The sequence below is a fragment of the Heterodontus francisci genome, chromosome 25 (assembly GCF_036365525.1).
Source record: "Heterodontus francisci isolate sHetFra1 chromosome 25, sHetFra1.hap1, whole genome shotgun sequence".
NCBI classification, from domain to species: Eukaryota; Metazoa; Chordata; class Chondrichthyes; order Heterodontiformes; family Heterodontidae; genus Heterodontus; species Heterodontus francisci.
In genome coordinates, this window is record NC_090395.1 from 72,219,160 (window position 1) to 72,363,338 (window position 144,179).

At 41.3% G+C, this 144,179-nt stretch overlaps 1 protein-coding gene across 1 annotated transcript; it reads left to right on the forward strand.

Annotated features, from left to right (window-relative positions):
- The first annotated feature begins 14,167 nt into the window (after nucleotides 1-14,167).
- Nucleotides 14,168-70,550, forward strand: wnt2bb (wingless-type MMTV integration site family, member 2Bb). Its single transcript, XM_068057490.1, has 5 exons — nucleotides 14,168-14,727; nucleotides 31,217-31,437; nucleotides 47,225-47,502; nucleotides 57,726-57,990; nucleotides 70,094-70,550. Exons 1-5 carry the CDS (start codon nucleotides 14,540-14,542, stop codon nucleotides 70,321-70,323), a joined length of 1,182 nt encoding a protein of 393 aa, XP_067913591.1. The 5' UTR covers nucleotides 14,168-14,539; the 3' UTR covers nucleotides 70,324-70,550.
- Nucleotides 70,551-144,179: the final 73,629 nt, after the last annotated feature.

Here is a 144,179-nt window from a genome sequence, read left to right on the forward strand (position 1 = left end):
TGTACATACATTTTAGATATAACTAAAGCTCTGTTTCATACTATTTGATCAAAATTATCATAATCTGATCAATACCAGGTAAGATTTCAGTCCCTCTATTCATGTGAATTTATGGTTCAAAATGGAGGTTCAGAGAAACAGTTTGCTGTATTTAGTTTCTTATTATTCATTTATTACTGTTCAATTTGCTGTTGGTATGTTTGAATTACAGTTATTACTGTTTCTGTGCTGTGGAAGCTCAGTTATCATTGCTCTATGATATTACTATTGATTACTATTGCCTGTGTCAGCTATGCCTCTGGGTAGCACACTTGACTCGGAGTCAGAAGGTTGCACATTCAAGTCCCACTCCAGAGACTTGAGGGCAAAAATTCAGCTGACACTCCAATTAGGGTCAAGGAAGCAGTAGTTCCCAGAGCTCCTGAATGGAACCCGTTCTGCCCTTAATGGAATTCCACAGGAAATTCCCATGTGAGGCGGCCAGGGTTTGGCATATCTAGGTGTCAGCTGAGTTTCTGGCCATTCTACCATGCTTATGGTAGCAGACCATGGTTCGGACCCAATGAGTCCAGGATGACAGTGCAGAGAACACTTCCAGCCCCTGAGCATTGTTTTCAGAAACTCTCACCATAAAATTCAAGACACCCACCAAAGTATGGCCTATGGTAACATAATGGTTATGTTATTGGACTAGTATTCCCAGAGGCCTAGACTAATGATCTATAGACGTTGAGTTCAAATCCTATCACGACTATGAAACTACCGGATTCTCATAAGGACCCAACTGGTTCATTCATGTCCTTTAGGGAAGGAAGTTTGCCATCCTTCCCCAATCTGGCCGATATGTGACTCCAGACCCACAGCAATGTTGTTGACTCTTAACTGCCCTCTGAAATGTCCTAGTAAGCCACTCAGTTGTATTCAAGAAGGTGATGCACCACCATCTTCTCATGGGCAATAAATGTTGGCCTTGTCAGTGATGCCCATGTCCTGTAAATAAATAAATAAATTTATACTAAAGAGGGCATCTCATATGTTTGTGGGCAGTCCAAGATTTTGCAATTTGGAACTGGTGTTACATCAAGGACTCGTAGAGTTAAACTGCATCCTGCAGAAAACCAGAAATTGGTCAATGGATATAAAACTCTTTCATTAATACATTGAAATGGAACCATAGTTTGCAAAGGCTTAAATGAATATAAACATTTCATTGGGTCAGCCCAATCTTGGACATGATTGGTTGGAGATGGGATATTGAGTCGCTTTCAACTTCCAACAGCTCACTCAGTGTAACGTGTAAACTGTAAGTGCTGTGTTTAGTCAGGAATGTCCTACTCACAAGCCAAGAAGTTGAGCAAGAAATTCCTGTTGACTAACTTTATATGTTCACATCTGCTAGCAGGCTGTTGGTCTAAGAGAGAGGCTTGAAGGAACATCTTAAAGAAGAGAGAGGTAGAGAGGCAGAGTGGTTTAAGAAAGGAATTCCAGAGCTTAGGGCCCAGGCAGTTGAAAGCACAGCAACAATGGTGGGGCAAAGAAAATTAGGGATGTGCAAGGTGCCAGAATTGAAGGAGCGCAGATATCACAGAGAATTCTAGGGCTACAGGAGATTACAGAGATAGTAGGGGCAAGACCATGGAGGATTTGTAAATAAGGACGAGAATTTTAAAATTGATGCATTAATGAACCTATAGCCAGTGTAGCTTACTATGTCTGTCTCTCTGTCTCTCTTAGCCTATCCCCCTCTGTCCCTATCACTGTCAGTTAATTTTTTCATGTGTGTCTCTCTTTCTTTCTCCTGCTGTTTCCCAATCTCTATTTCTATCTGCCTCTTCCACCTTCTATCTCTTTGACTCTGTCACCCCTTGTGCCTTTCTACCTCTCTCTCTTTCTCTCTACTCTTGCGTTCCATTTCCTATTATGTCAGTAATACCCCACGGTCACTGGGAATTGAATTTAGTTCATAACTGAATATGGTGTGTGGACTATTTCTATTTCCCTTTCCTTACAGCCAGGCCAAGCATTAGATGGGATTACATTACAAGCAGCAGGAGGTGCTTGGACTTCAGGATATTTCCAACATTCCAGTTTGAACTCTGCTAGCTGACAGCTGATTGCATTGTTACACAGGAGAGAGAGACTAACTCCAACCCAACAATGGGGTTTGTGAGTCAGTGCTCTTTTCATGGTCCAGGTTGAATTGCAACAGCTGGCACTTGAGTGCGTCCAAATTCTCAGCCACAGTAAAAATTAAACAGCAAAGCTTGCCGCGTTTACAAAATCTCTTTGTCTACATTTAGTTCTCTCATTGTCCAAATGTTACCCATGTCTATCTCTCCCTTGCCTTAGATCTTTCAATTCATACGCTCTCCCTATCCATCACTCTGTCTCTCACTGTCTGTCTCATTCACTATCTCTCTCTCTCCACCTCTCTGTTTCTATTGCTCTGTCCTTATCTCCATCACTTTCTCTCTGTGTCTTTCCCTCACTCTGTCTCTTCCTATATTCTCACCTTTCCCTCTGATTATTTCCATTTCTCTGCCCTTCACTATTCTGTCTTTCTCTCTCTTTCTGTTAGTCTCTCTTCGTATGTCCCTGTGACTATGGGGTTCAAACATAAAGGAGTAATGCTAAACATACAGAAACATTAGAATATCCTAAACCTCTCATATTATTGATGCTAACACTGTGAGTAGATTCTCCTAATATCACCACCCAATTTCCCAGCAGTAGCGAGTGGGAAATGGAGCAGTCTTTGCTACTCCAAATTGAGTTTTGCACGTCTGTCAATAATATCTTCCTCCTTGCTTCCATGCCAGCTTTTCATGACTGCTAATGTCTCTGCAACACTCTGGAGAGATAGAAAATAGATAGACCCATAGACAGATGATTAATCAATAATACATAGCTACCAGATAGATAAAAAAGATAGATAGTAGTTAGATAGTCAAAAGAAGATATGTAAATACATTCAATGGCATTACCATCGCTGAATCCCCCACTATCAACATCCTAGGGGCTACCATTGACCAGAAACTGAACTGGAGTAGCCATATAAATACCATGGCTACAAGGGCAGGTCAGAGGCTAGGAATCCTGCGGCAAGTAACTCACCTCCTGACTCCCCAAAGCCTGTCTACCATCTAGAAGGCAAAAGTCAAGAGTGTGATGGAATACTCTCCACTTGCCTGGATGGGTGCAGCTCCAACAACACTCAAGAAGCTCGACACCAACCAGGACAAAGCAGCCCGCTTGATTGACACCCCATCCACAAACATTCACTCCCTCCACCACCAACGCTCAGTGGCAGCAGTGTGTACCATCTACAAAATGCACTGCAGCAACGCACCAAGGCTCCTTAGACAGCACCTTCCAAACCTGCGACCTCTACCACCTCGAAGGACAAGAGCAGCAGATACATGGGAACATCACCACCTGCAAGTTCCCATCCAAGTCACACACCATCCTGACTTGGAACTATATCACCATTCCTTCACTGTCGCTGGGTCAAAATCCTGGAACTCCCTTCCGAACAGCACTGTGGGTGTACCTACCTCACATGGACTGCAGCAGTTTAAGAAGGCAGCTCACCACCACCTTCTCAAGGGCAATTCGGGATGGGCAATAAATGCTGGCATAGCCAGTGGCGCCCACATCCCATGAATGAATAAAAAAAATCATTATATAGACAAACGATAAATAGATACACAAATAGAGAGATAGAAAGATAAAGATAGGTAAATGAATGTACGAATACATTACTGAGAGATAGCTAATACATTGGTGGACAGATAAATAAACAGAAAGGTAGATACACAAATAGATTACTAAATTATTATAAATATTGTAGATAATTACAAAACATAGATAGAATATAGATGAATGGGGCCTAGACAGAGACTACATTGAGATTTAAATAGACCTATCAATCCTAGTTTTTGTAAATAAGGCATTGAATAAAAAGTAGAGTTCATGTTTGAACAATGTAAATAATTGCTTCGATTGCAATTAGGAGAGATGACAAAAACTGAAGCACTTTTTATTCGAGTGAAGACAGTTCAGAGATCTGATAGAGCTTCTCAAAACTATAAGAGCTTTTGATCAGGTACCTAGGAAAAAACTATAAATTTAAGATTACCATCAAAATGGATGAAGCAAGATGTCAATATAACTTCTTGTTATGCAAAGGGTTGTTATGAACACCCAACCAGAAACAATGGTGGAAACAGAATTTACAATTATTTTAAAGAGGAAGTGGATAACTTACTGAATAAGAAAAATATAACGGGTATGGAGAAAGGGCAATGGACTGGTGCCTCCACAGGCCGGAGGCAGTGTGACATGTTTACATAGGTAAATTCCATTATAAATAGGAATTTATAATAAGAAAAGTCAACAGGAAATGTGTGCAGATGCAGACTTAGAATTTCCTCAGAACTGCTCACGTCCATCAGCATAAGTTCATCAGAATATCATCAATGATGCCATTTACACGTGTAAAGCTGCAAGTCATAGCAATGGATTGGAACAGCTCCAAGGAAATTCCTGGTCATAGAGTCTTTAACATATTATAGAAAGAAGGAGATAATTGGTTAACAGTGAATAGAAAAGAAAAAAGACTTGCATTTATATAGCGCCTTTCATGACCTGGAGATGTCGCAAAGTGATTTACAGTCAATGAAATACTTTTGGAGTGTAGTCACTCTTGTAATGTGGGAAACATGGCAGCCAAATTGCACACAGCAAGCTCCCACAAGGGACAATGAAATAAATGGCCAAATCAACTGTTTTAGGTACTAGCAGAGGGATAAATGTTGGCTAGGACACCAGGGATAACTTCCCCATTCTTCTTCAAAATAGTGCCTTAAGTTCTTCTGCATGCACCTAAGTTGGCAGACAGGGCCTTGGTTCAACGTCTTACCTGATCGACGGAATATAACTTGCAAATGTGCTCCCCATCACACAAGGAAAAGCTAAAATTCTCTTCTTGTGTAGTATTGGTGATATCAAAACCGTTCCTGCCTCAATTCAAACAGTTTTCCACCTTTAAGGGATGAAAACAGGGTCACTGTATCAGACAATTGGTCAGCCAATCCAGAAGCCATGTTACTGGTGGAATTTTATTGTTATTCAGGTAGATGCAGGTAGAGAGGATCCATTGGATCTATGGTTACTGGCTCATTTCAAGTTAACACAACTTGACAGCCAAGTGATACCTGTGTAACTTACTGGAGATAATTAGTCATATTTATGTCTCCTGAACTCATACTTAATACCTCCAAAGTAATTCACAAGAACATAAGAAATAGGAGCAGGAGTAGACCATCTGGCCCATCGAGCCTGCTCTACCATTCAATACGATCGTGGCTGATCTTAGGCTTTAACTCCACTTTCCTGCCCACTCGCCATATCCCTTGATTCCCCGAGAGACCAAAAATATGTCTATTCCAGCCTTAAATGTATTCAATGATGGAGCATCCACAATCCTCTGGGGTAGAGAATTCCAAAGATTCACAACCCTTTGAGTGAAGTAATTTCTCCTCATCTCAGTCCTGGATGATTGGCCCCTTATCCTGAGACTGTGTCCCATGTTTTAGATTCCCTGACCAGCGGAAATAATTTCTCAGTGTCTACCCTATCAAGCCCTTTCAGAATCGTGTATGTTTCAATGACATTGCCCCTCATTCTTCTAAACTCCAGACAGTTTAGGCTCAATTTACTCATCCTTTCATCATTGGACAACCCCCTCGTCCCAGGGACCAATTTAGTGAACCTTCGCTGTACCACCTCCAATGCAAGTATATCCTGAATATAAATATACAAACGGAATAGTGGGGGCAAGGGATCAAATTTGGGAAGATATGGTAAATCAAGGATTTGAGACAAGGCAAGAGAGAAAGGTATCAATATGGGACATGATAAACAGACTGGAAGGAACAGAGTGTACAAATCTAAGAGTAAATCAACAGATAAGGCTAGAGGGTGCAAAAATGATATAAGGACAAAACTAAAGGCTCTGTATCTGAATGCATGTAGCATTCGCAACGAAACAGATGAACTGAGAGTACAAATAGAAATAAATAAGTACGATCTGATAGCCATTACAGAGACATGGCTGCAGGACAACATAGATTGGGACCTGAATATTGAAGGGTAAATGGCATTTAGGAAGGACAGGAAGCTAGGAAAAGGTGGAGAGGTAGCTCTGTTAATGAATGATGGTATTAACGCAATAGAGAGGGATGACCTAAGTTCAGGAAACCAGGATGTAGAAGCAGTTTGGGTACAGATGAGAAGTCATAAAGGCAAGAAGTCACATGTGGGAGTGGTGTACAGGTCACCTAACATTAACCACACTGTAAGACGGAGTATAAAGGAAGAAATAATGGCAGCTTGTCAGAAAGGTACAGTGATAATTGTGGGGGATTTTAACCTACATATAGACTGGAAAAATCAGATGGGTAGAGGTAACCTAGATGAGGAGTACATAGAAGGTTTTCAGGATAATTTCTTGGAACAATACATTCTGGAGCCAACCAGAGAGCAGGCTATGCTAGACCTGGTAGTGTGCAATGAGATAGGATTAATTAATGACCTCATAGTTAAGGCACCCCTACGCAGCAGCGATCATAATATGATTGAATTTTGCATTCAGTTTGAGGGAGAGAAGAGTGGGTCCAAGACTAGTATTTTAAACTTAAATAAGGGCAATTATGAGGGCAGGAAAGCAGAGCTAGCTAAAGTGAACTGGCAAATCAGGTTAAGGGATAGGTCAATAGCGATGCAGTGGCAGACATTGAAGGGGATATTTCAGAATACACAGAATAGATACATTTCAACGAGAAAGAGAAATTCCAAGGGTGGGACCCACCATCCATGGTTAACTAAAATAGTTAAAGATAGTATCAAACTTAAAGAAAAAGCCTAAAATTGCACAAAGATGGGAGGCAGTTCAGAAGATTGGACAGAATATAAAAAACAGCAAAGAATGACTAAAAGATTGATAAGGAAGATAAAATAGAGTACGAGAGAAAGCTAGCTAGAAATATAAAAACAGATAGTAAGAGTTTCTACAGATACTTAAAAAAGAAAAGAGTTACCAAAGTGAGCATTGGTCCTATAGAAAGTGAGTCTGGGGAATTAATAATGGATAATAAGGAGATGGCAGATGAATTGAATAGATATTTTGCATCACTCTTCACTATTGAGGATACAAGTAACATCCCAGTATTAGCTGTAAGTCAGGAAATGGAAGGGAGGGAGGAACTCAAGAAAATTACACTCACCAGGGAAGGGGTACTGAACAAATTGTTGGAGCTGCCGGTTGACAAGTCCCCGGGTCCTGATGGACTTCATCCTAGGGTGTTAAAAGAAGTGGCTAGTGAGATAGTTGATGCGCTAGTTTTAATTTTCCAAAATTCCCCAGATTCGGGGAAGGTTCCGTTAGATTGGAAAATAGTGAATGTAACTCTTTTATTCAAAAAGGGAGGGAGACAAAAAGCAGGAAACTACAGGCCAGTTAGCTTAACATCTATCTTAGGGAAAATGTTAGAAGCTATTATTATAGACGTTATTGTAGGGCATTTAGAAAAATTCAAGGTAATCAGGCAGAGTCAACATGGTTTTGTGAAAGTGAAATCATGTTTAACCAATTTATTGGAGCTCTTTGAGGGAATTATGTGTGCTGTGGATAAAGGGGAACCGTAGTACTTGGACTTCCAGAAGACATTTGATAAGGTGCCACATCAAAGGTTATTGCAGAAAATAAAAGCTCATGGTGCAGAGGGTAACATATTGGCATGGATAGAAGATTGGCTAGCCAACAGGAAACAGAGTAGGCATCAATGGGTCACTTTCTGATTGGCAAGATGTAACGAGTGGTGTGCCACAGGGATCTGTGCCGGGGCCTCAACCTTTTTCCAGTTTATGTAAATGACTTAGATGAAGGGACCGAAGGTATGGTTGCTAAATTTGCTGATGACACAAAGATAGGTAAGAAAGTAACATGTGAAGGGGACATAAGGGGGCTACAGAGGGATATAGATAGGTTAAGTGAGTGGGCAAAGAACTGGCAAATGGAGTATAATGTGGGAAAGTGGGAAATTGTCCACTTTGGCAGGAAAAATATAAAAGAAGCATATTATCTAAATGGTGAGAGATTGCAGAACTCTGAGTTGCCGAGGGATCTGGGTGTCCTAGTGCATGAATGGCAAAAGGTTAGTATGCAGGTACAGCACGTAATTAGGAAAAGTAATAGAATGTTATCATTTATCACGAGGGGAATTGAGTACAAAAGTAGGGTGGTTATGCTTCAGCTAAACAGGGCATTGGTGAGATCACATCTGGAGGACTGTGTACAGTACTGGTCTCCTTATTTAAGGAAGGATGTAAATGCATTGGAGGCAGTTCAGAGAAGGTTTATTAGACTAATATCTGGAATGGGCGGGCTGTCTTACGAGGAAAGATTGGACAGGCTAGGCTTGTATCTGCTGGAATTTAGAAGAGTAAGAGGCAACTTGATTGAAACATACAAGATCCTGAGTGGTCTTGACAGGGTGGATGTGGAAAGGATGTTTCCCCTTGTGGGAGAATCTACAACTAGGGGTCACTGTTTAAAAATAAGGGGTTATAATTTAAGACAGAGGTGGGGAGAATTTTTTTCTCTCAGAGAGTCGTGAGTCTTTGGAATTCTCTTCCTCAAAAGGCGGTGGAAGGTCTTTGAATATTTTTAAGGCAGAGGTAGATAGATTCTTGTTAAACAAGGGGGTGGAATGTTATCGGGGGTAGGTGAAAATGTGGAGTAATCAGTTCAGCCATGAACTTATTGAAGGGCCGAGTGGCCTACTCCTGCTCCTGATACGTATGTTTGTATGCTTTCTTAAATGTGGAGACCAGAACTGCACACACTACTCCAGATGTGGTCTCACCAAAACACTGTACAATTTTATTTATTTAGAGATACAGCACTGAAACAGGCTCTTCGGCCCACCGAGTCTGTGTTGACCAACAACCACCCATTTATACTAATCCTACAGTAATTGCAAATTCCCTACCACCTACCTACACTAGGGGCAATTTACAATGGCCAATTTACCTATCACATGCAAGTTTTTGGCTGTGGGAGGAAACTGGAGCACCCGGCAGAAACCCACACGGTCACAGGGAAAACTTGCAAACTCCACATAGGCAGTACCCAGAATCGAACCCGGGTCCCTAGAGCTGTGAGATTGCAGTGCTAACCTGTGGCAAGACTTCTTTATTCCTGTTCTCAAATGCTCTTGCAATAAAGGCCAACATGACATTTGCCTTCCTAATTGCTTGCTGTACCTACATATTAAATTTCTGTGTTCCTTGTACAAGCACACCCAAGTCTCTTTGAACATTAACACTTACAAGTTTCACACCTTTTAAAAATATTCTGCTTTTCTATTCTTATGACCAAAGTCAATAACTTCACAATTCCCACATTATACTCATCTGCCATCTTATTACCCACTCACTTAACCTGTCTATATCTCTTTGGAGCCTCTCTGTGTCCTCCCACAGCTTATATTTCCACCTCCTTTGTATTATCAGCAAACTTAGATACATTGCTCCCTGTCTCTTCATCTAAGTAATTAATGTGCATTGTAAATAGCTACGGGCCCAGCACTGATTCTTGTGGCACTCCCACTATTCACTGCCTGCCAACTAGAAAATGCCCTGTTGATGCCCACTCTTTGCTTCCTATCCATTAACCAATCCTCTATCCATATTACCCCCAACTCCATGAGCCCTTATCTTGCCTATTAACCTTTTGTGTGGCACCTTATTGAATGCCTTTTGGAAATCCAGGTATATTACATCCACTGGTTTTCCGTGATCTAACCTGCTAGTTACATCCTCAAAAAACTTTAATAAATTTGTTGAACAGGATCTCCCTTTAATAAAACCGTTGACTTGTTCTAATCATACTATGCTTTTCTAAGTACATTGTTAAGACTTCCTTAATAATAGATTCCAGCATTTTCCCACTGACTGACATTAGGCTAACTAGCCTGTAGTTCCCTGTTTTCTCTCTCCCTCCTTTCTTGAAAAGCTGTGTAACATTTGCCAACTTCCAATCTGATGGGACCATTCCCGAATCTTGGAAAATCATAGCTAGCAGATCCACTATCTCTGCAGCTATCTCTTTTAGAACCCTAGGATGTAGGCCATCAGGTCCTGGGGATTTGTCAGATTTTAGTCCCTTAAGTTTCTCCAATACTTTTTCTGTGCTGATATTAATTTTCTGACTCTTTTTAGGCCCTAGGTTACTGTCTATTTCTGGTATGAAACTTGTGTCTTCTGCTGTGAAGACAGACACAGAATATTTGTTCAAAGCCTCTGCCATTTCCTCGTTGCCCAAGACAATTTTTCCTGTCTCTGCTTCTTTTTCTTAAATTCGTTCATGGGACCTGCGCGTCTCTGGCTAGGCCAGCATTTATTACCCATCCCTAAATGTCCTTGAATTGGGTGGCTTGCTGCACCATCTTAGAGAGCATTTAAGAGTCAACCACATTTATGTATATATGGAGTCACATGTAGGCCAGACCAGGTAAGGATGACAGATTTCCTTCCCTAAAAGACGTTGGTGAACCAGATGGGTTTTTACAACAATTGACAATGGCCTCATGGTCACCATTCGACTACCTTCTTTAATTCCAGATTTTTTTATTAATTGAATTCAAATTTCATCATCTGCCGTGGTGGGATTCACACCCATGTACCAGAGCATTAGCTTGGGCCTCTGCACTACTAGACCAGTGACATTACCACTACACCACCACTTCCCCACTCAAGGGACCAAAGTTTACTTTAGCTACTCTCTTCCTTTTTATATACCTATAAAAACTCCTACAATCTGTTTTTATACTACTGACTAGTTTACACTCATATCTTTTCCCTTTTTATCAACTTTTTAGTGGCGCTTTGCTGGTTTCTAAACACTCCCAATCCTCAGACTTGCTACTCTTTTTTGCAACATTGTAAGCCTCTTCTTTTAATTTAATACTATTCTTAACTTCCTGAGTGAGCAACAGATAGGTCTTTCTTGCTGAGTTTTTGTTTTTCAATGGAATGTATTTTTGTTGAACATTTTGAATTGTTTCTTTAAAAGTTTCCTGTTTTTCATCAACTGCCATACCTTTTAGTCTATTTACCCAATTTATCTTAGCCAGTTCTTCCCACATACCTACATAATTAGCTTTATTTCAGTTTAAGATTCTTGTTTGTGATTGGAGTATGTCACTTTCAAATTTAACATGGAATTCAATGGGATTATGATCACTATTTCCCAGTAGATCTTTTACTATGATATTACTAATTAATCCTGCTTCATTATACAATACTAGATCTAAGATAGTTTCATCCCTAGTCGGTTTCACAACGTATTGCTCCAAGAAACTGTCCCAAAAACACTCTACAAACTCATCTTCTAGACCAATTTCATTGTCCCAGTCTATATGAAGGTTAAAGTCCCCCACAATTATTACATTGCCTTTGTTACAAGCTCTAATAATTTCTTGTTTAATGCTCTGTCCAATGGTATAGCTACTGTTAGGGGGCCTATAAACTACTCCCACCAGTGTTTTCTGATTCCTGCTATACCCAATTTCCGCGCATGCTGATTCCACTTCATGATCTTCTGATCAAGGATTATTCATGAGCCTTTCATTACTATTCTTCAATCACTTTTGCTTTGAAAGAAAAGAACTTACATTTCTATGACACCTTACACAATCTCAGGACTTCCCAAAGTGCTTTACAGGTAATGAAGTACGTTTGAAGTGTTGTCTGTACACTGTTGTAATGTAGGAAACGCGGTAGCCAATTTGCGGACAGCAAGCTTCCACAAACAGCAATATGATAATGACCAGGTAATCTGCTTTTTAGTGGTGTTGGTTGCAGGATAAATATTGTCCAGGACACCAGGAAGAACTCCCCTGCTTTTCTTTGAAATGTTGCCAGGGGATCTTTTACATCCACCTGAGAGGGCAGGCAGGACCTCAGTTTAGCATCAGATCCAAAAGATGGCACCTCTGACAATGTAGCACTCCCTCGGTACCGCACTGAAGTGTCAGCCTAGATTTTGGTGTTCAAATCTCTGGAGATGGACTTGCACCCACAATCTTCTGACTCAGAGCCAAGAGTGGTACCCAGTAAGCTATGGTTGACACATTGAGAAAGACTGAAAAGGTCATATTTGTCCTTATAAACATGGATTATTTATCTTCAATGGAAGTTATACAGTAATATGCCTCGTGATCTGCCTGCTGGTGTTTGAAGGAATGCACTGCGGACAGACTGAAAGATGGAAAAGCAGGTCTCATTTCAGTTCTATTCCCAGCTGACTTGTCCAACCAGAGAATAACTTTGTCTCTTTATTTGTATTCTAAGCTCGGGACCTCATACGACTAGGCTGCAACTCAGCCAGCAGCTGTCTATTTTGACTGGGCCCATTCCTACACATAATCTATCAGTTGTATGATGATAGTTTGTCAGAGCCTTCAGTGCCTGGATTGTCTGTGTACGTCAAACAGCTAATTATGTTCCATATCATAAACTTAAAGACTGAGCAATACCGTGCATCATTTGCTGCTCAGACTGTCTCCAGGTTTGGCTGCCTTTTTCAAATATCCAGAAAATATGTCCCTTTACAGTGTGAGATCAACTTTCTAATTAAGTTACAAATAAGGAAAATTAGATTTTTTTTTGTAAATCAGCTGACATTCCTTCGCCTGCAGAGTTTGACTCATCCTCCACGTCTGGCCTCTTGTGCCTCCCCCACTCCCTTTGGCCCTCCATTGATAAACACACCTCAGTCATCTAAACTCTGGAATTCCCAATCTAAACCTCTCCACTTCTTTCTTTGCCTCGCTCTCCTCCTTTAAGACCCTTCCTTAAAACACACTTCTTTGACCAAGCTTTAGTCATCCCTCCTAGTATCTCCTTCTCTGGCGGGTGTCAATATTTTGTCTGGCAATGCTCCTGTGAAGCACTTTGGGGTGTTTACGATGTTAAAGGTGCTATATAAATGCAAGTGGTTTTTGTTATCCATCACATTACAATAAACAGGTTATTTCTAGTTAATCATTGAATGCCTTTGTAGGGTTTTGCTTTTTCAACCTGGTCTACCCCTTTGACAGCATATGCTTTCTGTTTTCCAAATTACAATGGTCAGTAAGCTCCAGAATTGTATGTTGCAAATTAAGTGCTTTGAGATGCTTCTGAGAGGCTGTGGCATTGTATAAATTCTCGCCTTTCCACCTTAGTGATTTGCAGTCAGTTCAGAATTTAAATTGAAAGCTTTGTATTTGCAGATGATAAAAATTATATCTATCTGTTTATTCATCTAGTGTCAATAGTGACTTAGTGTTAGCACTCTTGCCTCTGAGTCAGAACAATATGGATTCAAGACCCACTCCAGAGACTTGAGCCCATAATTTAGACTAAGACTCCTGATGCTGTACTGAGGGAATGCTGCACTGTCAGAGGTGCCATCTTTTGGATGAGATGTTAAAACGAGACCCTTTCTGCCCTCTCAAAGTGTGAAAGATCCCATGTTGGTATTTAGAAGCAGAGCAGGGGAGTTCTCCTCAGTGTCCTTGCCAACATTTATTCTTCAACCAACATCACTAAAAATCAGTCTTTGTTCGTGGGGCCTTCCTGTAAGCAAATTGTCTGCTGCGTTTACTACTTTACAACTGTGACTAGACCTCAAAAGTAGTTAATTTGTATGTAAAGTGCTTTGGGACATTTCGAGGTTGTCCTATATGTATGCAAGTTTTTTTTAATGTAGCTATTAAAAGACAGTAGCTATGTTCTAAATAAGCTTTATTGGCAAGTAATGCATGACAGCAGCATTGCCAACAAATTCCTATGGGCTCTAGGACCCAGGTGCAGCAGTTTAGTATTAGGTATTTAATCACTTTAAGCCTTTGTACATCTCCTGAACTCTGTGTGTGTCTGCGTGAGTGAGTGTGTGTAATTTTGCTCCAGCAGGTGGGGATGTGGTGCTTTTTGGAATCTGCAGCTGTAGCTCCAGGCTTGGTGTCAGCGAGTAGATCGCCAGTCGACAGCCAAGAGTGCCAGGGTTGTTCTCTCACACAGCACTGTTATTGACTTCATCCAGTAGGAGAGGAACGGAGACAATCACAAACGGCCAGTGCTTCACTGCAGACCCGAACGGTGTGCTCCCAGTGCCAGCAACCAAAAAAGCACAGAGAGAGAGCGAGGGGGAAGAGAAGGAGAGAGAAAGAGAAAGCATTCAGTTAAAAGCCACGATCACCCGTCTCTGCTCCGACTTTACTAAAGGGAAATTTACAGATTAATTTGAGGTGTCAGTGCAAAGGATGAAAATCCGGCCACATCAGAGGATAGATTTAACATGTTAAAATCTTGTTTTTTTTTTAAAACACAACCATTGACAACTTGAAGACATCGGGAAGAATTGATTGTGCATAAACCTTGTTAATCTTCTGCAAGATTGTGGATTTTTTTTGTTGTTGAAACGAACGCAATGTCTGGGCGGACCAGAGCACAGGAGTCGGGGCTGCATTGGAAAATGTCCCACACCTCAGGCAAAGAAGGTGTCAGACAGATTAATAGGACAGCCAGCAGTGATGGGACTAGTACCTGCTCCAGACTTTACCTTGCCTTTATATTAATACTACTCACGCTGACACCGCGAGTGGAGTCTTCCTGGTGGTAAGTCCGATTCATTCAAAATCATGACCAAAATCACTCCCGCTTGTTTTGTTGACTGGTTTGCGGGATGGGGAGCCCTTTTATTTCAAGGTGGTCTCCGTTTTGCAAAAAAGAATATAGAGGTGCTGGAGAAGGTGCAAAAGAGATTTACTAAGATGATACCAGAAATGAGAAGTTATAACTCTCTGAAAAGATTGAACAGGCTGGGGATCTTTTCTCTGGAAAAGAGAAGGCTGAGGAGTGACCTAATCAAGGTCTTTAAAATTATGAAGTGTTACGATAGGGTAGATGTAGAAAAGATGCTACCACTTCTGGGAGAGACCATATAGGGGCCATAAATATAAGATAGTCACCAGTAAGTCCAATAGGAAAGTCAGGAGAAACGTCTTTACCCAGTGAGTGGTGAGAATGTGGAACTTTCGAGTTGGTAGTTGAGGCTAATAGCATAGATGCCTTTAAAGGGAAGCTGGATAAACACATGGGGGAGAAAGGAATAGGTTATGCTGATAGGGTGAGATGAAGTAAGGTGCAAGGGGGCTTATATGGAGCACAAGCACCAGTTGGGCTGAATGGCCTGTTTTTGTGTTGCAATTTCTATGTAATACTTTGTGATGTTTCCAATTCCTGTTTGAACCCCTCTCAATCCCCTTTCCACCCAGCTCACAACACCATGATCCCCCTGGACAAAGTCATAATTATCATGCTCTGTGCCTGGGACGGTGGTTATCCTTCCTAATCCTCCCAACCTTTCTGCCCTCAGCTATGGCTTAGTTACCTCCAAGTCAGAAGGTCATAGGTAGACTCCCACTTCAGAGATTCACCTCTCATATGAGACGTTAAACTGAGGCCCTGTCTAGTAGATGTAAAAGATCCCACAGTACTATTTCGAAGACGAACAGGGACATTCTCCCTGGTGTCCTGGCTAATATCTATTGCTCAACCAACATTCACAAAAAAACTGATGGCCATGATCACATTACTGTTTGTGGGAGCTTGCTGTGCACAAATAGGCTGCCGTGTTTCCTGCATTACTACAGTGGCCACTTCAGAAGTACTTCATTGGCTTTGAAACGCTTTGGGATGTCCTGAGATTGTGAAAGGTGCTATAAAAATGCAGTTCTTTCCTTCCTTGCTGCAGTGTTCGTCACTGCCGACCCTCCTCCAACATGGCTTCTCGGCTGGCGGCTATGTTGGGTTACCCCTGGATGGTTCCACCCCCACCCGTGAGAACAGAGCCCAAACATCTCTGGTAACAACTCCTCTACTGCATTGTCACTTCTGAAAATCTCCCCAGTTCCCCAAGGTTCCATCCCTCGCACCCCGCAACCTCCGCCCTCACCCCCCACCCAGCCCTCTTCCTTGCCCATACGTACTGCTTTGTGAAATCATTTGCAAGCATGGAGTTGGCTTGTACATGTACCTGACAGGCATCCACTGCTACATTAGAGCTAGGATGATATCAGGAAGCAGAAAGGGTAGTGGAAATTCCCAAAAAAGCCGTTGACGCCAGGGGTCAATTGAAAATGTCAAAACTGAGATTGATAGATTTTTGTTGGGTAAGGGGATTAAGGGTTATGGAACCAAGGCGGGGAGATGGATAAGATACAGATCAACCATGAGCTAGCTGAATGGCAGAACAAGGTCAAGGGGCTGTATGTCCTCCTCCTATTACTATGTTTCTATGTAAACCCCGTGACCACCTCTCTACTGTCGGACTTGGACAGAAAGCTGTCAATTAGTTGGAATTTCCTCCAACAGAACATTAGGAGGATGGAATCCACTTTTTTTGGCCCCCGTCAACTCCCTCTGTTCCTCTTTCCCAACCTCTCGCTCAGCTGAACCAGAATGCTAAAAATCATGTTGTCCTGTTCTCCCCACAGATGAGCTTCAAACCCCCACACCTTGTCCAACAGCAAGACCAGCTATTGACACCGCTATTATCTCACTGCCCTTGTCCCTATCTTAGCCACTCTACTACTGAAAACCTTACCTATGCTTTTGCCAGCTCTGGATTCAATTTCTCTAATGTCCTCTTCACTTCCTCCCCCAACTCGCCACGCGTTGTCCTCTGTTATACTCCAGGAAGCCTGGTGGCGAAAGATAGAGCCGGAGCCAATCTTTATGCACTTTTATAGGCTTTTATTTACAGAGATACACATTACAAACATGCACCTCCTAGCCCAACCACCATAGTTTCAGACTGTTCCTATGTAGAGGAGCACAAGTGAATCCCCAGTTAATGCCCACCCCACCTAAATACAATTAAACACACTTAATATACAATTAACATCCTCCACCTCCCTTGTCCTTCTCCCTTTTGCTCCTCTGTTCCCCTGTTTTCCACACACATGTCATCCTCTAATACCACACCCCATTCTCCACTCTTCACTGTCTCTCACTAACACTCACTCACCGCTTACTCCTGGTCTCATTGACCTACACTCTCTTGACTCCCAACACACCAAGGTTAAAATTCCTCCACCACCTTGCCTCACCATACCCCTGCAGCACCCTCTTTAAACCCCTCCAATACTGTCATAGGTCTTCTCTTAAGAACCTACTTCCTATATTTTCACTCAAGTCTTCATTATCTCCTCCTCAACTCTCTACCCATGACTTGTTTTCTGTTGTTTTAAACCCTCCTTATCTTATTTTCTTTTCTCTCATCCCCTCATCATAAAACGTTTTGAAATGTATCCTAAAATAGTGATACAAGATGCAAGTAATTATACTTTTACTTGTTGTTTTGAGGCAGGATCCTTTTAATTAAAATTACAGTACAGCCCCTTTAATTAAAGCGTATATTTCCCAGCCTCAGAATCTAGCCTCAGGGATCAGTAGAGGATTATCGACAATAGAAACACAGCCCGTAAACCTCCTTGATGTCCTTCTGTTTGTGTATAATGCAGTATCAGTATAATCTGCACCCCCAACTGGGAGACTGAATTCCAGGTTATTTGAGTGATAACCCAGTATCTGATGTTGCTCTTAGTTTCGCAGCAGTAAACCATTGAGGCAGAGTTTTTCCAGCCCAGTGGAGATGGCTTTGGAGGCGGAGAGGCAGGAAAGTTGCACTAAAAAGCTTCAGACCGGCTCCCCGACGTGCTTGCACCACCTCACGCTTTTCCGGGGGGCAGGTGTACAGCAGCATTGGCAACCCGCGTGGCAGCGGCAGGAATGCAATCAAGTTAATTAAGGAGCCACTGAAGGGAGATTATTGCAGCCGCACAGTAATTTTGTCAGCGTCGCGTGGGCCCCCTGCTCTGTCCATCCTCTGGCAAATGAGGAGGTTGAGGCTGTGTTACAGCTGAAGGAAATCTAAATGTTTCCAGCAGGAAAACAGCAAGCTGCTGTTTGCCCATGTCACAGCCTTGCTATTAAGTGTGGAATTCCTAGAGGCGGGAAGTCTCCGATTGTCACAGGCTCCTCTGATACTGATGGCAGCTCCAGTGCTTCCCTGCCGCTCCTGCTGCCTGGGCCTTAGCAGCACGCCTGCTGACCGCACAGTGACGGCTGCCGCCTCCCTCACTGTGGGCCACACGGTCTGCAATTCCCGTCTCCGGAACCTGACCTGCCATCCCTAACTGGCCACCTCATATAAAATTCAGCACTGCCACACTGAGTAGGCTCATGACCCGGAAATAACCCCGACATCAGGTTCCCGATCTTCAAGGCAAAATCTACTCGAGTCCTGCTGCAGTTCCTTCCCATCTGATTGAATAACCTCAACACTTTCTATTTAGAGACGAGTATCATTTAGGTTCATGCCATTTAACTGAAGAAAACCATAACATAAGAAATAGGAGCTGGAGCAGGCCATTTGGCCCCTCGAGCCTGCTCCACCATTCAATAAGATTATGGCTGATCAAATTGTGGCCTCAACTCCACTTCTCTGCCTCCATAACCCTTGACTACCTTATAGTTCAAGAATCTGACTATCTCAGCCTTTAATATGACCCAGCCTCCACTGCTCTTTGGGATAGAGAATACCAAAGATTCACAATCCTCGGAGAAAAGAAATTCCTCCTCATTTCTGTCCTAAATGGGCAATTCCTTATTCTGAATCTATGCCCCCATGTTCTAGATTCCCACACGAGGGGAAACATCCTCTCAGCATCTACCCTGTCAAGCCCCCTCAGAATCTTATATGTTTTAATAAAATCACTTCTCATTCTTCTAAACTCCAATGGGTATCGGCCCAACCTGCTCAACCTTTCCTCATAAGGCAACCCCTTCATCCCACAAATCAACCTAATGAACCATCTCTGCACTGCCTCCATTGCAAGTGTATCCCTCCTTCAATAAGGAGACCAAAACTGTGTAATAAAAGCAAAATACTGCGGATGCTGGAAATCTGAAACAAAAACAAGAAATGCTGGATTCACTCAGCAGGTCTGGCAGCATCTGTGGAAAGAGAAGCAGAGTTAACCTTCTTTGAAGGGTCACTGACCCGAAACGTTAACTCTGCTTCTCTTTCCACAGATGCTGCCAGACCTGCTGAGTGAATCCAGCATTTCTTGTTTTTGTTTGGACCAAAACTGTGTGTTGTACTCTAATACCCTGTTCAGTTGTAGCAAGATTTGCCTACTATTGTACTCCATCCCCCTTGCAATAAAGGCCTATATTCCAATTGCCTTCCTTATTACGTGCTGTACCTTCATGCTAACTTCTTGTGTTTCATGTACGAAGACACCCAGATCCCTCTGAACCGAAGCATTCTGTAGCCTCTCCATTTAAACAATATTTTGCTTTTCTATTCTTCCCACCAAAGTGGATAACCTCACATTTTCCCAGATTATACTCCATCTGTCAAAATTTTGTCCACTCACTTAACCTATCTATATCCCTTGGCAGGCTCTTGTGTCCTCCTCACAACTTGCCTTCCTACCTATCTTTGTATCGTCAGCAAATTTGGCTACAATACACTCGGTCTCTTCATCCAAGTCATTAATATAGATCCCTCTGCCATCCCATTGGTTGCAGCTTGTCAATCCAAAAATAAAACATATATCCCAATAATCTGTTTTCTGGTAGTTAGCCAATCTTCTTTCCATGCTAATACATTCCTTCCAACACCCATAAGGTCTTATCTTGTGTAGCAACCTTTAATGTGGCACCTTATCAAATGCCTTTTGGAAATGCAAATACACTACATCTACTATTCCCCTTTATCCACCCTGCTTGTTACATCCTCAAAGAACTCTAATAAATTTGGCAAACACGATTTCCCTTTCATAAAACCATGTTGATTCTGCCTGATTGAATTATGATTTTTTAAATGTCCTGCTACTACTTAATAATGGATTCCAGAATTTTCCCAATGATGTTAGGCTAACTGGCCTATAGTTTCCTGCTTTCTGTCTCTCTCCTTTCTTGAATAGGGAGCGTTACATTTGTGGTTTTCAAATCCACTGGGACCTTTCTAGAATCTAGGGAATTTTGGAATATTACAACCCATGCATTCACTATCTCTGCAGCCACTACCTTTAAGACCTTAGGATTCAGGCCAGCAGGTCTAAGGGACTTGTCAGCCTTTAGTCCCATTAGTTTGCCTCGTACATTTTCTCTCATGATCATAATTGTTTTAAGTTCCTCCCTCTCTTTTTCTCCCTGATTTTCTATTATCATTGGGATGCTTTTTGGATCTTTTACTGTGAAGACAGATAAAAAAACAGTTGTTCAAAGTGTCTGCCATTTCTGTGTTTGCGATTATTAATTCCCAAATTTCATCCTTTTAGGGACCAACGTTTACTTTAGCTACTCTCTTTTTATATACACGTAGAAGCTCTTACTGTCTGTTTTTATATTTCTTGCTAATTTACTCTCATAATCTATTTTCTTTCTTTTTTTTGTCATTTTTTTTCTGGTTTCTAAAATCTTCCCCACCTTCAGGCCCATCACTAATCTTTGCAACATTGTATGCCTTTTCTTTCCATTTGATCTTTAATTTCTTAGTTAGCACAGATGGTTCACCCTTCCCGTTGGGTTTCTCTTTCTCAATGGAATATATTTTTGTTGTGAATTATGAAATATGTCTGCCACTGCTGATTTTACTTTTTAATCTATTTTCCTAGTTCACTTTAGCCAGCTTTCTTTTCAATGATTAGCTATGGCTCAGTTGGTAGCAGTCTTGCCTGTGAGTCATAAGGTTGTGGGTTCACGACTCATTCCAGAATTTAAGCATAAAAATCTAAGCTGATGCTTCTGTGGAGTATTGAGGAGGTGCTGGAGTTTAGATGTGACATTACACTGAAGCCCCATCTTCCCTCTGAGGTGTGGGAGCTTGCTGTGCACAAATTGGCTGCTGTGTTTCCTAAATTATGGCAGTGACTATGCTTCAAAAGTACTTCATAGGCTATAAATTGCTTTAAGATGTTTGGTGGCCGTGAAAAGCGCTATACAAATGCAAGTCTTTCTTTCATATCTTTGTAATTGCCTTTATTTAAGTTTAAGGCACTAGTTTCAGACCAAGTTTCTCACCCTCAAACTGAAGTGAAATTCAAGCATATTAAGATCACACTTCCCTAGAGGATCCTTTACTATGAGATCATTAATTAATCCTGTCTCATTACAAACTACCAGGTCTAAAATAGCCTGCTCCCTGGTTGGTTCCACCATGTATTGTTCTAAGAAACTGTCCCAAATACACTCTGTGATCTCGTCCTCAAGGCTATTTTTGCCAATTTGACTTGTCCAATCTATATAAAAGATTAAAGTCACCCATGATTATTGCAGTACGTTTCACACAAACCCCCATCATTTTTTGATTTATATTCTAATCCGACAGTGTAGCTACTATTAGGGGGCCAATAGAGTCATGGGGGGAGTTTTATCCTGGCAGCGTGGGTCTCAACATCCGAAGAAACCCACATCGCCTCTTCTACGGAAGGCCCACCGAATTTAGTGCCAATCAGGCACTTAATTGGACAGTAGCAGGCCTACTATGGGATCAAGGACCCCGGCACCGGAAGTCCCGCCCTTGCAGAGCTGCTGGCCAATCAGAGGCCGGCAGCTGCAGCACCACCACGGAGGTGGTGGCTGCTGCTGGAGGTGCACTCACCAGAGGCCATGGAGCATCGCTGAAACCAGGCCTCAGGTAGGTCAGGGCAGGAGGGGTCCCACGGAGTGGGGGTCATGGATGGCAGGGGACGAGGGGGGTTCAGCAGCAAGGACAGGGTGGTGGCCCTCAGCGGACCACCCCGCCTCCCACCCCAGAGCCGGGAAGCATCCCGCACGGTTTTACGTGCTGTGCTTCTCGTGTGGCGACAGGGCCGCCCACCTCACGGTTAATTGCGGCTACAGCGGGAAGAGGCCCTTAATTGGGTATTAGTTGCCCAGTTAAGGCCTCAGTTGGCGGCGGAGTGGAAAGGCCGTTCACATGTCTTCCCACCCCGGACTAAATTTTGGCTGAGGCAGGATAGTGGCGGGAACTCCCTCGCCACCATTCCACTCGATTTTATGCTCTCCCCGCCTCCAAACCCACCACTGAAGGAGCATAAAATTCTCCCCAAAGAGGCATAGAGTCATTTATAGCACAGAAGGAGGCCAATCAGCCCATCGAGTCCTTCCCAGCTCTCCATGGAGCTATCCCGTCAGTCCCACTCCCCTGCTCAATCCCCATAGTCCTGCAAGTCTATTTCCCTTAAGTGGCCATCCAACGTCCTCTTGAAGTCATTGATTGTCCCTGCTTCTACCATCCTTGTAGGCAACAAGTTCCAGGTCATTACCAGCTGTTGCATAAAATATGCTTCCTCATTCTCCCCTTGCATCTCTTGCCTAAAACTTTCCCCCAATCCTTGTACCATTAGTTAATAGGAACAGTTTTTTCTTGTAGACTACTCCCACCAGTGACTTTTTCCCATGCTATTTCTTATCTCCATCCAAACTGATTCTACATCTTGATCTTCCAAGACCAGACCATTTCTCATCATTGTACTGATCTCATCTCTTATTAACAGAGCTACCCCACCTCCCTTTTCTGTCTGCCTATCCTTCTGAAATGTCACTACCGCTGAACATTCAGTTCCCAGCCTTGGTCACCTTGCAACCATGTCTCTGTAATGGCTATCAGATCATATCCATTTATTTCTATTTGTGTTATCAATTCATCGATTTTTATGAATGTTTCATGCATTCAGAAAAAGAGCTTTTGATTTTGTCTTTTTAACATTTTTCCCTACTTTGACCCTATTTGTTGCTACACTCTTATGTTTGTATGCTCTGTCCCTTCCTGTCACACTCTGGTTATCATTACCCATGATGCTACCCTGCACTATTGCCATGTCCTTTCTCTTTAACTTTCTAAATGTCCCCTCACCTGAACCCTCCCATGCACTATTTAGTTTAAAGCCCTCTCTACAACCCTAGTTATTCAATTTGTCTGGAAACTTGCCCCCAGCATGGTTCAAGTGAAATAAAAACAAGAAATGCTGGGACCACTCTGCAGGTCTGGCAGCATCTGTGAAAAGAGAAGCAGAGTTAACGTTTTGGGTCAGTGACCCTTCTTCGGATCATTGACCCGAAACGTTAACTCTGCTTCTCTTTTCACAGATGCTGCCAGACCTGCTGAGTATTTCCAGCATTTCTTGTTTTTATTTCAGATTTCCAGCATCTGCAGTATTTTGCTTTTATTTTATGGTTCAAGTGAAGCCCGTCACAATGGCACAGCTCCCTCTTTACCCAGTTCTGATGCCAGTGCCCCATGAATTGAATAAAAGCAAAATACTGCGGATGCTGGAAATCTGAAATAAAAATAGAAAGTGCTGGAAATACTCAGCAAGTCTGGCATCATCTGTGGAGACAGAAACAGAGTTAACGTTTCAGGTCTGTGACCTTTCATCAGAACTGGCAAAGATTAGAAATGTAATAGACTGTGAGCAAGTGAGAGGGGGGAGGGGGGAAGAAGCACAAAAGAGAAGGTGTGTGATAGGGCAGAGGGCAGGAGAGATTAAATGACCGAGATGTCACAGAACAAGAGGCAAAGGAAGTGCTAATAATTAGTAAAAAACAAAGCATTAATCCAGAGAGAGTGTTAATGGCAGAATAATGAGCAGTTCTGTCCAAAAGCACAAACATGTAAAACAGGTTAAAGACAGGCACATGGTTAAAAAATAAAGTAAATAAATACATTTATTTAAAAAATTAAAATGGCAGTCATGTTCTGAAATTGTTGAACTCAGTATTGAGTCCAGAAGGCTGTAGAGTGCTTAGTCGGAAGATGAGATGCTGTTCCTTAAGCTTACATTGAGTTTCACTGGAACACTGCAGCAGGGCAAGGACAGAAATGTGGGCATGAGAGCAAGGTGGTGAATAAAAATGGCAAGCAACCAGAAGCTCGGGGTCATGCTTACGGACTGAGCGGAGGTGTTCCGCAAAGCGGTCACCCGATCTGTGTTTGATCTCCCCAGTGTAGAGCAGATTGCATTGTGAGCGGGGAATACAGTGTACTACATTAAAAAAAGTACAAGTAAATCGCTGCTTCACCTGGAAGGAGTTTTTGGGGCTTTGGATGGTGAGGAGAGAGGAGGTAAAAGGGTAGGTATAGCAACTCCAGCGATTGCATGGGAAGGTGCCATGGGAAGGGGACAAGTTGTTGGGGGCGATGAAGAAGTGGACCAGGGTGTCGTGGAGGGAATGATCCCTTCGGAATGCTGACGGGGAGGGGAGGGTTTGGTGGCATCGTGCTGGAGGTGGCGGAAATGGCGGAGGATGATCCTTTGGATGTGGAGGCTGGTGGGGTGGAAAGTGAGGACAACAGGAAGGAACCCTATCATGGTTCTGGGAGGGAGGGGAAGGGGTGAGGGCAGAAGTGCAGGAAATGGGTCAGACACTGTTGAGGGCCCTGTCAATCACAGTGGAGGGGAATACTTGGTTGAGGATAAATTGAATTGAATGAACTGAAACCCATTTCTCCCACACCAATCTTTGAGATACCCATTCAACTCTCTGATTTTATTTACCCTATGGCAATTTGCTTGTGGCTCAGATAGTAATCCAGAGATTATTACCTTTGTGGTTCTGTTTTTTAATTTAGCCCCGAGCTGTTCATGCCCCCTCAGCAGAACCACTTTCCTAATCCTACCTATGTCAAAGAACAAAGAACAGTACAGCACAGGAACAGGCCATTCGGCCCTCCAAGCCTGCGCCGAAATGTCGTTGGTACCTACGTAGACAATGACAATTGGATCCTTTCCCTCCCATTCCAAGTTCCTCTGCAGTCCTGAGAAGATATCCTTAACCCTGGCACTGGGCAGGTAATACAGCCTTCAGGACTCTCAGCTGCAGAGAACAGTATCTATCCCCCTAACCATACAGCCCCCTACTACTACATTCCTTTTAACTCCCCCAACTGGAAGGGCCCTCGTAGCATGCTGCAATGGTCAGTTTGCGCATTCTCCCTGCAGTCCTGCTCTTGTCCACACAAGCTGCAAGAAGCTCGAACCTGTTGTACAAGAGCAAGGGCTGAGGCTCCTCCAATGCTACCTTCTGGACCTCCATACCTGTCTCACTCACAGTCACATCCTCCTGTACATGACCCGGGACCAAATTTGAAGTACTTAATCTAAGGGGTGTGACTGCCTCCTGGAACAAAGTGTCCAGGTAATATTTTCCCTCCCTGATGCATCGCAGTATCCAAATCTCAGACATCAGCTCATCAACTCTGGGCCAAAGTGCCTTGAGCTGCAGACACTTACTGCAGATCACACTGGTGCCCACCAGCTCCCACATACTACAGCTGCATCACATGACCCACCCTGCCATCTCTATTGTATTTTATTTAATTAATTGGTTTTTCAACTTTTGAAATATCACTCAACAGTCTATTTATAGTTTTAATCTAGTTAATAACCTTGTTTAATTTATTAAATTTAGTTATATCTTTAGATTTTTACAGTAACTAGCCCACAGTACTAATTCAACCCTATTTGTTTATATTTATTGTTTATATATTGTTACAGTCAAGTGAGGAGGGGTTGAAGGGCTTCCCTCTTTTCCCTCTCCTTGTTTGACCACAACAGACTTAATTCTTTCTTAAAGTGGATGTACTGGCCAGTTCAGTCGGTGTTTGATTACTTACTTGCTATGATCATAACAAGAACCAATCGGACAGGTTTTCTTGAGTTAACAAAGAAAGAGGTTAATTTTATTATACCTAAACCAAACTAACAAAATAATAAACAATGTGCCAACCTTCACTCTCTCACACACACAAGAGGTTTACACACATACAATTAGGTTACAGAGTGGGGAAAGGTAAATTGGTCGAGTTCGAGACAATAGAAGAAAAGGGGTATACAGTCTGTGAAGTTTGGAGTTTCAGTTGGCTTCTAGCTGAATTCAGTGGTCCTGAGGCTTTTAGTTTAAAGAGGTAGATGGTTCGGTGAGTCTTTTGGAGATAGTGATGTGGATGATTTCCTCTAATGGGATTTCTGGATGTAGCCAGAGTATGCAAAGGTGGTCAGTCAACAGCAGGATTTGAAATCTTTTAAGCTGGAATGGAGAGAGAGAGAGAGAGAGAGAAAGATAGACCCCCACTTGGGTCTGCACGTGTCAGAGTCCAGAAGCTTCTCCTCTGCTGCAGAGAAAACACCAGCTTAAAACCACAGATGGGGAAGGGCTTGTCACATGACAGTCACTCAGTCAGTCAAACATAGCAGTTAGCAGTATCTCTTCTTGCTGAGAGAACAGGTAGTTCCTTTAAACTTCCTGGGTCTTGTTCTTGCTGGGAAATGCAGACATTTTGTCTCTCTCCTCACAAGCATTGCAGTGTAGGATACAGTGTTGCAAATTAGGTGATCATCTTAAGCTGAAAGGATGACTTTGCTGGCAGCTTGTCTTTTAAAATGTCTTTTAAAAAAATATAAATTCAGATCTCCAGCCAGCGGACCAAAGAAAATTATCATTCAACAAAACACATTGCGTAACAATATCAAGCAGCATCTCCTACCCTACCTCACCAAATTCCCATGCTCACCAAATTCTCTTGCGCACAGGTGAAGCTGTTCTGTGCTAATACTCTTATTATTAATCCACTTACTGTTTTACTCACCCCGATTGAAATGTTTAATTTCCCGGCTCTGAGTTTAAAGCAATGCCCTAGTTTAGAGAAAGCAAAAGAGAAACACTCACCAACCTGTCACTTACCTGCTTTCCTGTGATATCAAACTTTGATTTTTCCCCCCCTTTTTTTTGAACTCTTTATTCAAAAGTATTCTGCCTGTTCACAGCCTCGGTCTCACTGACCATTCCACTCCACTCCACTCCCACTGCTGCTCCCAACTGTAATGTAATTTATCTCAGTCTGGGCCTCGAGCCTCAGGCTTTATTTAAGTGCTTCACAGCCACCGGTTCACTCACAGGTCCATCCAGTCCTACTGCTACTCCCAACTAGCGATTTGGACGTTTTAATTTTGTCCTCACTCTGTGTGTGCATATGTGTGTATATATATGTCTGTGTGTGTGCGTGCGTGTGTGTCTGCATATGTCCATAGGTGTTTGTTTTTGTGCGTGTGTGTGTGACCATGTGTGTGTGAGACTCTGTATGTGTCTATGTGTGTGTGAGACTCTGTATGTGTCTATGTGTGAGTGAGACTCTGTGAATGTGTCTATGTGTGTGTGAGACTCTGTATGTGTCTATGTGTGTATGCATGTACTTGGTATTTGGGTGCATTTGGGCTCTCTGTTGGAAGGTCAGTCTATGTTCAGGGTTTATTATAAATTCCATGTTTGGGGTTCATTAGATACATTCCGTGTTTAAGGTTTAGTATTCTTTATTTGGGGGTTTAATGTATATTCGTAATGGGAGGTTTATTATGTAACTTTTGTTAGCGCAGTATTATACATTCTGTGTTTGGCGTTGTCACAATTTGAGATTTTTTTTGACCATTTTTACACAGAAAGGATTTTAAAAAAGAAAAGGTACATTTAACTGATGGGGGTTATAACAAAGTGGGCTTGGACTGATGTGCAAAGGAAATTTCATAGGCTGTAGATTTGGAGAGTGTGTGTTAAAGCCAGACATTGACACCCTTATCCTGGGTCATCAGAATCAACAACAGTGTGCTTGGCATCTCCCCCCTGAGGCTCCCAACAAACATTAACAGTATATGGAGACAGAATGTCCATTCCAACTGAGCTTTGTAGGAATCTAGTTTGAAAGGGAACAGGTGTGGAAGGAGGTTTTCCTAGCAGCTCTTCTGACCAATCTTCTCCCTAGCCCCACCGCATTCCAATAGTGGAGTGAGGGACAAGGAACAGGGCCCAGGTAGGGACAGAAAAGAGGCAAATAAAGACTCACAGGTTAGTAGTGAGGTTGGAAAAAGAGAAAGTTGGAGATGTTGGAGGAACAGTTAGAAGACATTCCTTGACAGTGAAATTCCTTGGGACCCAAACATGTGATTACACCAGAATCATTCACACTGGTGCTCCTCAGAACTGAGCATGCTAGGGTTTTCTAGGTCACTGGGAAAGCATCTAACTAGCAGGGGGTAGGCAGGTAAAAGTGCCACTTAAGGTGCTGCTCTGGTGCCCACCTATCATCCTTGCCCACAACTTTCAGCCTCCACCTAACATTGGTGGGTTTCCCAGCTTCCTCCTGCTCCCTGGAGTCAATCTGTCCTTAGACATATAATTTTTTAATTGCTGTCTTTAGGGATCTAGGCACCTTGTGGGCAATACAAGTGGAGCTCACAGCTGTCCCTTGTAATGGCTGATACATCAGAAGTCATTTAGCTTTACTGATGCCCCCTGATAGGCCATGTCCTAGTCCAATCTAAAATACAAGAACCCCCAGCATCGGGAATCCTTGCCCCTGGTTCTGTCCTCTTGCCACCATTTGGCTTATGAAGGGGAGACAGAGGTTCAATGCCTTACAAGCCAACCAGAGAACTTCCGGAAACTCAACTCTGCCATTTTCCTAGAGCTTCCAATGAGAAAATGCGCCAACTCATTTAACTTAAGTAGGATGACCCATTAATGTGGGGAACGTGGCATATTCTTTATTTTGTATCATTGCGTAAAGATAAATTCTATTGATTGAACCAAGTGAATCAGACCACAACTATGAAATAGAGTACCTTAACAATTCATATTAAGTCTTGTCTCACCGAGTGTGTGCTTACTCTGTTTTCAGTGAGATTATAGACATACTTGGGTATATGGCACGAATACCCAGTTCAGGTCAGAAGGGGATCCTATTGCTATATCCATGGGTGACACTATCATACAAGTAGATATAGGTGAATCAACCCCATTAATAAGGACAATAAGGCCACATATGGGAGTAATTGATGTTACTGAACCCAACAATCTACATCAGACCTGAGTTAGTAACAAGGATTTGTTATGATGTGTTTTGAGAGTTTATTCATTGTGTTTGGGGCTTATAACAATTTCTGTTTTTGGGAGGTTACTATGTATTCACTGTTTCAAGAAATTATATAATTTATGTCTGTGAGGTTACTATATTCAGTATTCAGGGGTACACAAGAACACAAGAAATAGGAGCAGAAGTAGACCATATGGCCAATCGAGCCTGCTCCACCATTCAATACGATCATGGCTCTACGTTCTATATTTGGAATATATTGTACGTTTAGTGTTCAATAAATATTCTGTATTGAGAATGGGGATGCTTTCTGGAGGCTTGTTACAAATTCTGTGTTTGGGGATTGATTACATTTCAATAGAATGCATAATTGAATAGAATGGACCTATGTTCTCTGGAGTTTAGAAGAATAAGAGGTGATCCCATTGAAACATATAAAATTCTTCGAGGGCTTGACAGGGTAGATGCTGAGAGAATGTTTCCCCCTGGCTGGAGAGTCTAGAACGAGGGTGCATAGTCTCAGGATAAAAGGTTGGACATTTAGGACAGTGATAAAGAGAAATTTCTTCGTTTATAGGGCTGTGAATCTTTGGAATTCTCCACACCAGAAGGTTGTGGATGCTCAGTCACTTCAAGTATATTGAAGACTGAGATCGATAGATTTTTAGGCACTAAAGGAATAGGGGACAGGGTGGGAAAGCGGAATTCAGGTAGAAGATTAACTATGACCTTTTTGAATGGCGGAGCAGGCTTGAGGGGCAGTTTGGCCAACTCCTGCTCCTATTTCTTATGTTCGGTTTGGGACATTCATTACATGTTCATGTGGCCTGTTTATTATATATTCTGTGTTTGGACATTTAATACACAGTCTACATTTGGAACATTTATTGTAGACTTTGTGTTTGGGATATTACTCCATGATCTGGAGATTTATTATTTGTTCTGTGTTGGGAGGTGTTTACAATATATTTTGTATTTAGGAGCACTTATTATCTATTCTTCAACGGGAGATATCAGATATCTGATTTTAAGAGAATTTATTATATATTTTGCATTAATGTGTTCATTATATATTCGATGTATGGGATTCTTTATTATATTTTCTACCTTTGGGAGGGGTTATTACACAGTCTGTATTCGGAGGAAGTTATATATTCCATGTTTGGGGATTAATGATATATTCATATTCTATATAATCATAAGAAGGCAAAGTAGAGAGGAGGCCATTCGACCCATCATGCCTGTGCTGACTTTTTGAAAGAACAGTCATTATTTGCCTCACGTCCCTGTTTTTTGTCCATAACCCTGTAAGTTCCTCATCTTTAAGTACCCGTCCAACTCCATTTTAAAATGATTTATGGAATCAGCCTCATCCACCTTTTCAAGTTGAGTGCTCCAGATCCCGACAACTCTCTGAATTAAAATATTTGGAAGGTTCATTATATATTCCATATTTAGAAGTTTAATTATTTATTCTGTGTTGTGGGGGGGTTTTATAGGACACAGATATAAGATAATTGGCAAATAAAAGCCAGGGGTTGATCAAGAGAAATTGATTTAATCAATGAGTTGTTGTGATCTGGAATGTGTTGCCTGAAAGGGGGGGGGGGGGGGGGGGGGGTGGGTGGAAGCGTATTCAATAGTAACTTTCAAAAGGGAATTGGATAAATACTTAAGAGTCATTATGGTGCAGAAGGAGGCCAATTGGCCCATCAAGTCCATGCTGGCTCTCTATCAAGCAATCCAATCAGTCCCATTCCCCCCTTCCATCCCCATAGCTTTGCAATTTATTTCGCTCAAATCCCCATCCAATTTCCTTTTGAAATCATTGATCATCTCCGCTTCCACCACCCTCTTAGGCAGCGAGTTCCAGCTTATTACCACTTGCTGCATAAAAAAGGTCTTCCTCACATCCCCCCTGTATCTCTTGCCCGAGGCCTTAAATCTGTCCCCTAGAAAAGGCAACATTTGTAGGCTAGGGGGTAAGAGCAGGGAGAGTGGGACTAATTGGATAGCTCTTTCAGACAGCCAGCACAGGCAGAATGGGCTGAATGGCCTCCTTCTGTACTGTGTCATTCTATGACTCTAAACAAATTATTTGAAATTGTATTTGGGATGTTGGGACAAAGTGGTGTGATCTAACGGCCCTGGTCTCTCCCACAGGTACATTGGGGCTCTGGGGGCTCGTGTGATCTGTGACAACATCCCAGGACTGGTCAACAAACAGCGGCAGCTGTGTCAGAAGCACCCTGATATCATGCAGTCGATTGGAGAAGGGGCCAAGGAGTGGATCCGAGAATGTCAGCACCAATTCCGACACCACAGGTGGAACTGTAGCACCCTGGCTAGGGACCACACTGTATTTGGCAAAGTAATGTTGCGTAGTAAGTTGGGTTTTTTTCAAAGAAAACTTTCTAGTTTAAAATGGTAAGGAAGCAAAGCTGGAGAAGTGCCCAATGTCTGGATTGAGAAAGGACGTATGCTGATATTAAAATGTCCCCCATTTTAACGTACGTTCCACTCAAACGCATACACAGCTTCATTTACTGACTGGGAGTTGTGATCAGTTTCACTATATATTCAATTGTTAATCTAAATCCTAACTTTAATAGTAACTAGGAGTTCCAACCCTCCAGCATTGTCCTGGATTCTCCAGGAATTGACAATTAATCTTCAGGACACTGCTGTGAAAAATCAAACCATAAAATAATTGTACTTTTTAAAATTTTCTTTGGACGCTTTCATTTATTGGCTATAGAATTATTGGAGACGGGGGAGAAAGCTGTTTGACTGACAATCAAGAATCATGCAATCAGGTAATGAATAGTCTGTTCATTTCCCAATTGGTTTAGGAAGGCTGGAGGTCATGTGATGAAACTCCAGCAATAGGTCCAACCACAGTTGGCAACCCGAATAAATAACAGGGATCGACTCATTTCCTAATGGGAGTGAAATCAATTTCATGGGAATTTCAAAATATTATTCTTTGGATGCTCCAAATAATTTGTGATTTCAGTCGGAGTCTGGATGGGTTACGGTACTTCAGAGTTTAGCAGTGTACAAAGGGACTTTGACGTATTTAATTCCTTCGTGCAGTAATGAAGGATGCTTCACTGCTAACGGTGTTGTCTTTTGGATGAGATGTTAAACCGAGGCCCCATCTGCCTGTTCAGGTGGATATAAATAATCCCTGGCATTATTCAACGAAAAGCAGGGGAGTTCTCCGTGTCCTGACCAACACTGCAACACTAACCAACGATCAATACTGCAGATTGCAGCTTACTTCAGATTAACTGGTCATTTTTTCTCATTGTTGTTTGTGTGATCTTGCTTGGCCATACCATGGCTGCTGTAATTGCCCATATACAACAACTTGCATGTATGCAGCATCCTTAATGTAGAAAAGTGTCCCAAGGTATATCGCAGCAGGTGACTCGGCCCAAAATGGACATCGAAGCAAAATAGGAGACTTGAGGACCTGCGATGAAAAGCTTTAAGGAAGGTTTTAAAGGAGGAGAGAGGAGAGACAACAAGGTTTACAGAGAGATTGCTAAACGTGCAGGGGCTAGCTGTCTAAGAGGCTGGAGTCAGAGCAAGGGAGACTGCTAGGGAGCAGAGGGCTTGTAGGGCTGACAAGATTACAGAGATAACTGTAATGGCTCAAGAAGGAGGCCCACCCTATTTACTGAATGGTAACAAGGTGAGCTCGGGGATGGCACAAGAAAAAATAAAGAAAAACCAGTGAAAGACACAGGATCAGTGACTACACTTCAAAAGTAATTCATTAATTGTACAGCACAATGGAATGTCCCGAGTGGTGCTATATAAATTTAAGTTATTCTTTCTATTAATTGAATATTAGATTCTTGTCCAGCTAGTTCTCCCATTTAAAGTGTGTTTCTATTGTAGCCAAACAGCTGAGTCCAGTGTGGATGCCACAGGTTGTAACCTGGCTGTTTATACTGCACACTGCTGCAGATCTTCTAATTAAAGGCAAATCACAAACACACAGATTCCTGGCTAGAATTGCTGTCTGTGCCTTTTAAGTGTGGTGGTACTGAGCCAACAGCCTGCAGAATACCAACAGCTCGCTGAGACTTGGCCAACACACCACTTCCTGGAAACCGCCTCTTAAAAGGCAATGTCCTGAATTAAAGGGGCGCCATACAAAATATATGTGGCGTTTTAGGAATGAAGTGAAGATCTTCATTCAGGATCTGGGAAGTGGGGTTAATCTCAGGCAGTATTTTATTTTTAAAATTTTATTTTTATAGTGGCGCAGTGGTTAGCACTGCAGCCTCACAGCTCCAGCGACCCGGGTTCAGTTCTGGGTACTGCCTGTGTGGAGTTTGCAAGTTCTCCCTGTGACCGTGTGGGTTTTCGGCAGCTGCTCCAGTTTCCTCCCACAGCCAAAGACTTGCAGGTTGATAGGTAAATTGGCCATTATAAATTGCCCCTAGTATAGGTAGGGGAAAAGGTGGGGATGTGGTAGGAATATGGGATTAGTGTGGGATTAGTATAAATGGGTGGTTGATGGTCGGCACAGACTCGGTGGGCCGAAGGGCCTGTTTCAGTGCTGTATCTCTAAATTAAAATAAAACAAATAAAAGTATTTATTTAGTCTGTACTCACACATAGCCTGCTCAATGTCCAGAGGATAGTTTGAGCAGAGTCTTCTTTACCCCGACAGAAGGTGGAACTCACTACCACATGGAGTGGTTGAGGTGAATAGTATAGGTGCATTTAAGAGGAAGCTAGATAAATACTTGAAGGAGAAAGAAATCGTATACGCTGATAGGATTCGATGAAGAGGGGTGAGAGGAGGCTTGTGTGGAGCATAAACACTGGCATAGATCATTTGTACAGAATGTCCCGTTTCTGTGCTGTACATTCGATGTAATTCTGTATTATCCTATAGTATTTATTCAGGGTCTCTCGCAGAGACTGCTGGGTGAAGAATATCCTGCAAGTTTTAATCTATCAGCCACCCATAAACAAATTAATGACCATTTTGTTTAAAGAAACAGCAACATAACTCATGGGGGAATAAAATCTCAGCTTGCAGTAAATAGGGCTCCTTTCACAGGAGCAAACATCCATACGACAGAGCAAACCTGAGCAGGATATTCAATCAGCTGTGGCCCAGTCTGTACCACAAATCCCTGAAGATTCTTCACACTGAAAGGACAGGTTCTCAGTTACTTCGTCAGGGATTGTGTTGGCTGTGTCTCAGTTGGTAATCCTCCTCCCTCCTAGTCAGGAGATTGTGGGTTCAAGTCTCACTCCAGGAGACTTTAGCCCAAAAATCCAGGCTAAAACTTGGAGTGCTGTACTGCCAGAGGTGTGGACTTTTAATGAGGAGTTAAACCAATGCCCAGATGGGTGTAAAACATCTCATGGCACTATGTTAAAGAAGAGCAGTGGGGGTTTCTACCCAGTGTATTGGTCAATATTTTGCCCGTAAGCAACATCATTAAAATAGACTAATTGATCATTATCACATTGCTGTTTGTGAGAGCTTGCTGTGCACAAATGGATTGCCATGTTTCCTAGATTATAACAATGACTATGCTTCAAAAATACTTCATTGGCTGTAAAGCACTTTGGGATCTCCTAAGATCATGAAAGGCACCATAGAAATTGAAGTTTTTTTGTTTTTTTTCTGTGAATAACTACACTTGAGCAGTGTTCTATTCTTTGTAAGTGGAACCCACACACACACAAAATAATTGTCGTTGGTTCTGCGTCGGGATACGCCATGGGAAAAAACATTGTAAGTGTTCCATCAATGTTGTTTTGATCAACATTTGCCGTTTCATCGCTACTTAAACAGCTCTGAGCAGGAGAGAGAGAGAGAGAAAGAGAGCACGCGTTTTACGAGGGGTCAGGTAGCGGGCTGCTCTCCTAAATGAGCTAAAGTTAGAGCATGTCTTTATGCCGAGTTGTGTAAACAGTAATAACAGATGTAAATATTTCCACAGGCGAACTGGTGAAAAGTCAAACAGAAATAATTCAGGGAGTAACTGGTTGCATGGTTCTGCACAGCCCCAGTCAGTATCTGTGAAGGTAACGGAATCGCAGACACCAACCCCCCCCCCACTTCCGCTTTATAGGGCCGTTCTGCTTTGTAACCAAAGAGTGAGCTGCCATTAAAACTTGGCATAATGCAGGATCAAGAATGATCGAATCGAGGTGTTTAAAATGGTCAAGGGATTTGACAGCGTAGATAGAGAGAAACGTATTTCTGATTGGGGAACCCAGATGAAGGGGATATAATTTTAAAAATAGATCTAGGCCATTCAGGAGAGAAATCAGGAAACACTTTTTCACACAAAGGATAGTAGAAATGGAACTCACTGCCCTAAATGGCTGTGAATTCTGGAGATTAATTGGAGTTTTCAAGACTGAGATCGACAGATTTTGTTAGGGAAGGGTATGAAGAGATATGCAGCAAAGGCATGTAACATTTTGCAATCCTCATTCTAGTTTCAAATTCCTCCATGGTCTTGCCCCTCCCTATCTCTGCAACCTCCTCCAGCCCCACAAACCTCCGAGATCTCTGCACTCCTCCAATTCTGACCGCTTGCTCATCTACTATTGGCAGCGGAGCTTTAAGCTGTCTGGACCCTAATTTCTTACATTCCTTCACTAAACCTGTCCGCATGGCCACCTCTCTCCTCCCTTACTAAGCCTCCTTATAACCTACCTCTTTCCTGTCTTAATGGGCAGGATTTTCCCGCAGGTTTTGGGACCCCGACGTCAGGACCAAATGGGGACTGAGGGACCTATTTACCTGGAGGCGGCCTCCTAAATGACTTCTTCCACGCTCACCATCCTAATAAGGATGGCGTGGGTTTGGCGGCGGAGAAAATCGGGTGGGATGGTGGCGGCGGTTGGGTGTGTGGGTGGGTGGGTGACGGGGGGGGGTGGTGACGGGGGGGGAGGTGGGGTGTTCCTGCCACCCATTCCACCTCCGCCAAAATTTAGTCTGGGGAAGGAAGGCCGATGAACGGCCTTCCCACTCCCCCCTCCGCCCCCACCCCGGCAATTGAGGCCCTTAACTGGGCAATTAACCCCCGCGGTGGGTTTGCAACTGCCGGCCTCTGATTGGCCGGCAGCTCTCCAAGGGCAGGACATTCGGTGACAGGGTCCTTGATCCTGTGGAAGGCCCGTCGCTGTTGGCGCTAGATTCGGTGGGCCTTCTGGAGAAGAGCCGACGCGGGGATCTCAGCGTCACTTTTTCCGGACGTCAAGACCCCTACCACCAGAATAAAACTCACCCCCTCCCCGCCCCATGTCTGGCTCTGTTGTAGATTCATTGATAGAGATTGATCGCTGTGATTAGTCATAAACTTATTGTATCAAATTGATAGGGTAGATGCTGGGAGGATGTTTCCCCTGACTGGGGAATCTAGAACACAGGATCACAGTCTCAGGATAAGGGGGTCAATGATTTAGGTCTGAGATGAAGAGAAACTTCTTCACTCAAAGGGAAGTTATGCTGAACCTTTATAAACCTCTGGTTAGGCCACAACTAGAATATTGCACCCAGTTCTGGTCACCACACTTTAGGTAGGATGTGAGGGTCTTTGAGAGGGTGCAGAGGGGATTTACCAGAATGGTTCCAGGGATGAGGAATTTAAGAACCATAGACCCATAGCAAAGATTACGGCACAGAAGGAGGCCATTCAGCCCGTCATGTCCGTGCCAGCCAGAAAAAAACTAGCCGCCCAATCCAATCCCACCTTCCAGCACTTGGTCCGTAGCCTTGCAGGTTACAGCACTTCATGTGCATGTCCAGGTACCTTTTAAAAGAATTGACGGTTTCTGCCTCCACCACCGATCCTGGCAGTGAATTCCAGATACCCACCACCCTCTGGGTGAAAAGGTTTCCCTCATGTCCCCTCGAATCCTTCGACCAATCACCTTAAATCTGTGCCCATTGGTAACTGACCTCTCTGCAGGTCCTTCCTGTCTACTCTATCTAGGTCCCTCATAACTTTGTATACCTCAATTAAGTCACCCCTCAGCCTCCTCTGTGCTAAGGAAAACAACCCTAGTCTATCCAATCTTTCCTCATAGCTGCAACTTTCGAGCCCTGGCAACATTCTTGTAAATCTCCTCTGTACTCTCTCCAGAGCAATTGTGTCTTTTCTATAAGGTGGTGACCAGAACTGTACACAATACTCCAACTGTGGTCTAACCAACATTTTATACAGTTAAGCTACAAGGTGAGATTGGAGAAGTTGGGGTTGTTCTTGGAGCAAAGGAGATTGAGGGGAGATTTGATCAAGATGTACAGGATACTGACAGGTTTGGATAAGGTAGACAAAGAACATATGTTTCTATTAGCTGCTGGTACAAGGACAAGGGGACACAGATTGAAGGTTTTGGGAAAGAGATGCAGGGAGGATGTGAGGAAGAACTTTTTTTATGCAATGTGGTAATGACCTGGAACTTTCTGCCTACAAGGGTGGTGGAAGCAGAGATGATGAATGATTTCAAAAGGAAATTGGATGGACATTTGAAGGAAATAAACTTGCAGGGCAACAGGGATAGAGTGGGGAAATGGGACTGATTAGATTGGTCTACAGGGAGCCGGCATGGGCTCGATGGGCCGAATAACCTCCTTCTGTGCTGTTATGATTCTATTATTCTGTGACTCTATGACTCAAAGGCTTGTAAACCTTTGGAATTCTCATCCACAGAGATCTGTAGATACTCAGTCATTGAGTATATTCAAGTCAGAGATCAATAGGTTTTTGGTTACGAAGGGAATCACGAGATATAGGGATAGTGTGGGAAGATGTAGCTGAGTCACCCATGATCTTATTGAATGGTGGAGCAGGCTCGAGGAATGAATGTCCCACTCCTGCTCCTATTTCTTATGTTCTTATTATGAACTGAAAAACAGATAAAGCTGGAAATTACGCAGCAGACCAGTCAGTATCTGAAAGAGGAAGGTCAGTTAATTGTTATTGGGTAAGGCTTTATCACAAAGTCGAAGTCATCCAAAACTCTGCTCTCCACATCCTAACTTGCACCAAGTCCCGTTCACCCAGCACCCTCCTGTGCTCACTGTCCTACATTGGCTCCTGGTTAAGCAATGCCTTGATTTTAAAGTTCTCATCTTTGTTTGCAAACCCCTCCATTACCTCACCCTTCCCTATCTCTGTAAACTCCTCCAACCCTACAACCCTCCGAGATCTCTGCACTTCTCTAATTCCAGCCTCTTGAGCATCCCTGATTTTAATTGCTTCACCATTGGCGCTGTACCTTCAGCACCTGGGCCCTAAGCTCTTGAATAAAAGCAAAATACTGCGGATGCTGGAAATCTGAAATAAAAACAAGAAATGCTGGAACCACTCAGCAGGTCTGGCAGCATCTGTGGAAAGAGAAGCTGAGTTAACGTTTCGGGTCAGTGACCCTTCATCGGAACTGACAAATATTAGAAAAGTCACAGGTTATAAGCAAGTGAGGTGGGGGTGGGGCAAGAGATAACAAAGGAGGTCTAGATTGGACCAGGCCACATAGCTGACCAAAAGGTTACGGAGCAAAGGCAAACAATACCCTTGTTTAAGAAGGGTAGCAGGGATAATCCAGGTAATTATAGACCGGTGAGCCTGACGTCAGTGGTAGGGAAGCTGCTGGAGAAGATACTGAGGGATAGGATCTATTCCCATTTGGAAGAAAATGGGCTTATCAGTGATAGGCAACATGGTTTTGTGCAGGGAAGGTCATGTCTTACCAACTTAATAGAATTCTTTGAGGAAGTGACAAAGTTGATTGATGAGGGAAGGGCTGTAGATGTCGTATACATGGACTTCAGTAAGGCGTTTGATAAGGTTCCCCATGGTAGGCTGATGGAGAAAGTGAAGGCGCATGGGGGCCAAGGTGTACTAGCCAGATGGATAAAGAACTGGCTGGGCAACAGGAGACAGAGAGTAGCAGTGGAAGGGAGTTTCTCAAAATGGAGACGGGTGACCAGTGGTGTTCCACAGGGATCCGTGCTGGGACCACTGTTGTTTGTGATATACATAAATGATTTGGAGGAAAGTATAGGTGGTCTGATTAGCAAGTTTGCAGACGACACTAAGATTGGTGGAGTGGCAGATAGTGAAGGGGACTGTCAGAGAATACAGCAGAATATAGATAGACTGGAGAGTTGGGCAGAGAAATGGCAGATGGAGTTCAATCAGAGCAAATGCGAGGTGATGCATTTTGGAAGATCCAATTCAAGAGTGAACTATACAATAAATGGAAAAGTCCTGGGGAAAATTGATGTACAGAGAGATTTGGGTGTTCAGGTCCATTGTTCCCTGAAGGTGGCAACGCAGGTCAATAGAGTGGTCAAGAAGGCATACGGCATGCTTTCCTTCATCGGACGGGGTATTGAGTACAAGAGTTGGCAGGTCATGTTACAGTTGTATAGGACTTTGGTTCGGCCACATTTGGAATACTGCGTGCAGTTCTGGTCGCCACATTACCAAAATGATGTGGATGCTTTGGAGAGGGTGCAGAGGAGGTTCACCAGGATGTTGCCTGGTATGGAGGGTGCTAGCTATGAAGAGAGGTTGAGTAGATTAGGATTATTTTCATTAGAAAGACGGAGGTTGAGGGGGGACCTGATTGAGGTGTACAACATCATGAGAGGTATAGACAGGGTGGATAGCAAGAAGCTTTTTCCCAGAGTGGGGGATTCAATTACAAGGGGACACGAGTTCAAAGTGAAAGGGGAAAAGTTTAGGGGGGATATGCGTGGAAAGCTCTTTACGCAGAGGGTGGTGGGTGCCTGGAACGCATTGCCAGTGGAGGTGGTAGACACGGGCACAATAGCATCTTTTAAGATGTATCTAGACAGATACATGAATGGGCAGGAAGTAAAGAGATACAGACCATTAGAAAATAGGCGACAGGTTTAGATAGAGGATTTGGATCGGCGTAGGCTTGGAGGGCCGAAGGGCCTGTTCCTGTGCTGTAATTTTCTTTGTTCTTTGTTCTTTGTTCTTTATATGTTCATGGTGTGTTGAAAGACAAAGCATTAGTACAGATTAGGTGTAAATACACTGAATATTGAACAGCAGCAAGTGCAAACCTGAAAAAAAACAGTGGGTAGGCAAACTGAACAAACTAATATGAAATGAAATAAATGCAAAAAAAAAGGATTGTAAAAAATGTAAAAAAGAATGTAAAAAAAAGGAAGAAAAAATAACTAAAAATGAAAGTAAAATGGGGGGCTGTCATGCTCTGAAATTATTGAACTCAATGTTCAGTCCAGCAGGCTGTAGTGTGCCTAATCGGTAGATGAGATGCTGTTCCTCGAGCTTGCGTTGATGTTCACTGGAACACTGCAGCAATCCCAGGACAGAGATGTGAGCATGAGAGCAGGGGGGAGTGTTGAAATGGCAAGCAACCGGAAGCTCAGGGTCCTGCTTGCGGACTGAGCGGAGATGTTCCGCAAAGTGGTCACCCAGTCTGCGCTTGGTCTCCCCAATGTCGAGGAGACCACACTGTGAGCAGCGAATACAGTATACTACATTGAAAGAAGTACAAGTAAATCGCTGCTTCACCTGAAAGGAGTGTTTGGGGCCTGGGATAGTGAGGAGAGAGGAGGTAAATGGGCAGGTATTACACCTCCTGCTATTGCAGGGGAAGGTGCCCTGGGATGGGGACGAGGTAGTGGGGGTAATGGAGGAGTGGACCAGGGTGTCGCGGAGGGAACGATCCCTTCGGAATGCTGACGGGGAAGGGAGGGGAAGATGCGACTGGTAGTGGCATCACGCTGGAGGTGGCGAAAATGGCAGAGGATGATCATTTGGATATGGAGGCTGGTGGGGTGAAAAGTGAGGACAAGGGGAACCCTATCACGGTTCTGGGAGGGAGGGGAAGGGGTGAGGGTAGAGGTGCGGGGAATGGGTCGGACACAGTTGAGGGCCCTGTCAACCACAGTGGGGGGAAATCCTCGGTTGAGGAAAAAGGAGGTCATATCAGAAGCACCGTCATGGAAGGTAGCATCATCAGAGCAGAAGCGTCGGAGACGGAGAAACTGGGAGAATGGAATGGAGTCCTTACAGGAGGTAGGGTGTGAAGAAGTGTAGTCGAGGTAGCTGTGGGAGTCGGTGGGCTTATAATGGATATTAGTAGACAACCTATCCCCAGAGATGGAGACAGAGAAGTCGAGGAAGGGAAGGGAAGTGTCAGAGATGGACCATGTGAAGGTGAGAGAAGGGTGGAAATTGGAAGCAAAGTTGATAAAGTTTTCTAGTTCGGGGCGGGAGCAGGAAACGGCACCGATACAGTCATCAATGTACCGGAAAAAGAGTTGGGGGAGGGGGCCTGAGTAGGACTGGAACAAAGAATGCTTGACATATCCCACAAAAAGACAGGCATAACTAGGACCCTAAGCTCTTGAACTCCCTCCATCAACATCTCCGCCTCTCTACCTCTCCTTTCTCATTTAAGATGCTCCTTAAAAGCTACCGCTTTGGCTCACCTGTCCTAATAAACCTTGGGCTGGATTTTACCAGCCCCCCCGACGTCAGGGGTCATGGCAGGGGTGCCCGGAAAATACTTTGGGGAGAGGCCAGCCACCGGCCTCGACGCCCGGAAGGCCCTGCCCCATTTTACTGGTGGCGGAGGGGCCTCATGGTGGCCCCCCCGTCACTTGGCAACAGAAACTGAATTCAAATATTTAAATAAATGTGAATCACTGAATAATTGCTCATCTTTCCACGACGGCCGTCCCACGCCAATATTCCGGCCGGTTGCCGGACGTCCCGTGTCTTCACAGTTCCGTTTGGAGATCCGAGGCAGAACACTGGTGGGGAGGGGGATGAAGTGGAGTTTTCAGGTCGGTGGGAGGAGCGGGGGAAACTCTTACTATTGGCTGAGGGGATGGTAGGAAGGGGTTGAAGGGCAACGTTAATAAAGTTTGGAGGGGGAAGTTTGGGATAGGGAGAAAAGTTTTTTTGTGGAGGAGAGGCCAATAAACAAATTGTTTAGTCATGGTGGCGGGGGGGGGGGGGGGAGGGGGAGGTGATGGGAGAGGGCCTTCGAACCTTTATTAAATTTTTAAATGTAACTGCAACATCCATTTCTCTTTAAAAATTGATATCACCTGTAAGGGCTTGAATCACTTTAAAGATGGCTCTAGCACCTGCGCAGTGGCACCAGATGCCATTGTCAGGGACAGAGCACCTGCCTCTCTACGCCATCGGGGGCGCGCGTTGCGCCCCCTCCATGTAAATGATGTCTTGTGTCATATTTTGCTTTATAATAGCCGTGGGACGTTTTATTACGTTCAAGGTGCTATAAATACAAGTTGTTGTATTGTTACTGTCCTGTTATACCAGGAACACAGGATAACCCCTTGGTTCACTGATTAATAGAGAAAGGGAGAGCAGAAGACAGGAAAAGGACAATTTTGCAATATTGTTAACTGACCCATGGAACTATGGATAAAGTGTGAGTTGGCAACTATAGGACAGGATCAGAGCAAATGGGAGGAAGTTAGAGTATAGAAACAGACGAGGATAAGATAGGTGCAGCCTGAGAGTGAAGCTGGGTGAAATGACAGCGTTAGCAAAGAGCAGGGATGGATGGAATGTGATGTGAAATCAGGGCGTGACACCATGTCCACTGGTGAGTGAGGGACTCCCACAGATTTATTGCTATTTATGCTTCCATGTTAGCAGTTAGTTGCCTTCAATAAATTATGTACATGCAACTTGACACCCTTCACAAGAAAATTAATAGTAAAAGACTGTGTGTGGGAAAAATGGAATGGAAATAAATTTGTCTGATGCGTCAGTGTTTGCGTTGGTTAAAAAAATTAATTCTACTAAATCTTCTTATTCAGGGATTTGCCTGTGGTTCCAATCTGTTCGCTGGCCAACATATCCTCCCACGTAAACAACACCTCGATTTTAAATTTCTCATCTTGTTTGCAAACCTCTCCGTGGCTTCACTCTTCCCTATCTCTGTAATCTCCTCCAGCCCTACAACCCTCCGAGATATCTGCACTCCTCCAATTCTGGCCCCTTGAGCATCCCCAATTTTAATCGCTCACCATTGGTGATGGAGCCTTCAGCTATCAAGGCTCTAAGCTCTGGAATTTCCTTCCTAAGCCTCTCCGCCTCGTTACATCTCTCTCCTCTTTCAGACGCTTGTTAAAATCTACATCTTTGACCAAACGTTTGGTCATTATTTATTTATTTTTTTAATTTAGAGATACAGCATTAAAACAGGCCCTTCGGCCCACCGAGTCTGTGCCGACCAACAACCACCCATTTATACTAACCCTACACTAACCCCATATTCTCTACCACATCCCCACTATTCTCCTACCACCTACCTACACTAGGGGCAGTTTACAATGGCCAATCTACCTATCAACCTGCAAGTCTTTTGGCTGTGGGAGGAAACCGGAGCACCCGGAGGAAACCCACACAGACACAGGGAGAACTTGCAAACTCCACACAGGCAGTACCCAGAATCGAACCCGGGTCTCTGGAGCTGTGAGGCTGCGGTGCTAACCACTGCGCCACTGTGCCGCCCAGTTCATCTGTCCTACTTAAGTGTCTTGGTGTCAAATTTTGTTTGGCAATGCATCTATGTTAAAGTCGCCATATAAATGCAAGTTGCTATTGTTGTTTCACTGTTTCTAAGCTGCAAGATCTTAACAGTACAAACCAGGCACACCTGAATCACTCTGCACAGCCATAATTGCGATCTGTGTATTCGAAGCTCTGTGCACCAGCTTCTGAGCAGTGGTTCATTTTTCATGGTTTCAGAGCACAAATGAGATGATGGGATGTTTAACGAAATAGTACAAGTCAAGTTTAAATGGGTCTAAAGGACGGCGCTCCTGCCTCAGGTCTCACTCCTCTTCCTTTACATCACTTAAGGTAAGGGGCAGGAGGTTTAGAGGAGAATTGAGGAAAAAGAAATTTCACCCAGAGGGTGGTTGGAATCTGGGACACACTGCCTGAAGGGCTGATAGAGGCAGGAACCCTCACAACATTTAAGAAGTATTTAGATGAGCACTTGAAACGCCATAGCATGCAAGGCTATGGGCCAAGTGCTGGAAAATGGGATTAGAATAAATAGGTGCTTGATGGCTGGCACGGACACGATGGGCCGAAGGGCCTGTTTCTGTGCTGTATAACTCTATGACTCTAATTCTATGACTTCAAATGAACCCGTTCCCTCCGACCCACTCCCCAAATTGTGCAACACAGCTGTGGTCATTCTAAAGGTAAAAGTGCTTCATGTCACCAAGCTCTATAGAGTAACTGATCGATCATAGTGTCAATTTCCTTAATCCAGGCCAAAACAGTCCACTCGACTAGTAGCCCATCCATTGGTGTGAATATCCACTCCCTCCATCACCAGTGCACCCTGGCTGCAATCTATACCATCTGCGGATGCACTGCAGTAACACACCAAGGCTTCTTGGACAGCGTATCCCAAACCTGTGACCTCTACCACCCAGAAGGACAAGAGTAACAGGCTTATGGGAACACCATCACCAGCAAGAACCCCCCAGGTCACACACCATCCTGACTTGGACATATATCATTATCCCTTCATCTTCACTGGGTCAAAATTCTGGAACAGCCTACTGAATAAAATTGTGGAAGCATCTTAGGAACACTCGGAGCAGGAGAAGGATGTTCATCTCCTTGCGCCTGTTCCGCCATTCGATTATCTTCATCTCCATTAATGGAAAACTGATGGGACTAAAGGCTGACAAGTCCCCTGGATCTGATAACCTGTATCCTAGGGTCTTAAAAGAAGTATCTGCAGAGATAATGGATGCATTGGTTGTAAACTTCCAAAATTCCCTAGACTATGGAAAGCAGATTGGAAAACCACAAATGTAACACTTCTATTTAAGAAGGGGGGAGGGGCAACAGAAAGCAGGAAGTGATAGGCCAGTTAGCCTAATAGCTGTCATTGGGAAAATGCTAGAATCTATTAGTATGCAAATAGTCGCAGAACATTTAGAAAATCATAATGCAATCAGCCAGAGTCGACATGGTTTATTGAAAGGGAAATTGTGTTTGACAAATTTCTTAGAGTTCTTTGAGCTGTAACAAGCAGGGTGGATAGAGGGGAACCAGTAGATGTAGTATATTTGGATTTCCAAAAAGCATTTGATAAGATGCCACATAAAAGGTTACTACACAAGGTAAGAGCTCATGGTGTAGGGGGTAATATATTAGTATGGATAGTCAGCTGGCTAACTAACAGGAACAGAGAATCAGGATAAATAGGGCATTTTCGGGTTGGCAAACTGTAACTAGTGGAGTGCCACAAAGGTCAGTGCCGGGGCTTCATTTATTTATGATCTGTAATAATGACTTGGATGAAGGGGCCGAGTGTATTGTAGATAAATTTATGGATGACACAAAGATAGATAGGAAAGCAAGTTGTGAGGACACAAAGTGTTTGCAAAGAGATATAGATAGGTTAAGTGAATGGGTAAAAATTTGGCAGATAATGTGGGAAAATGTGAGGTTGTCCACTTTGGCAGAAAGAACGGAAAAGCAGAATATTATTTAAATGGAGAGGGACTGCAGAATGCTGCAGTGCAAAGGGATCTGGGTGTCCCTTCCATGAATCACAAAAAGCTAACATGCAGGTACAGCAAGCAATCAGGAAGGCAAATGAAATGTTGGCCTTTATTGCAAGGGGGATGGAGTATAAAAGTAGGGAAGTCCTGCTACAACTGTGCAGGGCATTGGTGAGACTGCACCTAGAGTACTGTGTACAGTTTAGGTCTCCTTACTTAAGGAGGGATATACTTGCATTGCAAGCAGTTCAGAGAAGGTTCACTAGGCTGATTCCTGGGATGAAGGGGTTGTCTTATGAGGAAAGGTTGAGCCTTTACTCATTGGAACTTAGAAGAATGAGAGGTGATCTTATTGAAACATATAAGATTCTGATAGGGCTTGATAGGGTGGATGTTGACAGGCTGTTTCCCCTCACAGGGGAATCTAGAACCGGGGGCACAGTTTCAAAATAAGGGGTCTCCCATTTAAGATGGAGATGAGGAGGAATTTCTTCTCTCAGAGGGTCGTTAATCTTTGGAATTCTGTACCCCAGAGAGCAGTGGAGGCTGAGTCATTGAATATATTCAAGGCTGAGCTAGACAGATTTCTGATCTCCAAGGGAGTCAAGGGTTATGGGCGGCAGGCAAGAAAGTGGAGTTAAGGCCACAGTTAGATCAGCCATGATCATTAAATGACGGAGCAGATTTGAGGGGCCGAATGGCCTACTCCTGCTCCTATTTCTTCCTTTGGGGCGGCACAGTGGCACAGTGGTTAGCACCGCAGCCTCACAGCTCCAGCGACCTGGGTTCAATTCTGGGTACTGCCTGTGTGGAGTTTGCAAGTTCTCCCTGTGTCTGCGTGGGTTTCCTCCGGGTGCTCCGGTTTCCTCCCACATGCCAAAGACTTGCTGGTTGATAGGTTAATTGGCCATTATAAATTGCCCCTAGTATAGGTAGGTGGTAGGGAAATATAGGGAAGGTGGGCATGTGGAAGGAATATGGGATTAGTGTAGGATTAGTATAAATGGGTGGTTGACGGTGGGCACAGACTCGGTGGGTCGAAGGGCCTGTTTCAGTGCTGTATCTCTAAACTAAACTTCTGTTCTTGTGTTCCACACCATTTTCCTACCTTTGTTTCATATCCTTGATTCTATCAATATCAATTTTGAAAGTTCAAATTGTTCCTCACAATTCACAGCCTTTGGGGGAACGTCGTTCAGATTTCCACTATCCTTCATGTGAAAAAGTGCTTGCTGATTTCACTCCTGAAGAGCCTGCCTGTAATTTTAAGATTGTGTCCCCCTGTTCTTCATTTCCCCATCAGCGTAAATAGATTCTCCGTATCTATCCTATCAGATCCTTTTAAAAATTTTAAACACCTCAACAAGATCACCACAGGGACTGCAGCAGTTTGTGAAAAACTCCCACCACCAGCATTTCAAAGGCAACTACAGATGGGTGCTACCTGACAGCTTTGCCAGCGATGCCACATCTGTGAGTGAATAAAGTAAAGGAAACTGGGACTGATTGTTCCTCACTCATGTTATACAGGGGGGAAAGAGCAAAAGAGCCCTGTTTCTAACCCTGTCACACTCTGTTTCCTCCTGTCCCCTCAGGTAGCCGAGAGGCTGCTTTCGTCTATGCGATTTCCTCTGCTGGGGTTGTGTATGCTATTACGCGAGCCTGCAGCCAGGGCGACCTGAACACCTGCAGTTGTGATCCACGCAAGAGGGGCAAAGCCCGGGACCTGAGAGGGGAGTTCGACTGGGGAGGCTGCAGTGACAACATCAACTACGGAATCAAGTTCTCCAAAGCCTTTGTGGATGCTAAGGAGAAGAAGGAAAAAGATGCCAGGGCACTGATGAACCTCCACAACAACCGGTGTGGCAGAACGGTGAGTAGATGGTGGACCTTTCGAATGGAGCCTTGCAATGACAGTCAGATCTTGTTTACAACAAGTTCTCATTAAGACTGAGCTGCAATGTTACATATAAATCCACATACAAAACAGAACTGGCGCCCATCCAACGAGTCCAGTGCTCGAGTGAGTGTTCTGGAAATTTCTAAGATGTAAACCATACAGTGAAGGCCTGTTTCCTTTTTCAAAGATAATTCTCTTTTCCATTAATTTCTGTGTTTTGTAATATATGTGTTAGCTATTGATGGAAAAGCAATTATTGAAGTAATATGATGAATAATTGATGGAACACAACAATTATGAAGAAAATGCATTCATTATTGAGGAAAAGTCATTAACTACTGATATAAAACTATCAATTATTAAGAGTAATTTATCAGTTATTGATATAAGGCCTGAATTATTGATATAAAGGCAGTAATTATTGATGTGAAGGTATTAATTATTCAGAGTAAAATTTTAACTATTGATATAAAGGTATTAATTATTGAAGATTATTAGTTAGTGAAATAAAATCATTAGTAATTGTTTTAAAAGTGTCAGTTATCAATGGAAAATGAATTATTGGAATAATAACATGTATAGTTGATTGAAACAACTAATTGCAAATAAATGCATTAGTTATCAAGGAAAAGATATTAGCGATTGAAATAAAGGTATTAATTATTAAGACTAATTTATTACTTATTGATATCAAGGCATTTATTATTGACATGAACACATTAATTGAGTATTGCTGAAAATAGAGACATGTTGTCGAAGCTTTTCCTCTTGCACTCATCAAGACAATCTGAAAGAATAACAACGCAAGGGAAAACAACAACTTTATATTGTATGAGAAGAGAGTGCTGATTGGTTGGCAAGTGAACTCTGATTGGTAGATGTGTTGCCATGGAGAATGTACCAGTTTACAGTGACTGACAGTTAACTGCCAAGCTTTGTTTGAAATTTGTCAACCAATCAACACTCTCTTCTCATACAGAATATAGTTGTTGCTTTCCCTTACATTGGTATTCTAGCAGATTGTCCTGATGAATGCAAGATGAAAAACTTCGACAACATGTCTTTATTTTGAGCAATACTCAAGTTCTGTACTACCAAACGATTATTTAACACATTAATTATTGAGGGAACGATGCTAACGATGCGGCACAGTGGCGCAGTGGTTAGCACCGCAGCCTCACAGCTCCAGCGACCCGGGTTCAATTCTGGGTACTGCCTGTGCGGAGTTTGTAAGTTCTCCCTGTGTTTGCGTGGGTTTCCTCCGGGTGCTCCGGTTTCCTCCCACATGCCAAAGACTTGCAGGTTGATAGGTAAATTGGCCTTTAGCAATTGCCCCTAGTGTAGGTAGGTGGTCGGGAAATATAGGGACAGGTGGGGATGTGGTAGGAATATGGGATTAGTGTAGGATTAGTATAAATGGGTGGTTGATGGTCGGCACAGACACGGTGGGCCGAAGGGCCTGTTTCAGTGCTGTATCTCTAAACTAAACTAACTATTGATGTAAAGGTTTTAAATATTTTAAATTATAGTTGTTGATATAAAGTTATTAGTTATTGATTTAAAGGTGTTAGTTATTAATGGAAAGACATTAAAATCTTCAATTAATTTTCAGCATCAACAAGCATCACATTCCCTCCCTCTGCCTCTCATCTACCCCCATCTGACTTTGGCCCTGTCGAGAGGCCCCTTCCCTGACATGAAGATAGAATTGAATTAGAATGATACTGGGGCTTAGCGGGTTAAATTACAAGGACAGGTTGGATAAAGTTGGTTTGCACCCCCTTGAGTTTGGATAGTTAAGGGGTGATCTGACTGGGTCGTTTAACATGAAAAGGATTCAACAGGGTAGATAGAGAGGAACTATTTCCTCTGGTTGGGGGTGTGGGGTGGGGGCAGTCCAGAACAAGGGGGCATAACATTAAAATTAAAGCTAGGTTGATCAGGAAGGAAATCAGGAAGCAACTGTTCACATGAAGGATGGTGGAAATCTGGAACTCTCTGTTCCAAAGGGCTGGGGGTCAATTGGAGCTTTCAGGATTGAGATTTTTGTTAGATAAGGGTAGCAAGGGATTATGGAGCAAAGGTGGGTATGTGGATTAGAGGTACAGAATAGCCACCATCTAATTAAAGGACAGAGCAGGTCCGAGGGGCTGAATGACCTACTCCTGCTCCTAATGTCCCTCTGACCCTCTCTCCCAATTAAAACAATAGTTGGGTTCCAGGGAAAACTCATGACTTAGGGCTATAGACTGGAATCACCCTGTCCTGTTGGATTCTAGAATTTAGGTTAAGGGGTGAGTTTTCAAGATATTAACGGTAACAGATAGGTTAGATCACAAGAAACTATTTTCACTGGTTGGCGAGTCTCGGGGACACAGCCTAAAATATAGCCAGGCCTTTCAGGAATTAAATTAAGAAACAAAGGGTGGTAGGAGTTTGGAACTCTCTTCCACAAATGGCAATTGATGCTGGATCAATTGTTAATTTTAAATCGTTGATTGATAGTTTTTTGTTCGCCAGAGGTAGTAAGGGATATGGGGCAAAGGTGGGTAGTTGGAGTTAGGTCACAGATCAGCCATGATCTCATTGAATGGTGGAACAGGCTCAAGGGGCTGAATGGCCTCCTCCTGTCCCATGTTCCTATTGTTCTAAGCTGCTTAACTGTGAGACTGTCTGCCAACCCTCTTACATTTTGTCAAGAGACAAAAATAGCCTTTAACAGACTTTAAAAAAAAACATCTGTTGAATTCTGTATCAGGCAATGTGCCAGCGGAGTGAGATTGGTATCAGATGTATAGCAGACAACATCCACATGTCTGAAACATGCAAAGGAAACACTAACCTCAAGGGGTTAATGATTTTTAAATCAATTTGCATCAGCTATCATAGTGAACGTATTCCATCATCAATTTTATAGATTAAAGCATTGTAAAAAAAAAACTCAAAAATTCTCAAAGGAAATAGAAAGAAATATTTCACTCATTTTGCTGTTCTTTTAGATATTTTGGGGCATCATATTCAGATAATTGTTCTTACCGGTGAAATATGACTAATGGAGATGGAAGGGCCTCATTCCTCGCCTCCCCATTGTTCATTGCTTGTTAATAACCTAGATGTCAGTGGAGAAGCTGGGATGGGCCAAGACCCAATCTGTCCATCAACAGAAACTTGTCACCTCCGTAACTGATAGTGCGACATTAGGAAATTACTTTAAAATTTACTATCACGAGAGGAAAGAGTTTGGTCTTAGTTTAAGACGCATTGTTGGAACAGGGAGCTTCGGCCTCATTTCCATAGAATCAGATTGCACTGGAGAGAGTGCAGAGGAAATTCACCAGGATGTTGCCTGGGCTGGAGCATTTCAGCTATGAAGAGAGACTGAATAGGCTAGGGTTGTTTTCCTTAGAGCAGAGAAGGCTGAAGAGAAACCTGATTGAGGTATACAAAATGATGAGGGCCAGAGATAGGGTAGATAGGAATAAACTTTTTCCCTTAGAGGAGGGGTCAATAACCAGGAGACATAGATTTAAGGTAAGGGGCAGGAGGTTTAGAGGGGATTTGAGGAAAAAAAAATTCACCTGAAGGGGTGGTAGAGGCAGGAACCCTCACAACATTTAAGAAGTATCTAGATGAGCACTTGAAATGCCATAGCATACAAGGCTACAGGCCAAGTGCTGGAAAATGGGATTAGAATAGATAGGTGATTGATGGCCGGCACGGATACAGAATCACGGAATCACAGAATAATACAGTGCAGAAGAGGCCCTTCAGCCCATCGAGTCTGCACCGATGCATTAAAGACACCTGACCCGTCTACCTAATCCCATTTGCCAGCACTTGGCCCATAGCCTCGAATGTTATAACGTGCCAAGTGCTCATCCAGGTACTTTTTAAAGGATGTGAGGCAACCTGCCTCTACCACCCTCCCAGGCAGTGCATTCCAGACCATCACCACCCTCTGGGTAAAAAAGTTCTTCCTCAAATCCCTCAAATTAATCCCTCAAATTCCTCAAATTAATTATTTTTTGTAGTCCACTTACTTTTAGTGATTTCTGTACTTAGACCCCTAGATCTCCTCTTCATTTTTTATATTCCCATGAAAAGATCCCAGATTCTTTACTCTCTCCTTATTCCAAAAGTCCTTCATCCCTGGGGTCATTTTAGTGAATCCCTTCTGCACCTTGTCCATGGCCTTGACATCTTTCCTAAAGTAAAACAATGATTTGTATAGTTGTAGAATTACCTCATTGCTCTTATACTCTGTATCACTATTTATAAAAGTTAGGGCCTGCTTTCTATACCATCATCAACTCTCTGAACTCCTCAATTAGTTCCAACAAACGTGCTGGATTCAACTTTTCATCAATCCATGGAACTAGCCATTACTTCACTCTTACTCAATGCAGTCAGATCTTTGTAGGAATCAAACCCAATATAGGTATAAAGCAGACAAGTATGTAATTTCCAAGATTCTAGCCTTGAATATTTTAAATAATATTCAGTATTTTCTGAATATCTGACACCTCTCCCAATGATACAGGTTTCCTCCCTATGGCAGGTTTCGTTCCCTAAAGGACAATAATAACAACAACTTTAACATAGTAAAATATCTCAAGGTGCTTCACAGGAGCATAATGAACAAAATTTGGAATGGAGGCACATAAGGAGATATTAGGACAGGTGACCAAAGGCTTGGTTAAAGAGGTAGGTTTTAAGGAGAAGGTACAGAATTGAAAAGGTTTAGGAAGGGAATTACAGAACTTCGGGCCGTAACAGCTGAAGGGACAGCCACAAATGCTGGAGAGATGAAAACTGGGGGTGCGCAAGAGGGCAGAAAGAGGAGTGCAGAGATCTTGTAGGATTATAGGACTGGAGCAAGTTACAGAGAAAGGGAGGGCTTTGGCCATGGAGAGATTAAAAAACAAGGATGAGAATTGTCAAATGAACATTTTGGGTTCCTTTTCATTCTTGGGATGCAGGCATTTATTGTCCATCTCTAACTGCCCTTGAGAAGGTGGTGTTGAGCCGTCTTCTTGAACCACTGCAGTCCATGTCGTGAAGTAAGTCCGTTTCCATCAATCCTCAGGCCTCTTGATTCAGGAATGGCTATTCGCACGGCACTGTGTCTAGGCTCAAAAACTGGCCCAAACCAAAACCTACCCCATGCAGGGGTAATTGTCAACCTCAGTGCACGGACACTACTATGGTGGAACAGATCATCCACCTGTTATAGAACTCCTCTGCTTTTCACCCTGTTGATTTCTATGGAACGGAAATTGGGCAGGTTTTGCAATGGGTGTGTGATCAGCTCCCCGGGTCACCATCCAGGCAGGGTAGATGAAAATTACCCCCACTGTTTCTTATACTTTGCACCACTGCAGCAGCTGTGCCCATCTGTATGGTTATTCCCAGTGGTTGAGCAAATTAGCAAGAAAGATTGTTAATAGAAGAACGAAGAGGGAACGTCAGAAGAACTGTTTTCACTCGAGGTTATTAAAATCCGGAATGCTTTGCAACAAGAAAGTATAACACCATTTAAAAGGAGAGTGGATAGAAGATTATAAAATATATTATTATTTATAGATTATAAAAGGCTACAGGAAGGTGCAGCATAATGGGATTAGTGCAGGCTGTGCCAGTTTAAGAGCTACCATGCAAATAGTCTGTACTATAATTTCTGATTCTCTAGGTAACTTTGCTGTTTCTATAGTGGAAAATTATTAAAATAGGATTTAGAAATGTTCCTCTCCCGTTAACTATCATTGCTAAAGAGCTCCGATTACCAACAATAAATATACCCCCAGAAAATCTGCTTTCATTCGCCCACAAGCCCCTTAAAAATTATTTTCCAATTCTTGCTATTCATTCTGGATTAGCTTTTCAACAGTTTCTCACTTAATTTTTTGTTTTTCAATGTCCCTCTATTTTCATGCTAGCTTTTAATTTCCACCATTAACTATTTAAATGCAGGGTTTAATACTGACCGTTCCTCGTATTTATCATGTTTAAAGAAAGAACCTGCATTTATATACCACCTAATAGAACCTAAGGACATCCTAATGAGCTTTACAGCCAATGTACTTTAGAAGTGTAGTGGCTTTTGTAATGTAGGCTGCCACTAGCAACAGTGAAATAAATGCTCAGATCATCTGCTTTAGGTCTTGGTTGAGGGCTGAATCTTGGCCAGGACAACTTGTCTACTCTTTTTCAAATAGTGCCTTGATATCTTTTACATCCATCTGAAAGGGCAGATAGTGCCTCAGTTTTAACATCTCATCCAATAGATGACACCTCTGGCAGCACAGCACACCTTTGGTGCTGCACAGGAGCATCAACTAGATTTTGTACTCAAGTAGCTGGAGTGGGTCTTAAACCCATGACTTTCTGACCCAGAAACAAGAGTGCTACCCACGAGCCATGGCTAGCATGAATGAATGGTAGTGGTTTGAGGTCCCAGAGGGCATGTAGCACTCATGAACTGTATCCCAGTAAGATTTAGCACTCCTAGGAGAGGAAAAAAGAAAAATTAGATAGGGAAAAGATCCTCATGGAAAATTTGGGCTGCATGAACATCCATGAGTACAACTAAAGCAAGACATGTCACACTGACTTAATAGCACTAAAGAAGGTTATTGCCCTTTTAAACGATAACTCTAAATCCTGGAGCACTCCCTCAATATTCTATTGGAGTGTCAGCCTAGATTATATGCTTAACAACAACAACTTAGATTTATGTAACACTTTTAACGTAATAAAATGTCCCAAGGCACTTCACAGGAGCATTATAAAACAAAATAGGGCACCGAGCCATGTAAGGAGATATTAAGTCAGATGATTAAAGGCTTGGTCAAAGAGGTAGGTTATAAGGAGGGTCTTAAAGAAGGAAAGTGAGGTAGAGAGGCAGAGAGGTGTAGGGAGGGTATTCCAGAGGCTGGGCCTAGGCAACTGAAGGTGCGGTCACTAAGGTGGAGCGATTAAAATCAGGGATGCTCAAGAGGCCAAAATTAGAGGAACGTAGATATCTCGGAGGGCTGTGAGGCTGGAGGAGATTACAGAGATAGGGAGGGGTGAGGCCATGGAGGGATTTGAAAACATGATGAGAGTTTTAAAATCAAGACCTTGCTTGACTGGGAGCCAATGTAGGTCAGCGAGCACAGGGGTGATAGGGAACGGGACTTGGTGCGAGTTAAGACGAGGGCAGCAGAGTTTTGGATGACCTCAAGTTTACAGAGGGTAGAATGTGGAAGACCAGCCGGGAGTGAATTGGATTTGTCAAGTCTAGCGGTAACAAAGGCATGAACGATGGTTTCAGCAGCAAATGAGCTGAGACAGGGATGAAGTCGGGCAATGTTACGGAGGTGGAAATAGGCGGGCTTAGTGACGGAACGAATATGAAGTTGGAAGCTCATCTCCGAGCCAAATGTGACACCAAGGTTGTGAACTGACTGGCTGAATCTCAGACTGTTGCCAGGGAAAGGGGTGTACTCAGTAATTAGGTAACGGAGTTTGGAGTTGGAACTGAAAACAATGGCTTCAGTCTCCCAATGTTTAATTGGAGGAAATTTCTGCTCATCCAGTACTGGATGTTGGATAAGCAGTCTGATAATTTATCAACAGTGGAGGAGTTGAGAGAAGTAGTGTTCAGGTAGAGCTGGGTGTCGTCAGCGTGAAAACTAACGCTGTGCTTTCGCCGAGGGACAGCATGTAGATGAGAAATAGGAGGAGGCCAAGGATAGATCCTTGTGGGACACGAGAGGTAATGGAGAAGGAAGAGAAGCCATTGCAGGTGATTCTCCTGTTACAATTAGATAAATAAAAATGGAACCAGGTGAGAGCAGTCCCACCCAGCTGGACGACAGTGGAGAGGCGTCAGAGCAGAATGGAGTGGTCAACCACATCAAAGGCTGCAGACAGGTCGAGAAGAACAAGGAGGGAAGGTTTACCTTTATCACAGTCATAAAGGATGTCATTTGTGACTTTGATAAGAACTGTTTCAGTACTGTGAAAGAGTCGGAAACCTGATTGGAGTGTTTCAAACATGGAGTTCCACAAAAGATGCGAACGGATTTGGGAGGTGACAACACGTTCTTAGGACTTTGAAAAGGAAAGGGAGTTTTCAGATGGGACTATAGTTTGCAAGGACAGTGGGGTCAGGGGTTTTTTTTGACAGAGGGGTGATACCGGTAGATTTAAAGGAGAGAGGGACAACACCTGAAGAGAGAGGAACTGTTCACAATATCGGCAAACATGGGGACCAGGAGGGGAAGTTGGGTGATCAGCAGTTTAGTGGGAATAGGAGCAGGAGGTGGGTCTCATGTATACGATGAGCTCAAAGGGCATGAGAGGAGATAGGAGAGAAATTAGAGAAAGATGTGAGTACTGGGCTAGGGCATGGGGGGAGCATTAGAGGAAGTTTGGCCTGGTGGGCTAGTTTGGCCTGGTGGGCTAGTGGGAGGGAAGGACGTGGCAGAGGCAGTTGATCAGATGGGCTCGATCTTAGTGACAAAGACGTTAATGAGCTCCTCGTACTTATTGTTGGAGGTGAGGGTGGAGGGGCAGGGGAGAGAGGTTTAAGAAGATGGTTTGTAGTAAAGAAAAGCTGGGGGTTATCTTTGCATTCCAGTATGATCCTGGAATGGTGAGCAGTTGTAGCAGATGAGAGAGGGTCTGGTAGTGTTTTATGTGATCCAGCCAGATCTGGCGGGGTGGATGTCTAAACCAGTTGTCCACCATAGCCTTTCAAGTCTGCATCCCTTGGACTTAAGGGAGCAGAGATGAGGGCCGTTCCGGGGGAACAGCCAGGGTGAGAAACAGTACTAGTTTTACTGGGGACTAGGGTATTAAAGGTGGAGGTGAGGGTGCAGTTGAGCAAATCAATAGCTGCAGAAACGTTGTGGCAAACAGAAGGCCTAAGGCTGATCATTTGGGATTTTGAAAGTGCTGTTGTAAGTGAATTGGGTGATAGTTTGTTTCCAGGAACAGATACAGAAGGAGGTAGGATTGGAGCGTGGAAGGGGGATGGGATGAAGAGTGATGTAAGGAAGTGATCAGAGATGGCCTCATCTGTAATTGATATGATATTGATATGACTAAGTTTCTGGAGTGGAGCTTCAAGCCACAACCTTCTGATTCAGATACAAGAGTGTTACCAACTTAACCAAGGCTGACACAATACTCTTGATTTCTTCATCATGTCTCTACTTGGTTAGTTTGTGGATACTTATCTGCAGCAGCTTCAGGTCAAGGAATCAAGGCTGTCGTGCTCTAGCACTATCTCCAGTACGTGATGATAGGAATGGAGTTAGCAATGCCACTGTGCAGGGTCGTACATAAACAATGGCCTGGTGTTATACTGGAGGCCAATACAATGAGTAAGCATGGGTTAGATACAGAGTAAAGCTCCCTCTACACTGTCCCCATCAAACACTCCCAGGGCAGGTACAGCATGGGGTTAGATACAGAGTAAAGCTCCCTCTACACTGTCCCCATCAAACACTCCCAGGACAGGTACAGCACGGGGCTAGATACAGAGTAAGACTCCCTCTAAACTGTCCCATCAAACACTCCCAGGACAGGTACAGCACGGGGGTTAGATACAGAGTAAAGCTCCAAAAAAAAAAAGAAAAGAAAAAAATGGGGTTAGATACAGAGTAAAGCTCCCTCTAAACTGTCCCATCAAATACTCCCAGGACAGGTACAGCATGGGGTTAGATACAGAGTAAAGCTCCCTCTACACTGTCCCCATCAAATACTCCCAAGACAGGTACAGCACGGGTGGGAAAGAGAGTAGTACCTTGTGCTTCCTCTTGGTAACATTTCCCACTATTTCATGATTTGCTTTGGATCATTCTCACCTGAGGACACACAGCCCTTGATATCAGGGACATCTGCCATCTCTGGGGCTTTCTGCCTCTTGCCCATGATATTGTATAAAGATGGAAGTTTAGAGCCTCTTCCGGTCATTGGAGCTCTTGGATACACGGGTGAATGTTGTACCTCTTTGGATTTTGTATTTGCGATGTCAAAAAAAAAAGCCGGGTTAGATACAGAGTAAAGCTCCCTCTACACTGTCCCATCAAACACTCCCAGGACAGGTACAGCATTTAAGAATGCTTCTCTTTTTTGAGAATTCTTTCAGGTCAGCAACGGGCGGTTTGTGCCTCTTGTGATAACTCTGGTTCTCTTTCACCTGGCAGGCTGTGAAAAGGTTCATGAAGTTGGAGTGTAAATGCCATGGAGTCAGTGGATCATGTACATTACGGACTTGTTGGTTAGCAATGTCGGACTTTAGAAAGACCGGAGATTACCTGCGGAAAAAATACAACCTGGCGATTCAGGTCACCATGAACCAGGATGGGACTGGTTTCACTGTCACCAACAGACATTCAGACAGGTTGATCAAAAATGAGCTGGTGTACTTCGAAAACTCACCCGATTATTGCGTCATGGACAAGGCAGCAGGTAAGATCCAGATTGTGTCATCCGAGATAGAAGCTGTCACTGTACAAGCTGCAGTCTATGTAGGAGAGATAATGAGGCATGGATTAGGGTTTGGGGAACAGAGGAAAGAGAGGACACACGTGGAGATGAATGTTCTGGAGGTTGAAAAATGCAAGATTGGTGACCGAAGGAAAGAAGGTTCTGCTCAAGCTCGAACTAAGTTACCAGGACCACAGTCAGTGGGAAACCAGGGAGCTTGCAGGCGATGGAGTCAGATAGCTTCGTGCTGGGAACTGCAAAGAATGGCTTTGGTTTAATAAGAGGACTCAGGAGAGTGAGCTACCATGGAGATGGACCATGGGGAGGGGATCGATGTAAAGGAGAATGGAATGGGCAACAAACTGGTAGAGAATAAAAAGGAGAGGGTAGAGGGAAGGAGTAACTAAATGACAAAAGAGGTAATGAGCCAAGTAAAGAAGCAAATGATAGATCCAGAGGAGGTGTAAATGGTTACAGCAGGATAGCAGAGGTGGGTGGGGAGGCTGGAACATGGACATTCTGGCAAAGAAAAGGTTCCCATGGGGCAGAAATATGATGGAAAAGAAGATGGGAGACCCCAGGGTGTAGAGCATCCCGGTGGATTGTATCGATAGGGAATTTCCACCCCAAGCAGCAGCCTGCACCTTCCCCACTCCCAGGGGCTCTGGTGCAGCCATTTTATATGACCAGCTGTCCCAGAAAATGGGAGGGGTGGTTATGATCTGGGATCTGCGTTGTGAGCAGTCTGAGCCCATGTTCCAGAGGGCACAAACCCATGGAACAAAACAGATGAAAACTTTGGTGCCACCAACTCCAATTCAACAATCAGTCTCTTGAATAGAAAGTACATAAAATCTCTGCCAGAGCACAGATGTCTGGACTGAGGTTGTAGTCAAACAGCAGCATCTAGCTAGTGCTCCTCTTTGATTGGGATAATCTGTGTAAAGTGGTCGTGACGGGAGGTTGAATGGAATTCCTCTGGTCTGAACATGATCACCTCTAATTATCCTGAAAATTAAAATTCTCAGAAAATATTAAATGTAATATGGAACACAGCACAACTGCTGCTGTAAATTAAACACAACTCCTTTTCTCTCTGTCCAAATGCAAGATTAACTGAATTTCCCAATGCATACAGCATGATTACGTTTCTGTGGCAAGATAGGACGTGTTACACAATGACAATGACCTTGCAGCTGCTCTGATATATCTCCAGGACCTTAATAAATCCTAGCAACATGCCATAGCAACAGCGTATGTCAAATCCCATCACTGAACTCTGTCAACTTAAGCTAAACTTCCAGAGAGGCCAAACCGAACTTGCAACAAAACAGTCTCGTGGGAGTCAGTTAAATTTTGCACCTGAAACTGGAGGATTGAAAGCATTTTAATAAATCGAGAAGACCCAGGTGTACTGTTTTTTAAAGACACTGTTTGGAGAACAGGGACAATGCCAAAGGAGAAGGAAACTGTTAATGATGCATTGTTTTTATTTGTTCATGGGGTGTGGGCATTGCTGGCAAGGCCAGTATTTATAGCTCGTTCCTAGTTGCCCTTGAGAAGATGATGTTGAGCCGTCTTGCTGAATCGTTGCAGTCCATGTGGCATAGTGGTGTTATGATGTTCGTGGAATCATGGAGAAGTAGTTGACTGATAAGTTGTTACATGCTGTATGGATCTGTCCCAGATTTAACCCTTATTTGAACAAACAATGAGTACTAAAGCTGGGATTGGTTTCAATGCTAGTCATAGCAATTGCAGCAGAGTGGCGTATCTCCCATCCCCCCTTTATGTTTCCAGTACTAATCCTGATGATATTGGCATCGCGCATGTCCTGGGGTACTGCTCCCTTGTCCCAGCACAGGCATAGCAGTTCATGTAGTGCTGAGAGTATAGCAGGCTTGGCACTCTTGATTATTTCAGGGGTAATGCTGTCCTTCCCAGGGGCTTTTCCACTGGCTAGGGAATCAATGGCATCACTGAGTTCCGATTTTGTTGGCTGTAATTCCAGCTCATCCTTGACTGGTAGAGACTGGGCTGCATTGAGGGTGGTCTCAGTGACAACATTCTCCCTGGAGTACAGTTCTAGGTAGTGCTCAACCCAGCGGTCCATCTGTTTGCGTTGGTCAGTGATTATGTCCCCTGATTTAGATTTGAGGGGGGCAATCTTCTTGATGGTTGGCCCAAGAGCTCTCTTAATGCCATCATACATTCCTCTGATGTTTCCGGTGTCTGAGGCCAGCTGAATATGACTGCATAGGTGTTGCCAGTAGTCGTTTGCACAGCGCCTGGCAGTTCTTTGTGCAGTGCTTCTGGCTGCTTTAAGTGCTGCGGATGTTAAATCGCTGGGGGCTTTCTTGTAGTTCAACAGTGCAATGCGCTTAGCGGCTATGACAGGTTCCAGCTCTTCATTGTGAGATTGAAACCAGTCTGCATTTCTCTTCGCACTTTTGCCGTAGGTGGTCAAAGCTGACTCATAGATGGCGTCTCTGATGTGGGCCCACTTGGTCTCAGCATCCCCTGTGGGAGTGTTTTGAAGGGCTGTTACAAGTGAATTTAGAAATTTTTTGTAACAGCTGTGGGTGAGAAATTCTGCTCGTGTTGATGCGCGGGTGGCCCTTCTGCTTGGAATGATGCAACTTCTTTGGTCTGAGTCTAACCTTGCTGCACACCAGGGAGTGGTCGGTGTCGCAGTCCACACTGTGGAAGCTGCGTGTGATTTGAACACTGTTTAAGGTGGCTCGCCTTGTGACAATGAGGTCTAGCTGGTACCAACGATGCGATCTTGGGTGCCTCCATGAAACCTGATGACAGGGTTTAGTGTGAAAGAACGAGTTGGTGATGCAGAGGTTATGATAGGTACACAACTCATCCTCTATAACAACAAAGGTGACCGCGGTGACTGCAACAACTACCGTGGAATCTCCCTGCTCAGCATAGTGGGGAAAGTCTTTGCTCGAGTCGCTCTAAACAGACTCCAGAAGCTGGCCGAGCGTGTCTACCCTGAGGCACAGTGTGGCTTTCGTGCAGAGAGATCGACCGTTGACATGCTGTTCTCCCTTCGTCAGTTACAGGAGAAATGCCGTGAACAACAGATGCCCCTCTACATTGCTTTCATTGATCTCACCAAAGCCTTTGACCTCGTCAGCAGACGTGGTCTCTTCAGACTACTAGAAAAGATTGGATGTCCACCAAAGCTACTAAGTATCAACAGCTCATTCCATGACAATATGAAAGGCACAATTCAACATGGTGGCTCCTCATCAGAGCCCTTTCCTATCCTGAGTGGCGTGAAACAGGGCTGTGTTCTCGCACCCACACTTTTTGGGATTTTCTTCTCCCTGCTGCTTTCACATGCGTTCAAGTCCTCTGAAGAAGGAATTTTCCTCCACACAAGATCAGGGGGCAGGTTGTTCAACCTTGCCCGTCTAAGAGCGAAGTCCAAAGTACGGAAAGTCCTCATCAGGGAACTCCTCTTTGCTGACAATGCTGCTTTAACATCTCACACTGAAGAGTGCCTGCAGAGTCTCATCGACAGGTTTGCGGCTGCCTGCAATGAATTTGGCCTAACCATCAGCCTCAAGAAAACGAACATCATGGGGCAGGACGTCAGAAATGCTCCATCCATCAATATTGGTGACCACGCTCTGGAAGTGGTTCAAGAGTTCACCTACCTAGGCTCAACTATCACCAGTAACTTGTCTCTAGATGCAGAAATCAACAAGCACATGGGAAAGGCTTCCACTGCTATGTCCAGACTGGCCAAGAGAGTGTGGGAAAATGGCGCACTGACATGGAACACAAAAGTCCGAGTGTATCAGGCCTGTGTCCTCAGTACCTTGCTCTATGGCAGCGAGGCCTGGACAACGTATGTCAGCCAAGAGCGACGTCTCAATTCATTTCATCTTCGCTGCCTTCGGAGAATACTTGGCATCAGGTGGCAGGACTATATCTCCAACACAGAAGTCCTCGAGGCGGCCAACATCCCCAGCTTATACACACTACTGAGTCAGCGGCGCTTGAGATGGCTTGGCCATGTGAGCCGCATGGAAGATGGCAGGATCCCCAAAGACACATTGTACAGCGAGCTCGCCACTGGTATCAGACCCACCGGCCGTCCATGTCTCCGCTTTAAAGACGTCTGCAAACGCGACATGAAATCCTGTGACATTGATCACAAGTCATGGGAGTCAGTTGCCAGCGTCCGCCAGAGCTGGCGGGCAGCCATAAAGGCGGGGCTAAAGTGTGGCGAGTCGAAGAGACTTAGTAGTTGGCAGGAAAAAAGACAGAGGCGCAAGGGGAGAGCCAACTGTGCAACAGCCCCGACAAACAAATTTCTCTGCAGCACCTGTGGAAGAGCCTGTCACTCCAGAATTGGCCTTTATAGCCACTCCAGGTGCTGCTTCACAAACTACTGACCACCTCCAGGCGCTTACCCATTGTCTCTCGAGATAAGGAGGCCAAAGAAGAGGAAAGAAGAACTAATCCTGAGCCAGCACCCCTTCGTTACTAAATCACAGACCATTGCAAATAATCTTTCAGTATTATTATCGTAATTCATCTAATGTGTCAAAAAATTCAAGCTTAAGAGAGATTTTGATAGAATAAATAGGAAGAAACACTTTCTACTAGAGGCAGATCAGTAACAAGAGGACACGGATTTAAAATAATTGGCAAAAGAACCAGAGAGGAGATGAGGCGAATTGTTTTATTTAGTAAGTTGTGATCTGGAATGTGCTGCCTGAAAAGGCAGTGAAAACAGATTCAATAGTAACTGTCAAAAGGGAATTGGATAAATACTTGAAAATGAAAAAAAAAATTGCAGGGCAATGGGGGAAGAGCAGGGGTAGTGGGACTAATTGGATAACTCCTCCAAAGAACTGGCATAGTCGCAATGGGCCGAATGACCTCGTTCTGTGCTGTACGATTTAATGATTAAAGTACTTACCCTCTCAAACCCTTGCATAATTTTAAACATTCCTCTTAAGATTCACCATTAGCTTTTTCTGATCCAGTGAACACAAAAACTAATTTCTCAAGTCTCTCGCTATAAGTATATTTTCTCATCCCTAATATAATCCCAGTGAATTCCCCATGCTCTTTCCTTTGGGTCCAATATCATTTCCACAGTGCAGTACCCAAAACTGCACACAGTACTCCAATTGAAGCCTACACAATATCTTGCATAGATTCATATTCACTTTCCTGCTTTTTGAGTCAGGGCCCCTGCCACTTATCAGGATGTTGTGACAATTTCTTTCCAATAGAAATGACTTGGGGAAAAAATTGAGTTATTTTTAAATGTTGGGTTTTTAAAGGAAAGTGTATACGCACAGGTTTAAGGAAGACATTAAGATGTTAGATAGTTAAAATATTAATGAGCTAAGCTTTGATGCTGATTTGTTGGTTAGCCTGTCTCAGCAATTGCTAAACATCTCATGCCCATTGTCAGAGAGAGGCATAGAGAGTATTGTGCTGGGAGATCTCTGATCATTTTGGCTATGGACAGAGGGAGATAAAAAAAAATAGAGATAGACAAAAGCTAAAACAGAAAAATCAGTTAGGCTTTAACATGAAACGCTGCAAGAGCAAACCTTGGTCACACTTGGAAGGAAAATTTAGGAAGTTACTCATTTTGCTTCAGTCTAATAAGACTGATTGGGAATTAGATAGTTGGGAATTAGACAGTTATATGAAAAGGAAGAATGTGCAGGGTTATGGGGAGAAGGCAAGGGAATGGAACTGAGGGATTTGCTCTTTCAGAGAGCCACTGCAGACACGATGGGCCGAATGGCCTCCTTCTGCATTGTAACGATTCTGTGATTCTGTGATTCTGATGTGAGCAAATGTGGCATATTCATTATTTTCTATTATTATGCGGAGATGTTGCAGTGATTGAATTTAGTCAATTTGATGATAATTGTTGCTATGCATTTTAACATGCTGTGAAATAAAACCACGTAATAATTCATATCTGGTTTGTCTACTAAGTGCTTTCTCAATCCAACTTTCAAAAGATTGAAGAACTACACATGCAAAAGGCACAAATATCCAGTTCCTGTCACTAGGAGGTAATATTTTTACTGCCCCCTGCATAACACTATCTTTTTTATTCATTCTTTGGATGTGAGCATCGCAAGACCAGCATTTATTGCCCATCCCTAATTGCTCTTGAGAAGGAGCTGCCTGCTTGAACTGCTGCAGTCCTTGGGGTGCAGGTACACCCACAGTGCTGTTAGGGAGGGAGTTCCAGGATTTTGACCCAGTGTCAGTGAAGGAACAGCGATATAGTTCCAGGTTACGATGGTGTGTGGCTTGGAGGGGAGCTTGCAGGTGGTGGTGTTCCCATGCGTCTGCTGCCCTTGTCCTTCCAGGAGGTAGAGGTCGAGGGTTTGGAAGGTGCTGTCGAAGGAGGCTTGGCGAGTTGCTGCAGTGCATCTCGTAGATGGTACACACTGCTGCCAATGTGCGCCAGTGGTGAAGGGAGTGAATGTTTAAGATGGTGGCTAGGGTACCAATCAAGCGGTTACTTTGTCCTGGATGGTGTCGTATTTGTTCAGTGTAATTGGGCCTGCACTCATCCAAGCAAGTGGAGAGTATTCCATCACACTCCTGTCTTTTACCTTGTAGATGGTGGGCAGGTTCTGAGAAGTCAGGAGGTGAGTTACTCACCACAGAATTTCCAGCCTCTGATCTGCTCTTGAAACCACAGTATTTATATGGCTGGTCCAGTTAAGTTTCTGGTCAATGGTAAACCCCAGAATGTTATTGGTGGGGGATTCAGTGATGGTAATGCCGTTGAACCTCAAGGGGGGATGGATAAGTTCTCTTTTGCTGGAGATGGTCATTGCTTGGCACATGCCACAAATGTTGCTTGCCACTTATCAGCCCAAGCCTGAATAAGAACACAAGAACATAAAAAATAGGAGTAGGATTAGGCCATTTGGCCCCTCGAGCCTGTTCTGCCATTCAATAATATCATGGCTGATCTGATTGAGGCCTTAACTCCACTTTCCTGCCTGCCCCCAATAATCCTTTACTCCCTTGTAGATCAAAAATCTGTCTAGCTCAGCCTTAAATATATTCAATGACCCAACCTCCAATGCTCTCTGGGGAAGAGAATTCAAAGATTAATGAGAGAGAGAAGAAATTCCTCCTCGTCTCCATCTTAAATGGGAGAACCCCTATTTTGAAACTGTACCCCCGAATTCTACATTCCCCCATGAGGGGAAATATCCTCTCCGCATCTACCTTGTCAATGTTGTCAAGGACTTGCTGCATGTGGGCACAGACAGCTTCAGTATCTGAGGAGTCACGATGGTGCAATCATCAGCGAATATTTCCAGTTCTGACCTTATGATTGAAGGAAAGTCGTTGATGAAGCAACTGAAGACGGTTGGGCCCAGGACACTACCCTGAGGAACTCCTGTAGTGATGTCCTGGGATGAGATGATTAGTCTCCAACAACCACAATCATCTTCCTTTCTCCTAGGTATGACTCCAACCAGTGGAGACAGCTCCCCCCGATTCCCATTGACTCCAGTCCAGGGCTCCTTGATGCCATACTCGGTCAAATGCTGGCTTGATGTCAAAGGCAGTCACTATCACCTCACCTCTGGAGTTCAGCTCTTTTGTCCATGTTTGGACCAAAAGTGTAATGATGTCTGGAGCCAAGTGGCCCTGGTGGAACCCAAACTGAACATCGCTGAGCAGGTTTTTGCTGAGTATGTGCCACTTGATAGCACTATCGATGATACCTTCCATCACTTTGCTGACAATTGAGAGTAGGCAAATGGGGCAGTAATTGACTGGATTTGTTTGTCCTGCTTTTTGTGGAAAACACATACCTGGGCAAATTTCCACATTGCCGAGTAAATGACAGTGTTGTAGCTGTACTGGAACAGCTTGGCTAGGGGCGTGGCCAGTTCTGGAGCACAAGTCTTCAGTACTGCAGCCAGGATGTTGTCAGGGCCCATAGCCGTCACTGTATCCAGAGCCTTCATCCATTTCTTGATATCATGTAGAGTGAATCGAATTGGCTGGCATCTGTGATGCTGGGGACCTCAGACGGAGGCTGAGATGGATCATCCACTTGGCACTTCTGTGAAGATGGTTGTAAATCTTTCAGCCTTGTCTTTTGCACTGACATGCTGGGCTCCCCCTTCGTCGAGGATGGAGATGTTTGTTCAGCTTCTTCCTCCGGTTAGTTGTTTAATTGTCCATCATCATTCACGATCTGAGGTGTCAGGGCTGCAGAGCTTTGATCTGAATCATTGGTTGTGGGATCATTTGGCTCTTTCTATCACATGCTATTTCTGCTGTTTAACATGCATATAATCCTATGTTGTAGCTTCACCGGGTTGGCACTTCATTTTTAGGTATGCCTGGTGCAGCTCCTGGCATGCTGTCCTGTACTTCTCATTGAACCAGGGTTGGTCCCCTGGCTTGATGATAATGGTTGAGTGGGGGATATGCCGGGCCATGAGGTTACAGATTGTGGTTGAATACAATTCTGCTGCTGCTGATGGCCCACAGCGCCTCATGGATGCCCAGTTTTGAGCTGCTAGATCTGTTATGAATCCATTCCATTTAGCACGGTGGTAGTGCCAAACAACACAATGGAGGGTATCCTCAATATGATGGCGGGACTTCAACTCCACAAGGACTGTGCAGTGGTCACTCCTACCTATATTGTCATAGATAGATGCATATGTGGCAGGTGAGAACGAGGTCAAGTAAGTTTTTCATTCTTGTTGGTTCTCCCAGTCTGGCGGATATGTCCTTCAAGATTCGGTCAGTAGTGGTGCTACTGAGCCACTCTTGGTGATGGACATTGAAGTCTCTCAGTCGCTGTGTATTCTGTGCCCTTGCTACCCTCAGTGATTCTTCCAAGTGGTGCTCAACATGGTGGAGCACTGACTCATCAGCTGAGGGAGGGTGCTAGGTAGTAATCAGCAGGAGGTTTCCTTGCCCATGTTTGACCTGATGCCATGAGACTTCATGGGGTCCAAAGTCATTGTTGGGGCCTCCCAGGGCCACTCCCTCCTGCCGCCACCTCTGATGGGTCTGTCCTGCCGGTGGAACAGGACATACACAGGATGATGGAGGAGTTTGGGATATTGTCTGTAAGTTATGATTCGGTGAGTATGACTATGTCAGACTGTTGCTTGACTAAACTATGGGACAGTTCTCCCAATTCTGGCACAAGTCCCCAGATTTTAGTGAGGGGGACTTTGCAATGTCGACTGGGCAGGGTGTGTCCGCAGTGCTGAGGTCAATGCCAAGTGTTCTACTCAGTTTTATTCTTTTTCAACTTTTTTGTAGCAGTTTGGTGGGTAAGGACGGCAGATTTCCTTCCCTGAAGAACATTAGCAAACTAGATGGGCTTTTTCGATAATCCGGTTGTTTTACGGTCACCATTACTGAGACTAGTTTTTTATTCAATAATTCAATTTAAATCCCACCAGCTGCCATGCTGGGATTTGAATTTATGTCTCTGGATCATTAATCCAGGCCTCTGGATTACTAGTCCAATAACATCACTGCCGTGCTATCTACGATATCTTGTAGTGAGGTATTGGGAATTATGAACACGCCCCTAAATGTAAAGATCTTAGATGGCTTGTGGTAGTCACTATCCCAAAAGAATAACCAAAACAAGAGCCTAGAATCTGCACCCCTACATCAGTGAATTCGCACCCCCTAGATCTGTGTGGCTGCACCACTAGAAATTACAGTATGTTTGAAGGATTTCTGCTGGAATTATTGAAACCTGCACATATCAACTTGATCAGTACAATGTACTGCATCTGGCACGTAACCTTTGTAATTTACTGGTCCTTATGATAAATTGGCACGAAAGCAAGAATTAGACTCATTATGTTAACAGGACCACTTTGGGGAGGGTTTGGCATATCAGGGTTTGTTGGCTTTGATGTAATGCACCTTCTAAAGAGTAACTCACAAAGTGGCAACTGCTCGATCCAAGTGTTAGATCAAAGATTTTACATCACACAAGGAAAGTACTCAGCTCCAGATGTTGACTTTTTAATGTTCAAATTTAAACACATATTGCTTCAATTTGGAAAATGAGCCTTTGGAAAATGCAAAGTGGGAGCTGTATGGATATTCAGAAATACCTAACGTGGATATTAAGACAAATGAAGCATGCTAATCAGAAAGGGTCGTGACTCCCATCAAAGCCAGTCCTGGACAATCTGCCCTATCAAGGACTCTGCTCAGACTAGTTAGGAGGTGAAATTGGTTTTGGGCAAGAGAGTGAAATGGGTGGGTTGTAAACCACGCTGATCATTCATTTTGGCTGACTGCAGAATATTTATCCAACCTCACAGCCTCAGTTATCCAACCCAGAATGGTTGCTTTCCTGGGACAGCATCCCCATAATTTCAGCAATATGGGGAACCATTGTGCCCCATGATTGCTGATCACCTCAGCCTGTAACTATCAATATAACCTTGATACTATTTCCAAGCTGATATTTATCCATTAACATTAACTGCCATCATCTCTGTGGAGAGGAAAAAACATCAGAAATGTAGTCTTGCTCCATGCTTCTTGGCTTTGACCTTGTATTGTATTCAGGGGACAATTAGATGAAGATAATGGTGAGACGTCGGAGGGGGAGGGGCGCGGGTAGGTTGTTTAATGAAAAGGCTGTTTTGAGTTCCTTTTGTGATTCTCCAGTTGTCTCCTGGAGGAAGTTTTCTTAACTTTTTCACATAACTGTTCTCTATTCACCCACTGTATTGGAAGTAATGACACCTCTGTTAAAGTAGACAGAAGGATGTAATACAGTAAATATATCATGTGGAACATAAGTAGGCCACTCAGCCCCTGGAGTCTGGCCTACCATTCAATCAGATCATGGTTGAGTTGCCCATCTTTGATCCATATTCTTTGATACCGTTACCTAAGATACCTATTGATCTCAGTCTTAAAAAGTTCAATTGGCTGCCAGAATTCACACCCTTTTGAGGCAGAGTCATAGATGGAGTCTGATCAATTTAAGTGTTTGAATGCTAAGATCTTCAGTAGTAATTAAGTGAAGACTACAGGATATAAATAGAAATTAGTGAGAAGTAAATTTAAAGCAGATAATTAGGAAGAACTCTTTACTCAGAGAAATATTTAGAATAATCTAATGGAGAGGATAGAAGAGACAAAATGATGAGGATATTTTGAATGGTGCTGGATGCTGTATTCAGACAATTAGAGAATTCGAAGGATGAACTTTGATAAACCAAGTAGTCTTTTCTGATCCTTGCCATTTCTTTTTTAATGTTCTGATTATATTTCTATACCAGCAAAGTGTTTTACAATCTATTATTCAGCCTGACACTCCCATAGTTTACGTCGAAATGGAGCCTTGCTGGTCCACAGAAACTTTGACCATCCATATCAATGCTAGTCCAGAACTATACTGTAGAGTATTAAAATCACGGAGATGTCAAATCAAAGTCCCAGTTTATTAAGCTTTGTATTTTCCAGTTAGCTGTGGTTCAGTTCGTAGCACTATTGCCTCTGAATCAGAAAGATGTGGGTTCAAGTCCCATGATGTTTGAACACAAAATCTAGGCTAACACTCCCAATGAGGGCTGAGGGAGTGCTGCACTGTCAGAGGTGCCATCTTTCTGATGAGATTTTAAACCATGGCCCTGTCTGCCCTCTCAGGTGGGTATAATTTCATGGCACTGTTTCAAGGAAGAGCAGGGACTTTTCATCGGCACCCTGGCCAATATTTATTCTTCAACCAACATCGTAAAAATCATTATCACATTGCTGTATGTGGGAGCTTGCTGTGCACAGATTGTCTGCTGTGGTTCCTACATCACAACGGTGTCTACATTCCAAAAGTACTTCATTATTCATGTAAAGTGCTTTGGGATGTTCTAAGATGTTGAAAGGGGTTTTGTTTTCCAAACCTACCTGACTTCTATTTAACACAAAACTTGTGCAAAAGGAATGGCCAGGGTTAAAGCCAGTGTTAACTGTGCAATGCCTCGTGTGTCTCAATGCATTTGCCATCCTTTAACAATACCACCTTACCACTTTTTCTTTCTCTCAGGGTCTTTGGGCACAGCCGGAAGAGTGTGTAACAAGTCATCCAGGGGTACGGACGGATGCGAAGTGATGTGCTGCGGGCGGGGCTATGACACTACTCGAGTCGCACGTGTCACTAAGTGCGAGTGCAAGTTCCACTGGTGCTGTGCAGTGAAGTGCAAAGAGTGCCAAGAGACAGTCGACTTCCACACCTGCAAAGCGCCTAAACGTGCAGACTGGCTCGACCAGACATGATTTCAGCAAGCAACATCACCTTAATATGGAATATGCGTGAAGGCGCGTGGCATTTTGGGAGTTGTAGTTTAGCTGCATGGCTTTTCTTTTTAATTAATACCCTGCGAAGCACTAAAGAGTGGACTACACCTCCCAGGGGACCATGGTGAACCGCTGGACATGCCCAGTAAATTATCGCATATTCCTTATCAATAGGGGGAAATGCAATATAAAGCGTAAATCCTGAACCTTACCATTCGCAATGTTAATTTTTTTTTTCAAATGGACAGTGCAACTGCCCATTAAACAAGAGATTTTTTAATGTGAAGCACACGGTTTCTGTGGTTGTCAAGTGATGAGGGCCTCCCTGTAGCACCAGCTGCATGCCACTAATTTCTCCAATCTGGTATTTTTTGATTTTTTTTTTGGTACGTCAATGCCTTATTGATAAGTGGAAAAGCTGCTGATCGCTCCTACCGATCATTCAGAAGGATGTGAAGCTGCATTCTGTACAAGAAACAAGGGCCTGCACTTTCTGAAGGCAATTGTGTAACTCTGTATTAACAAGACAACCTGCACTATGAACATTAACTACAAGAGGATAGCAGAGAGAGAGAAAGAGAGTGAGAGTGATAGAGGGACTTGCCTGGTTATGACTAATCTATCTGTTGATTTGAACTCATGTCAAGAGCTACAGCCTTTAAACTGTATGTCTGTGAAGACTTTAAGGAATAAGGTTTAGCACTGGTTTGCTGCTGCTGATTTCAATAGTGCAACTCACCTGAACTTTTTTATGGTTTAAGAATGTTTTTTAAAAAAGAATATTGTAATAATTCTTACACTGCTATCAGTATGTTAATGTTGGGTAGTCTGCAAGTGCAGTTACTACAGTCATGAGCTGATGCAAAAATATGCATTATACACTGTACTGTAGTTTGAAGGCACCCCACCTGAGTATTTTGTTTGTAATTTCACAGACAAACTTTTTTCTAATTAAAAAAAGTTAGGCCGGAGCCCATGTCCTGTGTATTTTAGGTTCAGTCTCCTGTGACAACCCAGTCAGAATTAGAGTCACAATCTTAAAATTAGAGCTGGACCATTTGCGAGGGAAAGCGGGAGGGAATTATTCACACAAAGGGTAGTGGAAATCTGCAACTCTGTCCGTCTCCCACCTTAAAATGCCAGGGAAGCTGGGAGTTAATTGAAATTTTCAAGACCGGGATCGATGGATATTTGTTGGGTCAGGAAATAAAAGGATATGGAGCAAAGACCAGTAAATGGAGTCGAGGTACAAGTCAGCCTTAGAATGTTGCAACAGACTAGAGGTGATCTAAATTGAAACATGTAAAATTCTTAAGAGACTTGATGGGGTAGGTGCTGAGAAAATGTTTCTCCTGGCTGGGGAATCTAGAACACGGGGGCAAGGGCCCTGCCAACCAGGGTGGGGGTGGAATCCTTGATTGAGGTAGAAGGAAGACATATCGGAAGCACTGGTATGGAAGGTTGCATAATCAAAATAGATGTGACGGAGATGGAAAAATTGAGAGAATAGAACAGTGTCCTTACAGGAAACAGTGTGTGAGGAAGTGTAGTCAAGGTAGCTGTGAGAGTCGGCCTTATGGTGGATTTTGGTGAATAGCCTGTTCCCAGAAATTGAGGCACAGAAGTCAGGGAAGGGAAGGGAAGAGTCGGAGAGGGACCATGTGAAGGTGCAGGGAGGGTGGAAATTGGAAGCAAAGGTGATGAAATATTTCAGTTCAGAGTGAGAGTAGGAAACGGCACCAATATAGTCATCAATGTAACAGGAAAAGAAGTGAGGGAGGGGGCTTGAGTAGGACTGGAACAAGGAATGTTCCACATATCCCACAAAAAGGCAGGCATAGCTACGATGCAGATGAGAGCCAATAGCAACACTTTTATTTGGAAGATGTCCAGGACACCAAACACTCCTTCCAGGTGAAACAACGATTTTCTTGTACTTCTTTTAATTTTGTATACTGTATTAGCTGTTCAAGGTGCAGCTTCCTCTACACTGGGAAGACCAAACAGAATTTGGGTGACCGCTTTGCAGAGCACCTCCGTTTAGTCCGCCAACATGTTCCTGAGCTTCCAGTCACTGGTCATTTTAATTCCCAACCCTTCCTCCTCTGGCCTCTCTGTCCTCGGTCTCCTACACTGTTACAATGAAGCTCAACAGAAGCTCAAGGACCATCACCCTTATCTTCTGATTAGACATTTTACAGCCTTCAAGACTCAACATTGAGTTCAATAATTTCAGAGATCATGCTGGAAATACTGCACAGTTTCTGTTTTATTTCAAATTTCCAGCATCCACAATATTTTGTTTTTGTAATTTCAGATCAGAACTTCTGTCCCCATTATGGACAGCAGTTGTTGATGATGATTCTGCTGTTTCCATTTCCACCTCCTCTAGACACATCTTTTGTTTCTTTACTTGTACCATTACCATCCCCTTTTGCCGTGCACTATCATCCTTTTTGTTATTTAATCTCTTCTGCCTTCCACCCTATCACAGACCTTCCCTTTTGTTCTTTCCTCCCCTCCCCTCTTTCTCTGCCTCTGCACTGTTTAAAATATGTTACATCTCGAACATTTTCCAGCTTATGCCAAAAGGTCTTCAAATTGAAACAATAACTCTGTTTATCTCTACACAGATGCTGCCTGACCTGCTGAGTAATTCCAGCATTTTCTGTTTTTACACCAGGGAGAATTCTCCTGCTGCTGTTTGAAATAATGCTATGGGATATTTTCCATCCACACGGACTCGCTTTAACACCTCATCCCAAAAAATGACATGGTTTACACAAGAATGTTGGGGGACTATTATTTGGTGGTGGTGAGTTGGAGGAAAAAAGCCACTGATTTCAACCCATTCTGAGCTGAGGTATTCTTATTCCATGAGACACCCACATTACCAGTGACCAGTTAGAAGCTGACAAAAGGATTATTTGCCATTCACCAATCAATTTTCATTCAATATACAGATAGATGAACAAATCCGAGTTCTGACAAAGGGCCCAGTAATGTTAACTCATCTCATCACCCAGTTTACTGGCTCTTCTGTTGCCTGTTTGCGAGCATTTTCTGCATAAACTTCAGATGGTGGGTTGGAAGCACTTTTCCTTTTATCTGAGATGCTTCCAAAGGGTTCTGTATTGGGGCGGAAATGTTTCTATCCTGGTATGTCTGCTGGGATGGAATGGGTATCTGGAGGAGTCTGCATTGGAACGACGCTGTTTATTTAAGGAGTTCTGTATTGGGATGGCGCTGTTTATTTAAGGGGCTCTGTATTGGGATGGCGCTGTTTATTTAAGGGATTCTGTATTGGGATGGCGCTGTCTATTTAAGGGATTCTGTATTGGGATGGCGCTGTTTATTTAAGGGGTTCCTCATTGAGATGACGCTGTTTATTTAAGAGGTTTCACATTGAGATGACGCTGTTTATTTAAGGGGTTCCACATTGAGATGACGCTGTTTATTTAAGGGGTTTCACATTGAGATGACGCTGTTTATTTAAGGGGTTTCACATTGAGATGACGCTGTTTATTTAAGGGGTTTCACATTGAAATGATGCTGTTTATTTAAGGGGTTTCACATTGAGATGACGCTATTTATTTAAGGGGTTTCACATTGAAATGATGCTGTTTATTTAAGGGGTTTCACATTGAGATGACGCTGTTTATTTAAGGGGTTCCACATTGAGATGACGCTGTTTATTTAAGGGGTTCCTCATTGAGATGATGCTGTTTATTTAAGGGGTTCCTCATTGAGATGACGCTGTTTATTTAAGGGGTTCTGTATTGGGATGACGCTGTTACTTTAAGGGGTTCTGAGATGGGATGACACAATTTATTGAAGGGCTTCTGTATTAGGATTATGCTGTTTATTAAAGGGGTCCTGTATTGGGATGACGCTGTTTATTTAAGAGTTCTGTATTGGGGTGACGCTGTTTATTTAAGGGGTTCTGTATTGGGATGACGCTGTTTATTAAAGGGGTTCTGTATTGGGATGACGCTGTTAATTTAAGGGGTTCTGAGTTGGGATGACACTATTTATTGAAGGGGTTCTGTATTGGGGTGACGCTGTTGATTAATGGGGTTCTGTACTGTGGTGACGATGTTTATTTAATGGTTCTGTGTTGAGATAACGCTGTTTATTAAAGGGGTTCTGCATTGTGGTGACGATGTATATTTAAGGGGTTCTGTATTGGGATGGCGCTGTTTATTTAAGGGGTTCTGTATTGGGGCGACGCTGTGTCTTTAAGGGATTCTGTATTGGGATGGCGCTGTTTATTTAAGGGGTTTCTCATTGAGATGACGCTGTTTATTTAAGGGTTACCATATTAAGATGACGGTGTTTATTTAAGGGGTTGCACAATGAAATGACGCTGTTTATTTAAGGGGTTCCTCATTGAGATGATGCTGTTTATTTAAGGGGTTCCATATTGAGATGATGCTGTTTATTTAAGGGGTTTCACATTGAGATGACGCTGTTTATTTAAGGGGTTCCACATTGAAATGATGCTGTTTATTTAAGGGGTTTCACAATGAAATGATGCTGTTTATTTAAGGGGTTCCTCATTGAGATGACGCTGTTTATTTAAGGGGTTCCTCATTGAGATGACGCTGTTTATTTAAGGGGTTCCTCATTGAGATGACGCTGTTTATTTAAGGGGTTCCACAATGAAATGATGCTGTTTATTTAAGGGGTTCCTCATTGAGATGACGCTGTTTATTTAAGGGGTTCCACATTGAGATGATGCTGTTTATTTAAGGGGTTTCACATTGAGATGACGCTGTTTATTTAAGGGGTTCCACATTGAAATGATGCTGTTTATTTAAGGGGTTTCACAATGAAATGATGCTGTTTATTTAAGGGGTTCCACAATGAAATGACGCTGTTTATTTAAGGGGTTTCACAATGAAATGACGCTGTTTATTTAAGGGGTTTCACAATGAAATGACGCTGTTTATTTAAGGGGTTCCTCATTGAGATGACGCTGTTTATTTAAGGGGTTCCACATTGAGATGACGCTGTTTATTTAAGGGGTTCCACAATGAAATGACGCTGTTTATTTAAGGGGTTCCACATTGAAATGATGCTGTTTATTTAAGGGGTTCCACATTGAAATGATGCTGTTTATTTAAGGGGTTCCACAATGAAATGACGCTGTTTATTTAAGGGGTGCCACATTGAGATGACGCTGTTTATTTAAGGGGTTTCACATTGAAATGATGCTGTTTATTTAAGGGGTTTCACATTGAAATGATGCTGTTTATTTAAGGGGTTTCACAATGAAATGACGCTGTTTATTTAAGGGGTTCCACATTGAGATGATGCTGTTTATTTAAGGGGTTTCACAATGAAATGATGCTGTTTATTTAAGGGGTTCCACATTGAGATGAAGCTGTTTATTTAAGGGGTTCCACATTGAAATGACGCTGTTTATTTAAGGGGTTTCACATTGAGATGACGCTGTTTATTTAAGGGGCTCCACATTGAAATGATGCTGTTTATTTAAGGGGTTCCACAATGAAATGACGCTGTTTATTTAAGGGGTTTCACAATGAAATGACGCTGTTTATTTAAGGGGTTTCACATTGAAATGACGCTGTTTATTTAAGGGGTTTCACAATGAAATGATGCTGTTTATTTAAGGGGTTTCACATTGAGATGACGCTGTTTATTTAAGGGGTTCCACATTGAAATGATGCTGTTTATTTAAGGGGTTCCGCAATGAAATGACGCTGTTTATTTAAGGGGTTCCACATTGAAATGACGCTGTTTATTTAAGGGGTTCCACATTGAAATGATGCTGTTTATTTAAGGGGTTCCACAATGAAATGATGCTGTTTATTTAAGGGGTTGCACATTGAAATGATGCTGTTTATTTAAGGGGTTCCACATTGAAATGATGCTGTTTATTTAAGGGGTTCCACAATGAAATGACGCTGTTATTTAAGGGGTACCACAATGAAATGATGCTGTTTATTTAAGGGGTTTCACAATGAAATGACGCTGTTTATTTAAGGGGTTTCACAATGAAATGACGCTGTTTATTTAAGGGGTTCCTCATTGAGATGACGCTGTTTATTTAAGGGGTTCCACATTGAAATGATGCTGTTTATTTAAGGGGTTCCACAATGAAATGACGCTGTTTATTTAAGGGGTGCCACATTGAGATGACGCTGTTTATTTAAGGGGTTTCGCATTGAAATGACGCTGTTTATTTAAGGGGTTTCACATTGAAATGATGCTGTTTATTTAAGGGGTGCCACATTGAGATGACGCTGTTTATTTAAGGGGTTTCGCATTGAGATGACGCTGTTTATTTAAGGGGTTTCACATTGAGATGACGCTGTTTATTTAAGGGGTTCCACATTGAAATGATGCTGTTTATTTAAGGGGTTTCACAATGAAATGACGCTGTTTATTTAAGGGGTTCCACATTGAGATGATGCTGTTTATTTAAGGGGTTTCACAATGAAATGATGCTGTTTATTTAAGGGGTTCCACATTGAGATGACGCTGTTTATTTAAGGGGTTCCACATTGAAATGACGCTGTTATTTAAGGGGTTTCACATTGAGATGACGCTGTTTATTTAAGGGGTTCCACATTGAAATGATGCTGTTTATTTAAGGGGTTCCACAATGAAATGACGCTGTTTATTTAAGGGGTTTCTCAATGAAATGACGCTGTTTATTTAAGGGGTTTCACATTGAAATGACGCTGTTTATTTAAGGGGTTCCACATTGAGATGATGCTGTTTATTTAAGGGGTTTCACAATGAAATGATGCTGTTTATTTAAGGGGTTCCACATTGAGATGACGCTGTTTATTTAAGGGGTTCCACATTGAAATGACGCTGTTATTTAAGGGGTTTCACATTGAGATGACGCTGTTTATTTAAGGGGTTCCACATTGAAATGATGCTGTTTATTTAAGGGGTTCCACAATGAAATGACGTTGTTTATTTAAGGGGTTTCACAATGAAATGACGCTGTTTATTTAAGGGGTTCCACATTGAAATGATGCTGTTTATTTAAGGGGGTCCACAATGAAATGATGCTGTTTATTTAAGGGGTTGCACAATGAAATGACGCTGTTTATTTAAGGCGTTCCACATTGAAATGATGCTGTTTATTTAAGGGGTTCCTCATTGAGATGATGCTGTTTATTTAAGGGGTTCCATATTGAGATGATGCTGTTTATTTAAGGGGTTTCACATTGAGATGACGCTGTTTATTTAAGGGGTTCCACATTGAAATGATGCTGTTTATTTAAGGCGTTTCTCATTGAGATGACGCTGTTTATTTAAGGGGTTCCTCATTGAGATGACGCTGTTTATTTAAGGGGTTCCACATTGAAATGATCCTGTTTATTTAAGGGGTTCCTCATTGAGATGACGCTGTTTATTTAAGGGGTTCCACATTGAGATGATGCTGTTTATTTAAGGGGATTCACATTGAGATGACGCTGTTTATTTAAGGGGTTCCACATTGAAATGATGCTGTTTATTTAAGGGGTTTCACAATGAAATGATGCTGTTTATTTAAGGGGTTCCACAATGAAATGATGCTGTTTATTTAAGGGGTTTCACAATGAAATGACGCTGTTTATTTAAGGGGTTCCACATTGAGATGACGCTGTTTATTTAAGGGGTTCCACATTGAAATGACGCTGTTTATTTAAGGGGTTTCACATTGAGATGACGCTGTTTATTTAAGGGGTTCCACATTGAAATGATGCTGTTTATTTAAGGGGTTCCACATTGAGATGACACTGTTTATTTAAGGGGTTCCACATTGAAATGACGCTGTTTATTTAAGGGGTTTCACATTGAGATGACGCTGTTTATTTAAGGGGTTCCACATTGAAATGATGCTGTTTATTTAAGGGGTTTCACAATGAAATGACGCTGTTTATTTAAGGGGTTTCACATTGAAATGACGCTGTTTATTTAAGGGGTTTCACAATGAAATGATGCTGTTTATTTAAGGGGTTTCACATTGAGATGACGCTGTTTATTTAAGGGGTTCCACATTGAAATGATGCTGTTTATTTAAGGGGTTCCACAATGAAATGACGCTGTTTATTTAAGGGGTTCCACATTGAAATGACGCTGTTTATTTAAGGGGTTCCACATTGAAATGATGCTGTTTATTTAAGGGGTTCCACAATGAAATGATGCTGTTTATTTAAGGGGTTGCACATTGAAATGATGCTTTTTATTTAAGGGGTTCCACATTGAAATGATGCTGTTTATTTAAGGGGTTCCACATTGAAATGATGCTGTTTATTTAAGGGGTTCCTCATTGAGATGACGCTGCTTATTTAAGGGGTTCCACATTGAGATGATGCTGTTTATTTAAGGGGATTCACATTGAGATGACGCTGTTTATTTAAGGGGTTCCACATTGAAATGATGCTGTTTATTTAAGGTGTTTCACAATGAAATGATGCTGTTTATTTAAGGGGTTCCACAATGAAATGACGCTGTTTATTTAAGGGGTTTCACAATGAAATGATGCTGTTTATTTAAGGGGTTTCACATTGAGATGACGCTGTTTATTTAAGGGGTTCCACATTGAAATGATGCTGTTTATTTAAGGGGTTTCACAATGAAATGATGCTGTTTATTTAAGGGGTTCCACAATGAAATGACGCTGTTTATTTAAGGGGTTTCACAATGAAATGACGCTGTTTATTTAAGGGGTTTCACATTGAAATGACGCTGTTTATTTAAGGGGTTTCACATTGAAATGACGCTGTTTATTTAAGGGGTTTCACATTGAAATGATGCTGTTTATTTAAGGGGTTTCACAATGAAATGATGCTGTTTATTTAAGGGGTTTCACATTGAGATGACGCTGTTTATTTAAGGGGTTCCACATTGAAATGATGCTGTTTATTTAAGGGGTTCCACAATGAAATGACGCTGTTTATTTAAGGGGTTTCACAATGAAATGACGCTGTTTATTTAAGGGGTTTCACATTGAAATGACGCTGTTTATTTAAGGGGTTTCACAATGAAATGATGCTGTTTATTTAAGGGGTTTCACATTGAGATGACGCTGTTTATTTAAGGGGTTCCACATTGAAATGATGCTGTTTATTTAAGGGGTTCCACAATGAAATGACGCTGTTTATTTAAGGGGTTCCACATTGAAATGACGCTGTTTATTTAAGGGGTTCCACATTGAAATGATGCTGTTTATTTAAGGGGTTCCACAATGAAATGATGCTGTTTATTTAAGGGGTTCCACAATGAAATGACGCTGTTTATTTAAGGGGTTTCACATTGAAATGACGCTGTTTATTTAAGGGGTTTCACATTGAAATGACGCTGTTTATTTAAGGGGTTTCACATTGAAATGATGCTGTTTATTTAAGGGGTTCCACAATGAAATGACGCTGTTTATTTAAGGGGTTTCACAATGAAATGACGCTGTTTATTTAGGGGGTTTCACATTGAAATGACGCTGTTCATTTAAGGGGTTTCACATTGAAATGACGCTGTTTATTTAAGGGGTTTCACATTGAAATGATGCTGTTTATTTAAGGGGTTTCACATTGAGATGACGCTGTTTATTTAAGGGGTTCCACATTGAGATGACGCTGTTTATTTAAGGGGTTTCACATTGAGATGACGCTGTTTATTTAAGGGGTTCCACATTGAAATGATGCTGTTTATTTAAGGGGTTTCACATTGAGATGACGCTGTTTATTTAAGGGGTTTCACATTGAAATGATGCTGTTTATTTAAGAGGTTTCACATTGAAATGATGCTGTTTATTTAAGGGGTTTCACAATGAAATGACGCTGTTTATTTAAGGGGTTTCACATTGAGATGACGCTGTTTATTTAAGGGGTTCCACATTGAAATGACGCTGTTTATTTAAGGGGTTTCACATTGAGATGATGCTGTTTATTTAAGGGGTTCCACATTGAAATGACGCTGTTTATTTAAGGGGTTTCACATTGAGATGATGCTGTTTATTTAAGGGGTTCCACATTGAAATGACGCTGTTTATTTAAGGGGTTTCACATTGAAATGACGCTGTTTATTTAAGGGGTTCCACATTGGGATGAAGCTGTTTATTTAAGGGGTTTCACATATAGATGACGCTGTTTATTTAAGGGGTTTCACATTGAGATGATGCTGTTCATTTAAGGGGTTTCACATTGAGATGATGCTGTTTATTTAAGGGGTTTCACATTGAAATGATGCTGTTTATTTAAGGGGTTCCACATTGAGATGACGCTATTTATTTAAGGGGTTTCACATTGAGATGACGCTGTTTATTTAAGGGGTTCCACATTGAGATGACGCTGTTTATTTAAGGGGTTCCACATTGAAATGACGCTGTTTATTTAAGGGGTTTCACATTGAGATGATGCTGTTTATTTAAGGGGTTCCACATTGAAATGACGCTGTTTATTTAAGGGGTTTCACATTGAAATGACGCTGTTTATTTAAGGGGTTCCACATTGGGATGAAGCTGTTTATTTAAGAGGTTTCACATATAGATGACGCTGTTTATTTAAGGGGTTTCACATTGAGATGATGCTGTTTATTTAAGGGGTTTCACATTGAGATGATGCTGTTTATTTAAGGGGTTTCACATTGAGATGATGCTGTTTATTTAATGGGTTTCACATTGAAATGATGCTGCTTATTTCAGGGGTTTCACATTGAGATGACGCTGTTTATTTAAGGGGTTCCACATTGAGATGACGCTGTTTATTTAAGGGGTTCCACATTGAGATGACGCTGTTTATTTAAGGGGTTCCACATTGAGATGATGCTGTTTATTTAAGGGGTTCCACATTGAGATGACGCTGTTTATTTAAGGGGTTCCACATTGAGATGACGCTGTTTATTTAAGGGGTTCCACATTGAGATGATGCTGTTTATTTAAGGGGTTCCACATTGAGATGACGCTATTTATTTAAGGGGTTTCACATTGAGATGACGCTGTTTATTTAAGGGGTTCCACATTGAAATGACGCTGTTTATTTAAGGGGTTTCACATTGAGATGACGCTGTTTATTTAAGGGGTTCCACATTGAAATGACGCTGTTTATTTAAGGGGTTTCACAATGAAATGACGCTGTTTATTTAAGGAGTTTCACATTGAAATGACGCTGTTTATTTAAGGGGTTTCACAATGAAATGATGCTGTTTATTTAAGGGGTTTCACATTGAGATGACGCTGTTTATATAAGGGGTTCCACATTGAAATGATGCTGTTTATTTAAGGGGTTCCACAATGAAATGACGCTGTTTATTTAAGGGGTTCCACATTGAAATGACGCTGTTTATTTAAGGGGTTCCACATTGAAATGATGCTGTTTATTTAAGGGGTTCCACAATGAAATGATGCTGTTTATTTAAGGGGTTGCACATTGAAATGATGCTGTTTATTTAAGGGGTTCCACATTGAAATGATGCTGTTTATTTAAGGGGTTCCACATTGAAATGACGCTGTTTATTTAAGGGGTTCCACATTGAAATGACGCTGTTTATTTAAGGGATTCCACATTGAAATGACGCTGTTTATTTAAGGGGTTCCACATTGAAATGATGCTGTTTATTTAAGGGGTTCGACAATGAAATGATGCTGTTTATTTAAGGGGTTGCACAATGAAATGACGCTGTTTATTTAAGGGGTTCCACAATTAAATGATGCTGTTTATTGAAGGGGTTTCACATTGAAATGACGCTGTTTATTTAAGGGGTTTCACATTGAAATGACGCTGTTTATTTAAGGGATTTCACATTGAGATGACGCTGTTTATTTAAAGGGTTCCACATTGAGATGACGCTGTTTATTTAAGGGGTTCCACATTGAGATGACGCTGTTTATTTAAGGGGTTCCACATTGAGATGACGCTGTTTATTTAAGGGGTTCCACATTGAGATGACGCTGTTTATTTAAGGGGTTCCACATTGAGATGATGCTGTTTATTTAAGGGGTTCCACATTGAGATGACGCTATTTATTTAAGGGGTTTCACATTGAGATGACGCTGTTTATTTAAGGCGTTCCACATTGAAATGACGCTGTTTATTTAAGGGGTTTCACATTGAGATGACGCTGTTTATTTAAGGGGTTCCACAATGAAATGACGCTGTTTATTTAAGGGGTTTCACAATGAAATGACGCTGTTTATTTAAGGAGTTTCACATTGAAATGACGCTGTTTATTTAAGGGGTTTCACAATGAAATGATGCTGTTGATTTAAGGGGTTTCACATTGAGATGACGCTGTTTATTTAAGGGGTTCCACATTGAAATGATGCTGTTTATTTAAGGGGTTCCACAATGAAATGACGCTGTTTATTTAAGGGGTTCCACATTGAAATGACGCTGTTTATTTAAGGGGTTCCACATTGAAATGATGCTGTTTATTTAAGGGGTTCCACAATGAAATGATGCTGTTTATTTAAGGGGTTGCACATTGAAATGATGCTGTTTATTTAAGGGGTTCCACATTGAAATGATGCTGTTTATTTAAGGGGTTCCACATTCAAATGACGCTGTTTATTTAAGGGGTTCCACATTGAAATGACGCTGTTTATTTAAGGGATTCCACATTGAAATGACGCTGTTTATTTAAGGGGTTCCACATTGAAATGATGCTGTTTATTTAAGGGGTTCCACAATGAAATGATGCTGTTTATTTAAGGGGTTGCACAATGAAATGACGCTGTTTATTTAAGGGGTTCCACATTGAAATGATGCTGTTTATTTAAGGGGTTCCTCATTGAGATGATGCTGTTTATTTAAGGGGTTCCATATTGAGATGATGCTGTTTATTTAAGGGGTTTCACATTGAGATGACGCTGTTTATTTAAGGGTTCCACATTGAAATGATGCTGTTTATTTAAGGGGTTCCTCATTGAGATGACGCTGTTTATTTAAGGGGTTCCTCATTGAGATGACGCTGTTTATTTAAGGGGTTCCACATTGAAATGATGCTGTTTATTTAAGGGGTTCCTCATTGAGATGACGCTGTTTATTTAAGGGGTTCCACATTGAGATGATGCTGTTTATTTAAGGGGTTTCACATTGAGATGACGCTGTTTATTTAAGGGGTTCCACATTGAAATGATGCTGTTTATTTAAGGGGTTTCACAATGAAATGATGCTGTTTATTTAAGGGGTTCCACAATGAAATGATGCTGTTTATTTAAGGGGTTTCACAATGAAATGACGCTGTTTATTTAAGGGGTTCCACAATGAAATGACGCTGTTTAGTTAAGGGGTTTCACAATGAAATGACGCTGTTTATTTAAGGGGTTCCACAATGAAATGACGCTGTTTAGTTAAGGGGTTTCACAATGAAATGATGCTGTTTATTTAAGGGGTTCCACAATGAAATGGCGCTGTTTAGTTAAGGGGTTTCACAATGAAATGACGCTGTTTATTTAAGGGGTTTCACATTGAGATGACGCTGTTTATTTAAGGGGTTCCACATTGAAATGATGCTGTTTATTTAAGGGGTTTCACAATGAAATGATGCTGTTTATTTAAGGGGTTCCACAATGAAATGACGCTGTTTATTTAAGGGGTTTCACAATGAAATGACGCTGTTTATTTAAGGGGTTTCACATTGAAATGACGCTGTTTATTTAAGGGGTTTCACATTGAAATGACGCTGTTTATTTAAGGGGTTTCACATTGAAATGATGCTGTTTATTTAAGGGGTGCCACATTGAGATGACGCTGTTTATTTAAGGGGTTTCGCATTGAGATGACGCTGTTTATTTAAGGGGTTTCACATTGAGATGTCGCTGTTTATTTAAGGGGTTCCACATTGAAATGATGCTGTTTATTTAAGGGGTTTCACAATGAAATGATGCTGTTTATTTAAGGGGTTTCACATTGAGATGACGCTGTTTATTTAAGGGGTTCCACATTGAAATGATGCTGTTTATTTAAGGGGTTCCACAATGAAATGACGCTGTTTATTTAAGGGGTTTCACAATGAAATGACGCTGTTTATTTAAGGGGTTCCACATTGAGATGACGCTGTTTATTTAAGGGGTTCCACAATGAAATGACGCTGTTTATTTAAGGGGTTTCACATTGAGATGACGCTGTTTATTTAAGAGGTTCCACATTGAGATGACGCTGTTTATTTAAGGGGTTCCACATTCAAATGACGCTGTTTATTTAAGGGGTTTCACATTGAAATGACGCTGTTTATTTAAGGGGTTTCACATTGAAATGATGCTGTTTATTTAAGGGGTTTCACATTGAGATGACGCTGTTTATTTAAGAGGTTTCACATTGAAATGACGCTGTTTATTTAAGGGGTTTCACATTGAAATGACGCTGTTTATTTAAGGGGTTTCACATTGAAATGATGCTGTTTATTTAAGGGGTTCCACAATGAAATGACGCTGTTTATTTAAGGGGTTTCACAATGAAATGACGCTGTTTATTTAAGGGGTTTCACATTGAAATGATGCTGTTTATTTAAGAGGTTTCACATTGAAATGATGCTGTTTATTTAAGGGGTTTCACAATGAAATGACGCTGTTTATTTAAGGGGTTTCACATTGAGATGACGCTGTTTATTTAAGGGATTCCACATTGAAATGACGCTGTTTATTTAAGGGGTTTCACATTGAGATGATGCTGTTTATTTAAGGGGTTCCACATTGAAATGACGCTGTTTATTTAAGGGGTTTCACATTGAGATGATGCTGTTTATTTAAGGGGTTCCACATTGAAATGACGCTGTTTATTTAAGGGGTTTCACATTGAAATGACGCTGTTTATTTAAGGGGTTCCACATTGGGATGAAGCTGTTTATTTAAGGGGTTTCACATATAAATGACGCTGTTTAATTAAGGGGTTTCACATTGAGATGATGCTGTTTATTTAAGGGGTTTCACATTGAGATGATGCTGTTTATTTAAGGGGTTTCACATTGAAATGATGCTGTTTATTTAAGGGGTTCCACATTGAGATGACGCTATTTATTTAAGGGGTTTCACATTGAGATGACGCTGTTTATTTAAGGGGTTCCACATTGAGATGACGCTGTTTATTTAAGGGGTTCCACATTGAAATGACGCTGTTTATTTAAGGGGTTTCACATTGAGATGATGCTGTTTATTTAAGGGGTTCCACATTGAAATGACGCTGTTTATTTAAGGGGTTTCACATTGAAATGACGCTGTTTATTTAAGGGGTTCCACATTGGGATGAAGCTGTTTATTTAAGGGGTTTCACATATAGATGACGCTGTTTATTTAAGGGGTTCCACATTGAAATGATGCTGTTTATTTAAGGGGTTCCACAATGAAATGACGCTGTTTATTTAAGGGGTTCCACATTGAAATGACGCTGTTTATTTAAGGGGTTCCACATTGAAATGATGCTGTTTATTTAAGGGGTTCCACAATGAAATGATGCTGTTTATTTAAGGGGTTGCACATTGAAATGATGCTGTTTATTTAAGGGGTTCCACATTGAAATGATGCTGTTTATTTAAGGGGTTCCACATTGAAATGATGCTGTTTATTTAAGGGGTTCCACATTGAAATGATGCTGTTTATTTAAGGGGTTCCACAATGAAATGATGCTGTTTATTTAAGGGGTTGCACAATGAAATGACGCTGTTTATTTAAGGGGTTCCACATTGAAATGATGCTGTTTATTTAAGGGGTTCCTCATTGAGATGATGCTGTTTATTTAAGGGGTTCCATATTGAGATGATGCTGTTTATTTAAGGGGCTTCACATTGAGATGACGCTGTTTATTTAAGGGGTTCCACATTGAAATGATGCTGTTTATTTAAGGGGTTCCTCATTGAGATGACGCTGTTTATTTAAGGGGTTCCTCATTGAGATGACGCTGTTTATTTAAGGGGTTCCACATTGAAATGATGCTGTTTATTTAAGGGGTTCCTCATTGAGATGACGCTGTTTATTTAAGGGGTTCCACATTGAGATGATGCTGTTTATTTAAGGGGTTTCACATTGAGATGACGCTGTTTATTTAAGGGGTTCCACATTGAAATGATGCTGTTTATTTAAGGGGTTTCACAATGAAATGATGCTGTTTATTTAAGGGGTTCCACAATGAAATGATGCTGTTTATTTAAGGGGTTTCACAATGAAATGACGCTGTTTATTTAAGGGGTTCCACAATGAAATGACGCTGTTTAGTTAAGGGGTTTCACAATGAAATGACGCTGTTTATTTAAGGGGTTCCACAATGAAATGACGCTGTTTAGTTAAGGGGTTTCACAATGAAATGATGCTGTTTATTTAAGGGGTTCCACAATGAAATAACGCTGTTTAGTTAAGGGGTTTCACAATGAAATGACGCTGTTTATTTAAGGGGTTTCACATTGAGATGACGCTGTTTATTTAAGGGGTTCCACATTGAAATGATGCTGTTTATTTAAGGGGTTTCACAATGAAATGATGCTGTTTATTTAAGGGGTTCCACAATGAAATGACGCTGTTTATTTAAGGGGTTTCACAATGAAATGACGCTGTTTATTTAAGGGGTTTCACATTGAAATGACGCTGTTTATTTAAGGGGTTTCACATTGAAATGACGCTGTTTATTTAAGGGGTTTCACATTGAAATGATGCTGTTTATTTAAGGGTTGCCACATTGAGATGACGCTGTTTATTTAAGGGGTTTCGCATTGAGATGACGCTGTTTATTTAAGGGGTTTCACATTGAGATGACGCTGTTTATTTAAGGGGTTCCACATTGAAATGATGCTGTTTATTTAAGGGGTTTCACAATGAAATGATGCTGTTTATTTAAGCGGTTTCACATTGAGATGACGCTGTTTATTTAAGGGGTTCCACATTGAAATGATGCTGTTTATTTAAGGGGTTTCACAATGAAATGATGCTGTTTATTTAAGGGGTTCCACAATGAAATGACGCTGTTTATTTAAGGGGTTTCACAATGAAATGACGCTGTTTATTTAAGGGGTTTCACATTGAGATGACGCTGTTTATTTAAGGGGTTCCACATTGAAATGATGCTGTTTATTTAAGGGGTTCCACAATGAAATGACGCTGTTTATTTAAGGGGTTTCACAATGAAATGACGCTGTTTATTTAAGGGGTTTCACATTGAGATGACGCTGTTTATTTAAGGGGTTCCACATTGAAATGATGCTGTTTATTTAAGGGGTTCCACAATGAAATGACGCTGTTTATTTAAGGGGTTCCACATTGAAATGACGCTGTTTATTTAAGGGGTTCCACATTGAAATGATGCTGTTTATTTAAGGGGTTCCACAATGAAATGATGCTGTTTATTTAAGGGGTTCCACAATGAAATGACGCTGTTTATTTAAGGGGTTTCACAATGAAATGACGCTGTTTATTTAAGGGGTTTCACATTGAAATGACGCTGTTTATTTAAGGGGTTTCACATTGAAATGACGCTGTTTATTTAAGGGGTTTCACATTGAAATGACGCTGTTTATTTAAGGGGTTTCACAATGAAATGACGCTGTTTATTTAAGGGGTTTCACATTGAAATGACGCTGTTTATTTAAGGGGTTTCACATTGAAATGACGCTGTTTATTTAAGGGGTTTCACATTGAGATGACGCTGTTTATTTAAAGGGTTCCACATTGAGTTGACGCTGTTTATTTAAGGGGTTCCACATTGAGATGACGCTGTTTATTTAAGGGGTTCCACATTGAGATGACGCTGTTTATTTAAGAGGTTCCACATTGAGATGACGCTGTTTATTTAAGGGGTTCCACATTGGGATGAAGCTGTTTATTTAAGGGGTTTCACATATAAATGACGCTGTTTAATTAAGGGGTTTCACATTGAGATGATGCTGTTTATTTAAGGGGTTTCACATTGAGATGATGCTGTTTATTTAAGGGGTTTCACATTGAGATGATGCTGTTTATTTAAGGGGTTTCACATTGAAATGATGCTGTTTATTTAAGGGGTTCCACATTGACATGACGCTATTTATTTAAGGGGTTTCACATTGAGATGACGCTGTTTATTTAAGGGGTTCCACATTGAGATGACGCTGTTTATTTAAGGGGTTCCACATTGAAATGACGCTGTTTATTTAAGGGGTTTCACATTGAGATGATGCTGTTTATTTAAGGGGTTCCACATTGAAATGACGCTGTTTATTTAAGGGGTTTCACATTGAAATGACGCTGTTTATTTAAGGGGTTCCACATTGGGATGAAGCTGTTTATTTAAGGGGTTTCACATATAGATGACGCTGTTTATTTAAGGGGTTCCACATTTAAATGATGCTGTTTATTTAAGGGGTTCCACAATGAAATGACGCTGTTTATTTAAGGGGTTCCACATTGAAATGACGCTGTTTATTTAAGGGGTTCCACATTGAAATGATGCTGTTTATTTAAGGGGTCCACAATGAAATGATGCTGTTTATTTAAGGGGTTGCACATTGAAATGATGCTGTTTATTTAAGGGGTTCCACATTGAAATGATGCTGTTTATTTAAGGGGTTCCACATTGAAATGATGCTGTTTATTTAAGGGGTTCCACATTGAAATGATGCTGTTTATTTAAGGGGTTGCACAATGAAATGACGCTGTTTATTTAAGGGGTTCCACATTGAAATGATGCTGTTTATTTAAGGGGTTCCTCATTGAGATGATGCTGTTTATTTAAGGGGTTCCATATTGAGATGATGCTGTTTATTTAAGGGGTTTCACATTGAGATGACGCTGTTTATTTAAGGGGTTCCACATTGAAATGATGCTGTTTATTTCAGGGGTTCCTCATTGAGATGACACTGTTTATTTAAGGGGTTCCTCATTGAGATGACGCTGTTTATTTAAGGGGTTCCACATTGAAATGATGCTGTTTATTTAAGGGGTTCCTCATTGAGATGACGCTGTTTATTTAAGGGGTTCCACATTGAGATGATGCTGTTTATTTAAGGGGTTTCACATTGAGATGACGCTGTTTATTTAAGGGGTTCCACATTGAAATGATGCTGTTTATTTAAGGGGTTTCACAATGAAATGATGCTGTTTATTTAAGGGGTTCCACAATGAAATGATGCTGTTTATTTAAGGGGTTTCACAATGAAATGACGCTGTTTATTTAAGGGGTTCCACAATGAAATGACGCTGTTTAGTTAAGGGGTTTCACAATGAAATGACGCTGTTTATTTAAGGGGTTCCACAATGAAATGACGCTGTTTAGTTAAGGGGTTTCACAATGAAATGATGCTGTTTATTTAAGGGGTTCCACAATGAAATGACGCTGTTTAGTTAAGGGGTTTCACAATGAAATGACGCTGTTTATTTAAGGGGTTTCACATTGAGATGACGCTGTTTATTTAAGGGGTTCCACATTGAAATGATGCTGTTTATTTAAGGGGTTTCACAATGAAATGATGCTGTTTATTTAAGGGGTTCCACAATGAAATGACGCTGTTTATTTAAGGGGTTTCACAATGAAATGACGCTGTTTATTTAAGGGGTTTCACATTGAAATGACGCTGTTTATTTAAGGGGTTTCACATTGAAATGACGCTGTTTATTTAAGGGGTTTCACATTGAAATGATGCTGTTTATTTAAGGGTTGCCACATTGAGATGACGCTGTTTATTTAAGGGGTTTCGCATTGAGATGACGCTGTTTATTTAAGGGGTTTCACATTGAGATGACGCTGTTTATTTAAGGGGTTCCACATTGAAATGATGCTGTTTATTTAAGGGGTTTCACAATGAAATGATGCTGTTTATTTAAGGGGTTTCACATTGAGATGACGCTGTTTATTTAAGGGGTTCCACATTGAAATGATGCTGTTTATTTAAGGGGTTCCACAATGAAATGACGCTGTTTATTTAAGGGGTTTCACAATGAAATGACGCTGTTTATTTAAGGGGTTCCACATTGAGATGACGCTGTTTATTTAAGGGGTTCCACAATGAAATGACGCTGTTTATTTAAGGGGTTTCACAATGAAATGATGCTGTTTATTTAAGGGGTTTCACATTGAGATGACGCTGTTTATTTAAGGGGTTCCACATTGAAATGATGCTGTTTATTTAAGGGGTTCCACAATGAAATGACGCTGTTTATTTAAGGGGTTCCACATTGAAATGACGCTGTTTATTTAAGGGGTTCCACATTGAAATGATGCTGTTTATTTAAGGGGTTCCACAATGAAATGATGCTGTTTATTTAAGGGGTTCCACAATGAAATGACGCTGTTTATTTAAGGGGTTTCACAATGAAATGACGCTGTTTATTTAAGGGGTTTCACATTGAAATGACGCTGTTTATTTAAGGGGTTTCACATTGAAATGACGCTGTTTATTTAAGGGGTTTCACAATGAAATGACGCTGTTTATTTAAGGGGTTTCACATTGAAATGACGCTGTTTATTTAAGGGGTTTCACATTGAAATGACGCTGTTTATTTAAGGGGTTTCACATTGAGATGACGCTGTTTATTTAAAGGGTTCCACATTGAGTTGACGCTGTTTATTTAAGGGGTTCCACATTGAGATGACGCTGTTTATTTAAGGGGTTCCACATTGAGATGACGCTGTTTATTTAAGAGGTTCCACATTGAGATGACGCTGTTTATTTAAGGGGTTCCACATTGAAATGACGCTGTTTATTTAAGGGGTTTCACATTGAAATGACGCTGTTTATTTAAGGGGTTTCACATTGAAATGATGCTGTTTATTTAAGGGGTTTCACATTGAGATGACGCTGTTTATTTAAGGGGTTTCACATTGAAATGACGCTGTTTATTTAAGGGGTTTCACATTGAAATGACGCTGTTTATTTAAGGGGTTTCACATTGAAATGATGCTGTTTATTTAAGGGGTTCCACAATGAAATGACGCTGTTTATTTAAGGGGTTTCACAATGAAATGACGCTGTTTATTTAAGGGGTTTCACATTGAAATGATGCTGTTTATTTAAGAGGTTTCACATTGAAATGATGCTGTTTATTTAAGGGGTTTCACAATGAAATGACGCTGTTTATTTAAGGGGTTTCACATTGAGATGACGCTGTTTATTTAAGGGATTCCACATTGAAATGACGCTGTTTATTTAAGGGGTTTCACATTGAGATGATGCTGTTTATTTAAGGGGTTCCACATTGAAATGACGCTGTTTATTTAAGGGGTTTCACATTGAGATGATGCTGTTTATTTAAGGGGTTCCACATTGAAATGACGCTGTTTATTTAAGGGGTTTCACATTGAAATGACGCTGTTTATTTAAGGGGTTCCACATTTGGATGAAGCTGTTTATTTAAGGGGTTTCACATATAAATGACGCTGTTTAATTAAGGGGTTTCACATTGAGATGATGCTGTTTATTTAAGGGGTTTCACATTGAGATGATGCTGTTTATTTAAGGGGTTTCACATTGAAATTATGCTGTTTATTTAAGGGGTTCCACATTGAGATGACGCTATTTATTTAAGGGGTTTCACATTGAGATGACGCTGTTTATTTAAGGGGTTCCACATTGAGATGACGCTGTTTATTTAAGGGGTTCCACATTGAAATGACGCTGTTTATTTAAGGGGTTTCACATTGAGATGATGCTGTTTATTTAAGGGGTTCCACATTGAAATGACGCTGTTTATTTAAGGGGTTTCACATTGAAATGACGCTGTTTATTTAAGGGGTTCCACATTGGGATGAAGCTGTTTATTTAAGGGGTTTCACATTGAGATGATGCTGTTTATTTAAGGGGTTCCACATTGAAATGACGCTGTTTATTTAAGGGGTTTCACATTGAAATGACGCTGTTTATTTAAGGGGTTCCACATTGGGATGAAGCTGTTTATTTAAGGGGTTTCACATATAGATGACGCTGTTTATTTAAGGGGTTTCACATTGAGATGATGCTGTTTATTTAAGGGGTTTCACATTGAGATGATGCTGTTTATTTAAGGGGTTTCACATTGAGATGATGCTGTTTATTTAATGGGTTTCACATTGAAATGATGCTGCTTATTTCAGGGGTTTCACATTGAGATGACGCTATTTATTTAAGGGGTTTCACATTGAGATGACGCTGTTTATTTAAGGGGTTCCACATTGAGATGACGCTGTTTATTTAAGGGGTTGCACATTGAGATGACGCTGTTTATTTAAGGGGTTCCACATTGAGATGACGCTATTTATTTAAGGGGTTTCACATTGAGATGACGCAGTTTATTTAAGGGGTTTCACATTGAGATGATGCTGTTTATTTAAGGGGTTTCACATTGAGATGATGCTGTTTATTTAAGGGGTTTCACATTGAGATGACGCTGTTTATTTAAGGGGTTCCACATTGAGATGATGCTGTTTATTTAAGGGGTTTCACATTGAGATGATGCTGTTTATTTAAGGGGTTTCACATTGAGATGACGCTGTTTATTTAAGGGGTTCCACATTGAAATGATGCTGTTTATTTAAGGGGTTTCACAATGAAATGATGCTGTTTATTTAAGGGGTTCCACAATGAAATGACGCTGTTTATTTAAGGGGTTTCACAATGAAATGACGCTGTTTATTTAAGGGGTTTCACATTGAAATGACGCTGTTTATTTAAGGGGTTTCACATTGAAATGACGCTGTTTATTTAAGGGGTTTCACATTGAAATGATGCTGTTTATTTAAGGGTTGCCACATTGAGATGACGCTGTTTATTTAAGGGGTTTCGCATTGAGATGACGCTGTTTATTTAAGGGGTTTCACATTGAGATGACGCTGTTTATTTAAGGGGTTCCACATTGAAATGATGCTGTTTATTTAAGGGGTTTCACAATGAAATGATGCTGTTTATTTAAGGGGTTTCACATTGAGATGACGCTGTTTATTTAAGGGGTTCCACATTGAAATGATGCTGTTTATTTAAGGGGTTCCACAATGAAATGACGCTGTTTATTTAAGGGGTTTCACAATGAAATGACGCTGTTTATTTAAGGGGTTCCACATTGAGATGACGCTGTTTATTTAAGGGGTTCCACAATGAAATGACGCTGTTTATTTAAGGGGTTTCACAATGAAATGATGCTGTTTATTTAAGGGGTTTCACATTGAGATGACGCTGTTTATTTAAGGGGTTCCACATTGAAATGATGCTGTTTATTTAAGGGGTTCCACAATGAAATGACGCTGTTTATTTAAGGGGTTCCACATTGAAATGATGCTGTTTATTTAAGGGGTTCCACAATGAAATGATGCTGTTTATTTAAGGGGTTCCACAATGAAATGACGCTGTTTATTTAAGGGGTTTCACAATGAAATGACGCTGTTTATTTAAGGGGTTTCACATTGAAATGACGCTGTTTATTTAAGGGGTTTCACATTGAAATGACGCTGTTTATTTAAGGGGTTTCACATTGAAATGACGCTGTTTATTTAAGGGGTTTCACAATGAAATGACGCTGTTTATTTAAGGGGTTTCACATTGAAATGACGCTGTTTATTTAAGGGGTTTCACATTGAAATGACGCTGTTTATTTAAGGGGTTTCACATTGAGATGACGCTGTTTATTTAAAGGGTTCCACATTGAGTTGACGCTGTTTATTTAAGGGGTTCCACATTGAGATGACGCTGTTTATTTAAGGGGTTCCACATTGAGATGACGCTGTTTATTTAAGAGGTTCCACATTGAGATGACGCTGTTTATTTAAGGGGTTCCACATTGAAATGACGCTGTTTACTTAAGGGGTTTCACATTGAAATGACGCTGTTTATTTAAGGGGTTTCACATTGAAATGATGCTGTTTATTTAAGGGGTTTCACATTGAGATGACGCTGTTTATTTAAGGGGTTTCACATTGAAATGACGCTGTTTATTTAAGGGGTTTCACATTGAAATGACGCTGTTTATTTAAGGGGTTTCACATTGAAATGATGCTGTTTATTTAAGGGGTTCCACAATGAAATGACGCTGTTTATTTAAGGGGTTTCACAATGAAATGACGCTGTTTATTTAAGGGGTTTCACATTGAAATGATGCTGTTTATTTAAGAGGTTTCACATTGAAATGATGCTGTTTATTTAAGGGGTTTCACAATGAAATGACGCTGTTTATTTAAGGGGTTTCACATTGAGATGACGCTGTTTATTTAAGGGATTCCACATTGAAATGACGCTGTTTATTTAAGGGGTTTCACATTGAGATGATGCTGTTTATTTAAGGGGTTCCACATTGAAATGACGCTGTTTATTTAAGGGGTTTCACATTGAAATGATGCTGTTTATTTAAGGGGTTCCACATTGAAATGACGCTGTTTATTTAAGGGGTTTCACATTGAAATGACGCTGTTTATTTAAGGGGTTCCACATTGGGATGAAGCTGTTTATTTAAGGGGTTTCACATATAAATGATGCTGTTTAATTAAGGGGTTTCACATTGAGATGATGCTGTTTATTTAAGGGGTTTCACATTGAGATGATGCTGTTTATTTAAGGGGTTTCACATTGAAATGATGCTGTTTATTTAAGGGGTTCCACATTGAGATGACGCTATTTATTTAAGGGGTTTCACATTGAGATGACGCTGTTTATTTAAGGGGTTCCACATTGAGATGACGCTGTTTATTTAAGGTGTTTCACATATAGATGACGCTGTTTATTTAAGGGGTTTCACATTGAGATGATGCTGTTTATTTAAGGGGTTTCACATTGAGATGATGCTGTTTATTTAAGGGGTTTCACATTGAGATGATGCTGTTTATTTAATGGGTTTCACATTGAAATGATGCTGCTTATTTCAGGGGTTTCACATTGAGATGACGCTGTTTATTTAAGGGGTTCCACATTGAGATGACGCTATTTATTTAAGGGGTTTCACATTGAGATGACGCTGTTTATTTAAGGGGTTCCACATTGAGATGACGCTGTTTATTTAAGGGGTTGCACATTGAGATGACGCTGTTTATTTAAGGGGTTCCACATTGAGATGACGCTATTTATTTAAGGGGTTTCACATTGAGATGACGCAGTTTATTTAAGGGGTTTCACATTGAGATGATGCTGTTTATTTAAGGGGTTTCACATTGAGATGATGCTGTTTATTTAAGGGGTTTCACATTGAGATGACGCTGTTTATTTAAGGGGTTCCACATTGAGATGATGCTGTTTATTTAAGGGGTTTCACATTGAGATGATGCTGTTTATTTAAGGGGTTTCACATTGAGATGACGCTGTTTATTTAAGGGGTTCCACATTGAGATGACGCTATTTATTTAAGGGGTTTCACATTGAGATGACGCTGTTTATTTAAGGGGTTCCACATTGAGATGACGCTGTTTATTTAAGGGGTTCCACATTGAGATGACGCTGTTTATTTAAGGGGTTCCACATTGAGATGACGCTATTTATTTAAGGGGTTTCACATTGAGATGACGCTGATTATTTAAGGGGTTCTACATTGAGATGACGCTGTTTATTTAAGGGGTTCTGCATTGGGATGACGCTGTTACTTTAAGGGGTTCTGAGCTGGGATGACACTATTTATTGAAGGGCTTCTGTATTAGGATTATGCTGTTTATTAAAGGGGTTCTGTATTGGCATGACACTGTTTATTTAAGAGTTCTGTATTGGGGTGACGCTGTTTATTTAAGGGGTTCTGTATTGGGATGACGCTGTTTATTTAAGGGGTTCTGTATTGGGATGACGCTGTTTATTAAAGGGGTTCTGTATTGGGGTGACGCTGTTAATTTAAGGGGTTCTGAGTTGGGATGACACTATTTATTGAAGGGGTTCTGTATTGGGGTGACACTGTTTATTTAAGAGGTTCTCTATTGGGATAGCGCAGTTTATTTCAGGGGATCTGTATTAGGATTACGCTGTTTATTAAAGGGGTTCTGTATTGTGGTGACGCTGTTTATTGAAGGGGTTCTGTATTGGGATGAGGCTGTTTATTGAAGGGGTTCTGTATTGGGGTGACGCTGTTTATTAAATGGGTTCTGTATTGGGGTGACGCTGTTTATTAAAGGGGTTCTGTAGTGTGGTGATTATGTTTATTTAAGATGTTCTGTATTGGGGTGACGCTGTTTATTTAAGAGGTTCTGTGATGGGATGGCACTGTTTATTTAAGAGGTTCAGTATTGGGGTAATGCAGTTTATTAAAGCGGTTCTGTATTGGGGTGACGCTGTTTATTAATGGGGTTCTGTACTGTGGTGACGATGTTTATTTAATGGTTCTGTGTTGGGATAACGCTGTTTATTAAAAGGGTTCTGTATTGTGGTGACGATGTTTATTTAAGGGGTTCTGTATTGGGATGGCGCTGTTTATTTAAGGGGTTCTGTATTGGGGCGACGCTGTGTCTTTAAGGGATTCTGTATTGGGATGGCGCTGTTTATTTAAGGGGTTTCTCATTGAGATGACGCTGTTTATTTAAGGGTTACCATATTAAGATGACGCTGTTTATTTAAGGGGTTCCACAATGAAATGACGCTGTTTATTTAAGGGGTTCCACATTGAAATGATGCTGTTTATTTAAGAGGTTCCTCATTGAGATGACGCTGTTTATTTAAGGGGTTCCACATTGAGATGATGCTGTTTATTTAAGGGGTTCCTCATTGAGATGACGCTGTTTATTTAAGGGGTTCCACATTGAAATGATGCTGTTTATTTAAGGGGTTCCTCATTGAGATGACGCTGTTTATTTAAGGGGTTCCACATTGAAATGATGCTGTTTATTTAATGGGTTCCACATTGGGATGACGCTGTTGATTTAAGGGGTTTCACATTGAGATGACGCTGTTTATTTAAGGGGTTCCTCATTGAGATGACGCTGTTTATTTAAGGGGTTTCACAATGAAATGACGCTGTTTATTTAAGGGGTTTCACAATGAAATGATGCTGTTTATTTAAGGGGTTCCACAATGAAATGATGCTGTTTATTTAAGGGGTTTCACAATGAAATGACGCTGTTTATTTAAGGGGTTTCACGATGAAATGATGCTGTTTATTTAAGGGGTTCCACGATGAAATGATGCTGTTTATTTAAGGGGTTTCACAATGAAATGTCGCTGTTTATTTAAGGGGTTTCACAATGAAATGATGCTGTTGATCTAAGGTGTTCCACATTGAGATGACGCTGTTTATTTAAGGGGTTCCTCATTGAGATGACGCTGTTTATTTAAGGGGTTCCACATTGAAATGATGCTGTTTAATTAAGGGGTTTCACATTGAGATGACGCTGTTTATTTAAGGGGTTCCACATTGAAATGAAGCTGTTTATTTAAGGGGTTTCACATTGAGATGACGCTGATTATTTAAGGGGTTCCTCATTCAGATGACGCTGTTTATTTAAGGGGTTTCACATTGAGATGACGCTGTTTATTTAAGGGGTTCCTCATTGAGATGACGCTGTTTATTTAAGGCGTTTCACATTGAAATGATGCTGTTTATTTAAGGGGTTTCACATTGAGATGACGCTGTTTATTTAAGGGGTTCCACATTGAAATGACGCTGTTTATTTAAGGGGTTTCACATTGAGATGATGCTGTTTATTTAAGGGGTTTCACATTGAAATGATGCTGTTTATTTAAGGGGTTTCACATTGAGATGACGCTGTTTATTTAAGGGGTTCCACAATGAAATGACGCTGTTTATTTAAGGGGTTCCATATTGAGATGATGCTGTTTATTTAAGGGGTTTCACATTGAGATGACGCTGTTTATTTAAGGGGTTCCACAATGAAATGACGCTGTTTATTTAAGGGGTTCCATATTGAGATGACGCTGTTTATTTAAGGGGTTCCATATTGAGATGATGCTGTTTATTTAAGGGGTTCCACAATGAAATGACGCTGTTTATTTAAGGGGTTCCATATTGAGATGACGCTGTTTATTTAAGGGGTTCCATATTGAGATGATGCTGTTTATTTAAGGGGTTTCACATTGAGATGACGCTGTTTATTTAAGGGGTTCCACAATGAAATGACGCTGTTTATTTAAGGGGTTCCATATTGAGATGACGCTGTTTATTTAAGGGGTTCCATATTGAGATGACGCTGTTTATTTAAGGGGTTCCATATTGAGATGATGCTGTTTATTTAAGGGGTTCCACAATGAAATGACGCTGTTTATTTAAGGGGTTTCACAATGAAATGACGCTGTTTATTTAAGGGGTTTCACATTGAGATGACGCTGTTTATTTAAGGGGTTCCACATTGAAATGATGCTGTTTATTTAAGGGGTTCCACATTGAAATGACGCTGTTTATTTAAGGGGTTTCACATTGAAATGACGCTGTTTATTTAAGGGGTTTCACATTGAGATGATGCTGTTTATTTAAGGGGTTCCACATTGAGATGACGCTGTTTATTTAAGGGGTTTCACATTGAGATGACGCTGTTTATTTAAGGGGTTCCACATTGAGATGACGCTGTTTATTTCAGGGGTTTCACATTGAAATGACGCTGTTTATTTAAGGGGTTTCACATTGAGATGATGCTGTTTATTTAAGGGGTTTCACATTGAGATGACGCTGTTTATTTAAGGGGTTCCACATTGAGATGACGCTGTTTATTTAAGGTGTTCCACATTGAAATGATGCTGTTTATTTAAGGGGTTTCACAATGAAATGATGCTGTTTATTTAAGGGGTTCCACAATGAAATGACGCTGTTTATTTAAGGGGTTTCACAATGAAATGATGCTGTTTATTTAAGGGGTTTCACATTGAGATGACGCTGTTTATTTAAGGGGTTCCACATTGAAATGATGCTGTTTATTTAAGGGGTTCCACAATGAAATGACGCTGTTTATTTAAGGGGTTTCACAATGAAATGACGCTGTTTATTGAAGGGGTTTCACATTGAAATGACGCTGTTTATTTAAGGGGTTTCACATTGAAATGACGCTGTTTATTTAAGGGATTTCACATTGAGATGACGCTGTTTATTTAAAGGGTTCCACATTGAGATGACGCTGTTTATTTAAGGGGTTCCACATTGAGATGACGCTGTTTATTTAAGGGGTTCCACATTGAGATGACGCTGTTTATTTAAGGGGTTCCACATTGAGATGACGCTGTTTATTTAAGGGGTTCCACATTGAAATGACGCTGTTTATTTAAGGGGTTTCACATTGAATTGACGCTGTTTATTTAAGGGGTTTCACATTGAAATGATGCTGTTTATTTAAGGGGTTTCACATTGAGATGACGCTGTTTATTTAAGGGGTTCCACATTGAGATGACGCTGTTTATTTAAGGGGTTTCACATTGAGATGACGCTGTTTATTTAAGGGGTTCCACATTGAAATGATGCTGTTTATTTAAGGGGTTTCACATTGAGATGACGCTGTTTATTTTAGGGGTTTCACATTGAAATGATGCTGTTTATTTAAGAGGTTTCACATTGAAATGATGCTGTTTATTTAAGGGGTTTCACAATGAAATGACGCTGTTTATTTAAGGGGTTTCACATTGAGATGACGCTGTTTATTTAAGGGGTTCCACATTGAAATGACGCTGTTTATTTAAGGGGTTTCACATTGAGATGATGCTGTTTATTTAAGGGGTTTCACATTGAGTTGACGCTGTTTATTTAAGGGGTTCCACATTGGGATGACGCTGTTTATTTAAGGGGTTTCACATATAGATGATGCTGTTTATTTAAGGGGTTCCACATTGAAATGACGCTGTTTATTTAAGGGGTTTCACATTGAGATGATGCTGTTTATTTAAGGGGTTTCACATTGAGATGATGCTGTTTATTTAAGGGGTTTCACATTGAGATGACGCTGTTTATTTAAGGGGTTCCACATTGAGATGACGCTGTTTATTTAAGGGGTTCCACATTGAGATGACGCTGTTTATTTAAGGGGTTCCACATTGGGATAACGCTGTTTATTTAAGGGGTTTCACATATAGATGATGCTGTTTATTTAAGGGGTTCCACATTGAAATGACGCTGTTTATTTAAGGGGTTTCACATTGAGATGATGCTGTTTATTTAAGGGGTTCCACATTGAGATGATGCTGTTTATTTAAGGGGTTTCACATTGAGATGACGCTGTTTATTTAAGGGGTTCCACATTGAGATGACGCTGTTTATTTAAGGGGTTCCACATTGAGATGACGCTGTTTATTTAAGGAGTTCCACATTGAGATGACGCTATTTATTTAAGGGGTTTCACATTGAGATGACGCTGTTTATTTAAGGGGTTCCACATTGAGATGACGCTGTTTATTTAAGGGGTTTCACATTGAGATGACGCTGTTACTTTAAGGGGTTCTGAGCTGGGATGACACTATTTATTGAAGGGCTTCTGTATTAGGATTATGCTGTTTATTAAAGGGGTTCTGTATTGGGATGACGCTGTTTATTAAAGGGGTTCTGTATTGGGGTGACGCTGTTAATTTAAGGGGTTCTGAGTTGGGATGACACTATTTATTGAAGGGGTTCTGAGTTGGGATGACACTATTTATTGAAGGGGTTCTGTATTGGGGTATCTCTGTTTATTTAAGGGGTTCTGCATTGGGATGACGCTGTTTATTTAAGGGGTTCTGTATTGGGATGACGCTGTTTATTAAAGGGGTTCTGTATTGGGGTGACGCTGTTAATTTAAGGGGTTCTGAGTTGGGATGACACTATTTATTGAAGGGGTTCTGTATTGGGGTGACACTGTTTATTTAAGAGGTTCTCTATTGGGATAGCGCAGTTTATTTCAGGGGATCTGTATTAGGATTACGCTGTTTATTAAAGGGGTTCTGTATTGGGGTGACGCTGTTTATTGAAGGGGTGCTGCATTGGGATGATGCTGTTTATTAAATGGGTTCTGTATTGGGGTGACGCTGTTTATTAAATGGGTTCTGTATTGGGGTGACGCTGTTTATTAAAGGGGTTCTGTAGTGTGGTGATTATGTTTATTTAAGATGTTCTGTATTGGGGTGACGCTGTTTATTTAAGAGGTTCTGTGATGGGATGGCACTGTTTATTTAAGAGGTTCAGTATTGGGGTAATGCAGTTTATTAAAGCGGTTCAGTATTGGGATGACGCTGTTTATTAATGGGGTTCTGTACTGTGGTGACGATGTTTATTTAATGGTTCTGTGTTGGGATAACGCTGTTTATTAAAAGGGTTCTGTATTGTGGTGACGATGTTTATTTAAGGGGTTCTGTATTGGGATGGCGCTGTTTATTTAAGGGGTTCTGCATTGGGGCGACGCTGTGTCTTTAAGGGATTCTGTATTGGGATGGCGCTGTTTATTTAAGGGGTTTCTCATTGAGATGACGCTGTTTATTTAAGGGTTACCATATTAAGATGACGCTGTTTATTTAAGGGGTTCCACAATGAAATGACGCTGTTTATTTAAGGGGTTCCACATTGAAATGATGCTGTTTATTTAAGGGGTTCCGCATTGAGATGACGCTGTTTATTTAAGGGGTTCCACATTGAGATGATGCTGTTTATTTAAGGGGTTCCTCATTGAGATGACGCTGTTTATTTAAGGGGTTCCACATTGAAATGATGCTGTTTATTTAAGGGGTTTCACATTGAGATGACGCTGTTTATTTAAGGGGTTCCACATTGAAATGATGCTGTTTATTTAAGGGGTTCCACATTGGGATGACGCTGTTTATTTAAGGGGTTTCACATTGAGATGACGCTGTTTATTTAAGGGGTTCCTCATTGAGATGACGCTGTTTATTTAAGGGGTTTCACAATGAAATGACGCTGTTTATTTAAGGGGTTTCACATTGAGATGACGCTGTTTATTTAAGGGGTTCCACATTGAAATGACGCTGTTTATTTAAGGGGTTTCACATTGAGATGATGCTGTTTATTTAAGGGGTTTCACATGAGATGACGCTGTTTATTTAAGGGGTTCCACATTGGGATGACGCTGTTTATTTAAGGGGTTTCACATATCGATGACGCTGTTTATTTAAGGGGTTCCACATTGAAATGACGCTGTTTATTTAAGGGGTTTCACATTGAGATGATGCTGTTTATTTAAGGGGTTTCACATTGAGATGATGCTGTTTATTTAAGGGGTTTCACATTGAGATGACGCTGTTTATTTAAGGGGTTCCACATTGAGATGACGCTATTTATTTAAGGGGTTTCACATTGAGATGACGCTGTTTATTTAAGGGGTTCCACATTGAGATGACGCTGTTACTTTAAGGGGTTCTGAGCTGGGATGACACTATTTATTGAAGGGCTTCTGTATTAGGATTATGCTGTTTATTAAAGGGGTTCTGTATTGGGGTGACGCTGTTTATTTAAGGGGTTCTGTATTGGGATGACGCTGTTTATTAAAGGGGTTCTGTATTGGGGTGACGCTGTTTATTTAAGGGGTTCTGTTTTGGGATGACGCTGTTTATTAAAGGGGTTCTGTATTGCGGTGACGCTGTTAATTTAAGGGGTTCTGAGTTGGGATGACACTATTTATTGAAGGGGTTCTGAGTTGGGATGACACTATTTATTGAAGGGGTTCTGTATTGCGGTGACGCTGTTAATTTAAGGGGTTCTGAGTTGGGATGACACTATTTATTGAAGGGGTTCTGAGTTGGGATGACACTATTTATTGAAGGGGTTCTGTATTGGGGTATCTCTGTTTATTTAAGGGGTTCTGTATTGGGATGACGCTGTTTATTAAAGGGGTTCTGTATTGGGGTGACGCTGTTAATTTAAGGGGTTCTGAGTTGGGATGACACTATTTATTGAAGGGGTTCTGTATTGGGGTGACACTGTTTATTTAAGAGGTTCTCTATTGGGATAGCGCAGTTTATTTCAGGGGATCTGTATTAGGATTACGCTGTTTATTAAAGGGGTTCTGTATTGGGGTGACGCTGTTTATTGAAGGGGTGCTGCATTGGGATGATGCTGTTTATTAAATGGGTTCTGTATTGGGGTGACGCTGTTTATTAAATGGGTTCTGTATTGGGGTGACGCTGTTTATTAAAGGGGTTCTGTAGTGTGGTGATTATGTTTATTTAAGATGTTCTGTATTGGGGTGACGCTGTTTATTTAAGAGGTTCAGTATTGGGGTAATGCAGTTTATTAAAGCGGTTCAGTATTGGGATGACGCTGTTTATTAATGGGGTTCTGTACTGTGGGGACGATGTTTATTTAATGGTTCTGTGTTGGGATAACGCTGTTTATTAAAAGGGTTCTGTATTGTGGTGACGATGTTTATTTAAGGGGTTCTGTGTTGGGATAACGCTGTTTATTAAAAGGGTTCTGCATTGGGGCGACGCTGTGTCTTTAAGGGATTCTGTATTGGGATGGCGCTGTTTATTTAAGGGGTTTCTCATTGAGATGACGCTGTTTATTTAAGGGTTACCATATTAAGATGACGCTGTTTATTTAAGGGGTTCCACAATGAAATGACGCTGTTTATTTAAGGGGTTCCACATTGAAATGATGCTGTTTATTTAAGGGGTTCCTCATTGAGATGACGCTGTTTATTTAAGGGGTTCCACATTGAGATGATGCTGTTTATTTAAGGGGTTACTCATTGAGATGACGCTGTTTATTTAAGGGGTTCCACATTGAAATGATGCTGTTTATTTAAGGGGTTCCTCATTGAGATGACGCTGTTTATTTAAGGGGTTCCACATTGAAATGATGCTGTTTATTTAAGGGGTTCCACATTGGGATGACGCTGTTTATTTAAGGGGTTTCACATTGAGATGACGCTGTTTATTTAAGGGGTTCCTCATTGAGATGACGCTGTTTATTTAAGGGGTTTCACAATGAAATGACGCTGTTTATTTAAGGGGTTTCACAATGAAATGATGCTGTTTATTTAAGGGGTTCCACAATGAAATGATGCTGTTTATTTAAGGGGTTTCACAATGAAATGACGCTGTTTATTTAAGGGGTTTCACAATGAAATGACGCTGTTTATTTAAGGGGTTTCACAATGAAATGATGCTGTTTATTTAAGGGGTTCCACAATGAAATGATGCTGTTTATTTAAGGTGTTCCACATTGAGATGACGCTGTTTATTTAAGGGGTTTCACATTGAGATGACGCTGTTTATTTAAGGGGTTTCACAATGAAATGATGCTGTTTATTTAAGGGGTTCCACAATGAAATGATGCTGTTTATTTAAGGTGTTCCACATTGAGATGACGCTGTTTATTTAAGGGGTTTCACATTGAGATGACGCTGTTTATTTAAGGGGTTCCACATTGAGATGACGCTGTTTATTTAAGGGGTTTCACATTGAGATGACGCTGTTTATTTAAGGGGTTCCTCATTGAGATGACGCTGTTTATTTAAGGGGTTCCACATTGAGATGACGCTGTTTATTTAAGGGGTTTCACATTGAGATGACGCTGTTTATTTAAGGGGTTTCATATTGAGATGATGCTGTTTATTTAAGGGGTTTCACATTGAGATGACGCTGTTTATTTAAGGGGTTCCTCATTGAGATGACGCTGTTTATTTAAGGGGTTTCACATTGAAATGATGCTGTTTATTTAAGGGTTTTCACATTGAGATGAAGCTGTTTATTTAAGGGGTTCCACATTGAAATGACGCTGTTTATTTAAGGGGTTTCACATTGAGATGACGCTGTTTATTTAAGGGGTTCCTCATTGAGATGACGCTGTTTATTTAAGGGGTTTCACATTGAAATGATGCTGTCTATTTAAGGGGTTTCACATTGAGATGACGCTGTTTATTTAAGGGGTTCCACATTGAAATGACGCTGTTTATTTAAGGGGTTTCACAATGAAATGACGCTGTTTATTTAAGGGGTTTCACAATGAAATGATGCTGTTTATTTAAGGGGTTCCACAATGAAATGATGCTGTTTATTTAAGGGGTTTCACAATGAAATGACGCTGTTTATTTAAGGGGTTTCACAATGAAATGACGCTGTTTATTTAAGGGGTTTCACAATGAAATGATGCTGTTTATTTAAGGTGTTCCACATTGAGATGATGCTGTTTATTTCAGGGGTTTCACATTGAAATGATGCTGTTTATTTAAGGAGTTTCACAATGAAATGTCGCTGTTTATTTAAGGGGTTTCACATTGAGATGATGCTGTTTATTTAAAGGGTTCCACAATGAAATGATGCTGTTTATTTAAGGGGTTTCACATTGAGATGACGCTGTTTATTTAAGGGGTTCCACAATGAAATGACGCTGTTTATTTAAGGGGTTTCACATTGAAATGATGCTGTTTATTTAAGGGGTTTCACAATGAAATGTCGCTGTTTATTTAAGGGGTTTCACATTGAGATGATGCTGTTTATTTAAAGGGTTCCACAATGAAATGATGCTGTTTATTTAAGGGGTTCCACAATGAAATGACGCTGTTTATTTAAGGGGTTCCATATTGAGATGACGCTGTTTATTTAAGGGGTTCCACAATGAAATGACGCTGTTTATTTAAGGGGTTTCACATTGAGATGATGCTGTTTATTTAAAGGGTTCCACAATGAAATGATGCTGTTTATTTAAGGGGTTCCACATTGAAATGATGCTGTTTATTTAAGGGGTTCCACAATGAAATGACGCTGTTTATTTAAGGTGTTCCACATTGAGATGATGCTGTTTATTTAAGGGGTTTCACAATGAAATGTCGCTGTTTATTTAAGGGGTTCCATATTGAGATGACGCTGTTTATTTAAGGGGTTCCATATTGAGATGACGCTGTTTATTTAAGGGGTTCCATATTGAGATGACGCTGTTTATTTAAGGGGTTCCATATTGAGATGATGCTGTTTATTTAAGGGGTTCCACATTGAAATGATGCTGTTTATTTAAGGGGTTTCACAATGAAATGTCGCTGTTTATTTAAGGGGTTCCATATTGAGATGATGCTGTTTATTTAAGGGGTTTCACATTGAAATGATGCTGTTTATTTAAGGGGTTTCACAATGAAATGTCGCTGTTTATTTAAGGGGTTCCATATTGAGATGACGCTGTTTATTTAAGGGGTTTCGCATTGAGATGACGCTGTTTATTTAAGGGGTTTCACATTGAGATGATGCTGTTTATTTAAAGGGTTCCACATTGAAATGATGCTGTTTATTTAAGGGGTTCCACAATGAAATGACGCTGTTTATTTAAGGGGTTCCATATTGAGATGACGCTGTTTATTTAAGGGGTTCCATATTGAGATGACGCTGTTTATTTAAGGGGTTCCATATTGAGATGATGCTGTTTATTTAAAGGGTTCCACATTGAAATGATGCTGTTTATGTAAGGGGTTCCACAATGAAATGATGCTGTTTATTTAAGAGGTTCTGTGATGGGATGGCACTGTTTATTTAAGAGGTTCAGTATTGGGGTAATGCAGTTTATTAAAGCGGTTCAGTATTGGGATGACGCTGTTTATTAATGGGGTTCTGTACTGTGGTGACGATGTTTATTTAATGGTTCTGTGTTGGGATAACGCTGTTTATTAAAAGGGTTCTGTATTGTGGTGACGATGTTTATTTAAGGGGTTCTGTATTGGGATGGCGCTGTTTATTTAAGGGGTTCTGCATTGGGGCGACGCTGTGTCTTTAAGGGATTCTGTATTGGGATGGCGCTGTTTATTTAAGGGGTTTCTCATTGAGATGACGCTGTTTATTTAAGGGTTACCATATTAAGATGACGCTGTTTATTTAAGGGGTTCCACAATGAGATGACGCTGTTTATTTAAGGGGTTCCACATTGAAATGATGCTGTTTATTTAAGGGGTTCCTCATTGAGATGACGCTGTTTATTTAAGGGGTTCCACATTGAGATGATGCTGTTTATTTAAGGGGTTCCTCATTGAGATGACGCTGTTTATTTAAGGGGTTCCACATTGAAATGATGCTGTTTATTTAAGGGGTTCCTCATTGAGATGACGCTGTTTATTTAAGGGGTTCCACATTGAAATGATGCTGTTTATTTAAGGGGTTCCACATTGGGATGACGCTGTTTATTTAAGGGGTTTCACATTGAGATGACGCTGTTTATTTAAGGGGTTCCTCATTGAGATGACGCTGTTTATTTAAGGGGTTTCACAATGAAATGACGCTGTTTATTTAAGGGGTTTCACAATGAAATGATGCTGTTTATTTAAGGGGTTCCACAATGAAATGATGCTGTTTATTTAAGGGGTTTCACAATGAAATGACGCTGTTTATTTAAGGGGTTTCACAATGAAATGACGCTGTTTATTTAAGGGGTTTCACAATGAAATGATGCTGTTTATTTAAGGGGTTCCACAATGAAATGATGCTGTTTATTTAAGGTGTTCCACATTGAGATGACGCTGTTTATTTAAGGGGTTCCTCATTGAGATGACGCTGTTTATTTAAGGGGTTCCACATTGAAATGATGCTGTTTAATTAAGGGGTTTCACATTGAGATGACGCTGTTTATTTAAGGGGTTTCACATTGAGATGACGCTGTTTATTTAAGGGGTTTCATATTGAGATGATGCTGTTTATTTAAGGGGTTTCACATTGAGATGACGCTGTTTATTTAAGGGGTTCCTCATTGAGATGACGCTGTTTATTTAAGGGGTTTCACATTGAAATGATGCTGTTTATTTAAGGGGTTTCACATTGAGATGAAGCTGTTTATTTAAGGGGTTCCACATTGAAATGACGCTGTTTATTTAAGGGGTTTCACATTGAGATGACGCTGTTTATTTAAGGGGTTCCACATTGAGATGACGCTGTTTATTTAAGGGGTTTCACAATGAAATGACGCTGTTTATTTCAGGGGTTCCACAATGAAATGATGCTGTTTATTTAAGGGGTTTCACAATGAAATGACGCTGTTTATTTAAGGGGTTTCACAATGAAATGACGCTGTTTATTTAAGGGGTTTCACAATGAAATGATGCTGTTTATTTAAGGTGTTCCACATTGAGATGATGCTGTTTATTTCAGGGGTTTCACATTGAAATGATGCTGTTTATTTAAGGAGTTTCACAATGAAATGTCGCTGTTTATTTAAGGGGTTTCACATTGAGATGATGCTGTTTATTTAAAGGGTTCCACAATGAAATGATGCTGTTTATTTAAGGGGTTTCACATTGAGATGACGCTGTTTATTTAAGGGGTTCCACAATGAAATGACGCTGTTTATTTAAGGGGTTTCACATTGAAATGAAGCTGTTTATTTAAGGGGTTTCACAATGAAATGTCGCTGTTTATTTAAGGGGTTTCACATTGAGATGATGCTGTTTATTTAAAGGGTTCCACAATGAAATGATGCTGTTTATTTAAGGGGTTCCACAATGAAATGACGCTGTTTATTTAAGGGGTTCCATATTGAGATGACGCTGTTTATTTAAGGGGTTCCACAATGAAATGACGCTGTTTATTTAAGGGGTTTCACATTGAGATGATGCTGTTTATTTAAAGGGTTCCACAATGAAATGATGCTGTTTATTTAAGGGGTTCCACATTGAAATGATGCTGTTTATTTAAGGGGTTCCACAATGAAATGACGCTGTTTATTTAAGGTGTTCCACATTGAGATGATGCTGTTTATTTAAGGGGTTTCACAATGAAATGTCGCTGTTTATTTAAGGGGTTCCATATTGAGATGACGCTGTTTATTTAAGGGGTTCCATATTGAGATGACGCTGTTTATTTAAGGGGTTCCATATTGAGATGACGCTGTTTATTTAAGGGGTTCCATATTGAGATGATGCTGTTTATTTAAGGGGTTCCACATTGAAATGATGCTGTTTATTTAAGGGGTTTCACAATGAAATGTCGCTGTTTATTTAAGGGGTTCCATATTGAGATGATGCTGTTTATTTAAGGGGTTTCACATTGAAATGATGCTGTTTATTTAAGGGGTTTCACAATGAAATGTCGCTGTTTATTTAAGGGGTTCCATATTGAGATGACGCTGTTTATTTAAGGGGTTTCGCATTGAGATGACGCTGTTTATTTAAGGGGTTTCACATTGAAATGATGCTGTTTATTTATGGGGTTCCACAATGAAATGACCCTGTTTATTTAAGGGGTTCCATATTGAGATGACGCTGTTTATTTAAGGGGTTCCATATTGAGATGACGCTGTTTATTTAAGGGGTTCCATATTGAGATGACGCTGTTTATTTAAGGGGTTCCATATTGAGATGACGCTGTTTATTTAAGGGGTTCCATATTGAGATGATGCTGTTTATTTAAGGGGTTCCACATTGAAATGATGCTGTTTATTTATGGGGTTCCACAATGAAATGACCCTGTTTATTTAAGGGGTTTCACAATGAAATGACGCTGTTTATTTAAGGGGTTCCATATTGAGATGACGCTGTTTATTTAAGGGGTTCCATATTGAGATGATGCTGTTTATTTAAGGGGTTCCACATTGAAATGATGCTGTTTATTTAAGGGGTTCCACAATGAAATGACGCTGTTTATTTAAGGGGTTTCACAATGAAATGACACTGTTTATTTAAGGGGTTTCACATTGAAATGACGCTGTTTATTTCAGGGGTTTCACATTGAGATGACGCTGTTTATTTAAGGGGTTCCACATTGAAATGATGCTGTTTATTTCAGGGGTTTCACAATGAAATGATGCTGTTTATTTAAGGCGTTCCATAATGAAATGACGCTGTTTATTTAAGGGGTTTCACAATGAAATGACGCTGTTAATTTAAGGGGTTTCACATTGAGATGACGCTGTTTATTTAAGGGGTTCCACAATGAAATGACGCTGTTTATTTAAGGGGTTTCACAATGAAATGACGCTGTTTATTTAAGGGGTTTCACATTGAAACTACGCTGTTTATTTAAGGGGTTTCACATTGAAATGATGCTGTTTATTTAAGGGGTTCCACATTGAGATGACGCTGTTTATTTAAGGGGTTTCACATTGAGATGACGCTGTTTATTTAAGGGGTTCCACATTGAGATGACGCTGTTTATTTAAGGGGTTCCACATTGAAATGACGCTGTTTATTTAAGGGGCTTCACATTGAAATGACGCTGTTTATTTAAGGGGTTTCACATTGAAATGATGCTGTTTATTTAAGGGGTTCCACATTGAGATGACGCTGTTTATTTAAGGGGTTTCACATTGAGATGACGCTGTTTATTTAAGGGGTTCCACATTGAGATGACGCTGTTTATTTAAGGGGTTCCACATTGGGATGACGCTGTTTATTTAAGGGGTTCCACATTGAAATGATGCTGTTTATTTAAGGGGTTTCACATTGAGATGACGCTGTTTATTTAAGGGGTTCCTCATTGAAATGATGCTGTTTATTTAAGGGCTTTCACATTGAGATGACGATGTTTATTTAAGGGGTTTCACAATGAAATGATGCTGTTTATTTAAGGGGTTCCACAATGAAATGATGCTGTTTATTTAAGGTGTTCCACATTGAGATGACGCTGTTTTTTTAAGGGGTTCCTCATTGAGATGACGCTGTTTATTTAAGGGGTTCCACATTGAAATGATGCTGTTTAATTAAGGGGTTTCACATTGAGATGACGCTGTTTATTTAAGGGGTTTCATATTGAGATGATGCTGTTTATTTAAGGGGTTTCACATTGAGATGACGCTGTTTATTTAAGGGGTTCCTCATTGAGATGATGCTGTCTATTTAAGGGGTTTCACATTGAGATGACGCTGTTTATTTAAGGGGTTTCACATTGAAATGATGCTGTCTATTTAAGGGGTTTCACATTGAGATGACGCTGTTTATTTAAGGGGTTCCACATTGAGATGACGCTGTTTATTTAAGGGGTTTCACATTGAAATGATGCTGTCTATTTAAGGGGTTTCACATTGAGATGACGCTGTTTATTTAAGGGGTTTCACAATGAAATGATGCTGTTTATTTAAGGGGTTTCACATTGAGATGACGCTGTTTATTTAAGGGGTTTCACATTGAAATGATGCTGTCTATTTAAGGGGTTTCACATTGAGATGACGCTGTTTATTTAAGGGGTTCCACATTGAAATGACGCTGTTTATTTAAGGGGTTTCACAATGAAATGACGCTGTTTATTTAAGGGGTTTCACAATGAAATGATGCTGTTTATTTAAGGGGTTCCACAATGAAATGATGCTGTTTATTTAAGGGGTTTCACAATGAAATGACGCTGTTTATTTAAGGGGTTTCACAATGAAATGACGCTGTTTATTTAAGGGGTTTCACAATGAAATGATGCTGTTTATTTAAGGTGTTCCACATTGAGATGATGCTGTTTATTTAAGGTGTTTCACATTGAAATGATGCTGTTTATTTAAGGGGTTTCACAATGAAATGATGCTGTTTATTTAAGGTGTTCCACATTGAGATGATGCTGTTTATTTAAGGGGTTTCACATTGAAATGATGCTGTTTATTTAAGGGGTTTCACATTGAGATGACGCTGTTTATTTAAGGGGTTCCACAATGAAATGACGCTGTTTATTTAAGGGGTTCCACATTGAAATGATGCTGTTTATTTAAGGAGTTTCACATTGAGATGACGCTGTTTATTTAAGGGGTTCGACAATGAAATGACGCTGTTTATTTAAGGGGTTCCATATTGAGATGACGCTGTTTATTTAAGGGGTTCCATATTGAGATGACGCTGTTTATTTAAGGGGTTCCATATTGAGATGATGCTGTTTATTTAAGGCGTTCCACATTGAAATGATGCTGTTTATTTATGGGGTTCCACAATGAAATGACCCTGTTTATTTAAGGGGTTTCACAATGAAATGACGCTGTTTATTTAAGGGGTTCCATATTGAGATGACGCTCTTTATTTAAGGGGTTCCATATTGAGATGATGCTGTTTATTTAAGGGGTTCCACATTGAAATGATGCTGTTTATTTAAGGGGTTCCACAATGAAATGACGCTGTTTATTTAAGGGGTTTCACAATGAAATGACACTGTTTATTTAAGGGGTTTCACATTGAAATGACGCTGTTTATTTAAGGGGTTCCACATTGAAATGATGCTGTTTATTTCAGGGGTTTCACAATGAAATGACGCTGTTTATTTAAGGGGTTTCACATTGAAATGACGCTGTTTATTTAAGGGGTTTCACATTGAGATGACGCTGTTTATTTAAGGGGTTCCTCATTGAAATGATGCTGTTTATTTAAGGGCTTTCACATTGAGATGACGATGTTTATTTAAGGGGTTTCACATTGAGATGACGCTGTTTATTTAAGGGGTTCCACATTGAAATGACGCTGTTTATTTAAGGGGTTTCACATTGAGATGACGCTGTTTATTTAAGGGGTTCCTCATTGAAATGACGCTGTTTATTTAAGGGGTTCCACATTGAGATGACGCTGTTTATTTAAGGGCTTCTGTATTGGGATGACGCTGTTACTTTAAGGGGTTCTGAGCTGGGATGACACTATTTATTGAAGGGCTTCTGTATTAGGATTATGCTGTTTATTAAAGGGGTTCTGTATTGGAGTGACGCTGTTTATTTAAGCGGTTCTGTATTGGGATGACGCTGTTTATTAAAGGGGTTCTGTATTGGGATGACGCTGTTAATTTAAGGGGTTCTGCATTGGGATGACGCTGTTTATTTAAGGGGTTCTGTATTGGGGTATCTCTGTTTATTTAAGGGGTTCTGTATTGGGATGACGCTGTTTATTAAAGGGGTTCTGTATTGGGATGACGCTGTTTATTGAAGGGGTTCTGTATTGGGGTATCTCTGTTTATTTAAGGGGTTCTGTATTGGGGTGACGCTGTTTATTTAAGGGGTTCTGTATTGGGATGACGCTGTTTATTGAAGGGGTTCTGTATTGGGGTATCTCTGTTTATTTAAGGGGTTCTGTATTGGGGTGACGCTGTTTATTTAAGGGGTTCTGTATTGGGATGACGCTGTTAATTTAAGGGGTTCTGAGTTGGGATGACACTATTTATTGAAGGGGTTCTGAGTTGGGATGACACTATTTATTGAAGGGGTTCTGTATTGGGGTATCTCTGTTTATTTAAGGGGTTCTGCATTGGGGTATCTCTGTTTATTTAAGGGGTTCTGCATTGGGATGACGCTGTTTATTTAAGGGGTTCTGTATTGGGATGACGCTGTTTATTAAAGGGGTTCTGTATTGGGGTGACGCTGTTAATTTAAGGGGTTCTGAGTTGGGATGACACTATTTATTGAAGGGGTTCTGTATTGGGGTGACACTGTTTATTTAAGAGGTTCTCTATTGGAATAGCGCAGTTTATTTCAGGGGATCTGTATTAGGATTACGCTGTTTATTAAAGGGGTTCTGTATTGGGGTGACGCTGTTTATTGAAGGGGTTCTGTATTGGGATGAGGCTGTTTATTGAAGGGGTTCTGTATTGGGGTGACGCTGTTTATTAAATGGGTTCTGTATTGGGGTGACGCTGTTTATTAAAGGGGTTCTGTAGTGTGGTGATTATGTTTATTTAAGATGTTCTGTATTGGGGTGACGCTGTTTATTTAAGAGGTTCTGTGATGGGATGGCACTGTTTATTTAAGAGGTTCAGTATTGGGGTAATGCAGTTTATTAAAGCGGTTCTGTATTGGGATGAGGCTGTTTATTGAAGGGGTGCTGCATTGGGATGATGCTGTTTATTAAATGGGTTCTGTATTGGGATGACGCTGTTTATTAAATGGGTTCTGTATTGTGGTGACGATGTTTATTTAAGGGGTTCTGTATTGGGATGGCGCTGTTTATTTAAGGGGTTCTGTATTGGGGCGACGCTGTGTCTTTAAGGGATTCTGTATTGGGATGGCGCTGTTTATTTAAGGGGTTTCTCATTGAGATGACGCTGTTTATTTAAGGGTTACCATATTAAGATGACGCTGTTTATTTAAGGGGTTCCACAATGAAATGACGCTGTTTATTTAAGGGGTTCCTCATTGAGATGACGCTGTTTATTTAAGGAGTTCCTCATTGAGATGATGCTGTCTATTTAAGGGGTTCCTCATTGAAATGATGCTGTCTATTTAAGGGGTTCCTCATTGAGATGATGCTGTTTATTTAAGGGGTTCCACATTGAGATGACGCTGTTTATTTAAGGGGTTCCACATTGAAATGATGCTGTTTATTTAAGGGGTTCCTCATTGAGATGATGCTGTTTATTTAAGGGTTACCATATTAAGATGACGCTGTTTATTTAAGGGGTTCCACAATGAAATGACGCTGTTTATTTAAGGGGTTCCTCATTGAGATGATGCTGTCTATTTAAGGGGTTCCTCATTGAAATGATGCTGTCTATTTAAGGGGTTCCTCATTGAGATGATGCTGTCTATTTAAGGGGTTCCTCATTGAGATGATGCTGTTTATTTAAGGGGTTCCTCATTGAGATGACGCTGTTTATTTGAGGGGTTCCACATTGAAATGATGCTGTTTATTTAAGGGGTTCCACAATGAAATGATGCTGTTTATTTAAGGGGTTCCACAATGAAATGACGCTGTTTATTTAAGGGGTTCCTCATTGAGATGTCGCTGTTTATTTAAGGAGTTCCTCATTGAGATGACGCTGTTTATTTAAGGGGTTCCACATTGAAATGATGCTGTCTATTTAAGGGGTTCCTCATTGAGATGACGCTGTTTATTTAAGGGGTTCCACATTGAGATGATGCTGTTTATTTAAGGTGTTCCTCATTGAGATGACGCTGTTTATTTAAGGGGTTCCACATTGAAATGATGCTGTTTATTTAAGGGGTTCCTCATTGAGATGACGCTGTTTATTTAAGGGGTTCCACATTGAAATGATGCTGTTTATTTAAGGGGTTCCACAATGAAATGATGCTGTTTATTTAAGGGGTTCCACAATGAAATGACGCTGTTTATTTAAGGGGTTCCTCATTGAGATGACGCTGTTTATTTAAGGGGTTTCACATTGAGATGACGCTGTTTATTTAAGGGGTTCCTCATTGAGATGACGCTGTTTATTTAAAGGGTTCCACATTGAAATGATGCTGTTTATTTAAGGGGTTCCACATTGGGATGACGCTGTTTATTTAAGGGGTTCCACATTGAAATGATGCTGTTTATTTAAGGGGTTCTTCATTGAGATGACGCTGTTTATTTAAGGGGTTCCACATTGAGATGACGCTGTATATTTAAGGGGTTCCACATTGGGATGACGCTGTTTATTTAAGGGGTTCCACATTGAGATGACGCTGTTTATTTAAGGGGTTCCACAATGAAATGACGCTGTTTATTTAAGGGGTTCCACATTGGGATGACGCTGTTTATTTAAGGGGTTCCACAAAGAGATGACGCTATTTATTTAAGGGGTTCCACATTGGGATGATGCTGTTTATTTAAGGGGTTCCACAAAGAGATGGCGCTGTTTATTTAAGGGGTTCCACATTGAAATGATGCTGTTTATTTAAGGGGTTCCATATTGAGATGACGCTATTTATTTAAGGGGTTCCACAAAGAGATGACGCTGTTTATTTAAGGGGTTCCACATTGAGATGACGCTGTTTATTTAAGGGGTTCCACATTGAAATGACGCTGTTTATTTAAAGGGTTCCACATTGAAATGACGCTGTTTATTTAAGGGGTTCCACATTGAGATGACGCTGTTTATTTAAGGGGTTTCACATTGAAATGACGCTGTTTATTTAAAGGGTTCCACATTGAAATGACGCTGTTTATTTAAGGGTTTCCACATTGAGATGACGCTGTTTATTTAAGGGGTTCCACATTGAAATGACGCTGTTTATTTAAGGGGTTCCACATTGAGATGACGCTGTTTATTTAAGGGGTTCCACATTGAGATGACGCTGTTTATTTAAGGGGTTCCACATTGCGATGACGCTGTTTATTTAAGGGGTTCCACATTGAGATGACGCTGTTTATTTAAGGGGTTCCACATTGAGATGACGCTGTTTATTTAAGGGGTTCCACATTGGGATGACGCTGTTTATTTAAGGGGTTCCACATTGAGATGACGCTGTTTATTTAAAGGGTTTCACATTGAGATGACGCTGTTTATTTAAAGGGTTCCACATTGAAATGACGCTGTTTATTTAAGGGGTTTCACATTGAGATGACGCTGTTTATTTAAGGGGTTCCACATTGAGATGACGCTGTTTATTTAAGGGGTTCCACATTGAGATGAGGTTGTTTATTTAAGGGGTTTCACATTGAGATGACGCTGTTTATTTAAGGGGTTCCATATTGAGATGACGCTGTTTATTTAAGGGGTTTCACATTGAGATGACGCTGTTTATTTGAAGGGTTCCACATTGAGATGACGCTGTTTATTTAAGGGGGTCCATATTGAGATGACGCTGTTTATTTAAGGGGTTTCACATTGAGATGACGCTGTTTATTTAAAGGGTTTCACATTGAGATGACGCTGTTTATTTAAGGGGTTTCACATTGAGATGACGCTGTTTATTTAAAGGGTTCCACATTGAAATGATGCTGTTTATTTAAAGGGTTTCACATTGAGATGACGCTGTTTATTTAAGGGGTTCCACATTGAGATGATGCTGTTTATTTAAGGGGTTTCACATTGAGATGACGTTGTTTATTTAAGGGGTTTCACATTGAGATGACGCTGTTTATTTAAGGGGTTCCATATTGAGATGACGCTGTTTATTTAAGGGGTTTCACATTGAGATGACGCTGTTTATTTAAAGGGTTCCACATTGAAATGACGCTGTTTATTTAAAGGGTTTCACATTGAGATGACGCTGTTTATTTAAGGGGTTTCACATTGAGATGACGCTGTTTATTTCAAGGGTTCCACATTGAAATGACGCTGTTTATTTAAAGGGTTCCACATTGAGATGACGCTGTTTATTTGAGGGGTTCCACATTGAGATGACGTTGTTTATTTAAGGGGTTTCACATTGAGATGACGCTGTTTATTTAAGGGGTTTCACATTGAGATGACGCTGTTTATTTAAGGGGTTTCACATTGAGATGACGCTGTTTATTTAAGGGGTTCACATTGAAATGATGCTGCTTATTTCAGGGGTTCTGTATTAGATTAGATTAGATTAGAGATACAGCACTGAAACAGGCCCTTCGGCCCACCAAGTCTGTGCCGAACATCAACCACCCATTTATACTAATCCTACACTAATCCCATACTCCTACCAAACATCCCCACCTGTTTCTATATTTCCCTACCAGCTACCTATACTAGTGACAATTTATCATGTCCAATTTACCAATCAACCTGCAAGTCTTTTGGCTTGTGGGAGGAAACCGGAGCACCCGGAGAAAACCCACGCAGACACAGGGAGAACTTGCAAACTCCACACAGGCAGTACCCAGAATCGAACCCGGGTCCCTGGAGCTGTGAGGCTGCAGTGCTAACCACTGGGATTGGGATGACGCTGTTTATTAAAGGGGTTCTGTATTGGGGTGACGCTGTTAATTTAAGGGGTTCTGGGTTGGGATGACACTATTTATTGAAGGGATCCTGTCTTGGGGTGACGCTGTTTATTTAAGAGGTTCTCTATTGGAATAGCGCAGTTTATTTCAGGGGTTCTGTATTCGGATTATGCTGTTTATTAAAGGGGTTCTGTATTGGGGTGAGGCTGTTTATGGAAGGAGTTCCATATTGGGATGACGCTTTTTATTAAAGGGGTTTTCTTTTGGGATGACGCTGTTTATTGAAGGGGTTCTGTATTGGGGTGACGCTTTTTATTAAAGGGGTTTTCTTTTGGGATGACGCTGTTTATTGAAGGGGTTCTGTATTGGGGTGACGATGTTTATTTAAGGGGTTCTGTATTCAGGTGACGCTGTTTATTTAAGGGGTTCTGTCGTGGGATGACGCTGTTTATTGAAGGGGTTCTGTATTGGGGTGACACTGTTTATTAAAGGTGTTCTGTATTGTGGTGACGCTGTTTATTGAAGGGGTTCTGTATTGGGATGATGCTGTTTATTGAAGGGGTTCTGTATTGGGATGATGCTGTTTAATGAAGAAGTTCTGTATTGGGGTATCTCTGTTTATTTAAGGTGTTCTGTATCGTGGTGACGCTGTTTATTTAAGGGGTTCTGGATTGGGATGATGCTGTTTATTGAAGGGGTTCTGTATTGGGATGATGCTGTTTAATGAAGAAGTTCTGTATTGGGGTATCTCTGTTTATTTAAGGTGTTCTGTATTGGGGTGACGCTGTTTATTAAAGGTGTTCTGTATTGGGATGACGCTGTTTATTTAAGGGGTTCTGTATTGGGTTGACACTCTTTATTGAAGGGGTTCTGTATTGGGATGACGCTGTTTATTAAAGGGGTTCTGTATTGTGGTGAGGCTGTTTAATGAAGAAGTTCTGTATCGTGGTGACGCTGTTTAATGAAGAAGTTCTGTATCGTGGTGACGCTGTTTATTTAAGGGGTTCTGGATTGTGGTGAGGCTGTTTAATGAAGAAGTTCTGTATCGTGGTGACGCTGTTTATTTAAGGGGTTCTGGATTGTGGTGAGGCTGTTTAATGAAGAAGTTTTGTATCGTGGTGACGCTGTTTATTTAAGGGGTTCTGTATTGGGATGAGGCTGTTTATTAAAGGGGTTCTGTTGTGTGGTGATTATGTTTATTTAAGATGTTCTGTATTGGGATGGCGCTGTTTATTTAAGAGGTTCAGTATTGGGGTAATGCTGTTTATTAAAGCGGTTCTGTATTGAGGTGACGCTGTTTATTTAAGAGGTTCAGTATTGGGGTAATGCTGTTTATTAAAGCGGTTCTGTATTGAGGTGACGCTGTTTATTTAAGAGGTTCAGTATTGGGGTGAGGCTGTTTACTTAAGGGGTTCACTATTGGGATGACGCTGTTAATTTAAGGTGTTGTGTATTGGGATGACGCTGTTAATTTAAGGGGTTCTGGGTTGGGATGACACTATTTATTGAAGGGGTTCTGTATTGGGGTGACGCTGTTTATTTAAGAGGTTCTCTATTGGGATGACACTGTTTATTTAAGGGGTTCTGTAGTGGGATGACGCTGTTTAATGAAGAAGTTCTGTATTGGAGTATCTCTGTTTATTGAAGGGGTTCTGTATTGGGGTGACGCTGTTTATTGAAGGGGTTCTGTCTTGGGGTGAGGCTGTTTATTGAAGGGGTTCTGTCTTGGGGTGAGGCTGTTTATTGAAGGAGTTCTACATTGGGTTGACGCTGTTCATTAAAGGGGTTCTGTATTGGGTTGACGCTGTTTATTAAAAGGGTTCTGTATTGGGCTGACGCTGTTTATTTAAGAGATTCTGTATTGGGGTGACGCTGTTTATTAAAGGGGTTCTGTATTGGGGTGACACTGTTTATTTAAGAGATTCTGTATTGGGGTGACGCTGTTTATTAAAGGGGTTCTGTATTGGGGTGACGCTGTTTATTAAAGGGGTTCTGTATTGGGGTGACGCTGTTTATTAAAGGGGTTCTGTATTGGGGTAACGCTGTTAATTTAAGGGGTTCTCTATTGGGATGACACTGTTTATTGAAGGGGTTCTGTATTGGGGTGAAGCTGTTTATTGAAGGGGTTCTCTATTGGGGTAACGCTGTTAATTTAAGGGGTTCTCTATTGGGATGACGCTGTTTATTTAAGGGGTTCTGCATTGGGATGACGCTGTTTATTAAAGGGGTTAAGTATTGGGGTATCTCTGTTTATTGAAGGGGTTCTGTATTGGGGTGACGCTGTTTATTTGAGGCGTTCTGTATTGGGATGGCGCTGTTAAAAAACAGGGGTTCTGTATTCGGGTGAGGCTGTTTATTTCAGGGGTTCTGTGTTGGGGTGACGATGTTTATTTAAGGGGTTCTGTATTGGGATGACGCTGTTTATTAAAGGGGTTCTGTATTGGGGTGACGATGTTTATTTAAGGGGTTCTGTATTGGGATGACGCTGTTTATTAAAGGGGTTCTGTTTTGTGGTGATCATGTTTATTACAATGTTCTGTCTTGGGGTGATGCTGCTTATTTAAGAGGTTCTGTGTTGGGATGACGCTGTTTATTTAAGAGGTTCTGTATTGGGGTGATGCTGTTTATTAAATGGGTTCTGTATTGGGGTGACGCTATTTATTGAAGGGGTTCTGTATTGGGGTGACGCTGTTTATTTAAGAGGTTCAGTATTGGGGTAATGCTGTTTATTAAAGGGGTTCTGTATTGGGGTGACGCTGTTTATTAAAGGTGTTCTGTATTGTAGTGACGATGTTTATTTAAGAGGTTCTGTGTTGGGATAACGCTGTTTATTAAAGGGGTTCTGTATTGTGGTGACGATGTTCATTTAAGGGGTTCTGTCTTGGGGTGACGCTGTTTAAGAGGTTCTGTATTCGGGGGTCGCTGTTTATTGAAGGGGTTCTGTATTGGGGTATCTCTGTTTATTTAAGGGGTTCTGTATTGGGGTGACGCTGTTTAAGAGGTTCTGTATTCGGGGGACGCTGTTTATTAAAGGGGTTCTGTATTGGGGTATCTCTGTTTATTGAAGGGGTTCTGTATTGGGTTGACACTGTTTATTGAAGGGGTTCTGTATTGGGGTAACGCTGTTAATTTAAGGGGTTCTCCATTGGGATGACACTGTTTATTGAAGGGGTTCTGTATTGGAGTGAGGCTGTTTATTGAAGGGGTTCTGTCTTCGGGTGAGGCTGTTTATTGAAGGAGTTCTACATTGGGTTGATGTTGTTTATTAAAGGGGTTCTGCATTGGGATGACGCTGCTTATTCAAGGGGTTCTGTATTGGGGTATCTCTGTTGATTTAAGGGGTTCTGTATTGGGATGGCGCTGTTAAAAAACAGGGGTTCTGTATTCGGGTGAGGCTGTTTATTTCAGGGGTTCTGTATTGGGGTAAGGCTGTTTATTTAAGGGGTTCTGTATTGGGGTGAGGCTGTTTATTGAAGGAGTTCTGTATTGGGGTGAGGCTGTTTATTGAAGGAGTTCTGTATTGGGGTGAGGCTGTTTACTTAAGGGGTTCTGTATTGGGGTGACGATGTTTATTTAAGGGGTTCTGTATTGGGGTGAGGCTGTTTATTGAAGGAGTTCTGCATTGGGTGGCGTTGTTTATTTAAGGGGTTCTGTATTGGGGTGAGGCTGTTTATTGAAGGAGTTCTGCATTGGGTGGCGTTGTTTATTTAAGGGGTTCTGTATTGGGGTGACGATGTTTATTTAAGGGGTTCTGTATTGGGGTGACGATGTTTATTTAAGGGGTTCTGTATTGGGGTGACGCTATTTATTGAAGGGATTCTGTATTGGGGTGAGGCTGTTTATTGAAGGGGTTCTGTATTGGGGTGACGCTGTTTATTTAACGGGTTCTGTATTGGGGTGACGATGTTTATTTAAGGGGTTCTGTATTGGGGTGACGCTGTTTATTTAACGGGTTCTGTATTGGGGTGACGATGTTTATTTAAGGGGTTCTGTCTTGGGGTGACGCTGTTTATTTAACGGGTTCTGTATTGGGGTGACGCTATTTATTGAAGGGATTCTGTATTGGGGTGAGGCTGTTTATTGAAGGGGTTCTGTATTACGGTGACGCTGTTTACTAAAGTGGTTCTGTATTAGGGTGACGCTGTTTATTAAAGGGGTTCTGTTTTGTGGTGATTATGTTTATTACAACGTTCTGTATTGGGGTGACGCTGTTTATTTAAGGGGTTCTGCATTGGGATGACGCTGTTTATTTAAGGGGTTCTGCATTGGGGTGACGCTATTTATTGAAGGGGTTCTGTATTGGAGTGAGGCTGTTTATTGAAGGAGTTCTGTCTTGGGGTGAGGCTGTTTTATGAAGAAGTTCTGTATTGGGGTGAGGCTGTTTTATGAAGAAGTTCTGTATTGGGGTGAGGCTGTTTATTGAAGGAGTTCTGTATTGGGTGGCGTTGTTTATTTAAGGGGTTCTGAATTGGGATGACGCTGTTTATTAAAGGGGTTCTGTATTAGGATTACGCTGTTTATTAAAGGGGTTCTGTATTGGGGTGACGCTGTTTATTGAAGGGGTTCTGTATTGGGGTGACGCTTTTTATTGAAGGGGTTCTGTATTGGGTTGATGCTGTTTATTGAAGGGGTTCTGTCTTGGGGTGAGGCTGTTTATTGAAGGAGTTCTACATTGGGTTGACGCTGTTTATTAAAGGGGTTCTGTATTGGGGTAACGTTGTTAATTTAAGGGGTTCTCTATTGGGATGACACTGTTTATTGAAGGGGTTCTGTATTGGGGTGAGGCTGTTTATTGAAGGAGTTCTACATTGGGTTGACGCTGTTTATTAAAGGGGTTCTGTATTGGGGTGACGCTGTTTATTTAAGGGGTTCTGCATTGGGATGACGCTGTTTATTAAAGGGGTTCTGTATTGGGGTGACGCTGTTTATTTAAGGGGTTCTGCATTGGGATGACGCTGTTTATTTAAGGGGTTCTGCATTGGGATGACGCTGTTTATTTAAGGGGTTCTGTATTGGGGTGACGCTGTTTATTAAAGGGGTTCTGTATTGGGATGACGCTATTTATTTAAGGGGTTCTGTATTGGGATGACGCTGTTTATTAAAGGGGTTCTGTTTTGTGGTGACGCTGTTTATTACAGGGGTTCTGTATTGGGATGACGCTGTTTATTAAAGGGGTTCTGTTTTGTGGTGATTATGTTGATTACAATGTTCTGTCTTGGGGTGATGCTGCTTATTTAAGAGGTTCTGTGTGGGGATGACGCTGTTTATTTAAGTGGTTCTGTATTGGGGTGATGCTATTTACTAAAGGGGTTCTGAGTTGGGATGACACTATTTATTGAAGGGGTTCTGTATTGGAATAGTGCAGTTTATTTAAGGGGTTCTGTATTAGAATTACGCTGTTTATTAAAGGGGTTCTGTATTGGGGTGACGCTGTTTATTTAAGGGGTTCTGTATTAGGATTACGCTGTTTATTTAAGAGGTTCTGTGTTGGGATAACGCTGTTTATTAAAGGGGTTCTGTTGTGGGGTGATGCTGTTTATTAATGGGGTTTTGTATCGTGGTGACGATGTTTATTTAAGAGGTTCTGTGTTGGGATAACGCTGTTTATTAAAGGGGTTCTGTATTGGGATGACGCTGTTTATTAAAGGGGTTCTGTATTGTGGTGACGATGTTTATTTAAGGGGTTCTTTATTGGGATGACGCTGTCTATTAAAGGGGTTCTGTATTGTGGTGACGATGTCTATTTAAGGGGTTCTTTATTGGGATGACGCTGTCTATTAAAGGGGTTCTGTATTGGGGTGACGCTGTTTACTTAAGGGGTTCTGTATTGGGATGAAGCTATTTATTTAAGGGGTTCTGTATTGGGATGACGCTATTTATTGAAGGGGTTCTGTATTGGGGTGACGATGTTTATTGAAGGGGTTCTGTATTCGGATGATGCTGTTTCTTGAAGTGGTTCTTCATTGGGATGATGCTGTTTATTAAAGGGGTTCTGATTTGTGGTGATTATGTTTATTACAATGTTCTGTCTTGGGGTGATGCTGCTTATTTAAGACGTTCTGTGTTGGGATGACGCTGTTTATTTAAGAGGTTCTGTGTTGGGATGACGCTGTTTATTTAAGAGGTTTTGTATTGGGGTGATGCTATTTACTAAAGGGGTTCTGAGTTGGGATGACACTATTTATTGAAGGGGTTCTGTATTGGAATAGGGCAGTTTATTTAAGGGGTTCTGTATTAGGATTACGCTGTTTATTAAAGGGGTTCTGTATTGGGGTGACGCTGTTTATTAAAGGGGTTCTGTATTGGGATGACGCTGTTTATTAAAGGGGTTCTGTATTAGGATTACGCTGTTTATTAAAGGGGTTCTGTATTGGGGTGACGCTGTTTATTAAAGGGGTTCTGTATTGGGATGACGCTGTTTATTTAAAGGGTTCTGCATTGGGATGACGCTGTTTATTGAAGGGGTTCTGTCTTGGGGTGAGGCTGTTTATTGAAGGAGTTCTACATTGAGTTGACGCTGTTTATTAAAGGGGTTCTGTATTGGGGTGACGCTGTTAATTTAAGGTGTTCTGTATTGGGGTGACGCTGTTTATTGAAGGGGTTCTGTATTGGGATGACGCTATTTATTGAAGGGGTTCTGTATTGGGGTGAGGCTGTTTATTGAAGGGGTTCTGTCTTGGGGTGAGGCTGTTTATTGAAGGAGTTCTACATTGAGTTGACGCTGTTTATTAAAGGGGTTCTGTATTGGGGTGACGCTGTTAATTTAAGGTGTTCTGTATTGGGATGACGCTATTTATTGAAGGGGTTCTGTCTTGGGATGACGCTATTTATTGAAGGGGTTCTGTATTGGGGTGAGGCTGTTTATTGAAGGGGTTCTGTATTGGGGTGACGCTGTTTACTTAAGGGGTTCTCATTTGGGATGACGCTGTTTATTAAAGGGGTTAAGTATTGGGGTATCTCTGTTTATTTATGGGGTTCTGTATTGGGGTGAGGCCGTTTATTTAAGGGGTTCTGTATTGGGGTGACGCTGTTTATTTAAGGGGTTCTGTATTGTGGTGACGATGTTTATTGAAGGAGTTCTGTATTGGGTGGCGTTGTTTATTTAAGGGGTTCTGTATTGGGATGATGCTGTTTATTTAAGGGGTTCTGTATTGGGGTGAGGCCGTTTATTTAAGGGGTTCTGTATTGGGGTGACGCTGTTTATTTAAGGGGTTCTGTATTGGGGTGAGGCTGTTTATTGAAGGAGTTCTGTATTGGGTGGCGTTGTTTATTTAAGGGGTTCTGTATTGGGATGATGCTGTTTATTTAAGGGGTTCTGTATTGGGATGATGCTGTTTATTAAAGGGGTTAAGTATTGGGGTATCTCTGTTTATTTAAGGGGTTCTGTATTAGGGTGACGCTGTTTATTAAAGGGGTTCTGTATTGGGATGATGCTGTTTATTAAAGGGGTTCTTCATTGGGATGATACTGTTTATTAAAGGGGTTCTGTATTGGGATGATGCTGTTTATTAAAGGGGTTCTTCATTGGGATGATGCTGTTTATTAAAGGGGTTCTTCATTGGGATGATACTGTTTATTAAAGGGGTTCTTCATTGGGATGATACTGTTTATTAAAGGGGTTCTGCATTGGGATGATACTGTTTATTAAAGGGGTTCTGCATTGGGATGATACTGTTCATTAAAGGGGTTCTGCATTGGGATGATGCTGTTTATTAAAGGGGTTCTGCATTGGGATGATACTGTTTATTAAAGGGGTTCTTCATTGGGATGATGCTGTTTATTAAAGGGGTTCTTCATTGGGATGATGCTGTTTATTAAAGGGGTTCTGCATTGGGATGATACTGTTTATTAAAGGGGTTCTGCATTGGGATGATGCTGTTTATTAAAGGGGTTCTGCATTGGGATGATACTGTTTATTAAAGGGGTTCTTCATTGGGATGATGCTGTTTATTAAAGGGGTTCTTCATTGGAATGATGCTGTTTATTAAAGGGGTTCTTCATTGGAATGATGCTGTTTATTAAAGGGGTTCTGCATTGGAATGATGCTGTTTATTAAAGGGGTTCTTCATTGGGATGATACTGTTTATTAAAGGGGTTCTTCATTGGAATGATGCTGTTTATTAAAGGGGTTCTGCATTGGAATGATGCTGTTTATTAAAGGGGTTCTTCATTGGAATGATACTGTTTATTAAAGGGGTTCTTCATTGGGATGATACTATTTATTAAAGGGGTTCTGCATTGGGATGATGCTGTTTATTAAAGGGGTTCTTCATTGGGATGATACTATTTATTAAAGGGGTTCTGCATTGGGAAGATGCTGTTTATTAAAGGGGTTCTTCATTGGGATGATACTATTTATTAAAGGGGTTCTGCATTGGGATGATGCTGTTTATTAAAGGGGTTCTTCATTGGGATGATACTATTTATTAAAGGGGTTCTGCATTGGGATGATGCTGTTTATTAAAGGGGTTCTTCATTGGGATGATACTGTTTATTAAAGGGGTTCTGCATTGGAATGATACTGTTGATTAAAGGGGTTCTTCATTGGGATGATACTGTTTATTAAAGGGGTTCTGCATTGGGATGATACTGTTTATTAAAGGGGTTCTTCATTGGGATGATACTGTTTATTAAAGGGGTTCTTCATTCGAATGATACTGTTTATTAAAGGGGTTCTTCATTGGGATGATACTGTTTATTAAAGGGGTTCTGCATTGGGATGATACTGTTTATTAAAGGGGTTCTGCATTGGGATGATACTGTTTATTAAAGGGGTTCTTCATTGGGATGATACTGTTTATTAAAGGGGTTCTGCATTGGGATGATACTGTTTATTAAAGGGGTTCTGCATTGGGATGATACTGTTTATTAAAGGGGTTCTTCATTGGGATGATACTGTTTATTAAAGGGGTTCTTCATTGGGATGATACTGTTTATTAAAGGGGTTCTGCATTGGGATGATACTGTTTATTAAAGGGGTTCTGCATTGGGATGATACTGTTTATTAAAGGGATTCTGCATTGGGATGATACTGTTTATTAAAGGGGTTCTGCATTGGGATGATACTGTTTATTAAAGGGGTTCTTCATTGGAATGATACTGTTTATTAAAGGGGTTCTTCATTGGGATGATACTGTTTATTAAAGGGGTTCTTCATTGGGATGATAGTGTTTATTAAAGGGGTTCTTCATTGGAATGATACTGTTTATTAAAGGGGTTCTGCATTGGGATGATACTGTTTATTAAAGGGGTTCTTCATTGGGATGATACTGTTTATTAAAGGGGTTCTTCATTGGGATGATACTGTTTATTAAAGGGGTTCTTCATTGGGATGATACTGTTTATTAAAGGGGTTCTTCATTGGGATGATACTGTTTATTAAAGGGGTTCTGCATAGGGATGATACTGTTTATTAAAGGGGTTCTTCATTGGGATGATACTGTTTATTAAAGGGGTTCTTCATTGGGATGATACTGTTTATTAAAGGGGTTCTTCATTGGGATGATACTGTTTATTAAAGGGGTTCTTCATTGGGATGATACTGTTTATTAAAGGGGTTCTTCATTGGGATGATACTGTTTATTAAAGGGGTTCTTCATTGGGATGATACTGTTTATTAAAGGGGTTCTGCATTGGGATGATACTGTTTATTAAAGGGGTTCTTCATTGGGATGATACTGTTTATTAAAGGGGTTCTGCATTGGGATGATACTGTTTATTAAAGGGGTTCTGCATTGGGATGATGCTGCTTATTAAAGGGGTTCTGCATTGGGATGATACTGTTTATTAAAGGGGTTCTTCATTGGGATGATACTGTTTATTAAAGGGGTTCTGCATTGGGATGATACTGTTTATTAAAGGGGTTCTGCATTGGGATGATACTGTTTATTAAAGGGGTTCTTCATTGGGATGATATTGTTTATTAAAGGGGTTCTTCATTGGGATGATACTGTTTATTAAAGGGGTTCTTCATTGGGATGATACTGTTTATTAAAGGGATTCTTCATTGGGATGATACTATTTATTAAAGGGGTTCTGCATTGGGATGATACTGTTTATTAAAGGGGTTCTTCATTGGGATGATACTGTTTATTAAAGGGGTTCTGCATTGGGATGATGCTGTTTATTAAAGGGGTTCTGCATTGGGATGATACTGTTTATTAAAGGGGTTCTTCATTGGGATGATACTGTTTATTAAAGGGGTTCTTCATTGGGATGATACTGTTTATTAAAGGGGTTCTTCATTGGGATGATGCTGTTTATTAAAGGGGTTCTTCATTGGGATGATACTGTTTATTAAAGGGGTTCTTCATTGGGATGATACTGTTTATTAAAGGGGTTCTTCATTGGGATGATACTGTTTATTAAAGGGGTTCTTCATTGGGATGATACTATTTATTAAAGGGGTTCTGCATTGGGATGATACTGTTTATTAAAGGGGTTCTTCATTGGGATGATACTGTTTATTAAAGGGGTTCTGCATTGGGATGATGCTGTTTATTAAAGGGGTTCTTCATTGGGATGATACTGTTTATTAAAGGGGTTCTGCATAGGGATGATACTGTTTATTAAAGGGGTTCTTCATTGGGATGATACTGTTTATTAAAGGGGTTCTTCATTGGGATGATACTGTTTATTAAAGGGGTTCTTCATTGGGATGATACTGTTTATTAAAGGGGTTCTGCATAGGGATGATACTGTTTATTAAAGGGGTTCTGCATTGGGATGATACTGTTTATTAAAGGGGTTCTTCATTGGGATGATACTGTTTATTAAAGGGGTTCTTCATTGGGATGATACTATTTATTAAAGGGGTTCTTCATTGGGATGATACTGTTTATTAAAGCGGTTCTTCATTGGGATGATACTGTTTATTAAAGGGGTTCTTCATTGGGATGATACTGTTTATTAAAGGGGTTCTTCATTGGGATGATACTGTTTATTAAAGGGGTTCTTCATTGGGATGATACTATTTATTAAAGGGGTTCTTCATTGGGATGATACTGTTTATTAAAGGGGTTCTTCATTGGGATGATACTGTTTATTAAAGGGGTTCTTCATTGGGATGATACTGTTTATTAAAGGGGTTCTGCATAGTGATGATACTGTTTATTAAAGGGGTTCTGCATTGGGATGATACTGTTTATTAAAGGGGTTCTTCATTGGGATGATACTGTTTATTAAAGGGGTTCTTCATTGGGATGATGCTGTTTATTAAAGGGGTTCTGCATTGGGATGATACTGTTTATTAAAGGGGTTCTGCATTGGGATGATACTGTTTATTAAAGGGGTTCTTCATTGGGATGATACTGTTTATTAAAGGGGTTCTTCATTCGGATGATACTGTTTATTAAAGGGGTTCTTCATTGGGATGATGCTGTTTATTAAAGGGGTTCTGCATTGGGATGATACTGTTTATTAAAGGGGTTCTTCATTGGGATGATGCTGTTTATTAAAGGGGTTCTGCATTGGGATGAAGCTGTTTATTAAAGGGGTTCTTCATTGGGATAATGCTGTTTATTAAAGGGGTTCTTCATTGGGATGATACTGTTTATTAAAGGGGTTCTTCATTGGAATGATACTGTTTATTAAAGGGATTCTGTATTACGGCGAAGCTGTTTACTAAGGTGGTTCTGTATTGTGGTGACGCTGTTTATTACAGGGGTTCTTTATTGGGATGACGTTGTTTATTAAAGGGGTTCTGTATTACGGCGAAGCTGTTTACTAAAGTGGTTCTGTATTAGGGTGACGCTGTTTATTACAGGGGTTCTTTATTGGGATGACGTTGTTTATTAAAGGGGTTCTGTATTACGGCGAAGCTGTTTACTAAAGTGGTTCTGTATTAGGGTGACGCTGTTTATTACAGGGGTTCTGTATTGGGATGACGTTGTTTATTAAAGGGGTTCTGTATTACGGCGACGCTGTTTACTAAAGTGGTTCTGTATTACGGCGAAGCTGTTTACTAAAGTGGTTCTGTATTAGGGTGACGCTGTTTATTACAGGGGTTCTGTATTGGGATGACGCTGTTTATTAAAGGGGTTCTGTTTTGTGGTGATTATGTTTATTACAATATTCTGTCTTGGGGTGATGCTGCTTATTTAAGAGGTCCTGTGTTGGGATGACGCTGTTTATTTAAGAGGTTCTGTATTGGGGTGATGCTATTTACTAAAGGGGTTCTGAGTTGGGATGACACTATTTATTTAAGGGGTTCTGTATTGGGGTGTCGCTGTTTATTTAAGGGGTTTTGTATCGTGGTGACGATGTTTATTTAAGAGGTTCTGTGTTGGGATAACGCTGTTTATTGAAGGGGTTCTGTATTGGGGTGACGCTGTTTATTAAAGGGGTTCTGTATTGTGGTGACGATGTTTATTTAAGGGGTTCTGTATTGGGGTGACGCTGTTTATTTAAGGGGTTCTGTATTAGGATTACGCTGTTTATTTAAGAGGTTCTGTGTTGGGATAACGCTGTTTATTAAAGGGGTTCTGTTTTGGCGTGATGCTGTTTATTAATGGGGTTTTGTATCGTGGTGACGATGTTTATTTAAGAGGTTCTGTGTTGGGATAACGCTGTTTATTAAAGGGGTTCTGTATTGTGACGATGTTTATTTAAGGGGTTCTGTATTAGGATTACGCTGTTTATTGAAGGGGTTCTGTATTGGGGTGACGCTGTTTATTAAAGGGGTTCTGTATTGTGGTGACGATGTTTATTTAAGGGGTTCTGTATTAGGATTACGCTGTTTATTTAAGAGGTTCTGTGTTGGGATAACGCTGTTTATTTAAGGGGTTCTGTATTCGGGTGACGCTGTTTATTTAAGGGGTTCTGTATTGGGGTGACGCTGTTTATTGAAGGGGTTCTGTATTGGGTTGACGCTGTTTATTGAAGGGGTTCTGTATTGGGGTAACGCTGTTAATTTAAGGGGTTCTCTATTGGGATGACACTGTTTATTGAAGGGGTTCTGTATTGGGGTGAGGCTGTTTATTGAAGAGGTTCTGTCTTGGGGTGAGGCTGTTTATTGAAGGAGTTCTACATTGGGATGACGCTGTTTATTAAAGGGGTTAAGTATTGGGGTATCTCTGTTTATTTAAGGGGTTCTGTATTGGGGTGACGCTGTTTATTGAAGGGGTTCTGTATTGGGGTGACGCTGTTTATTGAAGGGGTTCTGTATTGGGGTGACGCTGTCTATTTGAGGGGTTCTGTATTGGGATGGCGCTGTTAAAAAAAAGGGGTTCTGTATTTGGGTGAGGCTGTTTATTTAAGGGGTTCTGTATTGGGGTGACGCTGTTTATTGAAGGGGTTCTGTATTGGGGTGACGCTGTTTATTTAAAGGGTTCTGTATTGGGGTGACGCTGTTTATTGAAGGTTTTCTGTATTGTGGTGACACTGTTTATTGAAGGGGTTCTGTATTCTGACGCTGTTTATTTAAGGGGTTCTGTATTGGGGTGACGCTGTTTATTTAAGGGGTTCTGTATTCGGGTGACGCTGTTTATTTAAGGGGTTCTGTATTGGGGTGACGCTGTTTATTTAAGGGGTTCTGTATTGGGTTGACGCTGTTTATTAAAGGGGTTCTGTATTGGGGTAACGCTGTTAATTTAAGGGGTTCTCCATTGGGATGACACTGTTTATTGAAGGGGTTCTGTATTGGGCTGAGGCTGTTTATTTAAGGGGTTCTGTATTAGGATTACGCTGTTTATTTAAGAGGTTCTGTGTTGGGATTACGCTGTTTATTAAAGGGGTTCTGTATTGTGGTGACGCTGTTTATTAAAGGGGTTCTGTATTGTGGTGACGATGTTTATTTAAGGGGTTCTGTATTCGGGTGACGCTGTTTATTTAAGGGGTTCTGTGTTGGGTTGACGCTGTTTATTGAAGGGGTTCTGTATTGGGGTGAGGCTGTTTATTGAAGGAGTTCTACATTGGGTTGACGCTGTTTATTAAAGGGGTTCTGTATTGGGGTGACGCTGTTTATTGAAGGGGTTCTGTATTGGGGTGACGCTGTTTACTTAAGGGGTTCTCTATTGGGATGACGCTGTTTATTTAAGGGGTTCGGCATTGGGATGACGCTGTTTATTAAAGGGGTTAAGTATTGGGGTATCTCTGTTTATTTAAGGGGTTCTGTATTGGGGTGACGCTGTTTGTTGAAGGGGTTCTGTATTGGGGTGACGCTGTTTATTGAAGGGGTTCTGTATTGGGGTGACGCTGTTTATTTGAGGGGTTCTGTATTGGGATGGCGCTGTTAAAAAAAAAGGGGTTCTGTATTCGGGTGAGGCTGTTTATTTCAGAGGTTCTGTATTGGGGTAAGGCTGTTTATTTAAGGGGTTCTGTATTGGGGTGACGCTGTTTATTAAAGGTGTTCTGTATTGGGGTGACGCTGTTTATTGAAGGGGTTCTGTATTGGGGTGACGCTGTTTATTTAAAGGGTTCTGTATTGGGATGAGGCTGTTTATTGAAGATTTTCAGTATTGTGGTGACGCTATTTATTAAAGGGTTCTGCATTGAGCTGATGATGTTTACTAAAGCGGTTCTGTATTGGGATGACGCTGTTTATTAAAGGGGTTCTGTTTTGTGCTGATTATATTTATTACAATGTCCTGTCTTGGGGTGATGCTGCTTATTTAAGAGGTTCTGTGTTGCATGACACTGTTTATTTAAGAGGTTCTGTATCGGGATGATGCTGTTTATTAAAGGGGTTCTGTATTCCGGTGATGCTGTTTACTAAAGTGGTTCTGTGTTAGGGTGACGCTGTTTATTACAGGGGTTCTGTATTGGGATGACGCTGTTTATTAAAGGGGTTCTGTTTTGTGGTGATTATGTTTATTACAATGTTCTGTCTTGGGGTGATTCTGCTTATTTAAAAGGTTCTGTGTTTGGATGACGCTGTTTATTTAAGAGGTTCTTTATTGGGGTGATGCTATTTACTAAAGGGGTTCTGATTTGGGATGACACTATTTATTGAAGGGGTTCTGTATTGGAATAGCGCAGTTTATTTAAGGGGTTCTGTATTAGGATTACGCTGTTTATTAAAGGGGTTCTGTATTGGGGTGACGCTGTTTATTTAAGGGGTTTTGTATTAGGATTACGCTGTTTATTAAAGGGGTTCTGTGTTGGGGTGACGATGTTTATTAAAGGGGTTCTGTGTTGGGGTGACGATGTTTATTAAAGGGGTTCTGTATTGTGGAGACGATGTTTATTTCAGGGGTTCTGTATTGGGATGACACTGTTTATTGAAGGGGTTCTGTATTGGGGTGACACTGTTTATTTAAGGGGTTCTGTATTGGGGTGATGCTGTTTATTGAAGGGGTTCTGTATTGGGGTGAGGCTGTTTAATGAAGAAGTTCTGTATTGGGGTGAGGATGTTTATTGAAGGAGTTCTGTATTGGGTTGCGTTGTTTATTAAAGGGGTTCTGTATTGTGGAGACGATGTTTATTTCAGGGGTTCTGTATTGGGATGACACTGTTTATTGAAGGGGTTCTGTATTGGGATGACACTGTTTATTTAAGGGGTTCTGTATTGGGGTGACGCTGTTTATTGAAGGGGTTCTGTATTGGGGTGACGCTGTTTATTTGAGGGGTTCTGTATTGGGATGGCGCTGTTAAAAAAAGGGGTTCTGTATTCGGGTGAGGCTGTTTATTAAAGGGGTTCTGTATTGTGGTGACGATGTTTATTTCAGGGGTTCTGTATTGGGGTGAGGCTGTTTAATGAAGGAGTTCTGTATTGGGTGGCATTGTTTATTTAAGGGGTTCTGTATTGGGTGGCGTTGTTTATTTAAGGGATTCTGTATTGGGGTGAGGCTGTTTATTGAAGAAGTTCTGTATTGGGGTGAGGATGTTTATTGAAGGAGTTCTGTATTGGGTGGCATTGTTTATTTAAGGGGTTCTGTATTGGGTTGCGTTGTTTATTTAAGGGGTTCTGTATTGGGGTGAGGCTGTTTATTGAAGGAGTTCTGTATTGGGTGGCGTTGTTTATTTAAGGGGTTCTGTATTGGGGTGAGGCTGTTTATTGAAGGGATTCTGTATTGTGGTGACGATGTTTATTGAAGGGGTTCTGTATTGGGGTGAGGCTGTTTATTGAAGGGATTCTGTATTGTGGTGACGATGTTTATTGAAGGGGTTCTGTATTGGGGTGACGCTGTTTATTGAAGGGGTTCTGTATTGGGGTATCGCTGTTAAATTAAGGGGTTCTCTATTGGGATGACACTGTTTATTGAAGGGGTTCTGTATTGGGGTGAGGCTGTTTATTGAAGGGATTCTGTATTGTGGTGACGATGTTTATTGAAGGGGTTCTGTATTGGGGTGACGCTGTTTATTGAAGGGGTTCTGTATTGGGGTATCGCTGTTAAATTAAGGGGTTCTCTATTGGGATGACACTGTTTATTGAAGGGGTTCTCTATTGGGATGACGCTATTTATTTCAGGGGTTCTGTATTGGGGTGACGCTGTTTATTGAAGGGGTTCTGTATTGGGGTCACGCTGTTAATTTAAGGGGTTCTCTATTGGGATGACACTGTTTATTGAAGGGGTTCTGTCTTGGGGTGAGGCTGTTTATTTCAGGGGTTCTGTATTGGGGTGACGCTGTTTATTGAAGGGGTTCTCTATTGGGATGACGCTATTTATTTCAGGGGTTCTGTATTGTGGTGACGATGTTTATTTAAGGGGTTCTGTATTCGGGTGAAGCTGTTTATTTGAGGGGTTCTGTATTGGGATGGCGCTGTTTATTGAAGGGGTTCTGTCTTGGGGTGAGGCTGTTTATTGAAAGAGTTCTACATTGGGATGACGCTGTTTATTTAAGGGGTTAAGTATTGGGGTATCTCTGTTTATTTAAGGGGTTCTGTATTGGGGTGACGCTGTTTATTTGAGGGGTTCTGTATTGGGATGGCGCTGTTAAAAAAAGGGGTTCTGTATTCGGGTGAGGCTGTTTATTTCAGAGGTTCTGTGTTGGGGTATCTCTGTTTATTTAAGGGGTTCTGTATTGTGGTGACGATGTTTATTTAAGGGGTTCTGTATTGTGGTGACGATGTTTATTTCAGGGGTTCTGTATTGGGATGACACTGTTTATTGAAGGGGTTCTGTATTGGGATAACGCTGTTTATTAAAGGGGTTCTGTTTTGGCGTGATGCTGTTTATTAATGGGGTTTTGTATTGGGGTGAGGCTGTTTATTGAAGGGGTTCTGTATTGGGATAACGCTGTTTATTAAAGGGGTTCTGTTTTGGCGTGATGCTGTTTATTAATGGGGTTTTGTATTGGGGTGAGGCTGTTTATTTAAGGGGTTCTCTATTGGGATGACGCTGTTTATTTAAGGGCTTCTGCATTGGGGTGACGCTGTTTATTGAAGGGGTTCTGTATTGGGGTGACGCTGTTTATTTGAGGGGTTCTGTATTGGGATGGCGCTGTTAAAAAAAGGGGTTCTGTATTCGGGTGAGGCTGTTTATTTCAGAGGTTCTGTGTTGGGGTATCTCTGTTTATTTAAGGGGTTCTGTATTGGGGTGACACTGTTTATTAAAGGGGTTCTGTATTGTGGTGACGATGTTTATTTAAGGGGTTCTGTATTGGGATGACGCTGTTTATTAAAGGGGTTCTGTATTGTGGTGACGATGTTTATTGAAGGAGTTCTGTATTGGGATGACGCTGTTTATTAAAGGGATTCTGTATTGTGGTGACGATGTTTATTTAAGGGGTTCTGTATTGGGATGACACTGTTTATTGAAGGGGTTCTGTATTGGGGTGAGGCTGTTAAATTAAGGGGTTCTCTATTGGGATGACACTGTTTATTGAAGGGGTTCTGTATTGGGGTGACGCTGTTAAATTAAGGGGTTCTCTATTGGGATGACACTGTTTATTGAAGGGGTTCTGTATTGTGGTGACGATGTTTATTTAAGGGGTTCTGTATTGGGTTGACGCTGTTTATTGAAGGGGTTCTGTATTGTGGTGACGATGTTTATTTAAGGGGTTCTGTATTCGGGTGAAGCTGTTTATTAAAGGGGTTCTGTATTGGGGTGAGGCTGTTTATTGAAGGGGTTCTGTATTGGGGTGAGGCTGTTTATTGAAGGGGTTCTGTATTCGGGTGAAGCTGTTTATTAAAGGGGTTCTGTATTGGGGTGAGGCTGTTTACTTAAGGGGTTCTCTATTGGGATGACGCTGTTTATTGAAGGGGTTCTGTATTGGGGTGAGGCTGTTTATTTGAGGGGTTCTGTATTGGGATGGCGCAGTTAAAAAAAAGGGATTCTGTATTGGGATGACGCTGTTTATTTAAGGGGCTCTGCATTGGGATGACGCTGTTTATTAAAGGGGTTAAGTATTGGGGTATCTCTGTTTATTTAAGGGGTTCTGTATTAGGGTGACGCTGTTTATTGAAGGGGTTCTGTATTGGGGTGACGCTGTTTATTTGAGGGGTTCTGTATTGGGATGGCGCAGTTAAAAAAAAGGGGTTCTGTATTTGGGTGAGGCTGTTTATTTCAGAGGTTCTGTGTTGGGGTAAGGCTGTTTATTTAAGGGGTTCTGTATTGGGGTGACACTGTTTATTAAAGGTGTTCTGTGTTGGGGTAAGGCTGTTTATGAAAGGGGTTCTGTATTCCGGTGATGCTGTTTACTAAAGTGGTTCTGTGTTAGGGTGACGCTGTTTATTACAGGGGTTCTGTATTGGGATGACGCTGTTTATTAAAGGGGTTCTGTTTTGTGGTGATTATGTTTATTACAATGTTCTGTCTTGGGGTGATTCTGCTTATTTAAGAGGTCCTGTGTTGGGATGACGCTGTTTATTTAAGAGGTTCTGTATTGGGGTGATGCTATTTACTAAAGGGGTTCTGAGTTGGGATGACACTATTTATTGAAGGGGTTCTGTATTAGGATTACGCTGTTTATTAAAGAGGGTCTGTATTGGGGTGACGATGTTTATTTAAGGGGTTCTGTATTGGGGTGAGGCTGTTTATTGAACGAGTTCTGTATTGGGTGGCGTTGTTTATTTAAGGGGTTCTGTATTGGGATGACGCTGTTTATTTCAGGGGTTCTGTATTGGGGTGAGGCTGTTTATTGAAGGGGTTCTGTATTGGGGTGAGGCTGTTTAATGAAGAAGTTCTGTATTGGGGTGAGGATGTTTATTGAAGGAGTTCTGTATTGGGTTGCGTTGTTTATTTAAGGGGTTCTGTATTGGGATGACGCTGTTTATTGAAGGGGTTCTGTATTGGGGTGACGCTGTTTATTTGAGGGGTTCTGTATTGGGTTGGCGCTGTTAAAAAAAAGGGGTTCTGTATTCGGGTGAGGCTGTTTATTTCAGAGGCTCTGTGTTGGGGTAAGGCTGTTTATTTAAGGGGTTCTGTATTGGGGGACGCTGTTTATTAAAGGGGTTAAGTATTGGGGTATCTCTGTTTATTTAAGGGGTTCTGTGTTGGGATGACGCTGTTTATTAAAGGGGTTCTGTATTGTGGTGACGCTGTTTATTAAAGGGGTTCTGTATTGTGGTGACGATGTTTATTTAAGGAGTTCTGTATTGGGATGACGCTGTTTATTAAAGGGGTTCTGTATTGTGGTGACGATGTTTATTTAAGGGGTTCTGTATTGGGATGACGCTGTTTATTAAAGGGGTTCTGTATTGTGGTGACGATGTTTATTTAAGGGGTTCTGTATTGGGATGACACTGTTTATTGAAGGGGTTCTGTATTGGGGTGAGGCTGTTTATTGAAGGGGTTCTGTATTGGGGTATTGCTGTTAAATTAAGGGGTTCTCTATTGGGATGACACTGTTTATTGAAGGGGTTCTGTATTGGGGTGACGCTGTTTACTTAAGGGGTTCTCTGTTGGGATGACGCTGTTTATTTAAGGGGTTCTGCATTGGGATGACGCTGTTTATTAAAGGGGTTCTGTATTGGGATGACGCTATTTATTTCAGGGGTTCTGTATTGGGTTGACGCTGTTTATTGAAGGGGTTCTGTATTGGGGTCACGCTGTTAATTTAAGGGGTTCTCTATTCGGATGACACTGTTTATTGAAGGGGTTCTGTATTGGGGTGAGGCTGTTTATTGAAGGGGTTCTGTCTTGGGGTGAGGCTGTTTATTTAAGAGGTTCTGTATTGGGATAACGCTGTTTATTAAAGGGGTTCTGTTTTGGCGTGATGCTGTTTATTAATGGGGTTTTGTATCGTGGTGACGATGTTTATTTAAGAGGTTCTGTGTTGGGATAACGCTGTTTATTAAAGGGGTTCTGTATTGGGGTGACGCTGTTTATTAAAGGGGTTCTGTATTGTGGTGACGATGTTTATTTAAGGGGTTCTGTATTCGGGTGAAGCTGTTTATTTAAGGGGTTCTGTATTGGGGTGACGCTGTTTATTTGAGGGGTTCTGTATTGGGGTGACGCTGTTTATTGAAGGGGTTCTGTATTGGGGTGAGGCTGTTTATTGAAGGGGTTCTGTCTTGGGGTGAGGCTGTTTATTGAAAGAGTTCTACATTGGGTTGACGCTGTTTATTAAAGGGGTTCTGTATTGGGGTGACGCTGTTTACTTAAGGGGTTCTCTATTGGGATGACGCTGTTTATTTAAGGGGCTCTGCATTGGGATGACGCTGTTTATTAAAGGGGTTAAGTATTGGGGTATCTCTGTTTATTGAAGGGGTTCTGTATTGGGGTGACGCTGTTTATTTGAGGGGTTCTGTATTGGGATGGCGCAGTTAAAAAAAAGGGGTTCTGTATTTGGGTGAGGCTGTTTATTTCAGAGGTTCTGTGTTGGGGTAAGGCTGTTTATTTAAGGGGTTCTGTATTGGGGTGACACTGTTTATTAAAGGTGTTCTGTGTTGGGGTAAGGCTGTTTATGAAAGGGGTTCTGTATTCCGGTGATGCTGTTTACTAAAGTGGTTCTGTGTTAGGGTGACGCTGTTTATTACAGGGGTTCTGTATTGGGATGACGCTGTTTATTAAAGGGGTTCTGTTTTGTGGTGATTATGTTTATTACAATGTTCTGTCTTGGGGTGATTCTGCTTATTTAAAATGTTCTGTGTTGGGATGACGCTGTTTATTTAAGAGGTTCTGTATTGGGGTGATGCTATTTACTAAAGGGGTTCTGAGTTGGGATGACACTATTTATTGAAGGGGTTCTGTATTAGGATTACGCTGTTTATTTAAGAGGTTCTGTGTTGGGATAACGCTGTTTATTAAAGAGGGTCTGTATTGGGGTGACGATGTTTATTTAAGGGGTTCTGTATTGGGGTGAGGCTGTTTATTGAACGAGTTCTGTATTGGGTGGCGTTGTTTATTTAAGGGGTTCTGTATTGGGATGACGCTGTTTATTAAAGGGGTTCTGTATTGTGGTGACGATGTTTATTGAAGGGGTTCTCTATTGGGATGACGCTGTTTATTAAAGGGGTTCTGTATTGTGGTGACGATGTTTATTTGAGGGGTTCTGTATTGGGATGGCGCTGTTAAAAAAAAGGGGTTCTGTATTCGGGTGAGGCTGTTTATTTCAGAGGCTCTGTGTTGGGGTAAGGCTGTTTATTTAAGGGGTTCTGTATTGGGATGACGCTGTTTATTAAAGGGGTTCTGTATTGGGATGACGCTATTTATTTCAGGGGTTCTGTATTGAAATGACGCTGTTTACTTAAGGGGTTCTGCATTGGGATGACGCTGTTTATTAAAGGGGTTCTGTATTGGGATGACGCTATTTATTTCAGGGGTTCTGTATTGGGGTGACGCTGTTTATTGAAGGGGTTCTGTATTGGGGTCACGCTGTTTATTGAAGGGGTTCTGTATTGGGGTGAGGCTGTTTAATGAAGAAGTTCTGTATTGGGATGACGCTGTTTATTAAAGGGGTTCTGTATTGGGGTGACGCTGTTTATTGAAGGGGTTCTGTATTGTGGTGACGATGTTTATTTAAGGGGTTCTGTATTGGGATGACGCTGTTTATTAAAGGGGTTCTGTATTGTGGTGACGATGTTTATTTGAGGGGTTCTGTATTGGGATGGCGCTGTTAAAAAAAAGGGGTTCTGTATTCGGGTGAGGCTGTTTATTTCAGAGGCTCTGTGTTGGGGTAAGGCTGTTTATTTAAGGGGTTCTGTATTGGGATGACGCTGTTTATTAAAGGGGTTCTGTATTGGGATGACGCTGTTTACTTAAGGGGTTCTCTGTTGGGATGACGCTGTTTATTTCAGGGGTTCTGTATTGAAATGACGCTGTTTACTTAAGGGGTTCTCTGTTGGGATGACGCTGTTTATTTAAGGGGTTCTGTATTGGGGTGAGGCTGTTTATTGAAGGGGTTCTCTATTGGGATGACACTGTTTATTGAAGGGGTTCTGTATTGGGGTCACGCTGTTAATTTAAGGGGTTCTCTATTGGGATGACACTGTTTATTGAAGGGGTTCTGTATTGGGGTGAGGCTGTTTATTGAAGGGGTTCTGTCTTGGGGTGAGGCTGTTTATTTAAGGGGTTCTGTATTAGGATTACGCTGTTTATTTAAGAGGTTCTGTGTTGGGATAACGCTTTTTATTAAAGGGGTTCTGTTTTGGCGTGATGCTGTTTATTAATGGGGTTTTGTATCGTGGTGACGATGTTTATTTAAGAGGTTCTGTGTTGGGATAACGCTGTTTATTAAAGGGGTTCTGTATTGGGGTGACGCTGTTTATTAAAGGGGTTCTGTATTGTGGTGACGATGTTTATTTAAGGGGTTCTGTATTCGGGTGAAGCTGTTTACTTAAGGGGTTCTGTATTGCGGTGACGCTGTTTATTGAAGGGGTTCTGTGTTGGGTTGACGCTGTTTATTGAAGGGGTTCTGTATTGGGGTAACGCTGTTAATTTAAGGGGTTCTCTATTGGGATGACACTGTTTATTGAAGGGGTTCTGTATTGGGGTGAGGCTGTTTATTGAAGGAAATCTACATTGGGTTGACGCTGTTTATTAATGGGGTTCTGTATTGGGGTGACGCTGTTTACTTAAGGGGTTCTCTATTGGGATGACGCTGTTTATTTAAGGGGTTCTGCATTGGGATGACGCTGTTTATTAAAGGGGTTCTCTATTGGGATGACGCTGTTTATTTAAGGGGTTCTGCATTGGGATGACGCTGTTTATTAAAGGGGTTCTGTATTGGGATGACGCTGTTTATTGAAGGGGTTCTGTATTGGGGTGACGCTGTTTATTGAAGGGGTTCTGTATTGGGGTGACGCTGTTTATTTGAGGGGTTCTGTATTGGGATGGCGCAGTTAAAAAAAAGGGGTTCTGTATTCGGGTGAGGCTGTTTATTTCAGAGGTTCTGTGTTGGGGTAAGGCTGTTTATTAAAGGTGTTCTGTATTGGGGTGACGTTGTTTATTTCATGGGTTCTGTATTGGGGTGACGATGTTTATTTAAGGGGTTCTGTATTGGGATGACGCTATTTATTTCATGGGTTCTGTATTGGGGTGACGATGTTTATTTAAGGGGTTCTGTTTTGGCGTGATGCTGTTTATTAATGGGGTTTTGTATCGTGGTGACGATGTTTATTTAAGAGGTTCAGTGTTGGGATAATGCTGTTTATTGAAGGGGTTCTGTATTGGGGTGAGGCTGTTTATTGAAGGAGTTCTGTATTGGGTGGCATTGTTTATTTAAGGGGTTCTGTATTGGGATGACGCTATTTATTGAAGGGGTTCTGTATTGGGGTGAGGCTGTTTACTTAAGGGGTTCTCTGTTGGGATGATGCTGTTTATTTAAGGGGTTCTGTATTGGGATGACACTATTTATTTCAGGGGTTCTGTATTGGGGTGACGCTGCTTACTTAAGGGGTTCTGTATTGGGGTGAGGCTGTTTATTGAAGGAGTTCTACATTGGGTTGACGCTGTTTATTAAAGGGGTTCTGTATTGGGGTGACGCTTTTTATTTAAGGGGTTCTGTATTGGGGTGACGCTGTTTACTTAAGGGGTTCTCTGTTGGGATGATGCTGTTTATTTAAGGGGTTCTGCATTGGGATGACGCTGTTTATTAAAGGGGTTCTGTATTGGGGTGACGCTGTTTACTTAAGGGGTTCTGTATTGGGGTGACGCTGTTTACTTAAGGGGTTCTGTATTGGGATGAGGCTGTTTATTTAAGGGGTTCTGCATTGGGATGACGCTGTTTATTAAAGGGGTTCTGTATTGGGGTGACGCTGTTTATTTAAGGGGTTCTGTATTGGGATGACGCTGTTTATTAAAGGGGTTCTGTATTGGGATGAGGCTGTTTATTTAAGGGGTTCTGTATTGGGATGACGCTATTTATTTCAGGGGTTCTGTATTGGGGTGACGCTGTTTATGGAAGGGGTTCTTCATTGGAATGATGCTGTTTCTTAAAGGGGTTCTGTATTACGGTGACGCTGTTTACTAAAGTGGTTCTGTATTAGGGTGACGCTGTTTATTGAAGGGGTTCTTCATTGGAATGATGCTGTTTCTTAAAGGGGTTCTGTATTACGGTGACGCTGTTTACTAAAGTGGTTCTGTATTAGGGTGACGCTGTTTATTAGAGGGGTTCTGTATTGGGATGACGCTGTTTAGTAAAGGGGTTCTGTTTTGTGGTGATTATGTTTATTACAATGTTCTGTCTTGGGGTGATGCTGCTTATTTAAGAGGTTCTGTGTTGGGATGACGCTGTTTATTTAAGAGGTTCTGTATTGGGGTGATGCCATTTACTAAAGGGGTTCTGAGTTGGGATGACACTATTTATTGAAGGGGTTCTGTATTGGAATAGCGCAGTTTATTTAAGGGGTTCTGTATTAGGATTACGCTGTTTATTAAAGGGGTTCTGTATTGGGATTACGCTGTTTATTTAAGAGGTTCTGTGTTGGGATAACGCTGTTTATTAAAGGGGTTCTGTATTGGGGTGACGCTGTTTATTTGAGGGGTTCTGTATTGGGATGGCGCTGTTAAAAAAAAAGGGGTTCTGTATTCGGGTGAGGCTGTTTATTTCAGGGGTTCTGTATTGGGGTAAGGCTGTTTATTGAAGGGGTTCTGTATTGGGATGACGCTATTTATTTCAGCGGTTCTGTATTGGGGTGAGGCTGTTTATTGAAGGAGTTCTACATTGGGTTGACACTGTTTATTAAAGGGGTTCTGTATTGGGGTGACGCTGTTTATTTAAGAGGTTCTGTATTGGGATGACGCTGTTAATTTAAGGGGTTCTCTATTGGGATGACATTGTTTATTGAAGGGGTTCTGTATTGGGGTGAGGCTGTTTATTGAAGGGGTTCTGTCTTGGGGTGAGGCTGTTTATTGAAGGAGTTCTACATTGGGTTGACGCTGTTTATTAAAGGGGTTCTGTATTGGGGTGACGCTGTTTATTTAAGGGGTTCTCTATTGGGATGACATTGTTTATTGAAGGGGTTCTGTATTGGGATGACACTGTTTATTGAAGGGGTTCTGTCTTGGGGTGACGCTGTTTATTTAAGGGGTTCTGTATTGGGGTGACGCTGTTTACTTAAGGGGTTCTCGTTTGGGATGACGCTGTTTATTAAAGGGGTTAAGTATTGGGGTATCTCGGTTTATTTAAGGGGTTCTGTATTGGGGTGACGCTGTTTATTGAAGGGGTTCTGTATTGGGGTGACGCTGTTTATTAAAGATGTTCTGTATTGGGATGACGCTGTTTATTAAAGGGGTTCTGTATTGGGGTGACGCTGTTTATTGAAGGGGTTCTGTATTGGGATGATGCTGTTTATTTAAGGGGTTCTGTGTTGGGATGACGCTGTTTATTAAAGGGGTTCTGTATTGTGGTGACGATGTTTATTTACGGGGTTCTGTATTGGGATGACACTGTTTATTGAAGGGGTTCTGTATTGGGGTGAGGCTGTTTATTGAAGGGGTTCTGTATTGGGGTAACGCTGTTAATTTAATGGGTTCTCTATTGGGATGACACTGTTTATTGAAGGGGTTCTGTATTGGGGTGAGGCTGTTTATTGAAGGGGTTCTGTCTTGGGGTGAGGCTGTTTATTGAAGGAGTTCTACATTGGGTTGACGCTGTTTATTAAAGGGGTTCTGTGTTAGGGTGATGCTGTTTATTTAAGGGGTTCTGTGTTGGGGTGACGCTGTTTACTTAAGGGGTTCTCTGTTTGGATGACGCTGTTTATTTAAGGGGTTCTGCATTGGGATGACGCTGTTTATTAAAGGGGTTCTGTATTGGGATGACGCTATTTATTTCAGGGGTTCTGTATTGGGGTGACGCTGTTTACTTAAGGGGTTCTGTATTGGGATGACGCTGTTTATTTAAGGGGTTCTGTATTGGAATGATGCTGTTTATTAAAGGGGTTCTGTATTACGGTGACGCTGTTTACTAAAGTGGTTCTGTATTAGGGTGACGCTGTTTGTTACAGGGGTTCTGTATTGGGATGACGCTGTTTATTAAAGGGGTTCTGTTTTGTGGTGATTATGTTTATTACAATGTTCTGTCTTGGGGTGATGCTGCTTATTTAAGAGGTTCTGTGTTGGGATGACGCTGTTTATTTAAGAGGTTTTGTATTGGGGTGATGCTGTTTATTAAATGGGTTCTGTATTGGGGTGATGCTATTTACTAAAGGGGTTCTGAGTTGGGATGACACTATTTATTGAAGGGGTTCTGTATTGGAATAGCGCAGTTTATTTAAGGGGTTCTGTATTAGGATTACGCTGTTTATTAAAGGGGTTCTGTATTGGGATAACGCTGTTTATTAAAGGGGTTCTGTTTTAGGGTGATGCTGTTTAT

What these genes read in the sequence shown, in the direction of transcription:
- wnt2bb (XM_068057490.1), top strand. Translation starts at nt 14,540, where the DNA reads ATGTCTGGGCGGACCAGAGCACAGGAGTCGGGGCTGCATTGGAAAATG. An exon ending in CGAGTGGAGTCTTCCTGGTG is followed by an intron (nt 14,728 to 31,216) that starts GTAAGTCCGATT and finishes TCTCTCCCACAG; the next exon opens with GTACATTGGGGCTCTGGGGG. An exon ending in TGGCAAAGTAATGTTGCGTA is followed by an intron (nt 31,438 to 47,224) that starts GTAAGTTGGGTT and finishes CTGTCCCCTCAG; the next exon opens with GTAGCCGAGAGGCTGCTTTC.